We start from the raw sequence: 144,179 nt of genomic DNA, 5'->3' as shown, positions 1-144,179 counted from the left end.
CGAGGTGGTGTGCAAAGTGCGAGGGTTAGGGAAAATGATTTGGTAAACAGAGAAGAGGTAGTAAAAGCTTTGCGGAAGATGAAAGCTGGCAAGGCAGCAGGTTTGGATGGTATTGCAGTGGAATTTATTAAAAAAGGGGGTGACTGTATTGTTGACTGGTTGGTAAGGTTATTTAATGTATGTATGACTCATGGTGAGGTGCTTGAGGATTGGCGGAATGCGTGCATAGTGCCATTGTACAAAGGCAAAGGGGATAAGAGTGAGTGCTCAAATTACAGAGGTATAAGTTTGTTGAGTATTCCTGGCAAATTGTATGGGAGGGTATTGATTGAGAGGGTGAAGGCAAGTACAGAGCATCAGATTGGGGAAGAGCAGTGTGGTTTCAGAAGTGGTAGAGGATGTGTGGATCAGGTGTTTGCTTTGAAGAATGTATGTGAGAAATACTTAGAAAAGCAAATGGATTTGTATGTAGCATTTATGGATCTGGAGAAGGCATATGATAGAGTTGATAGAGATGCTTTGTGGGAGGTATTAAGAATATATGGTGTGGGAGGCAAGTTGTTAGGAGCAGTGAAAAGTTTTTATCGAGGATGTAAGGCATGTGTACGTGTAGGAAGAGAGGAAAGTGATTGGTTCTCAGTGAATGTAGGTTTGCGGCAGGGGTGTGTGATGTCTCCATGGTTGTTTAATTTGTTTATGGATGGGGTTGTTAGGGAGGTAAATGCAAGAGTCTTGGAAAGAGGGGCAAGGATGAAGTCTGTTGGGGATGAGAGAGCTTGGGAAGTGAGTCAGTTGTTGTTCGCTGATGGTACAGCGCTGGTGGCTGATTCATGTGAGAAACTGCAGAAGCTGGTGACTGAGTTTGGTAAAGTGTATGAAAGAAGAAAGTTAAGAGTAAATGTGAATAAGAGCAAGGTTAATAGGTACAGTAGGGTTGAGGGTCAAGCCAATTGGGAGGTGAGTTTGAATGGAGAAAAACTGGAGGAAGTGAAGTGTTTTAGATATCTGGGAGTGGATCTGGCAGCGGATGGAAACATGGAAGCGGAAGTGGATCATAGGGTGGGGGAGGGGGCGAAAATTTTGGGAGCCTTGAAAAATGTGTGGAAGTCGAGAACATTATCTCGGAAAGCAAAAATGGGTATGTTTGAAGGAATAGTGGTTCCAACAATGTTGTATGGTTGCGAGGCGTGGGCTATGGATAGAGTTGTGCGCAGGAGGATGGATGTGCTGGAAATGAGATGTTTGAGGACAATGTGTGGTGTGAGGTGGTTTGATCGAGTAAGTAACGTAAGGGTAAGAGAGATGTGTGGAAATAAAAAGAGCGTGGTTGAGAGAGCAGAAGAGGGTGTTTTGAAATGGTTTGGGCACATGGAGAGAATGAGTGAGGAAAGATTGACCAAGAGGATATATGTGTCGGAGGTGGAGGGAACGAGGAGAAGAGGGAGACCAAATTGGAGGTGGAAAGATGGAGTGAAAAAGATTTTGTGTGATCGGGGCCTGAACATGCAGGAGGGTGAAAGGAGGGCAAGGAATAGAGTGAATTGGAGCGATGTGGTATACAGGGGTTGACGTGCTGTCAGTGGATTGAATCAAGGCATGTGAAGCGTCTGGGGTAAACCATGGAAAGCTGTGTAGGTATGTATATTTGCGTGTGTGGACGTGTGTATGTACATGTGTATGGGGGTGGGTTGGGCCATTTCTTTCGTCTGTTTCCTTGCGCTACCTCGCAAACGCGGGAGACAGCGACAAAGTATAAAAAAAAAAAAAAAAAAAAAAAAAAAAAAAAAAATATATATATATATATATATATATATATATATATATATATACACACATAAATGCCCATACATGCACATGTACATACATATACATATATAAACATGTATGTATTCATACTTACTTGCCTTCATCTTATTCCTGGCGCTAACCTACCCAACAGGAAACAGCATTGCTACCCCCTACTTCAGTAGGGAAGCGCCAGGGAAACAGAAAAAAAAGGGCCACATTTGTTCACGCTCAGTCTTTAGCTGTCATGTGTAATGCACCAAAACCACAGCTCCCTATCTATATCCAGGCCCCACCGACTTTTCCATTGTTTACATGCCCTGGGTCAGTCCATTGACAGCACATCAACCCTGGTATTCCACATCATTCCAGTTCACTCTATATATATATATATATATATATATATATATATATATATATATATATATATATATATATATATGTATGTATATATGTGACATTCATTTTTTCATTTAATTTCAAGCTAGAAGTTTCAGTTTTCTAAATTGTTTCTTACATTTTTCATATGTATATATATGTATGTGTGTTTGTGTGTGTGTGTGTGTGTGTGTGTATATATATATATATATATGTATTATCCCTGGGGATAGGGGTGAAAGAATACTTCCCACGCATTCCTCGCATGTCGTAGAAAGCGACTAGAGGGGACGGGAGCGGGGGGCCAGAAATCCTCCCCTCCTTGTATTTTTTTAACTTTCTAAAATGGGAAACAGAAGAAGGAGTCACGCGGGGAGTGCTCATCCTCCTCGAAGGCTCAGATTGGGGTGCCTAAATGTGTGTGGATGTAACCAAGATGTCAAAAAAGGAGAGATAGGTAGTATGTTTGAGGAAAGGAACCTGGATGTTTTGGCTCTGAGTGAAACGAAGCTCAAGGGTAAAGGGGAAGAGTGGTTTGGGAATGTCTTGGGAGTAAAGTCAGGGGTTAGTGAGAAGACAAGAGCAAGGGAAGGAGTAGCAGTACTCCTGAACCAGGAGTTGTGGGAGTATGTGATAGAATGTAAGAAAGTAAATTCTCAATTAATATGGGTAAAACTGAAAGTTGATGGAGAGAGATGGGTGATTATTGGTGCATATGCACCTGGGCATGAGAAGAAAGATCATGAGAGGCAAGTGTTTTGGGGGCAGCTGAATGAGTGTGTTAGTGGTTTTGATGCACGAGACCGGGTTATAGTGATGGGTGATTTGAATGCAAAGGTGAGTAATGTGGCAGTTGAGGGAATAATTGGTATACATGGGGTGTTCAGTGTTGTAAATGGAAATGGTGAAGAGCTTGTAGATTTATGTGCTGAAAAAGGACTGATGATTGGGAATACCTGGTTTAAAAAGCGAGATATACATAAGTATACTTATGTAAGTAGGAGAGATGGCCAGAGAGCGTTATTGGATTACGTGTTAATTGACAGGCGCGCGAAAGAGAGACTTTTGGATGTTAATGTGCTGAGAGGTGCAACTGGAGGGATGTCTGATCATTATCTTGTGGAGGCTAAGGTAAAGATTTGTATGGGTTTTCAGAAAAGAAGAGTGAATGTTGGGGTGAAGAGGGTGGTGAGAGTAAGTGAGCTTGGGAAGGAGACTTGTGTGAGGAAGTACCAGGAGAGACTGAGTACAGAATGGAAAAAGGTGAGAACAATGGAAGTAAGGGGAGTGGGGGAGGAATGGGATGTATTTAGGGAATCAGTGATGGATTGCGCAAAAGATACTTGTGGCATGAGAGGAGTGGGAGGTGGGTTGATTAGAAAGGGTAGTGAGTGGTGGGATGAAGAAGTAAGAGTATTAGTGAAAGAGAAGAGAGAGGCATTTGGACGATTTTTGCAGGGAAAAAATGCAATTGAGTGGGAGATGTATAAAAGAAAGAGACAGGAGGTCAAGAGAAAGGTGCAAGAGGTGAAAAAAAGGGCAAATGAGAGTTGGGGTGAGAGAGTATCATTAAATTTTAGGGAGAATAAAAAGATGTTCTGGAAGGAGGTAAATAAAGTGCGTAAGACAAGGGAGCAAATGGGAACTTCAGTGAAGGGTGCAAATGGGGAGGTGATAACAAGTAGTGGTGATGTGAGCAGGAGATGGAGTGAGTATTTTGAAGGTTTGTTTAATGTGTTTGATGATAGAGTGGCAGATATAGGGTGTTTTGGTCGAGGTGGTGTGGAAAGTGAGAGGGTTAGGGAAAATGATTTGGTAAACAGAGAAGAGGTAGTAAAAGCTTTGCGGAAGATGAAAGCCGGCAAGGCAGCAGGTTTGGATGGTATTGCAGTGGAATTTATTAAAAAAGGGGATGACTGTATTGTTGACTGGTTGTTAAAGTTATTTAATGTATGTATGACTCATGGTGAGGTGCCTGAGGATTGGCGGAATGCGTGCATAGTGCCATTGTACAAAGGCAAAGGGGATAAGAGTGAGTGCTCAAATTACAGAGGTATAAGTTTGTTGAGTATTCCTGGTAAATTATATGGGAGGGTATTGATTGAGAGGGTGAAGGCATGTACAGAGCATCAGATTGGGGAAGAGCAGTGTGATTTCAGAAGTGGTAGAGGATGTGTGGATCAGGTGTTTCCTTTGAAGAATGTATGTGAGAAATACTTAGAAAAGCAAATGGATTTGTATGTAGCATTTATGGATCTGGAGAAGGCATATGATAGAGTTGAAAGAGATGCTCTGTGGAAGGTATTAAGAATATATGGTGTGGGAGGCAAGTTGTTAGAAGCAGTGAAAAGTTTTTATCGAGGATGTAAGGCATGTGTACGTGTAGGAAGAGAGGAAAGTGATTGGTTCTCAGTGAATGTAGGTTTGCGGCAGGGGTGTGTGATGTCTCCATGGTTGTTTAATTTGTTTATGGATGGGGTTGTTAGGGAGGTGAATGCAAGAGTTTTGGAAAGAGGGGCAAGTATGAAGTCTGTTGGGGATGAGAGAGCTTGGGAAGTGAGTCAGTTGTTGTTCGCTGATGATACAGTGCTGGTGGCTGATTCATGTGAGAATCTGCAGAAGCTGGTGACTGAGTTTGGTAAAGTGTGTGAAAGAAGAAAGTTAAGAGCAAATGTGAATAAGAGCAAGGTTATTAGGTACAGTAGGGTTGAGGGTCAAGTCAATTGGGAGGTGAGTTTGAATGGAGAAAAACTGGAGGAAGTGAAGTGTTTTAGATATCTGGGAGTGGATCTGGCAGCGGATGGAACCATGGAAGCGGAAGTGGATCATAGGGTGGGGGAGGGGGCGAAAATTCTGGGAGCCTTGAAGAATGTGTGGAAGTCGAGAACATTATCTCGGAAAGCAAAAATGGGTATGTTTGAAGGAATAGTGGTTCCAACAATGTTGTATGGTTGCGAGGCGTGGGCTATGGATAGAGTTGTGCGCAGGAGGATGGATGTGCTGGAAATGAGATGTTTGAGGACAGTGTGTGGTGTGAGGTGGTTTGATCGAGTAAGTAACGTAAGGGTAAGAGAGATGTGTGGAAATAAAAAGAGCGTGGTTGAGAGAGCAGAAGAGGGTGTTTTGAAATGGTTTGGGCACATGGAGAGAATGAGTGAGGAAAGATTGACCAAGAGGATATATGTGTCGGAGGTGGAGGGAACGAGGAGAAGAGGGAGACCAAATGGGAGGTGGAAAGATGGAGTGAAAAAGATTTTGTGTGATCGGGGCCTGAACATGCAGGAGGGTGAAAGGAGTGCAAGGAATAGAGTGAATTGGAGCGATGTGGTATACCGGGGTTGACGTGCTGTCAGTGGATTGAATCAAGGCATGTGAAGCGTCTGGGGTAAACCATGGAAAGCTGTGTGGGTATGTATATTTGCGTGTGTGGACGTATGTATATACATGTGTATGGGGGTGGGCTGGGCCATTTCTTTCGTCCGTTTCCTTGCGCTACCTCGCAAACGCAGGAGACAGCGACAAAGCAAAAAAAAAATATATATATATATATTTATTTATTTTTATTCATTTTGCTTTGTCGCTGTCTCCCACGTTTGCGAGGTAGCGCAAGGAAACAGATGAAAGAAATGGCCCAACCCACCCCCATACACATGTATATACATACACGTCCACACATGCAAATATACATACCCATACATCTCAATGTACACATATATATACACACACAGACACATACATATATACCCATGCACACAATTCACACTGTCTGCCTTTATTCATTCCCATCGCCACCTCGCCACACATGGAATACCATCCCCCTCCCCCCTCATGTGTGCAAGGTAGCGCTAGGAAAAGACAACAAAGGCCCCATTCGTTCACACTCAGTCTCTAGCTGTCATCCAATAATGCCCGAAACCACAGCTCCCTTTCCACATCCAGGCCCCACACAACTTTCCATGGTTTACCCCAGATGCTTCACATGCCCTGATTCAATCCACTGACAGCACGTCAACTCCGGTATACCACATCGATCCAATTCACTCTATTCCTTGCCCGCCTTTCACCCTCCTGCACGTTCAGGCCCCGATCACTCAAAATCTTTTTCACTCAATCTTTCCACCTCCAATTTGGTCTCCCACTTCTCCTCGTTCCCTCCACCTCTGACACATATATCCTCTTGGTCAATCTTTCCTCACTCATTCTCTCCATGTGCCCAAACCATTTCAAAACACCCTCTTCTCCTCTCTCAACCAAGCTCTTTTTATTTCCACACATCTCTCTTACCCTTACATTACTTACTCGATCAAACCACCTCACACCACACATTGTCCTCAAACATCTCATTTCCATCACATCCACCCTCCTCCGCACAACTCTATCCATAGCCCATGCCTCGCAACCATACAACATTGTTGGAACCACTATTCCTTCCAACATACCAATTTTTTCTTTCCGAGATAATGTTTTCGACTTCCACACATTCTTCAAGGCTCCCAGGATTTTCGCCCCCTCCCCCACCCTATGATTCACTTCCGCTTCCATGGTTCCATCCGCTGCCAGATCCACTCCCAGATATCTAAAACACTTTACTTCCTCCAGTTTTTCTCCATTCAAACATACCTCCCAATTGACTTGACCCTCAACCCTACTGTACCTAATAACCTTGCTCTTATTCACATTTACTCTTAACTTTCTTCTTTCACACACTTTACCAAACTCAGTCACCAGCTTCTGCAGTTTCTCACATGAATCAGCCACCAGCGCTGTATCATCAGCAAACAACAACTGACTCACTTCCCAAGCTCTCTCATCCACAACAGACTTCATACTTGCCCCTTTTTCCAAAACTCTTGCATTCACCTCCCTAACAACCCCATCCATAAACAAATTAAACAACCATGGAGATATCACACACCCCTGCCGCAAACCTACATTCACTGAGAACAATCACTTTCCTCTCTTCCTACACGTACACATGCCTTACATATTATATATTATTATATATTATATTTTGGAAAGAGGGGCAAGTATGAAGTCTGTTGGGGATGAGAGAGCTTGGGAAGTGAGTCAGTTGTTGTTCGCTGATGATACAGTGCTGGTGGCTGATTCATGTGAGAAACTGCAGAACCTGTTGACTGAGTTTGGTAAAGTGTGTGAAAGAAGAAAGTTAAGAGTAAATGTGAATAAGAGCAAGGTTATTAGGTACAGTAGGGTTGAGGGTCAAGTCTATTGGGAGGTGAGTTTGAATGGAGAAAAACTGGAGGAAGTGAAGTGTTTTAGATATCTGGGAGTGGATGTGGCAGCGGATGGAACCATGGAAGCGGAAGTGGATCATAGGGTGGGGGAGGGGGCAAAAATTCTGGGAGCCTTGAAGAATGTGTGGAAGTCGAGAACATTATCTCGGAAAGCAAAAATGGGTATGTTTGAAGGAATAGTGGTTCCAACAATGTTGTATGGTTGCGAGGCATGTGCTATGGATAGAGTTGTGCGCAGGAGGATGGATGTGCTGGAAATGAGATGTTTGAGGATAATGTGTGGTGTGAGGTGGTTTGATCGAGTAAGTAACGTAAGGGTAAGAGAGATGTGTGGAAATAAAAAGAGCGTGGTTGAGAGAGCAGAAGAGGGTGTTTTGAAATGGTTTGGGCACATGGAGAGAATGAGTGAGGAAAGATTGACCAAGAGGATATATGTGTCGGAGGTGGAGGGAACGAGGAGAAGAGGGAGACCAAATTGGAGGTGGAAAGATGGAGTGAAAAAGATTTTGTGTGATCGGGGCCTGAACATGCAGGAGGGTGAAAGGAGGGCAAGGAATAGAGTGAATTGGATCGATGTGGTATACCGCGGTTGACGTGCTGTCAGTGAATTGAATCAAGGCATGTGAAGTGTCTGGGGTAAACCATGGAAAGCTGTGTAGGTATACAATGTATACATTGAGATGTATAGGTATGTATATTTGTGTGTGTGGACGTATGTATATACATGTGTATGGGGGTGGGTTGGGCCATTTCTTTCGTCTGTTTCCGTGCGCTACCTCGCAAACGCGGGAGACAGCGACAAAGCAAAAAAAAAAGATATTTTGTCACTGTCTCCCGCGTTAGCGAGGTAGCGCAAGGAAACAGACGAAAGAATGGTCCTAGCCACCCACATACACATGTATATACATACACGTCCACACAAGCACATATACATATCTATACATCTCAATGTATACATATATATATATACACACACAGACATATACATATATACACATGTACATAATTCATACTGTCTGCCCTCATTCATTCCTGTTGCCACCCCACTACACATGAAATACCAACCCCCTCCCCCCCGCATGTGCGTGAGGTAGCGCTAGGAATAGACAACAAAGGCCACATTCGTTCACACTCACTCTCTAGCTGTCATGTAATAATGCACCGAAACCACAGCTCCCTTTCCACATCCAGGCCCCACACAACTTTCCATGGTTTACCCCAGACGTTTCACATGCCTTGGTTCAATCCATTGACAGCATGTCAACCCCAGTATACCACATCGTTCCAATTCACTCTATTCCTTGCACACCTTTCACCCTCCTACATGTTTAGGCCCCGATCACTCAAAATCTTTTTCACTCAATCTTTCCACCTCCAATTTGGTCTCCCACTTCTCCTTGTTCCCTCCAACTCTGACACATATATCCTCTTTGTCAGTCTTTCCTCACTCATTCTCTCCATGTGACCAAACCATTTCAAAACACCCTCTTCTGCTCTCTCAACCACACTCTTTTTATTACCACACATCTCTCTTACCCTTTCATTACTTACTTGATCAAACCACCTCACACCACATATTGTCCTCAAACATCTCATTTCCAGCACGTCCACCCTCCTCTGCACAACTCTATCTATAGCCCACGCCTTGCAACCATATATCATTGTTGGAACCACTATTCCTTCAAAACCCATTTTTGCTTTCCAAGATAATGTTCTCGACTTCCACACATTCTTCAATGCTCTTAGAACTTTCGCCCCCTCCCCCACCCTATGATTCACTTCCCCCAGTTTTTCGCCATTCAAACTTACCTCCCAATTGACTTGTCCCTCAACCCTACTGTACCTAATAACCTTGCTCTTATTCACATTTACTCTCAGCTTTCTTCTTTCACACAATTTACCAAACTCAGTCACCAGCTTCTGCAGTTTCTCACCCAAATCAGCCACCAGTGCTGTATCATCAGCGAACAACTGACTCACTTCCCAAGCTCTCTCATCCACAACAGGCTGCATAGTTGCCCCTCTTTCTAAAACTCTTACATTCACCTCCCTAATAACCCCATCCATAAACAAATTAAACAACCATGGAGACATCACGCACCCCTGCCGCAAACCAACATTCACTGAGAACCAATCACTTTCCTCTCTTCCTACATGTACACATGCCTTACATTCTCGATAAATACTTTTCACTGCTTCTAACAACTTGCCTCCCACACCATATATTCTTAATACCTTCCACAGAGCATCTTTATCAACTCTGTCATATGCCTTCTCCAGATTCCTAAATACTCAACAAACTTATACCTCTGTAAATTGAGCACTCACTTTTATCCCCTTTGCCTTTGTACAATGGCACTATGCAAGCATTCCGTCAATCCTCAGGCAACTCACCATGAGTCATACATACATTAAATAATCTTACTAAACAGTAACCAATACAGTCACCCTCTTTTTAATTTATTCCACTGCAATACCATCCAAACCCGCTACCTTGCCGGCTTTCATCCTCTGCAAAGCTTTTGCTACCTCTTCTCTGTTTACCAAATCATTCTCCCTAACCCTCTCACTTTGCACACCACCTCGACCAAAACACCCTATATCTGCCACTCTATCATCAAACACATTTAACAAACCTTCAAAATACTCACTCCACCTTCTCACATCACCACTTCTTGTTATCACCTCCCCATTAGCCCCCTTCACTGATGTTCCCATTTGTTCCCTTGTCTTATGCACTGTATTTACCTCCTTCCAAAACATCTTTTTATTCTCCCTAAAATTTAATGATACTCTCTCACCCCAACTCTCATTTGCCCTCTTTTTCACCTCTAGCACCATTCTCTTGACCTCCTGCCTCTTTCTCATATATATCTCCCAGTCATTTGCATTATTTCCCTGCAAAAATTGTCCAGATGCCTCTCTCTTCTCTTTCACAAATAATCTTACTTCTTCATCCCACCACTCACTACCCATTCTTGTCTGCCCACCTCCCATGCTTCTCATGCCACAAGCATCTTTTGCACAAGCCATCACTGCTTCCCTAAATACATCCCATTCCTCCCCACTCCCCTTACATCCTTTGTTCTCACCTTTTTCCATTCTGTACTCAGTCTCTCCTGGTACTTCCTCATGCAAGTCTCCTTCCCAAGCTCACTTACTCTCACCACTCTTTTCACCTCAACATTCTTGTTTTCTGAAAACCTCTACAAATCTTCACTTTCGCCTCCCCAAGATAATGATCAGACATCCCTCTGGGTGCACCTCTCAGCACATTAACATCTAAAAGTCACTCTTTTGCACGCCTATCAATTAACATGTAATTCAATAACGCTCTCTGGCCATCTCTCCTACTTACATACGTACACTTATGTAGATCTCTCTTTTCAAACCAGGTATTCCCAATCACCAGTCCTTTAACAGCACGTAAATCTACAAGCTCTTCACCATTAACATTTACAATACTGAACACCCCATGTACACCAATTATTCCCTCAACTGCAACATTACTTATCTTTGCATTCAAATCACCCATCACTATAACCCATTCTCAAGGGTAAAGGGGAAGAATGGTTTGGGAATGTCTTGGGAGTAAAGTCAGGGGTTAGTGAGAGGACGAGAGGAAGGGAAGGAGTAACACTACTCCTGAAACAGGAGTGGTGAGAGTATGTGATAGAAAGGGAAGGAGTAGCACTACTCCTGAAACAGGAGTGGTGGGAGTATGTGATAGAGTGTAAGAAAGTACACTCTAGATTGATATGGGTAAAACTGAAAGTCGATGGAGAGAGATGGGTGATTATTGGTGCATATGCACCTGGGCATGAGAAGAAAGATCGTGAGAGGCAAGTGTTTTGGGAGCAGCTGAGTGAGTGTGTTAGTAGTTTTGATGCACGAGACCGTGTTATAGTGATGGGTGATTTGAATGCAAAGGTGAGTAATGTGGCAGTTGAGGGAATAATTGGTGTACATGGGGTGTTCAGTGTTGTAAATGGTAATGTTGAAGAGCTTGTAGATTTATGTGCTGTAAAAGGACTGGTGATTGGGAATACCTAGTTTAAAAAGAGAGATATACACAAGTATAGTGTATGTAAGTAGGAGAAATGGCCAGAGAGCGTTATTGGATTACGTGTTAATTGATAGGTGCATGAAAGAGAGACTTTTGGATGTAAATGTGCTGAGAGGTGCAATTGGAGGAATGTCTGATTATTATCTTGTGGAGGCGAAGGTGAAGATTTGTAGAGGTTTTCAGAAAAGAAGAGAGAATGTTGGGGTGAAGAGAGTGGTGAGAGTAGGTGAGCTTGGGAAGGAGACTTGTGTGAGGAAGTACCAGGAGAGACTGAGTACAGAATGGAAAAGGTGAGAACAAAGGATGTAAGGGGAGTGGGGGAGGAATAGGATGTATTTAGGGAAGCAGTGATGACTTGTGGCATGAGAAGCGTGGGAGGTGGGCAGATTAGAAAGGGTAGTGAGTGGTGGGATGAAGAAGTAAGATTATTCTTGAAAGAGAAGAGAGAGGCATTTGGACAATTTTTGCAGGGAAATAATGCAAATGACTGGGAGATGTATAAAAGAAAGAGGTAAGAGGTAAAAAAGAGGGCAAATGAGAGTTGGGGTGAGAGAGTATCATTAAATTTTAGGGAGAATAAAGAGATGTTTTGGAAGGAAGTAAATAAAATGCATAAGACAAGAGAACAAATGGGAACATCCGTGAAAGGGGCTAATGGGAAGGTAAGAACAAGTAGTGGTGATGTAAGAAGGAGATGGAGTGAGTATTTTGAAGGTTTGTTGAATGTGTTAGATGATAGAGTGGCAGATATAGGGTGTTTTGGTTGAGGTGGTGTGTGAAGTGAGAAAGTCAGGGAGAATGATTTGGTAAGCAGAGAAGAGGTAGTGAAAGCTTTGCGTAAGATGAAAACCGGCAAGGCAGTGGGTTTGGATGGCATTGCAGTGGAATGAATTAGAAAAGGGGGTGACTGGTTGGTGAGGATATTCAATGTATGTATGGCTCATGGTGAAGTGCCTGAGGTTTGGTGGAATGCATGCATAGTACAAAGGCAAAGGGGATAAAGGTGAGTGTTCAAATTAAAGAGATATAAGTTTTTTGAGCATTCCTGGGAAATTATATGGGAGGGTATTGATTGAGAGGGTGAAGGCATGTACAGAACATCAGATTGGGGAAGAGCAGTGTGGTTTCAGAAGTGATAGAGGATGTGTGGATCAGGTGTTTGCTTTGAAGAATGTATGTGAGAAATACTTAGAAAAGCAAATGGATTTGTATGTAGCATTTATGGATCTGGAGAAGAGTTGATAGAGATGCTCTGTGGAAGGTATTAAGAATATATGGTGTCGGAGACATGTTGTTAAAAGCAGTGAAAAGCTTTTTATCGAGGATGTAAGGCATGTGTATGAGTAGGAAGAGAGGAAAGTGATTGGTTCTCAGTGAATGTTGGTTTGCGGCAGGGGTGCGTGATGTCTCCATGGTTGTTTAATTTGTTTATGGATGGGGTTGTTAGGGAGGTGAATGCAAGTTTTGGAGAGAGGGGCAAGTATGCAGTCTGTTGTGGATGAGAGAGCTTAGGAAGTGAGTCAGTTGTTGTTCACTGATGATACAGCGCTGGTGGCTGATTCAGGTGAGAAACTGCAGAAGCTGGTGACTGAGTTTGGTGAAGTGTGTGAAAGAAAAAAGCTAAGAGTAAATGTGAATAAGATCAAGGTTATTAAGTACTGTAGGGTTGAGGAACAAGTCAATTGGGAGGTAAGTTTGAATGGAGAAAAACTGGAGGAAGTGAGGTGTTTTAGATACCTGGGAGTGGATTTGGCAGTGGATGGAACCATGGAAGTGGAATTGAGGCACAGGGTAGGGGAGGGGGCGAAAGTTCTGGGATGGGAGCGTTGAAAAATGTGTGGAAGGTGAGAACATTACCTTGGAAAGCAAAAATGGGTATATTTGAAGGAATAGTGGTTCCAACAATGTTATATGGTTGCAAGGCGTGGGCTATAGATAGAGTTGTGCGGAGGAGGGTGGATGTGCTGGAAACGAGATGTTTGAGGACAATATATGGTGTGAGGTGGTTTGATCGAGTAAGTAATGAAAGAGTAAGAGAGATGTGTGGTAATATAATGAGTGTGGTTGAGAGAGCAGAAGAGGGTGTGTTGAAATGGTCACATGGAGAGAATGAGTGAGGAAAGATTGACAAAGAGGATATATGTGTCAGAGGTGGGGGTGTGAGGTGAAGTAGGATACCAAATTGGAGGTGGAAAGATGGAGTGAAAAAAATTTTGAGCGATCGGGGCCTGAACATGCAGGAGGGTGAAAAGTGTGCAAGGAATAGAGTGAATTGGAACAATGTGGTATACTGGGGTCGACGTGCTGTCAATGGATTAAACCAGGGCATGTGAAGTATCTGGGGCAAACCATGGAAAGTTTTGTGGGGCCTGGATGTGGTAAGGGAGCTTTGGTTTCGGTGCATTATACATGACAGCTAGAGACTGAGTGTGAACGAATGTGGCTTTTGTTGTCTTTTCCTAGCACTACCTCGTGTGCATGCGGGGGGAGGGGGTTGTCATTTCATGTGTGGCGGGGTGGCGACAGGAACGAATAAAGTCAGCAAGTATTAATTATGTATATGTTTATATGTTTACATGCGTGTGTGGATGTGTATACATGTGTATATGGGTGGGTTAGGCCATTCTTTCCTCTGTTTCCTTGCGCTACATCGCAAATGCAGGAGACAGTGACAAAGTATAATAAAAAAGAAATAAAGAAAATATATAGCTGTAAGACTATTTACAGTGCCAGATGTGTCTTCTCATAGAATGTTGATTAAGTGGAGTGCATCCATACACACAGAGAAAAGCCTTAAGAATATTCACAAGGCCACAAGACCTCTCAAATTTGGGCATTATTACAACACCTGACTTTTCCCAGAGGTAAGAAGCTATGATTTTTCACAGTGCCAAAAGACTTTCATCCACAGAAAATATCATGTAAAACATTATTATTCATATAAGGGCAATGCCTTATAAATGTTCATATTGTTAAAACTCCATATCTCTGAGGAGTAATTTAATGTAGCATGTCAATGCTCACAATGACACAAGGCCTTCTATCATAGGTAAACATTTTTAAAGGACAACTATTCACAGAGATGAGAAGCTACATGAATGATCCCAGTACTAAAAAAAAACTCCATCCGTAAGATATGTGAAGTACATGGTTATTCATGTGGGAATGAAGACTTATGAATGTTCGTGTTCCTAAAAGTCCTTCTCTTTGAGGAGTTCTCTTTAGTGCATGACTTCCTAAAGAGGAGAGAAGTTATATGAATATTCTCATGGCCAAAAGACCTTCTCCTTCAGGAATGATGTAGAGCAACACATATTTGCTCATACAGGAGAGAAGCCCTTTGAATATTTACATTGCCAGTGGACCTTCTCCCAAAGGAGTGCATTAGTACAGCATACAAGAGAGAAGCCATGCAGATATATATACAGGTGAGTATCCCTTATTGGAAATGCCGGGGACCAGAAGTGTTTCGGATTTTGGAGTATTTGCATATACATAATATCTTGGGGATGGGACCCAAGTCTAAACACAAAATCCATTTATGTTATATATACATCTTATACACATAGCCTGAAGGTAATTATACTATATATTTGATAATTTTGTGCATGAAACAAAGTTTAAGTAACACTGAACCATCAAAAAGCTAAAGTGTCACAACCTCAACCACCCCTGAGGACAACATGTGGTTGTTTGGCATCACCTTCATATCTGACACTGATTTTATATGCTACTGATAAGCTATCATTTTCCTACACTTATTCACACATAAATAACAGTAAAAAAAAAATATGAAATACCATTGATACAATGAAAAATAATGTGTTTAGGGTAACTTGTAACGTCATGTCACCACTCAAAAAGTTTCAGATTTTGGAGCATTTAGGATTTTCAGATCAGGGATGCTCAACCTGTATTATCAAAACACCTTTCAAAGAATTTATCTTGTGCTGCACAAGACTACTGATACCAAAGAAAAGTGTTATGGGGGCCCACACTGCCAAAAGAGTAACTTCCTGGGAAATTATTTCATGTACACCTGATCATTCATGCAAGAGTGAGGCCCTTTCAATGCTTACATTGACAAATGTCCTCCTCATAAAGCAGTAATTTAGCGTGTCACATGATTGCTCACCAAAAGTGAAACTATATTGATGTTCATAGTGCCAAAAGGCCTTCTCTTAGGTAAGTCATTATGTCCAATGCACACATTTCCAAAAAACTTCTCTTGGAGTGATTATTTGGCATAGGAAATAAATGCTCATGGCTCCAAAAGACCTTCTCTCATATAATTTAGGTTGAGTAAACAGCTGATTTTCAAGAAAATCCATTTGAGTGTTCACTAACACAAGGCCCTCTTCCACACAATTCATTAAGTGCAGCACATAAATACTTATAAATAAACAGAAACCATATGAGTGCACACAGTGCTAAAATACCCTCTTGCTGAGGAAATTTCGAGCAAAGTACACCACTCCTCATATAGGAGAGAAGCCATATGAAGGTTCAGCATACAATTATTCATACAAGAAAGAAGCCATATAACTGCACATATTGCCAAGAGATATTTTAAACAATTCATGTAGCACAACACATGACTTTTTATTGGTGAAAAGCCATATTAGTGTTCAGAATGCGAAAAAGTTCCTCCTAGGATATTCATTCAGTTCAGCATTTGTTAACTCTTACAGGAGAGAAGCCATATGAGAGAACACAATGTGAAAGACCTCTCTGAAAGCATATCTAGTGAAGCACATAACTTTTTATCAATGAAAAAAGCAACATGAATGTTACTGGATGACTGTCCCAAGTTTGTACTTTGCATACAACAGTAAATTTTATTAAAAGACCTTTTTGCAAATAATTCATTTGATGTGTCACATGATGATTCATACTCCCAAAGACTTTTTCCCTGAGGACATATTTCGAGAAATGCATTACCATTCATACAAAAGGGAAGCTATGTGTATAGTCACATTGTGAAAAGTCTGACTCACTGTGGAGTAAGTTGAAGTAGATTAATCTCCCTATAGGAAAGTAACCATATCAATGTTCACAGCACCAAGAGGCCTTTTCTCAGCTATTTGCTGCAGTAAATACAGGAGAGAAGCCTTATGAGGTAAACATATCCAAAAGATATCACAGGCTGATTATCTGATACAGCACATGAATTGTCTCTTGAGCTGGAAGACCTCTTTAGGTTACTTTAGTGGGGTTCATAGTTGATCATCCAGAAAAAGTCATGTGAATAGTCAGTGAAGCACAGTTCACTGTAGCATATGGATCTTTATAGACAAGAGAAATGTTATGAAAGACCATATTGTCCAAAAGTGAACATTCCAATAAGTGTTTCATTGTAACATGGATTTTCATACTGTACAAAGGCCATTTAAATGTTCACATTTCTAAAAGTCCTTGTTCTCCTGGAGTACTTCAGTACAGCAGAGGACTATTCATTCTATACAGAAGGCACATGAATGTTCAGTGCCAGAATTCCTTTCCCAAAGAAAGGTAAGAAAGCTGTTTGATTTTACATGCCATCACAAGACCTCTCAAAGGAGTACTTTGCACAGTACATAACTATTCTCACAGGAAAAAAAATAATGAATATATAGAGTGCTAAAAGACCCTCCAGATGATTAACTAGATTAGCACATGGTTAATCACATAGAAATAAAGTCTCATGGGTGTCCATATTGCCTAAAATCCACTTCTTAAGTAATTTAGTTCAGCATATGATTTCTCGTAGATGAAAGGAGCCTTATATGAATTCAGAGTGCCAAAGAACCTACTCTGTGAAGAGTAATTTTGTACAACACATGACCAAGTATCCAAGTGAGAAACCATGTGAATGTTTACTTTGCCAGAAGACTGTCTCCTAAAGGACTACTTTAGTGCCACATATACCTGTTCATATGAGAGAAACCACATAACTTTTAGTGTTGCCATGGCCATTGATATTAAAGTAAGGCAATATGAATACTTACACATCAAAACACCTCCCTGAGGACATGTTACTTTTTTTTGGGGGGGGGGAGAATTTTGGCATTGTGACCACTCAAAGGTTTCACGTAACATATCTTTTTTTTTATAACTAAAAACATGTTACGTGAAGCACAAGACCATTCACAGCACTAGATCTTTCAGAGGATATATTTAGTGAAGCACATGATTATTCATACAAGAGTGAAACCTCTTGACATCATACAAAAAAGTCCTTCACTCAGAGGAATAATTTAGTTCAGCACATGACCTTTAATACAGGACAGAAGGTAGTGTTCACAGTACCAAAATACCTTGCTGAGGAATATGGAAAAAAACAAGATCCCTTATAGAGAACAGAAGCCATATGAATGTTCACATTGCCAGAATATGAATTTTCATAAATAAGAAAAGCCATGTATTAATACAAATTGCCACAAAGAATTAATTTACTTTTATTCATGACTCCTGATTCTCAGATAAAAGTCATATGAGTGCCCACACTACCCTACGACCCCTCCCAGAGGAATCATTTTGAAAACACATGACCATGCATACAAGAGAAAGGCCCTATGCAGAAGTCTCCTTCACAAAGGAAATATTCAATGCACCCCATGGCTATTCATATAGGAAAAAAGAATATGAATGTTCATTGTGCCAGAAGGGCTTCTCTTAGGGAAGTTGTTTAGTGCAATGCGTACACGACAGAAGCTTTATGAATGTTTACTTGTCAAAAACTCCTCTTGTGCTAATAATCTGGTGTAAGACATGAAAACTCACAAACCCAAAAAAACAGAATTACTGTAGGTGAGCACATGACTAACATCCTAGGAGAGAAGCCACTTGAAAGTTCACAAAGTCATAATTTGTTGCAGTACATGACTATTCATAAATGAAAGAAGCTTAAAAGTGTTCACATTTACTAAAGACTTACTTTCTGATGAGTGCTTCAGTGGAACATGTGGATGAGATACATGCATAAAGTAAAAAACTAATCATGAATGTTCAACAAGCCAGAGGAATTCATAGAAAGGTAATGTGCAACACATGCCTCCACTTAAAGGAAAAAAACGTCAAGTATATCTACAAAGCTGCAACACCTCTCACAGAAGTACTTTAGTACAAAACATGATTATTCACAAAAAGAAAAAGCCACATGAATGTTCACATTGTCAAAAGAACATTGTCAAAAGAACTTTTAGAGGACAAATACAGTAAAGCACATGGTTATTCATGCAGCAATGAAGTTTTATGAATGTTCTCATGATGAAATGCCCTTCTCTTGGGTAATTCAGTTCATATTGATTTTCAGTTGGGATGAAAACCATGAATGTCCGCAGTAATTAAATGCAACAAATCATTCATACAACAGAAAAACTACATAAATAGTCAGTGTCAAACATCATCCTCACTAGTCATTTGGTGTAGCACACAACTCTTCACAGAAGAGAGAAACCATTCAGGTGTTTAGTGCCAAAAGAACTCCTCATGGAGGGTTTATTTGAGGAACTGTATAGCTATTCATGTAGGAGGAAAGCTATTTGCTTGTCCCCAGTGCCAAAAGACTTTCTCTTCTGGGAGTAGATTAGTGCACCACATTATTATTCATACAACAATGAAGCCATGCAAATGCACACATTGCCAAAAGTAATTCCTATTTATACAAAAGAGAAGCAAAATACATGTTCACAATGCCTAAACAACTTTGTTCAATCAAGTTATTTATCAAAGCACATGACTCCTCATACAGAAGAGAAGGTATATGAATGTTCACATTGCTAGACCTCACAGAGGATTAATTCAGAGCTGCATATGACTGTACATACACAAGAAAAGCTAAATGAATTTTCAAACTGCCTAAATATCTTCTCCCCCAAAATTTATTTTGTGCAACACATGAGTATTCATAATGAAGAGAAGCTAAAATACTTTCTTCTTGAGGACATATTTAGTGAAGCATATGACTACTCACATAGCACAGACGTCTTGTAAGTGTTCAACCGATGACCTCTAAAAGAATTCATTTAATGCAACACATGACTGTCTCTATCGGAGAAAACCAATTTGATTGCTCACAGTGCCAAGAGATCTCCCACACAAGTCATTTAGTGTAGTATTTGACTATTCATACTGAAGAGCAGCTGTATTATGGTACACAATGCCAAAAGACTTACTGAAGCACATGACTGTTCATTAAGGAGAAATGTTATTTTAAAGTTCTTTACACTACAGGTCTCTTCCAAATAAGAACTTTAGTGCAGCATATGGCTTTTCATAGATGAGAGAAGCCTTATAGCTGTACATGTTGCCAAAAAACATCCTCTCAAAAAATTTATTCATTGCAACACTTAATGATTCATACTGGAGAAATACTACGAGTCCTCACAGTTCCAAAAAACTTCCTTAAGACATTTTTCATGAAGCACAGAACCAATCATACAGGAATGAAGCAATATGAATGATTACACTGCCAAAAGTCCTTTTCACAAAAGTTCTTTAGACAACTACATACAATTAGACAAGCTTTGTGAATGTTCAGACTTCTGTAAGATTCACCCATAACATATCTCTGTCAGGTGCCAACTAGCAAATGTTACTCTTGTATATAAAAAATGGAGACAAAAAGTGTGCCTTGAACTACTGCCCAATTTGCCTTACATCAGTATTAGGTAAAACGATAAAAAAATAATACAAGATAAAATTGTAACATTTCTAGAACATAGAATTATATTGGACAACCAGCATGGTTTCTGCCATAGAAGATCCTACCTGATGAATTTGCTGGAATTCTTTAATGTTGTTAATCAGAACTGGGATGAAAAATTACTGTCTAATGCAGTATATTTAGATTTCCAAACGGCAATCGAATCAGTACCTCACAAGAGACTTTTACATAAACTCAAAGCACACGGAATCGGTGAAGAACTCTGTACATGGATCAGAGAATGGCTTATTGGAAGAAAGCAACGTGTAGTATTAAATGGTTAAGCCTCAGATTGGCTAGATGTAATGAGTGGTGTGCCACTGGGGTTGGTCGTAGGCCCAATTCTTTTCATAGTATACATTCATGACCTAGTACTTGGTCTCATATCTAAGATCTCCAAATTTACTGACGGTACTAAACTAGAAGGTAGAGCTGTAATTGGGTGGGACTGCGGAATGATTCAAGGAGATCTCAACTCACTAGTAGAGTGGTCAGACAAATGACAGATGAAGTTTAATGTAGACAAATGTAAAGTTATGCACTTGGGAGACAAGAAAATACAACAACAAACTATTTGGAAACTCCCTAACTAAAGTAAATGAAGAAAAGGACCTTGGAGTTCTCATTAGTAACTATCTAAAGTACAATAAACGGTGTCAAGCAGCAAGTAAAAAAAGGCAACAATGTTAGGTTTCATAGCCAGGAACATAGGTTACAAGACACCAGAAACAATTCTCATACTTTATAATTTTCTAGTAAGACCACACCTGAATATACAGTCCAGTTTTGGTCCCCAACAATAAAAAAGATGAGGAAAGATTAGAGCAAGTACGAAGACGCAGCACAAAATTGATCATGGTGACTTAATCCAAGAGTTCAAAATTCTGACCAAGTTATATAGAGTAAATCATGAACTTCTTTTTGAAATACAAGAAAAACTGAATAAAACTCAAAGATAAAAGATGTAGTATAGGCATGGGAAAAAGCTTCTTTTCCTATAGGTATGTTGGGCACTGGAATAAGTAACTGTCAGATGAAGTGAATGCTAAGACTATAAATTTGTTAAGACAAATATCTTATGAATTCAGGTATACTATGAGAAAGATGCCAGAAATAAACTGTAAAAACAACAGCAGTAATGGGAATACTGGAAAGCTCATGTGCAGCAGAAGGGAGTTGGTGATAGCTTAAAAAACTGCTGAAGGGAATTATATTTTCTTGCAAACTAAAATCTCTTTCATTTTTTTTTTTTACCAAACAACCCAATCATGGGCCAATCAGGCCTCCTATTGTCTGTCTTTCTCATGTAAAAAAGAAAAAGTCAAAATGATTATGTGGTATAACACATGAATTATTTGTATGTCAAAAGACATCTTTAGATTACTTTAATGCAGCTCAAAGAGGATTATCCAAGTGACTAACTACATAAATGTTCACAAGTCATAATTCATTGTGCCCAATGACTTTATAAATGAGAGCAGCTTTATGAATGATAATGTTGCCTAAAGACAAACTTTCCAATGAGTGTTTTAGCACTACATGTAGATATTCATACAAGACAAAGGCTACATAAATGTTCACATTTCCTAAAATCCTTGTTCTGTTGGAGTAATCTAGCAGAGCAGAATAGAAGCCATATGAATGTTCACAATGCTCAAAGATCCTACTTATCGAATAGTAATTTGGTACAGCATGTGTGTGTTCATACAGGAGGAAAGCCATATGAATGTTCACAATGCCATAAGACCTTGTCTCATAGGAGTGCTTTAGTGCAACATGGGAGCAAACCTATATGAATGTTCACAGTGTTGAAAAAAATTTTCACAAAGAATATATGAGGTGAAGCACGTACTCTTTCATTCAGGAGTGAATCCCTGTGAACTGTTAGAAGTCATTCTCCTGGAGAAGTAACTTATGCAGCACATGACTTCATACTAGAAAAAAAGCTATATGAATATTCACATTGCATAGAGACCATCTCCCTAAGGAGTAATTCAGTGGAACACATGATCACTCTCAAAGGAGAAAAGGCAATCTCCTTGGGGAGTAATTCAGTGGAACACACGATCACTTACAAAGGAGAAAAGCTACATGAATGTTCACTTGACCAGATGACTCTAATTACTTTAGTATTTGTAAGAACAGTGCCTACCCATACAAGAGAGAGAAGCCATACAATTATGCTAATGTCAAAGGCCCTCATCCCAAGTAAACATTTAGTAAAAGACCTCCCTGAAGATGTGTTTCATGAAGCACATCACTATCATACAGAAGTGAAGCTTTATGACTGCCAAAATTCCTCTTCCCAGAGTAGCACATAACCATTTACACAAGAAATCATTTTGATGTTCCCAGTGCCTGAATGCCTTATCTAAGATATCCGACACCTGTTCCCTTCAGGAACTCCCTCAAGGGGTTGGTCACAGCAAAAGTCTCCATAACTAGTGAACCTCAGTGCTGCTTCTTAGCCTTTACTGCTTCACCCTTAAAAGGCCATTGGCAGAGGGCCAGTCTAGCACAGTGTTTGCAGAGGCTCTTACCTAATGTCCCTACTGAATACTTCTACCTACTTTTCTTATCTATTGCTTCTACCTAATGTTTCTACCTAACACAGGAAATCTAGAGTTATGAAGAATAAGCTGTGTGAGATAAGTGTTGTCAAGTGTTGTGCATGACAGGGAGAGAGATTTTGTATGTTTCTGGACAGAACCCAAGCAGTCCATGTGTAGGTGAGGCAGAAAGAAAAAACAGCTACCTGTGTTAGAGGAGTGCAACTTGACAACCAATGAAGTGCTGGCTCACTATGCAGCTATCACTACCCTTCTGATACCTATGCGGACAGGACTGGTAACATACCTCCCTGGTCATTGGCTGCCCATCAACTACTACCTACAAGAGAGAAGCCTTATAAATGTCCATATTTCCAAAAGGCCTTCTCACAGACTGATATTTTGGCAAAGCATATGAATTATTTCTATGCTGAAAGACTGTTTTAGATTAATGTAGTGTAGCACACAACTTATCATGCAGGAGAAAGGCATCATGATTGTTTATAAAAGCATAATTTGTTAAGCACATAACTATTCATAACAGATAGAAGCCCTATGAATCATCATGCTGGCTAAAGATAAATTTTCCAATGAGTGTTTTATTGCAGCAAAAGGATACAGAGGCCAGATTAATGTTCATATTTATAATTCTTCTGTAGTTCATCAGTAGAACAGGAAACTACATATAAGTATTTGATGTTAGAAACAACTCACTAAACAATGCTTTGGTGCAGCTCATGTTTATTCCTACAAGAGAGAAGTCATTTCAATGTACGCAAAGCTACAAGATCTCTCATAGGGCATTGTTATAGTACTCGACCATTCACTGAGGCAAGAAGGTAAATGAATAATCAATGTGCCAAAAGACCTTCATCCAGAGGATTTATCAAGTGAAGCTCATGGTTATTCGTACAGGAGTAAAGTCTTATATAAATATCAATTCTACTATGGGTTTCTCTTTCAGAGGAGTTATTTAGTTTAGTGTACTGGTTCTCACACAAGAGAAGAGACGCACAAATGTTGACAATGCCAGAGACTTTCTCCCAGAGGATTACTTTACATACAATAGAGAAGCCATGTAAACAGATACTTTTAAAACATATCACAAAAGATTCATTTAGTGCTGCATGTGACAGCTCATACCAATGAAAAATCATGAGTGTCAAAAGATCTTCCTCTCAGAAGACTTATTTCATAAACACAACCACTCATGCAAGAGTAAGGTCATATAAATGCTAACACTGCGAAATGATTATTCACACAGAAAAGAAAACATTAATGTTCACAGTGCAAGAAGGGCTTCTATCAAGGGAGTCACTTAGTAAAATGTACTGGTTCTCACACAAGAGAAGAGACGCACAAATGTTGACAATGCCAGAGACTTTCTCCCAGAGGATTACTTTACATACAATAGAGAAGCCATGTAAACAGATACTTTTAAAACATATCACAAAAGATTCATTTAGTGCTGCATGTGACAGCTCATACCAATGAAAAATCATGAGTGTCAAAAGATCTTCCTCTCAGAAGACTTATTTCATAAACACAACCACTCATGCAAGAGTAAGGTCATATAAATGCTAACACTGCGAAATGATTATTCACACAGAAAAGAAAACATTAATGTTCACAGTGCAAGAAGGGCTTCTATCAAGGGAGTCACTTAGTAAAATGCATATAAGAAAGAAGCCTTATTATGTCCATCTTTTGGGTGATAATTTGGTGTAGGACATGAACATTTAAGGCCATGAAAGACCTCATCTTGTAAAATCTTTTTAGTGGAGCATATGATTGTTCATCCAGGCGAAAATCCACATTAATGTTCAAGAATAATTCGATGAAGCACTAGGCTATTTATAGATGTAAGAAAGCATGTAGTTTTTCATACTGGATACAGGCCAAATAAATATCTGCATCGATGAAAGTCTTTCTTTTGGAATACTTTAGTAGAGTAGAAGACTAATAATCCAGCAGAGAAGCTATATGAATGTTCAAAATGAACCCACATGGATGATCACACTGCCAGATGACTTTCTTTCAAAATATAAAGCTTGTTCAGTGAAGCACACTGTAATTCATGCTGGAATGAAGTTTTATGTATGTTCAAACTGTGAAAAGTCCTTCTCACAGAGGAGTAACTCAGTTCAGCACACAACTTTTCAATAAGGAGAAAAGCTACAAGAATGTCCACAGTGCCAAAAGATCTTCTCTGAGTAGTAATTTGGTGCAATAAATGATCATTCATACAGCAAAAAAACTATAAACTATATATTATTTATTTTGCTTTGTTGTTGTCTCCTGCATTAGCGAGGTAGCGCAAGGAAACAGATGAAAGAATGGCCTAACCCACTCACATACACAGGTATATACATACATGTCCACACACGCAAATACACATACCTATACATCTCAACGTATACATATATATGTATACACACACAGACATATACATTTATAAACATGTTCATAATGCATGCTGTCTGCCTTTATTCATTCCCATCGCCAGCCCGCCACACATGGAATAACAACCCCCTCCCCCTCATGTGTGCGAGGTAGTGCTAGGAAAAGACAACAAAGGCCCCATTCGTTCACACTCAGTCTCTAGCTGTCATGTAATAATGCACCGAAACCACAGCTGCCTTTCCACATCCAGGCCCCACAGAACTTTCCATGGTTTACCCCAGACACTTCACATGCCCTGGTTCAATCCATTGACAGCACGTCGACCATGGTATACCACATCACTCCAATTCACTCTATTCCTTGCATGCCTTTCACCCTCCTGCATGTTCAGGCCCCGATCACTCAAAATCTTTTTCACTCCATCTTTCCACCTCCAATTTGGTCTCCCACTTCTCATTCCCTCCACCTCTGACACATATATCCTCTTGGTCAATCTTTCCTCACTCATTCTCTCCATGTGACCAAACCATTTCAAAACACCCTCTTCTGCTCTCTCAACCACACTCCTTTTATTACCACACATCTCTCTTACCCTTACATTACTTACTCAATCAAACCACCTCACACCACATACTGTCCTCAAACATCTCATTTCCAGCACATCCACCCTCCTGTGCACAATTCTATCCATAGCCCATGCCTTGCAACCATACAACATTGTTGAAACCACTATTCCTTCAAACATAGCCATTTTTGCTTTCCGAGATAATGTTCTCGACTTCCAAACATTCTTCAAGGCTCCCGGAATTTTCGCCCCCTCCCCCACCCTATGATTCACTTCCGCTTCCATGGTTCCTTCTGCTGCCAAATCCACTCCCAGATATCTAAAACAATTCACTTCCTCCAGTTTTTCTCCATTCAAACTTACCTTCCAATTGACTTGACCCTCAACCCTACTGTACCTAATAACCTTGCTCTTATTCACATTTACCCTCAACTTTCTTCTTTCACACACCTTACCGAACTCAGTCACCAGCTTCTGCAGTTTCTCACATGAATCAGCCACCAGCGCTGTATCATCAGCGAACAACAACTGACTCACTTCCCAAGCTCTCTCATCCACAACAGACTGCATACTTGCCCCTCTTTCCAAAACTCTTGCATTCACCTCCCTAACAACCCCATCCATAAACAAATTAAACAACCATGGAGACCACGCACTCCTGCCGCAAACCTACATTCACTGAGAACCAATCACTTTCCTCTCTTCCTACACGTAAACATGCCTTACATCATCGATAAAAAGTTTTCACTGCTTCTAACAACTTGCCTCCCACACCATATATTCTTAATACCTTCCACAGAGCATCTCTATCAACTCTATCATATGCCTTCTCCAGATCCATAAATGCTACATACAAATCCATTTGCTTTTCTAAGTATTTCTCACATACATTCTTCAAAGCAAACACCTGATCCACACATCCTCTACCACTTCTGAAACCACACTGCTCTTCCCCAATCTGATGCTCTGTACATGCCTTCACCCTCTCAATCAATACCCTCCCATATGATTTACCAGGAATATTCAACAAACTTATACCTCTGTAATTTGAGCACTCACTCTTATCCCCTTTGCCTTTGTACAATGGCACTATGCAAGCATTCCGCCAATCCTCAGGCACATCACCATGAATCATACATACATTAAATAACCTTACCAACCAGTCACAATACAGTCACCCCCTTTTTTAATAAATTCCACTGCAATACCATCCAAACCTGCTGCCTTGCCGGCTTTCATCTTCCGCAAAGCTTTTACTACCTCTTCTCTGTTTACCAAATCATTTTCCCTAACCCTCTCACTTTGTATACCACCTCGACCAAAGTACCCTATATCTGCCACTCTATCATGAAACACATTCAACAAACCTTCAAAATACTCACTCCATCTCCTTCTCACATCACCACTACTTGTTATCACCTCCACATTAGCCCCCTTCACTGATGTTCCCATTTGTTCCCCATGTCTTATGCACTTTATTTACCTCCTTCCAAAACATCTTTTTATTCTCTCTCACTCTCTCACCCCAACTCTCATTTGCCCCCTTTTTTACCTCTTGCACCTTTCTCTTGACCTCCTGCCTCTTTCTTTTATACATCTTCCACTCATTTGCATTATTTCCCGGCAAAAATCATCCAAATGCCTCTCTCTTCTCTTTCTCTAATAATCTTACTTCTTCATCCCACCACTCACTACCCTTTCTAATCTGCCCACCTCCCACTCTTCTCATGCCACAAGCATCTTTTGCACAAGCCATCACTGCTTCCCTAAATACATCCCATTCCTCCCCTACTCCCCTTACCTCCTTTGTTCTCACCTTTTTCCATTCTGTACTCAGTCTCTCCTGGTACTTCCTCACACAAGTCTCCTTCCCAAGTTCACTTACTCTCACCACTCTCTTCACCCCATTATTCCCTCTTCTTTTCTGAAAACCTCTACAAATCTTCACCTTCGCCTCCACAAGATAATGATCAGACATCCCTCCAGTTGTACCTCTCAGCACATTAACATCCAAAAGTCTCTCTTTCGCACGCCTATCAATTAACACGTAATCCAATAACGCTCTCTGGCCATCTCTCCTACTTACATACGTATACTTTTGTATATCTCTCTTTTTAAACTAGGTATTCCCAATCACCAGTCCTTTTTCAGCACATAAATCTACAAGTGGTTCCAACAATGTTGTATGGTTGCGAGGCGTGGGCTGTGGATAGAGTTGTGTGCAGGAGGATGGATGTGCTGGAAATGAGATGATTGAGGACAATGTGTGGTGTGAGGTGGTTTGATCAAATAAGTAACGTAAGGGTAAGAGAGATGTGTGGAAATAAAAAGAGCGTGGTTGAGAGAGCAGAAGAGGGTGTTTTGAAATGGTTTGGGCACATGGAGAGAATGAGTGAGGAAAGATTGACCAAGAGGATATATGTGTTGGAGGTGGAGGGAACGAGGAGAAGTGGGAGACCAAATTGGAGGTGGAAAGATGGAGTGAAAAAGATTTTGAGTGATCGGGGCCTGAACATGCAGGAGGGTGAAAGGAGGGCAAGGAATAGAGTGAATTGGATCGATGTGGTATACCGGGGTTGACGTGCTGTCAGTGGATTGAATCAGGGCATGTGAAGCGTCTGGGGTAAACCATGGAAAGCTGTGTAGGTATGTATATTTGCGTGTGTGGACGTATGTATATACATGTGTATGGGGGTGGGTTGGGCCACTTCTTTCGTCTGTTTCCTTGCGCTACCTCGCAAACGCGAGAGACAGCGCAAAAAAAAAAAAGAAAAAATCTACAAGCTCTTCACCATTTCCATTTACAACACTGAACACCCCAATTATTCCCTCAACTGCCACATTACTCACCTTTGCATTCAAATCACCCTTCACTATAACCCGGGCTTGTGCATCAAAACCACTAGCACACTCATTCAGCTGCTCCCAAACCATTTGCCTCTCATTATCTTTTTTCTCATGCCCAGGTGCATATGCACCAATAATCACCCATCTCTCTCTATCGACTTTCAGTTTTACCCATATCAATCTAGAATTTACTTTCTTACACTCTGTCACATACTCCCACCACTCCTGTTACATCCACACACATTTAGACACCCCAGTCTGAGCTTTTGAGGAGGATGAGCACTCCCGTGTGACTCCTTTTTCTGTTTCCCCTTTTAGAAAGTTAAAATACAAACTATATAGAAACTATACATATTTATTTATTTTATTTTGCTTTGTTGCTGTCTCCTGTGTTAGCGAGGTAGCGCAAGGAAACAGACGAAAGAATGGCCCAACACACCCACATACACATGTATATACATACACACCCACACATGCAATAAATACATACCTATACATCTCAAAATATACATATATATACACACACAGACATATATACACATACACATAATTCATACTGTCTGCCTTTATTCATTCCCATAGCCACCCCGCCACACATGAAAATAACCACCCCCTCCCTCCAAATATGCGCGAGGTAGCGCTAGGAAAAGACAACAAAGGCCACTTTCGTTCACATTCAGTCTCTAACTGTCATGTAATAATGCACCGAAACCACAGCTCCCTTTCCACATCCAGGCCCCACAGAACTTTCCATGGTTTACCCCAGACACTTCACATGCCCTGGTTCAATCCATTGACAGCACGTCAACCCCGGTATACCACATCGTTCCAATTCACTCTATTCGTTGCACACCTTTCACCCTCCTGCATGTTCAGGCCTCGATCACTTAAAATCTTTTTCACTCCATCTTTCCACCTCCAATTTGGTCTCCCACTTCTCGTTCCCTCCACCTCTGACACATATCCTCTTGTTCAATCTTTCCTCACTCATTCTCTCCATGGGACCAAACCATTTCAACACACTCTCTCCTGCTCTCTCAACCACACTCTTTTTATTACCACACATCTCTCTTACCCTATTATTACTTACTTATTGTCCTCAAACATCTCATTTCCAGCACATCCACCCTCCTGTGCACAACTCATACATAAGAGAAGCCTTATGAATGTCCACAATGCCAAAGGATCTCTCTGTGGACATGTATCATGAAGCATATGACCAATCATGCAGGAGTGAAGCCATATGAATGGTCATATTGGCAAAAGTCCTTCTTACAAAGGAATAAATCAACATCAAATGTTTTGCTATTCATGCAAGAAAGAAACCATGTTAATTTCTAGAAAGCCAGATGGCTTTCTCTCAAGTATGTCATTTAGCACATCCACCCTCCTGCGCACAACTCATACATAAGAGAAGCCTTATGAATGTCCACAATGCCAAAGGATCTCTCTGTGGACATGTATCATGAAGCATATGACCAATCATGCAGGAGTGAAGCCATATGAATGGTCATATTGGCAAAAGTCCTTCTTACAAAGGAATAAATCAACATCAAATGTTTTGCTATTCATGCAAGAAAGAAACCATGTTAATTTCTAGAAAGCCAGATGGCCTTCTCTCAAGTATGTCATTTAGTGAAGTACATGCAGCACATACAAGAGAAAAACATTTTAGTGTTCACATGTCCAAAAGACCTTCATGTAATGTGATAATTTGGTGCAGAACATATATATTAACTGCCCAAAAAAACATCATCTGGTAGAATTACTTTAATGGAGCACAAAGCTGGGCTATTCACATGGTACGTAGGCCACATACATGTTTACATTCCCAAAAACCTATGTACTGTTTGAGTATTTACTAGAGAAGACATTGCATCTTGGAGAGAAGCAACAAGAATCTTTACATTGCTGAAGTATATTATCTTAATGATCACTTAAATACAGCACTCGAATTATTGTATAAGATAGATGCCTTATGAATGTTTACAGTGCCATAAACTATTGTCCAACAGGATTACTATAATGCAACACATGCTTTGTTATGTAGGAGAAAGGCTATATGCATGTTTAGAGTGACAAAAGATATTCTCCCTGAGTAATTATTTTGTGCAGCTGACAAAAATTCACTTAGAAGAGTTATTACTTGTGTCCACTTTAGTTTAGGCATTACCATTTCCTGTTACAGTAAGTCATAGTGACAAGATAATCTCCTGCCTGCTTACACTTGACCGCCATTAGATGTCACACTGGATAGTAAAAAGATCTGGTGGTCCTGAGGTATTGAAAGAGTAAGTTGTTAATGGCCCATAACTAGAGTGAACTGTCCTTGTTATCCTTAATGGCTCAGAGGACACATATTGATATCATTAAGAAAAACTTTTAATCACTTTGAAGCAAAGCTCTTTGCTGAAGATGAAAAAAGACACTTCCTTCCACCAATAATATGAATGTGCTGGCAACAGCAAAACTTGCAACTCTTCAGTAATTCATGAGACAATGAATCAACCATCCATCCAACAGAAAATGAGCTTGATTATGGATCCCAAGAGGAAATATTCTACCAGGGGCATAACTATAAAGTTTTCATGCTAAATTAGCTTGACTATATATTTCATACAATGACTCATTTATGTAGAAGGCATTTGCTACATCAAGAATGACTGTAATAGTAATTTCTCATCTATGAAGTGCACCCTAGAAACATTTAAAAGAGCCCGTGATTGATGGATAGTTGAAATACTGTTTTATCCTAAAACTATCCCTTCCCATGCATGAGATTAGCTGTGACATTCTGGCACAGGTGAGCTACGCTGTTCTTTTTTTCATTTTTTGTCAACTGATTTATTTGTTGTTGTGAAGCAGACCACATTCTATGTAAAAATAGTTGCTCTTTCACAGAAAAAAAGAAATGTATTTGATAACGTGAAGTTGTGTGTAGTTTTGAATACAGTCAACTTGTTTTCACGATGAAAAAAATGAATAAACACGATAAATCTATAAAACAAAAACAGACATTTTTAAGCTTTATACTATTGAAGCTGGAAATTGGATAGGAGTAATACTATGGCTCATAGTTCGTAAAAATCTAAAATTTGGAATATTGGGAAATTTTTCCAAAATTGTTCCCTCTCTAGTTTCTACCACTATTTTCCTTTGTTTTTCATGCTATTATTATTCCACTGGTTAGTATAAGTGGCTAAGTATGTTTTGATGGTCTTAGAATTTCACTTACATGAATGGTTTGGTTGTAAACGATTTTAGAAAAAAACTTCATCCCCATGAAGCCATGTACTGTACTGATTTTTACTATATACTGGAAGTATATATGATATAATCTTTGTCTTATACCAACACAATAAAACTATATTTTATAGCAATCTTACCTTAAGGTGTGATGTTATATGTTTGAGGGAGTTGCACGAGGTGCTTTAGGTTGGGCAGTACTGATGGTGTGGTAAGGAGTGGTTGGCTGTACATGTGCCTTCAGACAGAGTGACCAGAAGTCCACAAGACAAATGGGCATATAATCACTGATATCAGTTTCAGGGTTGTCAATACTTCCTCAGTTCAATTCACACTGTGATAAGGTACTGTTGAGTTCACCATCAACTGAAGCAATGACTAGATGCTGGCCATATGCATGCATGTAGGAGGGCATTGAAATGAGATTGAACAAACATGGTGTGTTACGTTTCCTGAAATATAACAACATCTACTTTTATAGAAACACTTCACAAGACTTCGTGCCACTCTTACAGATGGATCAGACACTTGTTATATGCACAAAGGGGCAAAGTACAGCAAGACACAATAGCAGTTCACACACAAATGATAGCTACAAACTTAAACAAATGAAACATAAAATATATTGATAGACACTTCATAAGCAGTTTACATGCAAATATTATGGCACAATGGAAGGCAAGGGTGTGTGAGAGGGAGTAAAGAAAATTTCTTAGGGTTAGTACACAGCATCTTCTGGCATGGCTGTTGGGAGGTAACTGATGCACTTATAGTGTACACTTCATAAGGTTGCCATATATCACAAGAATAGGATTACCATGAGAGAGCAGACTTCAAGGAATGATTCATCAGAATTTCTCACAATTGGATTTTTTTTAATTTTAAGTGAATCTTTTCATTTGAGTGATTTGACTGTCAAGTCAAATGTCAATTGTACAAGACTAGACATTGACATGACATTCGCATTATGGTGCATGAGGATGTTAATTTACACTTGCCTGCTGGCACTTTTTGAACCTGCTGACCATTTCTTGATGTCAATATACAGTGTCTTGAATCCTATTTCTGGCCTTCAGGAAGGTTTGATGGATATCATGGTCTTCCATTTCTGGCTCCCCCTTAACAAAAATTGAAAGTACTTTGCTTTACCTTAAAAACTCATGGACTTGGGAACACTAACATCAGTTGCTACAATGTAGGGGTGACCAAACTCTGTCGTAAAATGCTTTGATATTTAACAAGAATATTTATAATACTTTGTCGCTGTCTCCCGCTTTAGCGAGGTAGTGCAAGGAAACAGACAAAAGAATGGCCCAACCCACCCACATACACATGTATATACATACATGTCCACACATGCACATATACATACCTATACATCTCAATGTATACATATATATACACACAGACACACACACACACATATATGGTTGTTAATTTGTTTATGGATGGGGTTGTCAGGGAGGTAAATGCAAGAGTTTTGGAAAGAGGGGCAAGTATGAAGTCTGTTGTGGATGAGAGAGCTTGGGAAGTGAGTCAGTTGTTGTTCGCTGATGATACAGCGCTGGTGGCTGATTCATGTGAGAAACTGCAGAAGCTGGTGACTGAGTTTGGTAGAGTGTGCGAAAGAAGAAAGTTGAGAGTAAATGTGAATAAGAGCAAGGTTATTAGGTACAGTAGGGTTGAGGGTCAAGTCAATTGGGAGGTAATTTTGAATGGAGAAAAACTGGAGGAAGTAAAGTGTTTTAGATATCTGGGAGTGGATCTGGCAGCGGATGGAACCATGGAAGCGAAGTGAATCATAGGGTGGGGGAAGGGGCGAAAATCCTGGGAGCCCTGAAGAATGTGTGGAAGTCGAGAACATTATCTCTGAAAGCAAAAATGGGTATGTTTGAAGGAATAGTGGTTCCAACAATGTTGTATGGTTGCGAGGCGTGGGCTATGGATAGAGTTGTGCCCAGGAGGGTGGATGTGCTGGAAATGAGATGTTTGAGGACAATGTGTGGTGTGAGGTGGTTTGATCGAGTAAGTAATGTAAGGGTAAGAGAGATGTGTGGAAATAAAAAGAGCGTGGTTGAGAGAGGAGAAGAGGGTGTTTTGAAATGGTTTGGGCACATGGAGAGAATGAGTGAGGAAAGATTGACCAAGAGGATATATGTGTTGGAGGTTGAGGGAACGAGGAGAAGTGGGAGACCAAATTGGAGGTGGAAAGATGGAGTGAAAAAGATTTTGAGTGATTGGGGCCTGAACATGCAGGAGGGTGAAAGGCGGGCAAGGAATAGAGTGAATTGGATCGATGTGGTATACCGGGGTTGACGTGCTGTCAGTGGATTGAATCAGGGCATGTGAAGCGTCTGGGGTGAGCCGTGGAAGGTTGAGTGGGGCCTGGATGTGGAGGGGGAGCTGTGGTTTCAGGCATTATTGCATGACAGCTGGAGACTGAGTGTGAACGAATGGGGCCTTTGTTGTCTTTTCCTAGCGCTACCTCGCACACATGAGGGGGGAGGGGGATGGTATTCCATGTGTGGCGAGGTGGCGATAGGAATGAATAAAGGCAGTCAGTGTGAATTGTGTGCATGGGTATATATGTATGTGTCTGTGTGTGTATATATATGTGTACACTGAGATGTATAGGTATGTATATTTGCGTGTGTGGACGTGTATGTATATACATGTGTATGGGGGTGGGTTGGGCCATTTCTTTTGTCTGTATCCTTGCGCTACCTCGCAAACGCGGGAGACAGCGACAAAGCAAAATAAAACAAATAAATAAAATAATACATATATATATATATATATATATTATATATATATATATATATATATATATATATATATATATATATATTTTCTTTTTTTTTTTGCTTTGTTGCTGTCTCCCGCATTTGCGAGGTAGCGCAAGGAAACAGACGAAAGAAATGGCCCAACCCACCCCCATACACATGTATATACATACGTCCACATACACAAATATACATACCTACACAGCTTTCCATGGTTTACCCCAGACGCTTCACATGCCCTGATTCAATCCACTGACAGCATGTCAACCCCGGTATACCACATCGATCCAATTCACTCTATTCCTTGCCCTCCTTTCACCCTCCTGCATGTTCAGGCCCCGATCACACAAAATCTTTTTCATTCCATCTTTCCACCTCCAATTTGGTCTCCCACTTCTGATCGTTCCCTCCACCTCTGACACACATATCCTCTTGGTCAATCTTTCCTCACTCATTCTCTCCATGTGCTCTCTCAACCACGCTCTTTATATTTCCACACATCTCTCTTACCCTTACGTTACTTACTCGATCAAACCACCTCACACCACACATTGTCCTCAAACATCTCATTTCCAGCACATCCATCCTCCTGCGCACAACTCTATCCATAGCCCACGCCTCGCAACCATACAACATTGTTGGAACCACTATTCCTTCAATCATACCCATTTTTGCTTTCCGAGATAATGTTCTCGACTTCCACACATTCTTCAAGGCTCCCAGGATTTTTGCCCCCTCCCCCACCCTATGATCCACTTCCGCTTCCATGGTTCCATTCGCTGCCAGATCCACTCCCAGATATCTAAAACACTTTACTTCCTCCAGTTTTTCTCCATTCAAACTTACCTCCCAATTGACTTGACCCTCAACCCTACTGTACCTAATAACCTTGCTCTTATTCACATTTACTCTTAACTTTCTTCTTTCACACACTTTACCAAACTCAGTCACCAGCTTCTGCAGTTTCTCACATGAATCAGCCACCAGTGCTGTATCATCAGCGAACTACAACTGACTCACTTCCCAAGCTCTCTCATCCCCAACAGACTTCATACTTGCCCCTCTTTCCAAAACTCTTGCATTTACCTCCCTAACAACCCCATCCATAAACAAATTAAACAACCATGGAGACATCACACACCCCTGCCGCACACCTACATTCACTGAGAACCAATCACTTTCCTCTCTTCCTACACGTACACATGCCTTACATCCTCGATAAAATCTTTACACTGCTTCTAACAACTTGCCTCCCACACAATATATTCTTAATACCTTCCACAGAGCATCTCTATCAACTCTATCATATGCCTTCTCCAGATCCATAAATGCTACATACAAATCCATTTGCTTTTCTAAGTATTTCTCACATACATTCTTCACAGCAAACACCTGATCCACACATCCTCTACCACTTCTGAAACCATACTGCTCTTCCCCAATCTGATGCTCTGTACATGCCTTCACCCTCTCAATCAATACCCTCCCATATAATTTACCAGGAACACTCAACAAACTTATACCTCTGTAATTTGAGCACTCACTCATATCCCCTTTGCCTTTGTACAATGGCACTATGCACGCATTCCGCCAATCCTCAGGCACCTCACCATGAGTCATACATACATTAAATAACCTTACCAACGAGTCAATAATACAGTCACCCCCTTTTTTAATAAATTCCACTGCAATACCATCCAAACCTGCTGCCTTGCCGGCTTTCATCTTCCGCAAAGCTTTTACTACCTCTTCTCTGTTTACCAAATCATTTTCCCTCACCCTCTCACTTTGCATACCAAATCGACCAAAACACCCTATATCTGCCACTCTATCATCAAACACATTCAACAAACCTTCAAAATACTCACTCCATATCCTTCTCACATCACCACTACTTGTTATCACCTCCCCATTTGCGCCCTTCACTGAAGTTCCCATTTGCTCCCTTGTCTTACGCACTTTATTTACCTCCTTCCAGAACATCTTTTTATTCTCCGAAAATTTAATGATACTCTCTCACCCCAACTCTCATTTGCCCTCTTTTTCACCTCTTGCACCTTTCTCTTGACCTCCTGTCTCTTTCTTTTATACATCTCCCACTCAATTGCATTTTTTCCCTGCAAAAATCGTCCAAATGCCTCTCTCTTCTCTTTCACTAATAATCTTACTTCTTCATCCCACCACTCACTACCCTTTCTAATCAACCCACCTCCCACTCTTCTCATGCCACAAGCATCTTTTGTGCAATCCATCACTGATTCCCTAAATACATCCCATTCCTTCCCCACTCCCCTTACTTCCATTGTTCTCACCTTATTCCATTCTGTACTCAGTCTCTCCTGGTATTTCCTCACACAAGTCTCCTTCCCAAGCTCACTTACTCTCACCACCCTCTTCACCCCAACATTCACTCTTCTTTTCTGAAAACCCAGACAAATCTTCACCTTAGCCTGCACAAGATAATGATCAGACATCCCTCCAGTTGCACCTCTCAGCACATTAACATCCAAAAGTCTCTCTTTCGCGCAACTGTCAATTAACACATAATCCAATAACGCTCTCTGGCCATCTCTCCTACTTACATACGTATACTTATGTATATCTCGCTTTTTAAACCAGGTATTCCCAATCACCAGTCCTTTTTCAGCACATAAATCTACAAGCTCTTCACCATTTCCATTTACAACACTGAACACCCCATGTATACCAATTATTCCCTCAACTGCCACATTACTCACATTTGCATTCAAATCACCCATCACTATAACCTGGTCTCATGCATCAAAACCACTATATATATATATATACATATATATATATATATATATATATATATATATATATATATATATATATATATATATATATATATTTTTTTTTTTTTGCTTTGTCGCTGTCTCCCGCGTTTGCGAGGTAGCGCAAGGAAACAGACGAAAGAAATGGCCCAACCCACCCCCATACACATGTATATACATACGTCCACACACGCAAATATACATACCTACACAGCTTTCCATGGTTTACCCCAGACGCTTCACATGCCCTGATTCAATCCACTGACAGCACGTCAACCCCGGTATACCACATCAATCCAATTCACTCTATTCCTTGCCCTCCTTTCACCCTCCTGCATGTTCAGGCCCCGATCACACAAAATCTTTTTCACTCCATCTTTCCACCTCCAATTTGGTCTCCCACTTCTCGTTCCCTCCACCTCCGACACATATATCCTCTTGGTCAATCTTTCCTCACTCATTCTCTCCATGTGCCCAAACCATTTCAAAACACCCTCTTCTGCTCTCTCAACCACGCTCTTTTTATTTCCACACATCTCTCTTACCCTTATGTTACTTACTAGATCAAACCACCTCACACCACACATTGTCCTCAAACATCTCATTTCCAGCACATCCATCCTCCTGCGCACAACTCTATCCATAGCCCACGCCTCGCAACCATACAACATTGTTGGAACCACTATTCCTTCAAACATACCCATTTTTGCTTTTCGAGATAATGTTCTCGACTTCCACACATTCTTCAAGGCTCCCAGAATTTTCGCCTCCTCCCCCATCCTATGATCCACTTCCGCTTCTATGGTTCCATCCGCTGCTAGATCCACTCCCAGATATCTAAAACACTTTACTTCCTCCAGTTTTTCTCCATTCAAACTTACCTCCCAATTGACTTGACCCTCAACCCTACTGTACCTAATAACCTTGCTCTTATTCACATTTACTCTTAACTTTCTTCTTTCACACACTTTACCAAACTCAGTCACCAGCTTCTGCAGTTTCTCACATGAATCAGCCACCAGTGCTGTATCATCAGCGAACTACAACTGACTCACTTCCCAAGCTCTCTCATCCCCAACAGACTTCATACTTGCCCCTCTTTCCAAAACTCTTGCATTTACCTCCCTAACAACCCCATCCATAAACAAATTAAACAACCATGGAGACATCACACACCCCTGTCGCACACCTACATTCACTGAGAACCAATCACTTTCCTCTCTTCCTACACGTACACATGCCTTACATCCTCGATAAAATCTTTTCACTGCTTCTAACAACTTGCCTCCCACACAATATATTCTTAATACCTTCCACAGAGCATCTCTATCAACTCTATCATATGCCTTCTCCAGATCCATAAATGCTACATACAAATCCATTTGCTTTTCTAAGTATTTCTCACATACATTCTTCAAAGCAAACACCTGATCCACACATCCTCTACCACTTCTGAAACCATACTGCTCTTCCCCAATCTGATGCTCTGTACATGCCTTCACCCTCTCAATCAATACCCTCCCATATAATTTACCAGGAACACTCAACAAACTTATACCTCTGTAATTTGAGCACTCACTCTTATCCCCTTTGCCTTTGTACAATGGCACTATGCACGCATTCCGCCAATCCTCAGGCACCTCACCATGAGTCATACATACATTAAATAACCTTACCAACGAGTCAATAATACAGTCACCCCCTTTTTTAATAAATTCCACTGCAATACCATCCAAACCTGCTGCCTTGCGGCTTTCATCTTCCGCAAAGCTTTTACTACCTCTTCTCTGTTTACCAAATCATTTTCCCTAACCCTCTCACTTTGCATACCAAATCGACCAAAACACCCTACATCTGCCACTCTATCATCAAACACATTCAACAAACCTTCAAAATACTCACTCCATATCCTTCTCACATCACCACTACTTGTTATCACCTCCCCATTTGCGCCCTTCACTGAAGTTCCCATTTGCTCCCTTGTCTTACGCACTTTATTTACCTCCTTCCAGAACATCTTTTTATTCTCCGAAAATTTACTGATACTCTCTCACCCCAACTCTCATTTGCCCTCTTTTTCACCTCTTGCACCTTTCTCTTGACCTCCTGTCTCTTTCTTTTATACATCTCCCACTCAATTGCATTTTTTCCCTGCAAAAATCGTCCAAATGCCTCTCTCTTCTCTTTCACTAATAATCTTACTTCTTCATCCCACCACTCACTACCCTTTCTAATCAACCCACCTCCCACTCTTCTCATGCCACAAGCATCTTTTGTGCAATCCATCACTGATTCCCTAAATACATCCCATTCCTTCCCCACTCCCCTTACTTCCATTGTTCTCACCTTTTTCCATTCTGTACTCAGTCTCTCCTGGTACTTCCTCACACAAGTCTCCTTCCCAAGCTCACTTACTCTCACCACCCTCTTCACCCCAACATTCACTCTTCTTTTCTGAAAACCCAGACAAATCTTCACCTTAGCCTCCACAAGATAATGATCAGACATCCCTCCAGTTGCACCTCTCAGCACATTAACATCCAAAAGCCTCTCTTTCGCGCAACTGTCAATTAACACATAATCCAATAATGCTCTCTGGCCATCTCTCCTACTTACATACGTATACTTATGTATATCTCGCTTTTTAAACCAGGTATTCCCAATCACCAGTCCTTTTTCAGCACATAAATCTACAAGCTCTTCACCATTTCCATTTACAACACTGAACACCCCATGTATACCAATTATTCCCTCAACTGCCACATTACTCACATTTGCATTCAAATCACCCATCACTATAACCTGGTCTCATGCATCAAAACCACTATATATATATATACATATATATATATATATATATATATATATATATATATATATATATATATATATATATATATATATATATATATATATATATTTTTTTTTTTGCTTTGTCGCTGTCTCCCGCGTTTGCAAGGTAGCGCAAGGAAACAGACGAAAGAAATGGCCCAACCCACCCCCATACACATGTATATACATACATCCACACACGCAAATATACATACCTACACAGCTTTCCATGGTTTACCCCAGACGCTTCACATGCCCTGATTCAATCCACTGACAGCACGTCAACCCCGGTATACCACATCAATCCAATTCACTCTATTCCTTGCCCTCCTTTCACCCTCCTGCATGTTCAGGCCCCGATCACACAAAATCTTTTTCACTCCATCTTTCCACCTCCAATTTGGTCTCCCACTTCTCGTTCCCTCCACCTCCGACACATATATCCTCTTGGTCAATCTTTCCTCACTCATTCTCTCCATGTGCCCAAACCATTTCAAAACACCCTCTTCTGCTCTCTCAACCACGCTCTTTTTATTTCCACACATCTCTCTTACCCTTACGTTACTTACTAGATCAAACCACCTCACACCACACATTGTCCTCAAACATCTCATTTCCAGCACATCCATCCTCCTGCGCACAACTCTATCCATAGCCCACGCCTCGCAACCATACAACATTGTTGGAACCACTATTCCTTCAAACATACCCATTTTTGCTTTTCGAGATAATGTTCTCGACTTCCACACATTCTTCAAGGCTCCCAGAATTTTCGCCTCCTCCCCCATCCTATGATCCACTTCCGCTTCCATGGTTCCATCCGCTGCTAGATCCACTCCCAGATATCTAAAACACTTTACTTCCTCCAGTTTTTCTCCATTCAAACTTACCTCCCAATTGACTTGACCCTCAACCCTACTGTACCTAATAACCTTGCTCTTATTCACATTTACTCTTAACTTTCTTCTTTCACACACTTTACCAAACTCAGTCACCAGCTTCTGCAGTTTCTCACATGAATCAGCCACCAGCGCTGTATCATCAGCGAACAACAACTGACTCACTTCCCAAGCTCTCTCATCCCCAACAGACTTCAAACTTGCCCCTCTTTCCAAAACTCTTGCATTCACCTCCCTAACAACCCCATCCATAAACAAATTAAACAACCATGGAGACATCACACACCCCTGCCTCAAACCTACATTCACTGAGAACCAATCACTTTCCTCTCTTCCTACACGTACACATGCCTTACATCCTCGATAAAAACGTTTCACTGCTTCTAAGAACTTGCCTCCCACACCATATATTCTTAATACCTTCCACAGAGCATCTCTATGAACTCTATCATATGCCTTCTCCAGATCCATAAATGCTACATACAAATCCATTTGCTTTTCTAAGTATTTCTCACATTCATTCTTCAAAGCAAACACCTGATCCACACATCCTCTACCACTTCTGAAACCACACTGCTCTTCCCCAATCTGATGCTCTGTACATGCCTTCACCCTCTCAATCAATACCCTCCCATATAATTTACCAGGAATACTCAACAAACTTATACCTCTATAATTTGCGCATTCACTCTTATCCCCTTTGCCTTTGTACAATGGCACTATGCACGCATTCCGCAAATCCTCAGGCACCTCACCATGAGTCATACATACATTAAATAACCTTACCAACCAGTCAATAATACAGTCACCCCCTTTTTTAATAAATTCCACTGCAATACCATCCAAACCTGCTGCCTTGCCGGCTTTCATCTTCCGCAAAGCTTTTACTACCTCTTCTCTGTTTACCAAATCATTTTCCCTAACCCTCTCACTTTGCACACCACCTCGACCAAAACACCCTATATCTGCCACTCTATCATCAAACACATTCAACAAACCTTCAAAATACTCACTCCATCTCCTTCTCACATCACCACTACTCGTTATCACCTCCCCATTTGCGCCCTTCACTGAAGTTCCCATTTGCTCCCTTGTCTTACGCACTTTATTTACCTCCTTCCAGAACATCTTTTTATTCTCCCTAAAATTTAATGATACTCTCTCACCCCAACTCTCATTTGCCCTCTTTTTCACCTCTTGCACCTTTCTCTTGACCTCCTGTCTCTTTCTTTTATACATCTCCCACTCAATTGCATTTTTTCCCTGCAAAAATCGTCCAAATGCCTCTCTCTTCTCTTTCACTAATAATCTTACTTCTTCATCCCACCACTCACTACCCTTTCTAATCAACCCACCTCCCACTCTTCTCATGCCACAAGCATCTTTTGTGCAATCCATCACCGATTCCCTAAATACATCCCATTCCTCCCCCACCCCCCTGACTTCCATTGTTCTCACCTTTTTCCATTCTGGACTCAATCTCTCCTGGTACTTCCTCACACAAGTCTCCTTCCCAAGCTCACTTACTCTCACCACCCTCTTCACCCCAACATTCACTCTTCTTTTCTGAAAACCCATACAAATCTTCACCTTAGCCTCTACAAGATAATGATCAGACATCCCTCCAGTTGCACCTCTCAGCACATTAACATCCAAAAGTCTCTCTTTCGCGCAACTGTCAATTAACACGTAATCCAATAACGCTCTCTGGCTATCTCTCCTACTTACATACGTATACTTATGTATATCTCGCTTTTTAAACCAGGTATTCCCAATCACCAGTCCTTTTTCAGCACATAAATCTACAAGCTCTTCACCATTTCCATTTACAACACTGAACACCCCATGTATACCAATTATTCCCTCAACTGCCACATTACTCACCTTTGCATTCAAATCACCCATCACTATAACCCGGTCTCGTGCATCAAAACCACTAACACACTCATATATATATATATATATATATATTCTTTTCTTTGTTTTAAACTATTAGCCATTTCCCGCGTTAGTGAGGTAGCGTTAAGAACAGAGGACTGGGCCTTTTTTGGAATATCCTCACCTGGCCCCCTCTGTTCCTTCTTTTGGAAAATTAAAAAAAAACGAGAGGGGAGGATTTCCAGCCCCCCGCTCCCTCCCCTTTTAGTTGCCTTCTACTTCCCACGTATTCCCTGCGTGAATACGTGGGAAGTATTCTTAATCCCCTATCCCCAGGGATATATATATATAATTTTTTTTTTTTTTTTCATACTATTCGCCGTTTCCCGCGATAGCGAGGTAGCGTTAAGAACAGAGGATTGGGCCTTTTTTGGAATATCCTCACCTGGCCCCCTCTGTTCCTTCTTTTGGAAAATTAAAAAAAAAAAAAAAGGAGAGGGGAGGATTTCCAGCCCCCCGCTCCCTCCCCTTTTAGTCGCCTTCTACGACACGCAGGGAATACGTGGGAAGTATTCTTAATCCCCTATCCCCAGGGATATATATATATATATATATATATATATATATATATATATATATATATATATATATATATATATATATATATATATATATATTGACAGCACGTCGACCCCGATATACCACATCGTTCCAATTCACTCTATTCCTTGCACACTTTTCACCCTCCTGCATGTTCAGGCTGTGATCACTCAAAATCTTTTTCACTCCATCTTTCCACCTCCAATTTGGTCTCCCACTTCTCCATTTTCCCTCCACCTCTGACACATACATCCTCTTTGTCAATCTTTCCTTGCTCATTCTCTCCATGTGACCAAACCATTTCAAAACACCCTCTTCTGCTCTCTCAACCACTCTCTTTTTATTACCACACAAGAATATATGTATGTATGTATGTATGTATGTATGTATGTATGTATAATTCATGGTGATGTGCCTGAGGATTGGCGGAATGCATGCATAGTGCCATTGTAGAAAGGCAAGGGGGATAAGAGTGAGTGCTCAAATTACAGAGGTATAAGTTTCTTGAGTATTCCTGGTAAAATATATGGGAGGGTATTGATTGAGAGGGTGAAGGCATGTGCAGAGCATCAGATTGGGGAAGAGCAGTGTGGTTTCAGAAGTGGTAGAGGATGTGTGGATCAGGTGTTTCCTTTGAACAATGTATGTGAGAAATACTTAGAAAAGCAAACGGATTTGTATGTAGCATTTATGGATCTGGAGAAGGCATATGATAGAGTTTATAGAGATGCTCTGTGGAAGGTAGTAAGAATATATGGTGTGGGAGGCAAGTTGTTAGAAGCAGTGAAAAGTTTTTATTGAGGATGTAAGGCACGTGTACGTGTAGGAAGAGAGGAAAGTGATTGGTTCTCAGTGAATGTAGGTTTGAGGCAGGGGTGTGTGATGTCTCCATGGTTGTTTAATTTGTTTATGGATGGGGTTGTTAGGGAGGTGAATGCAAGAGTTTTGGAAAGAGGGGCAAGTATGAAGTCTGTTGGGGATGAGAGAGCTTGGGAAGTGAGTCAGTTGTTGTTTGCTGATAATACAGCACTGGTGGCTGATTCATGTGAGAGACTACAGAAGCTGGTGACTGAGTTTGGTAAAGTGTGTGAAAGAAGAAAGTTAAGAGTAAATGTGAATAAGAGCAAGGTTATTAGGTACAGTAGGGTAGAGGGTCAAGTCAATTGGGAGGTAAGTTTGAATGGTGAAAAACTGGAGGAAGTAAAGTGTTTTAGATATCTGGGAGTGGATCTGGCAGCGGATGGAACCATGGAAGCGGAAGTGAATCATAGGGTGGGGGAGGGGCGAAAATCCTGGGAGCCTTGAAGAATGTGTGGAAGTCGAGAACATTATCTCGGAAAGCAAAAATGGCTATGTTTGAAGGAATAGTGGTTCCAACAATGTTGTATGGTTGCGAGGCGTGGGCTATGGATAGAGTTGTGTGCAGGAGGGTGGATGTGCTGGAAATGAGATGTTTGAGGACAATATGTGGTGTGAGGTGGTTTGATCGAGTAAGTAATGTGAGGGTAAGAGAGATGTGTGGAAATAAAAAGAGTGTGGTTGAGAGAGCAGAAGAGGGTGTTTTGAAATGGTTTGGGCACATGGAGAGAATGAGTGAGGAAAGATTGACCAAGAGGATATATGTGTCGGAGGTGGAGGGAACGAGGAGAAGTGGGAGACCAAATTGGCGATGGAAAGATGGAGTGAAAAAGATTTTGAGTGATCAGGGCCTGAACATGCAGGAGGGTGAAAGGCGGGCAAGGAATAGAGTGAATTGGATCGATGTGGTATACCAGGGTCAACGTGCTGTCAATGGATTGAATCAGGGCATGTGAAGCGTCTGGGGTAAACCATTTAAAGTTCTGTGGGGCCTGGATGTGGAAAGGGAGCTGTGGTTTTGGGCATTATTGCATGACAGCTAAGAGACTGAGTGTGAACGAATGGGGCCTTTGTTGTTTTTTCCTAGCGCTACCTCGCACACATGAGGGGGGAGGGGGATGTTATTCCATGTGTGGCAAGGTGGCGATGGGAATGAATAAAGGCAGACAGTGTGAACTGTGTGCATGTGTATATATATGTATGTGTCTGTGTGTGTATATATATATATGTGTGTATTGAGATGTATGGGTATGTATATTTGCGTGTGTGGACGTGTATGTATATACATGTGTATGGGGGTGGGTTGGGCCATTTTTTTTCGTATGTTTCCTTGTGCTACCTCGCAAACGCGGGAGACAGCAACAAAGCAAATAAAAAAAATAAAGAATATATAACATTAAAAATCAAATGACGACAATACTCTGCAAGGGAACGTGTGGATCTGAAGGACCTACTGACTCATGCTAATACATTCTAAGATAGGGAAATTCTTGAAATTAGTGAAGGCAGGCAAAGAAACATGACATTCCAGAATGATGCCTTTTGGATTATGCATAGCACCACAGTTATTATTTTTCTCCATGGTCATTTGCAGTCCTCTTAACCTGCTACTGTTACTGAAACAGTAGGTTTATCAGGGAAAAGTTTCTCATCACAGATGATTGCAGGTCTCATTTTCTCTTTCAGAAAAAGTAAGCTGTTGGGCTATTCTCAAAGTCTCTCAACTTACTTCATGCACTTATCCTTCTCTTTTTTGTGTCTATCTCTCTTCTTTCAAAACAGGCATATTTCGAAGTAAATGCATTCTTTTCCAGTGGAGATGTCACCTTGTCAGAGGCAAGTAGGCCTTCATCCAAATGACTGATATTATATCATAGTCCTCGAGTAATGAGACTATGTAGGTAAAGGTACTATACTACATACAGAAAATTGGTACACCAGTCTAGTGATGTGCAACTGTCTGTTCTATCTTTCTATCTATGTGGAATAATTCCAAAACCACACTACTTGAGATTGAAAATAAACATATTCCACAAATTATGAAGAGAGCTTATAATACTTCAAAGCCATCATGGAGAACAGGACAAGTTGCCAAAAGAAGAAAACATATGAGAAATTCAAATAAATGGGAACTGATGAAAATTGCCAAAAATTAATCAGAATCCAAAGAGGGTGTAAGAAGGTCATAAGACAGAGTAAACATGAAGAAGAAAAAAGAATTTCCTTGAAAGTTAAGAATAATACTAAAGAATTCTTCAAATATGTAAGGCAAAGGAAGACAGTAAAAGAATTAGACCATTATGAATGAACATGACACACTAACAACTGATGACAAGGAAATGGCTACCAAACTAAATTATTCCTTTAATTTCTTATTCACAATTGAAGGAACATCCTGAATACCACAACCAATGATAATGTTTCAAGGATCTGACGAAGAAGAGCTGTAGGTTAGAGAAAAAAGATGTCTGAAGTACTTAAATACCTGGGCCAATTAAAAAAAGATCTCTGAAGTAATGAAATACCTGGGTCAGTTAAATCCTAACAAATCCAACAGTCCAGATAACTTAGCTCCAAGATTTTTAAGGAGGTCAGGAGACAGCTGATATACCCTATGATAAAAATATTCAACAAATCTCTGTCAGATGGTCAGGTGCCAACTGACTGGAAACTAACAAATGTTACTCTTGTATACAAAAAAGAAGACAAAAAGTGTGCCTTGAACTACTGTCCAATCAGCCTTATGTCAGTGTTTGGTAAAATGATGGAAAAAATATATGAAAAAAATTTGTCACATTTCTACAAGATCACAAAAAATATTGGACAACCAACATGGTTTCTGCACTGAAACAGAAGATCCTGCCTGACAAATTTGCAGGAATTGTTTAGTGCTATTTATCAGAATTGGGACAAAAAAGTACTGTCCGATGTATATTCAGATTTCCAAAAGGTTTTGATAAAGTACCTCACAAGAGACTTTTACATAAACTCAAAGCACACAGAACTGGTGAAGAACTCTGTACATGGATACGAGGCTGGCTTAAACATAACGAGTGCTGTGCCACAGGGGTCAGTCCTAGGCCCAATTCTTTTCATAGTATACATTAATGACCTAGAACTTGGTCTCATATCTAAGATTGCGAAATCTGCTGATGAGACTAAACTAGGAGGTAGAGCTGTAAACAGGCAGGACTGCGAAACAGTTTGAAGAGATCTTAACTTACCAGCAAAGTGGTCAGACAGATGACAAATGAAGTTTAATGTAGACAAGTGTAAAGTTATGCACTTTGGAGACAAGAATATGTTATGACTACAAACTGTTTGGAAACTCTCTAAATAAGTAAATGAAGAAAAGGAAGTTGCATTTGTTGTTTGCAACAATCTGAAATACTCTAAACAGTGTCAAGCAGCAAGTAAAAAAAGGAACCAAATGTTAGGTTTCATATCCAGGAACTCTCACACTTTATAATTCTCTAGAAAGAACACACCTTGAATATACAGTCCAGTTTTGGTCCTAAACTATAAAAAAAGATGAGGAAAAATTAGTCCGACAATATTGATCCCATCCCTTAAAAAACTGGCATACAAAGAGAGGCTAAAATGATTGGATCTCTTCTCCCTTAAAAAATGTAGATTTCATGGTGACTTAATCCAAGTGGTCAAAATTCTGAACAAGTTGGATACAGTAAATCATGAACATCTTTTCAAAATACAAGAAAATATGGTTACCATGACAAATGGAATAAAACTCAAAGCTAAAAGAAGTAGTATCAATGTGGGAAACCAAAGAGATTATACATAAATGCTGACTGTTATATATACTAGGAAACTTCTTCAGAGAACTAAGCATGAACCAAGTTCAGAGGAAATTAAAAATAAACCCAATGCCCTGATTGACTGTACATAGGTACATGAATCTGATACATAATGCAGATACTGTATAACGGTTGGTAATGGTAAAAGAAATTTTTTCATGAGCTTAACATTACCCGTCTTAATTCTTTTTACATTCTCACTAATGCTGGGGCACAAACAAGACTTTTGTGAATTCATGTCAACTGATGAATCTTTTTCTGCGACATTGCTCTAAGCTACATCAGACACCATCTGATACTGTGATGAGAGGTGTCCCCACAACAGCAACACAAATTATTCCAAACAGAAGATAATGAAATAAAAAAAAGCCATCAGACCTTATATACTTTACAAAAAATGGTACAGAGACTGAGGCCAGTATGTTATATAGTATGATGAATGCATGAACAATATTTTTTTTTTTTTCTTGCTTTGTCGCTGTCTCCCGCGCTTGCGAGGTAGCGCAAGGAAACAGACGAAAGAAATGGCCCAACCCACCCCCATACACATGTATATACACACGTCCACACACGCAAATATACATACCTACACAGCTTTCCATGGTTTACCCCAGACGCTTCACATGCCCCGATTCAATCCACTGACAGCATGTCAACCCCGGTATACCACATCGCTCCAATTCACTCTATTCCTTGCCCTCCTTTCACCCTCCTGCATGTTCAGGCCCCGATCACACAAAATCTTTTTCACTCCATCTTTCCACCTCCAATTTGGTCTCCCTCTTCTCCTCGTTCCCTCCACCTCCGACACATATATCCTCTTGGTCAATCTTTCCTCACTCATTCTCTCCATGTGCCCAAACCATTTCAAAACACCCTCTTCTGCTCTCTCAACCACGCTCTTTTTATTTCCACACATCTCTCTTACCCTTACGTTACTTACTCGATCAAACCACCTCACACCACACATTGTCCTCAAACATCTCATTTCCAGCACATCCATCCTCCTGCGCACAACTCTATCCATAGCCCACGCCTCGCAACCATACAACATTGTTGGAACCACTATTCCTTCAAACATACCCATTTTTGCTTTCCGAGATAATGTTCTCGACTTCCACACATTCTTCAAGGCTCCCAGAATTTTCGCCCCCCTCCCCCACCCTATGATCCACTTCCGCTTCCATGGTCCCATCCGCTGCCAGATCCACTCCCAGATATCTAAAACACTTCACTTCCTCCAGTTTTTCTCCATTCAAACTCACCTCCCAATTGACTTGACCCTCAACCCTACTGTACCTAATAACCTTGCTCTTATTCACATTTACTCTTAACTTTCTTCTTTCACACACTTTACCAAACTCAGTCACCAGCTTCTGCAGTTTCTCACATGAATCAGCCACCAGCGCTGTATCATCAGCGAACACCAACTGACTCACTTCCCAAGCTCTCTCATCCCCAACAGACTTCATACTTGCCCCTCTTTCCAAAACTCTTGCATTCACCTCCCTAACAACCCCATCCATAAACAAATTAAACAACCATGGAGACATCACACACCCCTGCCGCAAACCTACATTCACTGAGAACCAATCACTTTCCTCTCTTCCTACACGTACACATGCCTTACATCCTCGATATATTTATCATATATTTACTCACTCTTAATTACCCCAGCACTCCATTATTTTATTTTCATTATACTTTATCACCGTTTCCCGAGTCAGCGAAGTAGCGCCAGGAAACATACAAAAATAGTCCATCCTCTCATGTACGTATATTATTTTGCTTTGTCGCTGTCTCCCGTGTTAGCGAGGTAGCGCAAGGAAACAGACGAAAGAATGGCCCAACCCGCCCACATACACATGTATATACATACATGTCCACACACGCACAATATACATACGTATACATCTCAATGTACACATATATATACACACACAGACATATACATATATACACATGTACATAATTCATACTGTCTGCCTTTATTTGTTCCCATCGCCACCTCGCCACACATGGAATAACAACCCCCTCCCCCCTCATGTGTGCGAGGTAGCGCTAGGAAAAACACCAAAGGCCCCATTCGTTCACACTCAGTCTCTAGCTGTCATGTAATAATGCACCGAAACCACAGCCCCCTTTCCACATCCAGGCCCCACACACTTTGCATGGTTTACCCCAGACGCTTCACATGCCCTGGTTCAATCCATTGACAGCACGTCGACCCCGGTATACCACATCGTTCCAATTCACTCTATTCCTTGCATGCCTTTCACCCTCCTGCATGTTCAGGCCCCGATCACTCAAAATCTTTTTCACTCCATCTTTCCACCTCCAATTTGGTCTCCCACTTCTCCTCGTTCCCTCCACCTCTGACACATATATCCTCTTGGTCAATCTTTCCTCACTCATTCTCTCCATGTGACCAAACCATTTCAAAACACCCTCTTCTGCTCTCTCAACCACACTCTTTTTATTTCCACACATCTCTCTTAAACTTACATTACTTACTCGATCAAACCACCTCACACCACATATTGTCCTCAAACATCTCATTTCCAGCACATCCACCCTCCTGCGCACAACTCTATCCATAGCCCACACCTCACAACCATACAACATTGTTGGAACCACTATTCCTTCAAACATACCCAATTTTGCTTTCCGAGATAATGTTCTCGACTTCCAAACATTCTTCAAGGCTCCCAGAATTTTCGCCCCCTCCCCTACCCTATGATTCACTTCCGCTCCCATGGTTCCATCTTCCGCTGCCAGATCCACTCCCAGATATCTAAAACACTTCACTTCCTCCAGCTTTTCTCCATTCAAACTTACCTCCCAATTGACTTGACCCTCAACCCTACTGTACCTAATAACCTTGCTCTTATTCACATTTACTCTTGACTTTCTTCTTTCACACACTTTACCAAACTCAATCACCAGCTTCTGCAGTTTCTTACATGAATCAGCCACCAGCGCTGTATCATCAGCGAACAACAACTGACTCACTTCCCAAGCTCTCTCATCCACAACAGACTTCATACTTGCCCCTCTTTCCAAAACTCTTGCATTCACCTCCCTAACAGTCCCATCCATAAACAAATTAAACAACCATGGAGACATCACACACCCCTGCCGCAAACCTACATTCACTGAGAACCAATCACTTTCCTCTCTTCCTACACGTATGCATGCCTTACATCCTCGATAAAATCTTTTCACTGCTTCTAACAACTTGCCTCCCACACCATATATTCTTAATACCTTCCACAGAGCATCTCTATCAACTCTATCATATGCCTTCTCCAGATCCATAAATGCTACATACAAATCCATTTGTTTTTCTAAGTATTTCTCGCATTCATTCTTCAAATCAAACACCTGATCCACACATCCTCTACCACTTCTGAAACCACACTGCTCTTCCCCAATCTGATGCTCTGTACATGCCTTCACCCTCTCAATCAATACCCTGCCATATAATTTACCAGGAATACTCAACAAACTTATACCTTGGTAATTTGAGCACTCACTCTTATCCCCTTTGCCTTTGTACAATGGCACTATGCAAGCATTCCGCCAATCCTCAGGCACCTCACCATGAATCATACATACATTAAATAACCTTACCAACCAGTCAACAATACAGTCACCCCCTTTTTTAATAAATTCCACTGCAATGCCATCCAAACCTGCTGCTTTGCCGGCTTTCATCTTCCGCAAAGCTTTTACTACCTCTTCTCTGTTTACCAAATCATTTTCCCTAACCCTCTCACTTTCCACACCACCTCGACCAAAACACCCTATATCTGCCACTCTATCATCAAACACATTCAACAAACCTTCAAAATACTCACTCCATCTCCTTCTCACATCACCACTACTTGTTATCACCTCCCCATTTGCGCCCTTCACTGAAGTTCCCATTTGCTCCCTTGTCTTACGCACTTTATTTACCTCCTTCCAGAACATCATTTTATTCTCCATAAAATTTGATGATACTCTCTCACCCCAACTCTCATTTGCCCTTTTTTTCAACTGTTGCACCTTTCTCTTGACCTCCTGTCTCTTTCTTTTATACGTCTCCCACTCAATTGCATTTTTTCCCTGCAAAAATCGTCCAAATGCCTCTCTCTTCTCTTTCACTAATACTCTTACTTCTTCATCTCACCACTCACTACCCTTTCTAATCAACCCACCTCCCACTCTTCTCATGCCACAAGCATCTTTTGCGCAATCCATCACTGATTCCCTAAATACATCCCATTCCTCCCCCACTCCCCTTACTTCCATTGTTCTCACCTTTTTCCATTCTGTACTCAGTCTCTCCTGGTACTTCCTCACACAAGTCTCCTTCCCAAGCTCACTTACTCTCACCACCCTCTTCACCCCAACATTCACTCTTTTTTTCTGAAAACTCATACAAATCTTCACCTTAGCCTCCACAAGATAATGATCAGACATCCCTCCAGTTGCTCCTCTCAGCACATTAACATCCAAAAGTCTCTCTTTCACGCGCCTGTCAATTAACACGTAATCCAATAACGCTCTCTGGCCATCTCTCCTACTTACATAAGTATACTTATGTATATCTCGCTTTTTAAACCAGGTATTCCCAATCATCAGTCCTTTTTCAGCACATAATTCTACAAGCTCTTCACCATTTCCATTTACAACACTGAACACCCCATGTATACCAATTATTCCCTCAACTGCCACATTACTCACCTTTGCATTCAAATCACCCATCACTATAACCCGGTCTCGTGCATCAAAACCACTAACACACTCATTCAGCTGCTCCCAAAACACTTGCCTCTCGTGATCTTTCTTCTCATGCCCAGGTGCATATGCACCAATAATCACCCATCTCTCTCCATCAACTTTCAGTTTTACCCATATTAATCGAGAATTTACTTTCTTACATTCTATCACATACTCCCACAACTCCTGTTTCAGGAGTACTGCTACTCCTTCCTTTGCTCTTGTCCTCTCACTAACCCCTGACTTTACTCCCAAGACATTCCCAAACCACTCTTCCCCTTCACCCTTGAGCTTCGTTTCACTCAGAGCCAAAACATCCAGGTTCCTTTCCTCAAACATACTACCTATCTCTCATTTTTTCACATCTTGGTTACATCCACACACATTTAGGCACCCCAATCTGAGCCTTCGAGGAGGATGAGCACTCCCCGCGTGACTCCTTCTTCTGTTTCCCATTTTAGAAAGTTAAAAAAATACAAGGAGGGGAGGATTTCTGGCCCCCCGCTCCTGTCCCCTCTAGTCGCTTTCTACGACACGCGAGGAATGCGTGGGAAGTATTCTTTCACCCCCTATCCCCAGGGATAATATACATATATATATATATATATATATATACACATACACACACATACACACACACACGCACATATACACACACACACACACATACATATATATACATATGAGAAATGTAAGAAACAATTTAGAAAACTGAAACTTCTAGCTTGAAATGAAAAGAAAAAAATGAACGTCACATAATGGTTCAACCTCTGGCTATGGAAAAAGGAAATGTTTAATTTATTTACACAAAAGTCAATAGTAGTTCTCATCAATTTAACCACTGTATCAATAAGCTTCAGTGTCTAAGCTACATTTTTTCCAATTTCTCTATTTTCTTGTCAAAGCGCCATGTATGAAAACTATCACTCCAGTAACACAACTATAAACATTTACTTCCCCTTTAAAAAAGTTGTGGGGAAGTCTGTCTCGATACACTGCGGGACACTACCACCTGGCGAGGTTTGTGTTGCAATGGTTTTTGATTCACAAACGTAGTAGCATCACTGGTGGCCAAGGTAGTTCCGTTGGCGAAGAGGAGCTCATGAAACATGTCGGAAAGCATGCTACTGCAGGCAGGCATGCTACTGCAGGCAGGAGTGAAGGCTGATGCAAACTTCAGATGGCAAAGAAACTGGAGGCACCACATCAGGCAAGAGGACGAGGCAGCTCCCGCCAGTCCTTCCGCTTTCCATTTTGATAGGAAGGTCCAGGAGGCGAACGTAACTGAACACAACACGATCTACATCCGCTTGTGGGTCCTTCTATCAGTGCTCGAGTGTATGGACATAAGATAGGGCGAGTGAGCGGTCATAAGGCTGGCAATATATCCACCTACTCAGCGACTGCTTGACATGACTCAACTCTATCAAGGGAGCAACATGATCTTAGTGGATCGACTCACGCAACCTCAACACACAATCGGACTCGTGGTGATGAGTGTTTTCTCTCCCCTGGGGCGAACTGGCGTGTGCGACGCCTCTGCGCCATAACTTATATATATATATATATATATATATATATATATATATATATATATATATATATATATATATATATATATATATATGGCTTTCAAGGCCTGAGATTAGATACTTCTGAAAATATATATGTATTTATTATACTTAACCACTGTCTCTTCGCATTAGCGAGGTAGTACAAGCAAACAGACGAGGAATGGCCCAACCCACCCACACATATATACAAATACATTTCAACATATACATGTATGTATATGTATGTACATGTATGTATATGTATATGTATAAGCGAGGTAGCGTATTCCCTCAAAGGTGAGGATGGGCTGCAACTCCAGCAAGGACATGGTAACACCCATCGACAACGGTAACCTCCAGAAGACCGATTTCGACGATGAAGGCCTGCACTGTGGCTGAGAGATTGACTTGAGGAGGCAGAAGTGATATTGTGACAGTGATTGTGTCAGCGTCGCGTCGCCTCGCCGCAGTGTATCGAGACAGACTTCCCCAGAACTTTTAAAGGGGAAATAAATGTTATAGTTGTGTTAATGGAGTGATAGTTTTCATGCATGGTGTTTGGACAAGAAAATAGTGAAGTTGGAGAAAAATGTAGCTTAGACATTGAAGCTTATTGATACAGTGGTGAAATTGATGAGAACTGCTATTGACGTTTGTGTGAATAAATTGTACATTTCCTTTTCCATAGCCAGAGGTTGAACCATTATGTGACATTCATTTTTTTTCATTCATTTCAAGCTAAAGTTTGTTTTCTAAATTGTTTCTTACATTTTTCATATGTATATATATGTATGTGTGTGTGTGTGTGTGTGTGTGTGTGTGTGTGTGTGTATGTGTGTGTGTGTGTGTATATGTATATATATATGTATATTATCCCTGGGGATAGGGGGTGAAAGAATACTTCCCACGTATTCCTCGCGTGTCGTAGAAAGCGACTAGAGGGGACGGGAGCGGGGGGCCGGAAATCCTCCCCTCCTTGTATTAACTTTCTAAAATGGGAAACAGAAGAAGGAGTCACGCGGGGAGTGATCATCCTCCTCGAAGGCTCAGAGTGGGGTGCCTAAATGTGTGTGGATGTAACCAAGATGTGAAAAAAGGAGAGATAGGTAGTATGTTTGAGGAAAGGAACCTGGATGTTTTGGCTCTGAGTGAAACGAAGCTCAAGGGTAAAGGGGAAGAGTGGTTTGGAAATGTCTGGGGAGTGAAGTCAGGGGTTAGTGAGAGGACAAGAGCAAGGGAAGGAGTAGCAATACTCCTGAAACAGGAGTTGTGGGAGTATGTGATAGAATGTAAGAAAGTAAATTCTCGATTAATATGGGTAAAATTGAAAGTTGATGGAGAGAGGTGGGTGATTATTGGTGCATATGCACCTGGGCATGAGAAGAAAGATCATGAGAGGCAAGTGTTTTGGGAGCAGCTGAATGAGTGTGTTAGCGGTTTTGATGCACGAGACCGGGTTATAGTGATGGGTGATTTGAATGCAAAGGTGAGTAATGTGGCAGTTGAGGGAATAATTGGTATGCATGGGGTGTTCAGTGTTGTAAATGGAAATGGTGAAGAGCTTGTAGATTTATGTGCTGAAAAAGGACTGATGATTGGGAATACCTGGTTTAAAAAGCGAGATATACATAAGTATACTTATGTAAGTAGGAGAGATGGCCAGAGAGCGTTATTGGATTACGTGTTAATTGACAGGCGTGCGAAAGAGAGACTTTTGGATGTCAATGTGCTGAGAGGTGCAACTGGAGGGATGTCTGATCATTATCTTGTGGAGGCTAAGGTGAAGATTAGTATGGGTTTTCAGAAAAGAGGAGTGAATGTTGGGGTGAAGATGGTGGTGAGAGTAAGTGAGCTTGGGAAGGAGACCTGTGTGGGGAAGTACCAGGAGAGACTGTGTACAGAATGGAAAAAGGTGAGAACAATGGAAGTAAGGGGAGTCGGGGAGGAATGGGATGTATTTAGGGAATCAGTGATGGATTGCGCAAAAGATGCTTGTGGCATGAGAAGAGTGGGAGGTGGGCTGTTTAGAAAGGGTAGTGAGTGGTGGGATGAAGAAGTAAGAGTATTAGTGAAAGAGAAGAGAGAGGCATTTGGACGATTTTTGCAGGGAAAAAATGCAATTGAGTGGGAGAAGTATAAAAGAAAGAGACAGGAGGTCAAGAGAAAGGTGCAAGAGGTGAAAAAAAGGGCAAATGAGAGTTGGGGTGAGAGACTATCAGTAAATTTTAGGGAGAATAAAAAGATGTTCTGAAGGAGGTAAATAGGGTGCGTAAGACAAGGGAGCAAATGGGAACTTCAGTGAAGGGCGTAAATGGGGAGGTGATAACAAGTAGTGGTGATGTGAGAAGGAGATGGAATGAGTATTTTGAAGGTTTGTTGAATGTGTCTGATGACAGAGTGGCAGATATAGGGTGTTTTGGTCGAGGTGGTGTGCAAAGTGAGAGGGTTAGGGAAAATGATTTGGTAAACAGAGAAGAGGTAGTAAAAGCTTTGCGGAAGATGAAAGCCGGCAAGGCAGCAGGTTTGGATGGTATTGCAGTGGAATTTATTAAAAAAGGGGGTGACTGTATTGTTGACTGGTTGGTAAGGTTATTTAATGTATGTATGACTCATGGTGAGGTGCCTGAGGATTGGCGGAATGCGTGCATAGTGCCATTGTACAAAGGCAAAGGGGATAAGAGTGAGTGCTCAAATTACAGAGGTATAAGTTTGTTGAGTATTCCTGGTAAATTATATGGGAGGGTATTGATTGAGAGGGTGAAGGCATGTACAGAGCATCAGATTGGGGAAGAGCAGTGCGGTTTCAGAAGTGGTAGAGGATGTGTGGATCGGTGTTTGCTTTGAAGAATGTATGTGAGAAATACTTAGAAAAGCAAATGGATTTGTATGTAGCATTTATGGATCTGGAGAAGGCATATGATAGAGTTGATAGAGATGCTCTGTGGAAGGTATTAAGAATATATGGTGTGGGAGGCAAGTTGTTAGAAGCAGTGAAAAGTTTCTTTCGAGGATGTAAGGCATGTGTACGTGTAGGAAGAGAGGAAAGTGATTGGTTCTCAGTGAATGTAGGTTTGCGGCAGGGGTGTGTGATGTCTCCATGGTTGTTTAATTTGTTTATGGATGGGGTTGTTAGGGAGGTAAATGCAAGAGTTTTGGAAAGAGGGGCAAGTATGAAGTCTGTTGGGGATGAGAGAGCTTGGGAAGTGAGTCAGTTGTTGTTCGCTGATGATACAGCGCTGGTGGCTGATTCATGTGAGAAACTGCAGAAGCTGGTGACTGAGTTTGGTAAAGTGTGTGGAAGAAGAAAGTTAAGAGTAAATGTGAATAAGAGCAAGGTTATTAGGTACAGTAGGGTTGAGGGTCAAGTCACTTGGGAGGTGAGTTTGAATGGAGAAAAACTGGAGGAAATGAAGTGTTTTAGATATCTGGGAGTGGATCTGTCAGCGGATGGAACCATGGAAGCAGAAGTGGATTATAGGGTGGGGGAGGGGGCGAAAATTTTGGGAGCCTTGAAAAATGTATGGAAGTCGAGAACATTATCTCGGAAAGCAAAAATGGGTATGTTTGAAGGAATAGTGGTTCCAACAATGTTGTATGGTTGCGAGGCGTGGGCTATGGATAGAGTTGTGCGCAGGAGGATGGACGTGCTGGAAATGAGATGTTTGAGGAAAATGTGTGGTGTGAGGTGGTTTGATCGAGTAAGTAACGTAAGGGTAAGAGAGATGTGTGGAAATAAAAAGAGCGTGGTTGAGAGAGCAGAAGAGGGTGTTTTGAAATGGTTTGGGCACATGGAGAGAATGAGTGAGGAAAGATTGACCAAGAGGATATATGTGTCGGAGGTGGAGGGAACGAGGAGAAGAGGGAGACCAAATTGGAGGTGGAAAGATGGAGTGAAAAAGATTTTGTGTGATCGGGGCCTGAACATGCAGGAGGGTGAAAGGAGGGCAAGGAATAGAGTGAATTGGAGCGATGTGGTATACAGGGGATGACGTGCTGTCAGTGGATTGAGTCGGGGCATGTGAAGCGTCTGGGGTAAACCATGGAAAGCTGTGTAGGTATGTATATTTGCGTGTGTGGACGTGTGTATGTACATGTGTATGGGGGGGGGGGGTTGGGCCATTTCTTTCGTCTGTTTCCTTGCGCTACCTCGCAGACGCGGGAGACAGCGACAAAGTATAAAAAAAAAAAAAAAAAAAAAATATATATATATTTCATACTATTCGCCATTTCCTGCATTAGCGAGGTAGCATTAAGAACAGAGGACTGGACCTTTGAGGGAATATCCTCTCCTGGCCCCCTTCTCTTTCCCTTCTTTTGGAAAATTAAAAAAAAAAATCGAGAGGGGAGGATTCCCAGCCCCCCGCTCCCTTCCCTTTTAGTCGCCTTCTACGACGCGCAGGGAATACGTGGGAAGTTTCTTTCTCCCCTATCCCCAGGGATATAAATATATAGGTATGAATATGTGCATGATTATATATGTATATGTCCGTGTATGTATTTGGTAAACCAAATGGCATCCCAGCCTCATCTTTCCAATGCACATCAACTGACTCATTTCCCTCGTGTCTCCCCTGATGATGCGATCACCACACAAAAGTGCACCCAGGAACCCATCGTGCTTCACTCTCCCTGCGGACTCACAGGAATATTTTATTTTTTTTTACTTTACCCTGCCCCGCCATCGAGGCAGCGCAAAGAAACAGACGAAAGAAATGGCCCAACCCACCCACATACAATGTACACACATACACGCCCACACACGCACATACACACGCCCACACATCTCAATGCACACATATACATACACACACAGACACACACACATATACACATGTACACAATTCACACCTGCCGCCCATTCACTCCCGTCGCCACCCCGCCACACATGAAAAGACAACAAAGGCCACACCCGCCCACACTCAGTCTCCACCTGTCATGTACAATGCACTGAACAGATACCTATACATCTCAAAGTATACATATATATGCACACACAGACATATACATATATACACATATACATAATTCATACTGTCTGCCTTTATTCATTCCCATCGCCACCCCGCCACACATGAAATCACAACACCCTCCCCCCGCATGTGCATGAGGTAGCTCTAGGAAAAGAAAACAAAGGCCATATTCGTTCACACTCAGTCTCTAGCTGTCATGTATAATGCACTGAAACCACAGCTCCCTTTCCACATCCAGGCCCCACAGAACTTTCCATGGTTTACCCCAGATGCTTCACACGCCCTGGTTCAATCCACTGACAGCATGTCGACCACGGTATACCACATCGTTCAAATTTACTCTATTCCTTGCATGCCTTTCACCCTCCTGCATGTTCAGGGCCCGATCACTTAAAATCTTTTTCACTCCATCTTTCCACCTCCAATTTGGTCTCCCACTTCTCCTCATTCCCTCCACCTCTGACACATATATCCTATTGGTCAATCATTCCTCACTCATTCTCTCCATGTGACCAAACCATTTCAAAACACCCTCTTCTGCTCTCTCAACCACACTCTTTTTATTACCACACATCTCTCTTACCCTATTATTACTTACTTGATCAAACCACCTCACACCACATATTGTCCTCAAACATCTTATTTCCAGCACATCCACCCTCCTCCACACAACTCTATCCATAGCCCACGCCTCGCAACCATATAACATTGTTGGACCCACTATTCCTTCAAACATACCCATTTTTGCTTTCCGAGATAATGTTCTTGACTTCCACACAATCTTCAACACTCCAAGAACTTTCGCCCCCTCCCCCACCCTATGATTCACTTCCGCTTCCATGGTTCCATCTGCTGCCAAATCCACTCCCAGATATCTAAAACACTTCACTTCCTCCAGTTTTTCTCCATTCAAACTTACCTCTCAATTGATTTGTCCCTCAACCCTACTGTACCTAATAACCTTGCTCTTATTCACATTTACTCTCAGCTTTCTTCTTTCACACACTTTACCAAACTCAGTCTCCAGCTTCTGCAGTTTCTCACACGAATCAGCCACCAGCACTGTATCATCAGCGAACAACAATTGACTCACTTCCCAAGCTTTCTCATCCACAACAGACTGCATACTTGCCCCTCTTTCCAAAACTCTTCATTCACCTCCCTAACAACCCCATCCATAAACAAATTAAAAACCATGGAGACTTCGCACACCCCTGCTGCAAACCAGCATTCACTGAGAACCAATCGCTTTCCTCTCTTCCTACACGCACACATGCTTTATACATATACATATATACACATATTCATACTTGCTTGCTTCATCCATTCCTGGTGCCACCTCTCCCCACAGGAAACAGCATTGCTACCCTCTGCTTCAGGGAGGTAGTGCCAGGAAAACAGACAAAAAGGGCCACACTCATTTACACTTAGTCTCTAGCTGTCATGAGTAATGCACTGAAACCACAGCTCCACAGAACTTTCCATGGTTTACCACAGACGATTCACATGCCCTAATTCAGTCCATTGACAGCACATTGACCCCGATATACCACACTGTTCCAATTCACTTTATTCCTTGCACACCTCTCATCCTCCTGTATGTTCAGGCCCTGATCGCCCCAAAATCTTTTTCAATCCATCCTTCCACCTCCAGTTTGGTCTCCCTGTTTCCTCCACCTCTGACACATATATCCTCTTTGTCAATCTTTCCTCACTCATTCTCTCCATATGTCCAAACCATTTCAGCATATCCTCTTCTTTTATTTCAACCACACTCTTCATATCTCCACACATCTCTCTTACCCTTTCATTACTTACTTGATCAAACCACCTCACACCACATATTGTCCTCAAACGTTTCATTTCCAACAAAACCACCCTCCTACATACAACCCTATTTATAGCCCCCATGCCTCACAACCATATATTATTTTTGGAACTCCTATTCCTTCAAACATGCCCATTTTTGCTCTCCTAGATAACGTTCTCTCCTTCCATGCATTCTTCATCGCTCCCAGAACCTTTGCCCCCTCCCCACCCTGTGACTCACTTCTATTTCCATGATTCCATTTGCTACTAGGTCCACTCCCAGATATCTAAAACACTTCACTTCCTCCAATTTTTCTCCATTCAAACTCACATCCCAATATCTTGTCCCTCAACTCTACTGAACCTAAGCCAGTGATGGGGCCTGCCAGCCAAAGTATCACACATCCCTGGTTGATTACAACAAATGGTGAGCCACAAGGATCAGTTGTGGTAACACTTCTTTTTCTCATACACATCAATAACACTCATAATGGCCTGCACTGTTATGGCAAAACTTGCAGTCAATGCACATACATGGGCAAACTGACATACACAAAGCTGAAAATAGTTACAATGGAAAATGAACATCATCTGCAAATTGACATCCACAAACTGTTGGACATGTGGCCAATAAATTTCATGATCAGCATGTGCAAAATTTTACACATTGCAAATAAAAAGAAAAAAGACAAGCAATTAATTCTATTCAGCTACAGAAAGTAAATAAGGAAGAAGACTTTAGAGTGATTGTGTTGGATGTTCATAAAGTAAGTTAACAATGCACAGGTTACACCTTTAGGGTACTGAATTCATGTCAAAGAAACTAGTCCTCACTGTACAATTCACCTTGAGTAATGTATTCAATTTTGGTTACCCTATGTGAAAAAAGATAGACTGAACAAATAAAAACCATAGTGAGCAAACAAGATGTTCCTGAACTACAATCTGAATTCCAGTAGAGAAGGGGTGAACCTTAGCTTAAAAAACAAAGGCTAAAAAATATTATATAAGAAACCAAAATTATCAAAGCCTTCGATAAACTCACTCTCTCTCTGATGCTCATTCTCTCTAGGAACTCCCTCAAGGGGGTGGCCACACCAAAATTCTCCATAACTGGTGAACTCCACTGTCACATCTTAGGCCTGAGTGCCTCTTCCTTAACATGCCACTGGCAGAAGGCAACTCTAGTGCAGTGTCTCCAGAGTCACCCACCTAATGTTACTACCAACTACATCCACCTACCTACTTTCACTTGTAGTAATGAGGGCAAACACTTTACTTCAAATGAGACACTCTTCCTTCAAAGGGAGTACTGTAGTTGAAAGAAAAATCAGATATATTTAAGAAGAGATTTGACCATTCTTCACTTCCAAGTTCACAATTGAAACCATTCGTCCCTCCTTAGCTACATAAAATATTTACCGGCCTTTTTTATTCTTAAGGCACTAATCTCTTCCATTATCATAAACAGCCTGGTCTACTGCTGTTTACAATCCTTTCATTCTCTGCAAAATTTGGAAATAATGAGACCAAATCCTTAATATCAAAAACTTTATTCTGAAAGTATAAATTTGTATATTTTCATGTTGATAGTAAAGTGATGGATAAAACATGAAAACATTTATTGAAAAGCTTTTATTTGTAACCTTCTCCAAATCATAGTTGTCTTATCTATATTGTTTAATTCTTTCATGTAGGTGATTTATTCTTCACTTGTTTTTCTGTGCTTCATTCTTAGATCAAATTTTGGTCTGAAGCAGCATTTTATGTTGATTCTTGACACATTTTCTAATAACAAGATTTTTCCTAACAAACTTTCCACTTAAGACTTTACGTATAATTTTCCTTTATGTGACCCATGAAACAATTCAGTGCTGCTGTGCACAAGTAAATATTCCTGAGAAAGACTCCTGAGCAAAAGCAACTGGCTAGCAACAGGCTCTTGGTATATCACTAATAAATGTTTCCAGAAATAAACCTCTTGCTGAGAAAGCAACATTAATCATAACTTGTATCCAGCACTTCTTCACTCAAAATGATGTTTGCAAAGTTGATCTTTCCACAAACAGTTCCACCACATTTTTCATATAGTGTCAAATACCCTTAGAGTAGCCTGTGCTGTATATTCTCTGAAGCTGCAGTACAGACTGCAACAGAGACCTCATTTAGATAGAAAGACATGCGATATACAAAAACTGACAAATGAGTAATACCAATATGATACACATCACATCCCAAACTTTTCACATCAGTGTGCACAAGCAAATACTTCACAAGTTCACCCTTTTGTGAAAACAGTTTCCTATACTGATTACATCCAAACTTTTACACAACAAAAAAGCAGACTTTAAGCTTACTTTTCCACATACACCACATCCAAAGCTTTTCTAACCTCTGTGAACAGGCAAATGTCTCTGGAGATGACTTTTCTGCAAAAACAGTTTTCCACATTCACTACATCCAAACTTTTTTACACCACTGTGAACAAGCAAATGTTTCTTTAGGTCACTTTTCCGCAAAAACAACTTCCCACATTCATCACAGCCAAACTTTTTTACGCCATTGTGAACAAGCAAATGTTCCTTAAGCTGACTTTTCTGTAAAAACAGTTTCCCACATTCATCACATCCAAAATTTTTCACACCACTATGCACAGGCAAATGTCTCTGAAGATGACTTTTCTGCAAAAACAGTTTTCCACATTCATTACAAATTTTTTTACACCACTATGCACAAGTAAATGTTTCTGAAGATCACTTTTCCGCAAAAACAATTTCCCACATTCATCACATCCAAACTTTTTCACACCATTGTGCACAAGCATATGTTTCTGAAGATCATTTTTTCGCAAAAACAGTTTCCCACATTCATCACATCCAAACTTTTTCACACCAATGTGCACAAGCAAATGTTGTTGAAGTTCACTCTTTTGCAAAAACAGTTTCCCACATTCATCACACCCATTATTTTTTACACCACTGTGCACAGGCAAATGTCTCTGAAGATGACTTTTTTGCAAAAACAGTTTTCCGCATTCATCACATTCAAACTTTTTCACACCACTGTGCACAAGCAAATGTCTTTGAAGGTTACTTTTAAACAAAAATTGTTTTCCACATTCGTTGCATCTAAACTTTTTTATGCCACTGTGCACAAGCAAGTGTTTCTGAAGATCACATTTCCGCAAAAACAGTTTCCCACATTCTTTACATCTAAATTTTTTCATAAGTCCTAAATTTTCCACACCACTCTGCACAAGGTGATACTTCCGAAGATATTTCCTATATGAAAATTTTTTCCTGCTTTCAGTAGAGCTAGTTTTTTTCTGACCACTGTGGAAAAGCATATGCTTCTGGAGATGATCTTCCTGTGAATATAATTTCTTGCATTTCTCATTATGAAACTTTTTCTCTTCTCTAGACATTGTCAGTTTCTGTTCTGTTCTTAGTCTTGAGATGCAATATCACTCAGTATCTGAAACGAGAGTTAATTGTCTTTAGAGAGTGTTCTTAAAATGTGTCACAGTTCAAACTCTGGACTACTGAGGAATAAGTTAGTCTTATCAATCTGAATGAAGATACTAGAATATTGCACCTCAACTAACCTGTCCCTCTGTCCTACTAAATCTAATTACATTGCTTTTATTAAAATTTATGCTCAGTTTTCTCCCTTTACACATTCTTCCCAAATCAGATACCAAATTCTACAGTTTCTCACACAAATCTGCCACAATAACTGACACTTCCTTTGTAACCTCAGCCCAGACAATTCTCTAAGATCCTAACATTTACCTTCCCCACCACCCTTTCCATAAACAAATCAACAGCCAAGGTGACATCACACACCCTTCTGCACACCAACCTTCACTTGGAACCACTCACTCTTCTCTCTACCCACTTGCACCCACATCTTGCATTCTTGATAAAAACTTACTGCATCTAGTAGCTTTCTTCCCACACCAAACATTTGTAAGACCTCCCATGAGGTATCTCTATCAACTCTATCATATGCTCTCTAGACCATTAATGATATACAAATCCTTCTGCTTCTCAAAGTATTTATCACACACACCTTCTTTAAAGCAAACAACTGATCTACACATCCTCTACCACTTCTAAAACCACTTTGTTCCTCACCAGTTGAATGTTCTGTACATGACCTCGCCCTCTCAGTCACCATTCTCCAGTACAACTTACTAGGTACACTCAACAGTCTCATAAAGTGGCACCATACATGCATTCTGCCAATCCTTAGGCACCTCACCATGATCCATCCATACAATAAAAATCCTAACTAACCAATCAAAAACCCAGTCATTCCCTTTCTTATGAAATTCAAATTTCACCTGCTAGGGTTTCACCACCTCTTCTCTCTTCACTAAACTAATTTCCATACCTAGCATACCTCCCCGACCTAAGCACCCTACATCTGCCACCTCATCAAACATGTTCAAGTCCTTCACAATACTCAGTCTATCTCCTCACCTCATCACTACCTCTTCCACAACTTCATTTTACACCTTCACTGATGTTTCCATTTGTTCTCTTGCTTTTCTCACTATCAATCTCCCTTCAGATCATCATATTCTCCCTGAAGTTTACTGATACTTGCTCACCCCAATTCTCACCTACACTTTCCTTCTGACCTGCTGCTCTCTGTGTATTTCCCAGTCATTTGCACTCCCTCCCTATAAGTACCATGCAAAAACCTCTCTCATCTCTTTCACTAGCAACTTTGTCATCTCACCACTCGCTGGCCTTTCTTACCTGCCCACCTTCCACATGCCACAAACTTCTTTCCCTAAATATCTCACATTCCTCACCCACTCCCCTTGCTTCATTTACTCTTATCTATTGCCATTCTCCACTCAGTCTCTCTTGAAATTTCTTTTCATACATCTCTTTTCCAGGCTCATTCACTTAGACCATCCTCTTCTCTCTCACATAACATTTTCTTTTCCAAAATCCTCTACAAATCTATACCCTTTCCTCCACCAAGTAATGATCAGATATCCTACCTCTCAACACATTCACATCCAAGAGGCACTCTTTTGCATACCTATCAATTGGCATGTAATCCAATAATGCCATCTTATCATCTCATTTGCATACAATTATGTATGTCCCTCTTTTTAAACTTGATATTCTCATTCACCAGTCCTTTTCTGACACACAACTCCACCAGTTGTTCAGTATTCATATTCACAGTGCATCCCCCCCCAGTTATACCCTCAACTGCCACATTACTCACTTTCGCACTTAAATCACTCATTACTAATACCCGATTTCTTGTATCAAAACTGCTAACGCACTCACTCATCTCCCCTTAGAACAATCACCTCTTATCATCATTCCTCTTATGGCCAAGTGCATGAGCACTAACATTCACCCACCTCTCACAATCCACTTTAATTCTAATGCACATCAGTTTGGAGTTTTCTTCCTAACACTCTTTCACACATTCCCAAAACTGTAGCTTCATTATCAGTGCTACCTTCCTCAAATTCAGCCCTCACACTAACCTGACTTAAGCCCTTTAGTTTTAAACACACACACACACACAATCATTTATTATTTTCTTTCATTATTCTTTGTCATTGTCTCCCACATTAGCGAGGTAGCGAAGGAAACAGACGAAAGAATGGCCGAACTCACCCACATACACATGTATATACATAAACGCTCACGCACACATATACATACCTATACATTTCAATGTATACATACATATGCATACACAGACATATACATATATACACATGTACATATTTAAACATACTGCCTTCATCCATTCCTGCTGCCAACCCGCCACACATGAAATGGCTCCCCCTTCCCCCTGTGTCTTTTCCTAACGCTACCTCGCCTGCATGCAGGGGGAGGGGGTTGTCATTTCAAGTGTGGCGGTGTGGCGATAGGAATGAATAAAGGCAGCAAGTATGAATTATGTACATGTGTATATATGTATATATCTGTGTATGTATATATATATACACGTTGAAATGTATAGGTATGTATATGTGATTTGTGGAAATGTATGTATATTTGCATGTGTGGATGTGTATCTATATACATGTGTATGTGGGTGGGTTGGGCCATTCTTTCGTCTGTTTCCTTGTGCCACCTTGCTGACACGGGAGACAGCGAGGTAGCACAAGAAGGCAACTAAAGGAGACAGGAGCGGGGGCTAGAAACCCTCCCCTCCTTGTATCTTAACTTTCTAAAAGGGGAAACAGAAGAAGGAGTCACGCGGGGAGTGCTCATCCTCCGCGAAGGCTCAGATTGGGGTGTCTAAATGTGTGTGGATGTAACCAAGATGAGAAAAAAGGAGAGATAGGTAGTATGTTTGAGGAAAGGAACCTGGATGTTTTGGCTCTGAGTGAAACGAAGCTCAAGGGTAAAGGGGAAGAGTGGTTTCGGAATGTCTTGGGAGTAAAGTCAGGGGTTAGTGAGAAGACAAATGCAAGGGAAGGAGTAGCACTACTTCTGAAACAGGAGTGGTGGGAGTATGTGATAGAGTGTAAGAATGTAAACTCTAAATTGATATGGGTAAAACTGAAAGTGGATGGAGAGAGATGGGTGATTATTGGTGCATATGCACCTGGGCATGAGAAAAAAGATCATGAGAGGCAAGTGTTTTGGGAGCAGCTGAGTGAGTGTATTAGTAGTTTTGATGCACAAGACCGGGTTATAGTGATGGGTGATTTGAATGCAAAGGTGAGTAATGAGGCAGTTGAGGGAATAATTGGTGTACATTGGGTGTTCAGTGTTGTAAATGGAAATGGTGAAGAGCTTGTAGATTTATGTGCTGAAAAAGGAATGGTGATTACGAATACCTGGTTAAAAAGAGAGATATACATAAGCATACGTATGTAAGTAGGAGAGGCGGCCAGAGAGCATTATTGGATTATGTGTTAATTGATAAGCGTGCGAAAGAGAGTCTTTTAGATGTTAATGTGCTGAGAGGTGCAACTGGAGGGATGTCTGATCATTATCTTTTGAAGGCGAAGGTGAAGATTTGTAGAGGTTTTCAGAAAAGAAGAGAGAATGTTGGGGTGAAGAGTGGTGAGAGTAAGTGAGCTTGGGAAGGAGACTTGTGTGAAGAAGTACCAGGAGAGACTGAGTACAGAATGGAAAAAGGTGAGAACAAAAGACGTAAGGGGAGTGGGGGAGGAATGGAATATATTTAGAAAAGCAGTGATGGCTTGCGCAAAAGATGCTTGTGGTATGAGAAGCGTGGGAGGTGGGCAGATTAGAAAGGGTGTTGAGTGGTGGGATGAAGCAGTAAGATTATTAGTGAAAGAGAAGAGAGATGCATTTGGACGATTTTTGCATGGATATAATGCAAATGACTGGGAGATGTATAAAAGAAACAGGCAGGAGGTCAAGAGAGAGGTGCAAGAGGTGAAAAAGAGGGCGAATGAGGGTTGGGGTGAGAGAGTATCATTAAATTTTAGGGAGAATAAAAGGATGTTTTGGAAGGAGGTAAATAAAGTGCATAAGACAAGGGAACAAATGGGAACATCAGTGAAGGGGGCTAATGGGGAGGTGATAACAACTAGTGGTGATGTGAGGAGATGGAGTGAGTATTTTGAAGGTTTGTTGAATGTGTTTCATGATAAAGTGGCAGATATAGGGTGTTTTGGTCGAGGTGGTGTGCAAAGTGAGAGGGTTAGGGAGAATGATTTGGTAAACAGAGAAGAGGTAGTAAAAGCTTTGCGGAAGATGAAAGCCAGCAAGGCAGCGAGTTTGGATGGTATTGCAGTGGAATTTATTAAAAAAGGGGGTGACTGTATTGTTGACTGGTTGGTAAGGTTATTTGATGTATGTTTGACTCATGGTGAGGTGCCTGAGGATTGGCGGAATGCTTGCATAGTGCCATTGTACAAAGGCAAAGGGGATAAAAGTGAGTGCTCAAATTACAGAGGTATAAGTTTGTTGAGTATTCCTGGGAAATTATATGGGAGGGTATTGATTGAGAGGGTGAAGGCAAGCACAAAGCACCAAATTGGGGAAGAGCAGTGTGGTTTCAGAAGTGGTAGAGGATGTGTGGATCAGGTGTTTGCTTTGAAGAATGTATGTGAGAAATACTTAGAAAAGCAAATGGATTTGTATGTAGCATTTATGAATCTGGAGAAGGCATATGATAGAGTTGATAGAGATGCTCTGTGGAAGGTATTAAGAATATATGGTGTGGGAGACAAGTTGTTAGAAGCAGTGAAAAGTTTTTATCGAGGATGTAAGGCATGTGTACATGTAGGAAGAGAGGAGTGTGATTGGTTCTCAAGGAATGTTGGTTTGCGGCAGGGGTGTGTGATGTCTCCATGGTTGTTTAATTTGTTTATGGATGGGGTTGTTAGGGAGGTGAATGTAAGAGTTTTGGAAAGAGGGGCAAGTATGCAGTCTGTTGTGGATGAGAGCTTGGGAAGTGAGTCAGCTGATGATACAGCGCTGGTGGCTGATTCGGGTGAGAAACTGCAGAAGCTGGTGACTGAGTTTGGTAAAGCGTGTGAAAGAAGAAAGCTGAGAGTAAATGTGAATAAGAGCAAGGTTATTAGGTACAGTAGGGTTGAGGGACTTGTAAATTGGGAGGTAAGTTTGAATGGAGAAAAACTGGAGGAAGTGAAGTGTTTTAGGTATCTGGGAGTGGATCTGGCAGCGGATGGAACCATGGAAGCGGAAGTGAATCATAGGGTGGCGGAGGGGGCGAAAGTTCTGGGAGGGGCAAAAATGCGCCCAGAGGTGCTCTGTCACTTTGCGCTCCTTACCTCTCAGCCTAGCGCGCACAGAGTGTCGGAGGGCAAAAAAGTAGTAAGATTATTGGTGAAAGAGAAGAGAGAGGCATTTTGACGATTTTTGCCGGGAAATAATGCAAATGACTGAGGGATGTATAAAAGAAAGAGGCAGGAGGTCAAGAGAAAGGTGCAAGAGGTGAAAAAGAGGGCGAATGAGGGTTGGGGTGAGAGAGTATCATTAAATTTTAGGAGAATAAACGGATGTTTTGGAAGGAGGTAAATAAAATGCGTAAGACAAGGGAACAAATGGGAACATCAGTGAAAAGGGATAATGGGGAGAAGAATGTGTGGAAGTCGAGAACGTTATCTTGGAAAGCAAAAATATGTATGTTTGAAGGAATAGTGGTTCCAACAATGTTATATGGTTGCTAGGCTTGGGCTATAGATAGAGTCGTGCAGAGGAGGGTGGAAGTGCTGGAAATGAGATGTTTGAGGATGATATGTGGTGTTGTGGTGTGAGGTGGTTTGATCGAGTAAGTATTGAAAGGGTAAGAGAGATGTGTGGAAATAAAAAGAGTGTGGTTGAGAGAGCAGAAAAGGGTGTTTTGAAGTGGTTTGGTCACATGGAGAGAATGAGTGAGGAAAGATTGACAAAGAGGATATGTGTCAAAGGTGGAGGGACGAGAAGTGAGAGACCAAATTGGAGGTGGAAAGATGGAGTGAAAAAGATTTTGAGTGATTGGGGCCTGAACATGCAGGAGGGTAAAAGGCGTGCAAAAAATAGAGTGAATTGGAATGATGTGGTATACCGGGGTCGACGTACTGTCAATGGATTAAACTAGGGCATGTGAAGCATCTGGGGTAAACCATGGAAAGTTTTGTGAGGCCTGGATGTGGAAAGGGAGCTGTGGTTTCGGTGCATTATACACGACAGCTAGAGACGGAGTGTGAATAAATGTGGCCTTTGTTGTCTTTTCCTAGTGTTACCTTGCGCACATGTGCGGGGAGGGGGTTGTTATTTCATGTGTGGCGGAGTGGCGACGGGAATGAATAAGGGCAGACAGTATGAATTATGTACATGTGTATATATGTATATATGTGGATTGTGCCATTCCTTTGTCTGTTTCCTTGCGCTACCTCGCTAATGCGGGAGACAGCGACAAAGTATAATAAATTAATATATAAATAAATAAATCCCCTATCCCTGGGGATAGGGGATTAAGAATACTTCCTACGCATTCCTCAAGTGTCGTAGAAGGCAACTAAAGGGGACAGGAGCGGGGGCCAGAAACCCTCCCCTCCTTGTATCTTAACTTTCTAAAAGGGGAAACAGAAGAAGGAGTCACGCGAGGAGTGCTCATCCTCCTCGAAGGCTCAGATTGGGGTGTCTAAATGTGTGTGGATGTAACCAAGATGAGAAAAAAGGAGAGATAGGTAGTATGTTTGAGGAAAGGAACCTGGATGTTTTGGCTCTGAGTGAAACGAAGCTCAAGGGTAAAGGGGAAGAGTGGTTTGGGAATGTCTTGGGAGTAAAGTCAGGGGTTAGTGAGAGACAAATGCAAGGGAAGGAGTAGCACTACTCCTGAAACAGGAGTGGTGGGAGTATGTGATAGAGTGTAAGAATGTAAACTCTAAATTGATATGGGTAAAACTGAAAGTGGATGGAGAGAGATGGGTGATTATTGGTGCATATGCACCTGGGCATGAGAAAAAAGATCATGAGAGGCAAGTGTTTTGGGAGCAGCTGAGTGAGTGTATTAGTAGTTTTGATGCACAAGACCGGGTTATAGTGATGGGTGATTTGAATGCAAAGGTGAGTAATGAGGCAGTTGAGGGAATAATTGGTGTACATTGGGTGTTCAGTGTTGTAAATGGAAATGGTGAAGAGCTTGTAGATTTATGTGCTGAAAAAGGAATGGTGATTACGAATACCTGGTTAAAAAGAGAGATATACATAAGCATACGTATGTAAGTAGGAGAGGCGGCCAGAGAGCATTATTGGATTATGTGTTAATTGATAAGCGTGCGAAAGAGAGTCTTTTAGATGTTAATGTGCTGAGAGGTGCAACTGGAGGGATGTCTGATCATTATCTTTTGAAGGCGAAGGTGAAGATTTGTAGAGGTTTTCAGAAAAGAAGAGAGAATGTTGGGGTGAAGAGTGGTGAGAGTAAGTGAGCTTGGGAAGGAGACTTGTGTGAAGAAGTACCAGGAGAGACTGAGTACAGAATGGAAAAAGGTGAGAACAAAAGACGTAAGGGGAGTGGGGGAGGAATGGAATATATTTAGAAAAGCAGTGATGGCTTGCGCAAAAGATGCTTGTGGTATGAGAAGCGTGGGAGGTGGGCAGATTAGAAAGGGTGTTGAGTGGTGGGATGAAGCAGTAAGATTATTAGTGAAAGAGAAGAGAGATGCATTTGGACGATTTTTGCATGGATATAATGCAAATGACTGGGAGATGTATAAAAGAAACAGGCAGGAGGTCAAGAGAGAGGTGCAAGAGGTGAAAAAGAGGGCGAATGAGGGTTGGGGTGAGAGAGTATCATTAAATTTTAGGGAGAATAAAAGGATGTTTTGGAAGGAGGTAAATAAAGTGCATAAGACAAGGGAACAAATGGGAACATCAGTGAAGGGGGCTAATGGGGAGGTGATAACAACTAGTGGTGATGTGAGGAGATGGAGTGAGTATTTTGAAGGTTTGTTGAATGTGTTTCATGATAAAGTGGCAGATATAGGGTGTTTTGGTCGAGGTGGTGTGCAAAGTGAGAGGGTTAGGGAGAATGATTTGGTAAACAGAGAAGAGGTAGTAAAAGCTTTGCGGAAGATGAAAGCCAGCAAGGCAGCGAGTTTGGATGGTATTGCAGTGGAATTTATTAAAAAAGGGGGTGACTGTATTGTTGACTGGTTGGTAAGGTTATTTGATGTATGTTTGACTCATGGTGAGGTGCCTGAGGATTGGCGGAATGCTTGCATAGTGCCATTGTACAAAGGCAAAGGGGATAAAAGTGAGTGCTCAAATTACAGAGGTATAAGTTTGTTGAGTATTCCTGGGAAATTATATGGGAGGGTATTGATTGAGAGGGTGAAGGCAAGCACAAAGCACCAAATTGGGGAAGAGCAGTGTGGTTTCAGAAGTGGTAGAGGATGTGTGGATCAGGTGTTTGCTTTGAAGAATGTATGTGAGAAATACTTAGAAAAGCAAATGGATTTGTATGTAGCATTTATGAATCTGGAGAAGGCATATGATAGAGTTGATAGAGATGCTCTGTGGAAGGTATTAAGAATATATGGTGTGGGAGACAAGTTGTTAGAAGCAGTGAAAAGTTTTTATCGAGGATGTAAGGCATGTGTACATGTAGGAAGAGAGGAGTGTGATTGGTTCTCAAGGAATGTTGGTTTGCGGCAGGGGTGTGTGATGTCTCCATGGTTGTTTAATTTGTTTATGGATGGGGTTGTTAGGGAGGTGAATGCAAGAGTTTTGGAAAGAGGGGCAAGTATGCAGTCTGTTGTGGATGAGAGCTTGGGAAGTGAGTCAGCTGATGATACAGCGCTGGTGGCTGATTCGGGTGAGAAACTGCAGAAGCTGGTGACTGAGTTTGGTAAAGCGTGTGAAAGAAGAAAGCAAGGTTATTAGGTACAGTAGGGTTGAGGGACTTGTAAATTGGGAGGTAAGTTTGAATGGAGAAAAACTGGAGGAAGTGAAGTGTTTTAGGTATCTGGGAGTGGATCTGGCAGCGGATGGAACCATGGAAGCGGAAGTGAATCATAGGGTGGCGGAGGGGGCGAAAGTTCTGGGAGGGGCAAAAATGCGCCCAGAGGTGCTCTGTCACTTTGCGCTCCTTACCTCTCAGCCTAGCGCGCACAGAGTGTCGGAGGGCAAAAAAGTAGTAAGATTATTGGTGAAAGAGAAGAGAGAGGCATTTTGACGATTTTTGCCGGGAAATAATGCAAATGACTGAGGGATGTATAAAAGAAAGAGGCAGGAGGTCAAGAGAAAGGTGCAAGAGGTGAAAAAGAGGGCGAATGAGGGTTGGGGTGAGAGAGTATCATTAAATTTTAGGGAGAATAAACGGATGTTTTGGAAGGAGGTAAATAAAATGCGTAAGACAAGGGAACAAATGGGAACATCAGTGAAAAGGGATAATGGGGAGAAGAATGTGTGGAAGTCGAGAACGTTATCTTGGAAAGCAAAAATATGTATGTTTGAAGGAATAGTGGTTCCAACAATGTTATATGGTTGCTAGGCTTGGGCTATAGATAGAGTCGTGCAGAGGAGGGTGGAAGTGCTGGAAATGAGATGTTTGAGGATGATATGTGGTGTTGTGGTGTGAGGTGGTTTGATCGAGTAAGTATTGAAAGGGTAAGAGAGATGTGTGGAAATAAAAAGAGTGTGGTTGAGAGAGCAGAAAAGGGTGTTTTGAAGTGGTTTGGTCACATGGAGAGAATGAGTGAGGAAAGATTGACAAAGAGGATATGTGTCAAAGGTGGAGGGACGAGAAGTGAGAGACCAAATTGGAGGTGGAAAGATGGAGTGAAAAAGATTTTGAGTGATTGGGGCCTGAACATGCAGGAGGGTAAAAGGCGTGCAAAAAATAGAGTGAATTGGAATGATGTGGTATACCGGGGTCGACGTACTGTCAATGGATTAAACTAGGGCATGTGAAGCATCTGGGGTAAACCATGGAAAGTTTTGTGAGGCCTGGATGTGGAAAGGGAGCTGTGGTTTCGGTGCATTATACACGACAGCTAGAGACGGAGTGTGAATAAATGTGGCCTTTGTTGTCTTTTCCTAGTGTTACCTTGCGCACATGTGCGGGGAGGGGGTTGTTATTTCATGTGTGGCGGAGTGGCGACGGGAATGAATAAGGGCAGACAGTATGAATTATGTACATGTGTATATATGTATATATGTGGATTGTGCCATTCCTTTGTCTGTTTCCTTGCGCTACCTCGCTAATGCGGGAGACAGCGACAAAGTATAATAAATTAATATATAAATAAATAAATCCCCTATCCCTGGGGATAGGGGATTAAGAATACTTCCTACGCATTCCTCAAGTGTCGTAGAAGGCGACTAAAGGGGACGGGAGCGGGGGGCCAGAAACCCTCCCCTCTTTGTATTTTAACTTTCTAAAAGGGGAAACAGTAGAAGGAGTCACGCGAGGAGTGCTCATCCTCCTCGAAGGCTTAGATTGGGGTGTCTAAATGTGTGTGGATGTAACCAAGATGAGAAAAAAGGAGAGATAGGTAGTATGTTTGAGGAAAGGAACCTGGATGTTTTGGCTCTGAGTGAAACGAAGCTAAAGGGTAAAGGGGAAGAGTGGTTTGGGAATGTCTTGGGAGTAAAGTCAGGGGTTAGTGAGAGGACAAGAGCAAGGGAAGGAGTAGCACTACTCCTGAATCAGTTGTGGGAGTATGTGATAGAGTGTAAGAAAGTAAATTCTAGATTGATATGGGTAAAGCTGAAAGTTGATGGAGAGAGATGGGTGATTATTGGTGCATATGCACCTGGGCATGAGAAGAAAGATCATGAGAGGCAAGTGATTTGGGAGCAGCTGAATGAGTGTGTTAGTGGTTTTGATGCAAAAGACCGGGTTATAGTGATGGGTGATTTGAATGCAAAGGTGAGTGATGTGGCAGTTGAGGGAATACTTGGTATACATGGAGTGTTCAGTGTTGTAAATAGAAATGGTGAAGAGCTTGTAGATTTATGTGCTGAAAAAGGACTGGTGATTGGGAATACCTAGTTTAAAAAGCGAGATATACATAAGTATACGTATGTAAGTAGGAGAGATGGCCAGAGAGCGTTTTGGATTACGTGTTAATTGATAGACGCACGAAAGAGAGACTTTTGGATGATGTTAATGTGCTCAGAGGTGCAACTGGAGGGACGTCTGATCATTACCTTGTGGAAGCAAAGGTGAAGATTTGTGGGGGTTTTCAGAAAAGAAGAGAGAATGTTGGGGTGAAGAGAGTGGTGAGAGTAAGTGAGCTTGGGAAGGAGACTTGTATGAGGAAGTACCAGGAGAGACTGAGTACAGAATGGAAAAAGGTGAGAACAAAGGAGGTAAGGGGAGTGGGGGAGGAATGGGATGTATTTAGGGAAGCAGTGATGGCTTGCGCAAAAGATGCTTGTGGTATGAGAAGCGTGGGAGGTTGGTTGCTTAGAAAAGGTAGTGAGTGGTGGAATGAAGAAGTAAGATTATTAGTGAAAGAGAAGAGAGAGGCATTTGAACGATTTTTGTAGGGAAAAAATGCAAATGAGTGGGAGAGGTATAAAAGAAAGAGGCAGGAGGTCAAGAGAAAGGTGCAAGAGGTGAAAAAGAGGGCAAATGAGAGTTGGGGCAAAAGAGTATCATTAAATTTCAGGGAGAATAAAAAGATGTTTTGGAAGGAGGTAAATAAAGTGTGTAAGACAAGGGAGCAAATGGAACTTCAGTGAAGGGGGCAAATGGGGAGGTGATAAGTAGTGGTGAAGTGAGAAGGAAATGGATTGAGTATTTTGAAGGTTTGTTGAATGTGTTTGATGATAGAGTGGCAGATGTGGGGTGTCTTGGTCGAGGTGGTGTGCAAAGTGAGAGGGTTAGGGAAAATGATTTGGTAAATAGAGAAGAGGTAGTAAAAGCTTTACGGAGGAGGAAAGCCGGCAAAGCAGCAGGTTTGGATGGCATTGCAGTGGAATTTATTAAAAAAGGGGGTGACTGTATTGTTGACTGGTTGGTAAAGTTATTTAATGTATGTATGATTCATGGTGAGGTGCCTGAGGATTGGCGGAATGCTTGCATAGTGCCATTGTACAAAGGCAAAGGGGATAAGAGTGAGTGCTCAAATTACAGAGGTATAAGTTTGTTGAGTATTCCTGGTAAATTATATGGCAGGGTATTGATTGAGAGGGTGAAGGCATGTACATAGCATCAGATTGGGGAAGAGCAGTGTGGTTTCAGAAGTGGTAGAGGATGTGTGGATCAGGTGTTAGCTTTGAAGAATATATGCGAGAAATACTTAGAAAAACAAATGGATTTGTATGTAGCATTTATGGATCTGGAGAAGGCATACGATAGAGTTGATAGAGATGCTCTGTGGAAGGTATTAAGAATATATGGTGTGGGAGGCAAGTTGTTAGAAGCAGTGAAAAGTTTTTATCGAGGATGTAAGGCATGTGTACGTGTAGGAAGAGAGGAAAGTGATTGGTTCTCAGTGAACGTAGGTTTGTGGCAGGGGTGTGTGATGTCTCCATGGTTGTTTAATTTGTTTATGGATGGGGTTGTTAGGGAGGTGAATGCAAGAGTTTTGGAAAGAGGGGCAAGTATGCAGTCTGTTGTGGATGAGAGAGCTTGGGAAGTGAGTCAGTTGTTGTTCGCTGATGATACAGCGCTGGTGGCTGATTCATGTGAGAAACTGCAGAAGCTGGTGACTGAGTTTGGTAAAGTGTGAGAAAGAAGAAAGTTAAGATTAAATGTGAATAAGAGCAAGGTTATTAGGTACAGTAGGGTTGAAGGTCAAGTCAATTGGGAGGTAAGTTTGAATGGAGAAAAGCTGGAGGAAGTGAAGTGTTTTAGATATCTGGGAGTGGATCTGGCAGCAGATGGAACCATGGAAGCGGAAGTGAATCATAGTGTGGGGGAGGGGGCGAAAATTCTGGGAGCCTTGAAGAATGTGTGGAAGTCGAGAACATTATCTCGGAAAGCAATAATGGGTATGTTTGAAGGAATAGTGGTTCCAACAATGTTGTATGGTTGCGAGGCGTGGGCTATGGATAGAGTTGTGCGCAGGAGGGTGGATGTGCTGGAAATGAGATGTTTGAGGACAATATGTGGTGCGAGGTGGTTTGATCGAGTAAGTAATGTAAGGGTGAGAGAGATGTGTGGAAATAAAAAGAGTGTGGTTGAGAGAGTAGAAAAGGGTGTTTTGAAATGGTTTGGTCACATGGAGAGAATGAGTGGGGAAAGATTGACCAAGAGGATATATGTGTCAGAGGTGGAGGGAACGAGAAGTGGGAGACCAAATTGGAGGTGGAAAGACGGAGTGAAAAAGATTTTGAGTGATCGGGGCCTGAACATGCAGGAGGGTGAAAGGCGTGCAAGGAATAGAGTGAATTGGAACGATGTGGTATACCGGGGTCGATGTGCTGTCAATGGATTGAACCAGGGCATGTGAAGCATCTAGGGTAAACCATGCAAAGTGTGTGGGGCCTGGATTTGGAAATGGAGCTGTGGTTTCAGTGCATTATTACATGACAGCTAGAGACTGAGTGTGAACGAATGGGGCCTTTGGTGTTTTTCCTAGCGCTACCTCGCACACATGAGGGGGGAGGGGGTTGTTGTTCCATGTGTGGCGAGGTGGCGATGGGAACAAAGGCAGACAGTATGAATTATGTACATGTGTATATATGTATATGTCTGTGTGTGTATATATATGAGTACACTGAGATGTATAGGTATGTATATTGTGCATGGGTGGACATGTATGTATATACATGTGTATGTGGGCGGGTTGGGCCATTCTTTCGTCTGTTTCCTTGCGCTACCTCGCTAACGCGGGAGACAGTGACAAAGCAAAATAATATAAAAAATAAATAATAATAAACAAATATCCCTGGGGATAGGGGAGAAAGAACTTCTCACGCATTCTTCGCATGTCGTACAAGGCGACTACAGGGGACGGGAGCGGGGGGATAGAAACCCTCCTCTCCTTGTATTTCATCTTTCTAAAAGGGGAAACAGAAGAAGGAGTCATGCGGGAGAGCTCATCCTCCTCGAAGGTTCAAATTGGGGTGTCTAAATGGGTGTGGATGTAACCAAGATGAGAAAAAAGGAGAGATAGGTAGTATGTTTGAGGAAAGGAACCTGGATATTTTGGCTCTGAGTGGCATGAAGCTCAAGGGTAAAGGGGAAGAGTGGTTTAGGAATGTTTTGGGAGAAAAGTCAGGAGTGGGTGAGAGGACGAGAGCAAGGGAAGGAGTAGCACTACTGAAACAGGAGTGGTGGGAGTATGTGATAGAGTGTAAGAAAGTACACTCTAGGTTGATATGGGTGAAACTGAAAGTGGATGGAGAGAGATGGGTGATTATTGGTGCATATGCACCTGGGCATGAGAAGAAAGATCATGAGAGGCAAGTGTTTTGGGAGCATCTGAGTGAGTGTGTTAGTAGTTTTGATGCACGAGACCGGGTTATAGTGATGGGTGATTTGAATGCAAAGGTGAGTAATGTGGCAGTTGAGAGAATAATTGGTGTACATTGGGTGTTCAGTGTCGTAAATGGAAATGGAGAAGAGCTTGTAATTTGTGTGCTAAAAAGGACTGGTGATTGGAAATACCTGGTTTAAAAAGAGAGATATACATAAGTATACGTATGTAAGTAAGAGAGATGGCCAGAGAGCATTATTGGATTACGTGTTAATTGATAGGCGTGCGAAAGAGAGACTTTTGGTTGTTAATGTGTTGAGAGGTGCAACTGGAGGGATGTCTGATCATTATTTTGTGGAGGCGAAGGTGAAGACCTGTAAAGGTTTTCAGAAAAGAGAGAATGATGGGGTGAAGAGAGTGGTGAGAGTAAGTGAGCTTGGGAAGGAGACTTGTGTGAGGAAGTAACATAGAGACTAAGTACAGAATGGAAAAAGGTGAGAACAAAGGAGATAAGGGGAGTGGGGGAGGAATGGGATGTATTCAGGCAAGCAGTGATAGCTTGCGCAAAAGATGTCTGTGGCATGAAAAGCGTGGTAGGTGGGCAGATTAGAAAGGGTAGAGAGTGGTGGGATGAAGAAGTAAGATTATTAGTGAAAGAGAAGAGAGAGGCATTTGGACGATTTTTGCAGGGAAATAATGCAAATGAGTGGGAGATGTATAAGAGAAAGAGGCAGGAGGTCAAGAGAAAGGTGCAAGAGGTGAAAAAGAGGGCAAATGAGAGTTGGGGTGAGAGAGTATTGTTAAATTTTAAGGAGAATAAAAAGATGTTTTGGAAGGAGGTAAATAAAGTGCGTAAGACAAGGGAGCAAATGGGAACTTCAGTGAAAGGGGCTAATGGGGACGTGATAACAAGTAGTGGTGATGTGAGGAGATGGAGTGAGTATTTTGAAGGTTTGTTGAATGTGTTTGATGATAGAGTAGGAGATATAGGGTATTTTGGTTGAGGTGGTGTGCAAAGTGAGAGGGTTAGGGAGAATGATTTGGTAAACAGAGAAGAGGTAGTAAAAGCTTTGCAGAAGATGAAAGCCGGCAAGGCAGCGGGTTTGGACGGTATTGTAGTGGAATTCATTAAAAAAGGGGTGGCTGTATTGTTGACTGGTTGGTAAGGTTATTTAATGTATGTATGACTCATGGTGAGGTGCCTGAGGATTGGCGGAATGCTTGCATAGTGCCATCGCACAAAGGCAAAGGGGATAAAGGTGAGAGCTCAAATTATGGAGGTATAAGTTTGTTGAGTATACCTGGACAATTATACGGGAGGATACTGATTGAGAGGGTGAAGGCATGTACAGAGCATCAGATTGGGGAAGAGCAGAACGGTTTCAGAAGTGGTAGAGGATGTGTGGATCAGGTGTTTGCTTTGAAGAATGTTTGTGAGAAATACTTAGAAAAGCAAATGGATTTGTATGTAGCATTCATGGATCTGGAGAAGGCACATGAGAGAGTTGATAGAGATGCTCTGTGAAAGGTATTAAGAATATATGGTGTGGGAGGCAAGTTGTCAGAAGCAGTGAAAAGTTTTTATCCACGATGTAAGGAATGTGTACGAGTAGGAAGAGAGAAAAGTGATTGGTTCTCAGTGAATGTTGGTCTGCGGCAGGGGTGCGTCATGTCTCCATGGTTTATCAATTTGTTTATGGATGGGGTTGTTAGGGAGGTAAATGCAAGAGCTTTGGAGAGAGGGGCAAGTATGCAGTCTGTTGTGGATGAGAAGGCTTGGGAAGTGAGTCAGTTTTTGTTCGCTGATGATACAGCGCTGGTGGCTGATTCAAGTGAGAAACTGCAGAAGCTGGTGAATGAGTTTTATAAAGTGTATGAAAGAAGAAAGCAGAGCATAAATGTGAATAAGAGCAAGGTTATTGGGTACAGTAGGGTTGAAGGACAAGTCAATTAGGAGGTAAGTTTGAATGGAGAAAAACTGGAGGAAGTGAAGTGTTTTAGATATCTGGGAGTGTATTTGGCAGCAGATGGAACCATGGAAGCGGAAGTGAGTCACAGGGTGGGGGAGTGGGTGAAGGTTCTGGGAGCGTTGAAAAATGTACGGAATGCGAGAACACATGATCTTGGAAAGCAAAAATGGGTATGTTTGAAGGAACAGTGGTTCCAACAGTGTTATATGGTTGTGAGGCATGGGCTATAGATAGGGTTGTGCAGAGGAGGGTGGATGTGTTGGAAATGAGATGTTTGAGGACAATATGTGGTGTGAGGTGGTTTGATCGAGTAAGCAATGAAAAGGTAAGAGAGATAGGAGGTAATAAAAAAAGTGTGATTGAGAGAGTAGAAGAAGGTGTTTTGAAATGGTTTGGCCACATGGAGAATGAGTGAGGAAAGACTGACAAAGAGGATATATGTTCCAGAGGAGGAGGGAATGAGAAGTGGAGGACCAAATTGGAGGTGGAAGGATGGAGTGAAAAAGATTTTGAGCGATCAGGGCCTGAACATGCAGGAGAGTGAAAGGCATGCAAGGAATAGAGTGAATTGGAATGATGTGGTATACCAGGGTTGGCGTGCTGTCAATGGATTGAACCAGGGTATGTGAAGCATCTGGCGTAAACCATGGAAAGTTTTGTGGGACCTAGATGTGGAAATGGAGCTGTGGTTTTGGTGCATTACAAATGACAGCTAGAGACTGAGTGTGGAAAAATGTTGCATTTGTTGTCTTTTCCTAGCGATACCTCGCACTCGCACAGGGGGAGGGAGTGCCATTTCATGTGTAGCGGGATGGCAATGGGAATGGATGAAGGCAGCAAGTATGAACATGTACATGTGTATACATGTATATGTCTGTGTATGAATATGTATGTATATGTTGAAATGTATATGTATGTATATGTGCGTGTGTGGGCATTTATGTATATACCTGTGTATGTGGGCGGGTTGGGCCATTCTTTCATCTGTTTCTTTGCGCTACCTCACTAATGTGGGAGACAGTGAGAAAGTATAATACATAAATAAATATATAAATACAAACCAATTCATACATACAAATGTACATATTCATACTTGCTTGCCTTTAATCCATTCCTGACGCCATCCCGCCCCAAAGGAAACAGCACTGCTACCCTCTGTTTCAGCGTGGGAGTACCAGGAAAACAGACAAACAAAGCCATATACATTCACACTCAGTCTCTAGCTGTCATGTGTAACGTACCACAGCTCCGTATTCACAACCAGGCCCCACAAACCTTTCCATGGTTCACCCTAAATGCTTCACAAGCATAGTTTTTGAAAAATGGGGTCCATGAAGTAAGTTAGGCATGAACATGGAAATGTTTAAAAGAAGGTAGAGAACCACACTTCAAAGCACTACACTTGCAATGAACAACAAAATCTTTCCAATTTTAATGGTGATGCTGAGGTAAACTGAAAATTTAACATTATAGGAATTAACACTTTTTTTAATCCAAGATAACTGTACAGCTAATCCGGTGTCCTTATGGTTACCTTTCCCAAGCTTTTCACCAACATCAGAGTAACTAATCAGAAGTTTGTCTAAAGATGTGTAAAGTCAAGCATGTTATTACCATTCAATTCAAAATGCAATCATCAACTATGATTATTTTCATTCTCTCACAGTCACTAGATAAAAATCCCAATTAATACTACAATTATCACTTTGGTAAAGTACCAATTAAGGGGTACCATAAAAATGAATTATAGATTTTGATGAAAAGCATATCAAGGGACTCTATACTTAATAAATGTAATTTACAACAAGGGAGCATGATTTAGTTCATACTTTTTTCAATGAAAAGTGATAAAGAGGCTATGATGATAAAAAAAAATGAGGTAAAAGAAACTTGAACATAAATCAAGAATCAATGAAAACTTCATCTAACCACATATAGGATGAGAGATTTACCTTAATATTCTTGAAATATACTGAAGACACTGTCTTCATCTTCCTTTCACCTTGCTGGTTGCATGCAATTCCAGGAAGCAAACACCCTCATCGAGCACTAAACAAATTTCTTCGCAAGTGAATCAAAATGACATGATAACATTCAGATTTTTTCATCCAAGAAACTTAAAAAAATATTGTAAATTTAGGTTGTTAGGAGAAGCTTGGTGAGGTTTCCACTGGATTCAGTTGATTTCTATTATTATTCCCTCTACTCTTACATTTTTCCTGATCATAATACACCTCACTCAATATCACTATCTATTATCGAAGCATATAGTGTAATGCTCTAAATCATGTTAATCCTTTCTAAATTGCTCTTTCTAGGTATAAGAAATTCATTGCTATGTATTTATTCCAAATCAATGTTAATTCAATGAAACCTCTAAACTGGTACTTTACAAATGCATGTGTGCTTTTGCATAAAGACTAATTGCATCATATAAAGTAAAATAATGTTCCTTACACTGCCTTCTACTGCATTAATAATTCTTTATGTCTTAATTTTCATTTCAATATAAAACGAGGCAAAATTTCAGAATATGAACATCTTTTAGATGACAGAATTCAAGGAAATTGGTGCCTCAAAATATGCAAAGATGATAAAGAGTAAGGGTTTTAATGTGTTGCAACCCTGATTTTATCAATTGTAAGTTTTAATGTGGTGGGTAAGGCTTTGAAGGAGAGGGGAAACTGTGGGGTAAAAACGCTCAGTATCAATAGTTGAGGGTGTAACTGATTCATTTTCAACACATCCAAATCAAGCAAATAGTAAATAAGCAGGAGGGATACCCTAATGTTATTTTCTCTAATGTTCTGGTAAACTGGAAAAGTGAACATCCTGTGGATAGCTAACAAAAGAAAAAAAAAACCACCTGGCACTCATTTGAATTCTGAAGAACTTTCTCCATTTGTTAGTCAATATACAAACTGAATGAAAGTGTAATTCAAGAAACTTGCCTACAGGGCTGAGAAATGCCTACTTTCCTTTATATTAATGAAGAAGTCCACTGGATGCCACCATGTATTGTAACAAATGAATCAGACTGGATCTGAGCTTTGCAAAATGATGGGAGAGTTCAGATGTCTTTAAGGTATAGGAATCAAATTAATGCTAATAAAATCTGTCCCACACAGGGTCAGATTCCTTTATTTCCATAAACCCCCAACCTCACTCTTCACCTTCTGAATGAAATTAATCATGGTGCAGTTAAGTGGAGTACATGTTTTGATAACAAATGTTTCATTAATAACAGATCCCAAAAGACATCTGTGGCATTAAAACAGGCAGGTTATCTTTATGTTTGTATGTATAATGGTATCTGTTTATCATCTAACCCCAATTTTCCCTCTCCTTCAAAACCCCACCTATAAGTTCTCTAAATTAAGTGAAGTTTTAAAAGAAAAAAAAAAAAGCCACACACTTATAACATTCTTTGCAGTAGCAATAATAATTCCATAAAACACATACAATTAGCCTAGAAAACATGCCTTTTCCTTCTGAAACTTCGCCTAAAGTGTAGTGTAAGTGTCAAATTCAGTTCTAAACAGCTTGGTCACATACAGAATGTAAAAATTAACATCACCTGCCTTTTGCATTCATCTTTGAAAAAATGTATCCTATTATTGATGATGCTGTGAATACAAGAAAATTTACAGTAACAGAACAAATTTTAGAATATGGATGGACAATTTCTGATATCATCATGTGTTCTACTCTAAAGGAATCATTGATGCTTCTGTAAAATGATTTAAGAGTGCAAGATTTTCCTTTTTATTCTTATAACTGATCTTTCAATACTAAATGGATTGTCAATAGTAAGGTTATGAGAAGAAAAACATGAGTTTCAGTACCAAATAAGTAATGAAAAAACCAATATATGTAAAAACTTCAAGAGAACCTGCCTATTCTAATGCTTCAGAAGTCTTGTGGGATCTTTTATTACTTAATTTCCCCATTATCCAAACTATATTCCATTTAACTGTGCCATGATTTGTCTATAGAGGTATTAGAATCTGACCCTGTAAGAAAATCTCATAAGCATCATTTCAGTCTATTAATCTATAAAAACACCTGAATTCAACAAACATATTTGCAAAACTTGGATTCACTCATATTCAAATGTTGCGAAACAGCAGTAGTCAGCAGAGTGCATAAATAATATGGGAAATTAGGCATTTCTAGACCCTACGAGCAAACTTTTTAGGTGTATTACGACTTAGTTTATATATTGACATACGAACAAATAAAGCTCTACTACTATCCAAATATTTCGTCAGCCATCTGCAGGTCAGTCATATTTCTAATACCCTTGTGTATTCCACAAGTGTATTACAATAAGACAACAGGATACCCTTAGTGTACCTCTTATTTCTTTACTATTTGTTGAAATTGGATAAAAGTGTGAAGACTCCATTACTTACACTCTCAAGTGTTCATTTCTAGTGTTTTTTTTCCCACAATTTACCGAGACTTCAAAGCCCTATACACTTTAAACGAACTTCAATTTGATGCGAGATTCAGGTGTTACACCTAAAATCTCACGTTCTACGTGAATTCTATATATTATAAGATAACCACTGGTATCAATTTCGTTACATCCTGTCGACTACAAAACGCACGTCCGTATTCTAAAATCTTACCCGGCGGCAGTACTCCAGGTTTATGGTCGTATAATTATCTTAAATAATGTTTTTAAAATATTTCATTTATGATTATAACCTGAACTTGACGACCCTTGACTCTGGTCTCAAGCCCACCTAACGACCCTGTCAGATTTCTCAAACAATTTTAATTTTACAGCAAGTGTAAACTACTGTACATCATATCTGGTTTGTATTCAATAGGCGAGAAGACATACACGTCACCATAACAAATTCAGGAAGTTGTTGTTAAGCCAGCGTACAACTGAAGCAGAGAACAAACATACCTAGCGCATCCAAACATAAATATCACCAGCACATGCATTACGCAGCAAACAATCTTTCCCAGCGCCTCTAGCACAAACATAACCTGAGCATGCAGCAGGCAGCAAACAAACATGTCCAGCGCATCCAACATATAACCAACTTCAGGAAGCAAACAAACATGTCCAGCGCATACATCAGGCAGCAAACAGAAGTAACCAGAGCAGAAAACTGTTGCAAACATATTCAGCAAGCAGTTGTCAAAGCTGCAAACTCCGGTATCGCAATAATTACCAGATCCGTCAAAATTTATCACCAAATCAAGCCTTTCATAACCAAATTCCTAGATATATTCGCTATAGCAATAATGAAAAAAACGTGATCTCTATGTATATCTGTATTCTTGGGCTCTTTGCCCAGTGCCTTTCTGCTAACTTTTTTTTTTTTTTGAACACAAACCTTCGTCGAGTTTACTTTATATATACGCTGTTATCAATCTGATCACTCGTATCAGGATGACTTTTCAGTAAAGACTTAAATGTTTAAAGGTGTTTCACAAACTACAAAATGTCTGCTGGGATCCACCTTACCCATGAACACTTCTCAAATACATATTTGCTGTGGTTGTACACTCCTTTCCACTTTGACATCTGTACTTCAAATAAAGTATACTTGATTCTATTGAACACTGATAACTGCTCAGTGTTAAAACTGCCTCATCCTACCAGGTATGATTTAGGGATGACAACTAGGCTATAGTCTATATAATTGTCATATAAAATTGACAAGGTTATTAGGTACAGTAGGGTTGAGGGTCAAGTCAATTGGGAGGTAAGTTTGAATGGAGAAAAACTGGAGGAAGTAAAGTGTTTTAGATATCTGGGAGTGGATCTGGCAGCGGATGGAACCATGGAAGCGGAAGTGAATCATAGGGTGGGGGAGGGGGCGAAAATCCTGGGAGCCTTGAAGAATGTGTGGAAGTGGAGAACATTATCTCGGAAAGCAAAAATGGGTATGTTTGAGGGAATAGTGGTTCCAACAATGTTGTATGGTTGCGAGGCGTGGGCTATGGATAGAGTTGTGCGCAGGAGGATGGATGTGCTGGAAATGAGATGTTTGAGGACAACGTGTGGTGTGAGGTGGTTTGATCGAGTAAGTAATGTAAGTGTAAGAGAGATGTGTGGAAATAAAAAGAGCGTGGTTGAGAGAGCAGAAGAGGGTGTTTTGAAATGGTTTGGTCACATGGAGAGAATGAGTGAGGAAAGATTGACCAAGAGGATATATGTGTCAGAGGTGGAGGGAACGAGAAGAAGTGGGAGACCAAATTGGAGGTGGAAAGATGGAGTGAAAAAGATTTTGTGTGATCGGGGCCTGAACATGCAGGAGGGCGAAAGGAGGGCAAGGAATAGAGTGAATTGGATCGATGTGGTATACCGGGGTTGACGTGCTGTCAGTGGATTGAATCAGGGCATGTGAAGCGTCTGGGGTAAACCATGGAAAGCTGTGTAGGTATGTATATTTGCGTGTGTGGACGTATGTATATACATGTGTATAGGGGTGGGTTGGGCCATTTCTTTCGTCTGTTTCCTTGTGCAACCTCGCAAACGCGGGAGACAGCGACAAAGCAAAAAAAAAAAAAAAAAAATTGAAATTAAATAAGCTTTCAAGAGATACCGAGTCCCATGTTTAAATCTAAAATTACGAGTTCTGGAATATAAGTGGGAGTATATTACATGCCATGTAACTACCTGGTTCGTATTTATTTTATCTATTTATTTTACTTGGTCGCTGTCTCCAGCGTTAGCGAGGTAGCGCAAGGAAACACACGAAAGAATGGCCCAACCTACCCACATAGACGACATGTATATACATACACGGACACACACGCACATATACATACCTATACATCTCAACGTATACATATATATATATATATATATATATATATATATATATATATATATATATATATATATATATACACACACAGACATATACATATATACATATGCACATAATTCATAGTCTGCCTTTATTCATTCCCATCGCCACCTTGCCACACATGAAAATAAGAACCCCCTCCCCCAAATGTGCGCGAGGTAGCGCTAGGAAAAGACAACAAAGGCCACTTTCATTCACATTCAGTCTCTAGCTGTCATGTAATAATGCACCAAAACCACAGCTCCCTTTCCACATCCAGGCCCCACAGAACTTTCCATGGTTTACCCCAGACGCTTCACATGCCCTGCTTCAATCCATTATTTTCTTTAGCTGTCATGTGTAATGCAACGAAACCACAGCTCTCTTTCCACATCCAGGCCCCACAGACCTTTCCATAGTTTACCCCAAGACGTTTTACATGCTCTGGTTCAGTCAATTGACAGCACATTCACCCCGGTATACAATTCATTGTATTCCTTGCATGCCTTTCACATCCTGTATGTTCGGGTCCCGATTGCTTAAAATTTTTTTCACTCTATCTGTCCACCTTCAATTTGGTTTCATGCTTCTCCTTGTTCTCTCCACTCTGACATATATCTCCTCTTTGTCAACCTTTCCTCACTCATTCTCTCCATATGTCCAAACCATATACATCTCAACTGAAGAAAATGTCAATATCTAGGGAAAAATATGTATTGGTTTGTAGGTAATACACTGCCATGGCATCAATATATCACCCTGGTGGTTCATAAGTTCATCATAGTGGGATCAGCCCTAGAGGAGGAATCACTCCATCCAGGATCAGCAGTATGGCAAGTGGATGTTCACCCATCACCCAAAAGCAAAATCAGCTACATCACATTTCGTTTGGGCCACCACACTGAAGAACTAAAGCACCACCTTATATCATCTTCATCATTTTGAGATCCTTGGGAAAGATAATCAGTTCATTTCACATATTGTTATCTTACAGTACACGTTTTACTTCAAAATCTATTTTTCTTTCATTACAATATTCTTTTATTTTTTCAGTGTTGGTTATATTTATGCAGTTTATCAGCAAGTGTTCTACTGAGTGATGTTTCTAGTGCAACATCTGGATGGAATTTTCATTCTATTTAGGGTTGTAGGTGTGTTGAGTACATAGTTTAGTCTGTGAGTTAGCATGACTTCTCTTCTGTTTTGTTTATAGGAAGTTGGCCAGTCTACTATTTTTTGTTTGATTTTATTATTTAGGGGGCTAATGGGGAGGTGATGACACGTGTGGTGATGTGAGAAGGAGATGGAGTGAGTATTTTGAAGGTTTGTTGAATGTCTTTGATGATAGAGTGGCAGATATAGGGTGTTTTGGTCGAGGTGGTGTGCAAAGTGAGAAGGTTAGGGAAAATGATTTGGTAAATAGAGAAGAGGTAGTAAAAGCTTTGCGGAAGATGAAAGCTGGCAAGGCAGCAGGTTTGGATGGTATTGCAGTGGAATTTATTAAAAAAGGGGGTGACTGTATTGTTGACTGGTTGGTAAGGTTATTTAATGTATGTATGATTCATGGTGAGGTGCCTGAGGATTGGTGGAATGCGTGCATAGTGCCATTGTACAAAGGCAAAGGGGATAAGAGTGAGTGCTTAAATTACAAAGGTATAAGTTTGTTGAGTATTCCTGGTAAATTATATGGGAGGGTATTGATTGAGAGGGTGAAGGCATGTACAGAGCATCAGATTGGGGAAGAGCAGTGTGGTTTCAGAAGTGGTAGAGGATGTGTGGATCAGGTGTTTGCTTTGAAGAATGTATGTGAGTAATACTTAGAAAAGCAAATGGATTTGTATGTAGCATTTATGGATCTGGAGAAGGCATATGATAGAGTTGATAGAGATGCTCTGTGGAAGTTACTAAGAATATATGGTGTAGGAGGCAAGTTGTTAGAAGCAGTGAAAAGTTTTTATCGAGGATGTAAGGCACGTGTACGTGTAGGAAGAGAGGAAAGTGATTGCTTCTCAGTGAATGTAGGTTTGCGGCAGGGGTGTGTGATGTCTCCATGGTTGTTTAATTTGTTTATGGATGGGGTTGTTAGGGAGGTGAATGCAAGAGTTTTGGAAAGAGGGGCAAGTATGAAGTCTGTTGTGGATGAGAGAGCTTGGGAAGTGAGTCAGTTGTTGTTCGCTGATGATACAGCGCTGGTGGCTTATTCATGTAAGAAACTGCAGAAGCTGGTGACTGAGTTTGGTAAAGTGTGTGAAAGAAGAAAGTTAAGAGTAAATGTGAATAAGAGCAAGGTTATTAGGTACAGTAGGGTTGAGGGTCAAGTCAATTGGGAGGTAAGTTTGAATAGAGGAAAACTGGAGGAAGTAAAGTGTTTTAGATATCTGGGAGTGGATCTGGCAGCGGATGGAACCATGGAAGCGGAAGTGAATCATAGGGTGGGGGAGGGGCGAAAATCCTGGGAGCCTTGAAAAATGTGTGAAGTCGAGAACATTATCTCCGAAAGCAAAAATGACTATGTTTGAAGGAATAGTGGTTCCAACAATGTTGTATAGTTGCAAGGTGTGGGCTATGGATAGAGTTGTGCGCAGGAGGGTGGATGTAATGGAAATGAGGTGTTTGAGGACAATATGTGGTGTGAGGTGGTTTGATCGAGTAAGTAATGTAAGGGTAAGAGAGATGTTTGGAAATAAAAAGAGAATGGTTGAGAGAGCAGAAGAGGGCGTTTTGAAATGGTTTGGGCACATGGAGAGAATGAGTGAGGAAAGATTGACCAAGAGGATATGAGGAGATATATGTCGGAGGTGGAGGGAACGAGGAGAAGTGGGAGACCAAATTGGAGGTGGAAAGATTGAGTGAAAAAGATTTTGAGTGATCGGGGCTTGAACATGCAGGAGGGTGAAAGGCGGGCAAGGAATAGAGTGAATTGGAACGATGTGGTATACCGGGGTCGACGTGCTGTCAATGGATTGAATCAGGGCATGTGAAGCGTCTGGGGTAAACCATGGAAAGTTCTGTGGGGCCTGGATGTGGAAAGGGAGCTGTGGTTTCGGGCATTATTGCATGACAGCTAGAGACTGAGTGTGAACGAATGGGGCCTTTGTTGTCTTTTCCTAGCGCTACCTTGCACACATGAGGGGGGGAGGGGGATGTTATTCCATGTGTGGCAAGGTGGCGATGGGAATGAATAAAGGCAGACAGTGTGAATTGTGTGCATGTGTATATATGTATGTGTCTGTGAGTGTATATATATATATGTGTACATTGAGATGTATGGGTATGTATATTTGTGTGTGTGGACGTGTATGTATATACATGTGTATGGGGGTGGGTTGGGCCATTTCTTTCGTCTGTTTCCTTGCGCTACCTCGCAAACGCGGGAGACAGCGACAAAGCAAAATAATAATGATAATTTATTATTTAGGGTCAAGCCAGTTCCCTGACTTTACTGCAGAAGAAATACAGATTTCTTCCCCAAGGAAAGACAGGAATTGAGGTCAGAATGATTTTCTGGAGGTCTGAGGTCAATTTAGCCATGATGTTTGTCTACTCATTGCTGTAAATATTGCAATGACCAGCACATAAATCAAGATGACATCTTTGATGCATGAATTAAGGTTTTTACTGACATTGCACTGTATTTTATTTGATTTTGTATAACCAGTGTTTATAGCTTTAAGAACTGATGAGGAATCTGAAATAGTATCTGATTTATTGTGATTAAAGTTAATTGTGTATAGATGGCTTTACCAATAGTAAAAATTCTGCACCAAAATACAAATGTATGGTTTGGTAAATGGTATCTGAGGGAACATTCAAGAGACCATACACTTGCAACCACACTTTCATCCGTTTTAAAGTCATCAGCGTTGAAGTGGACATATGATGAATTTTGTCATTACTGCTCAAAAGTGCTGGTGTTCCTTGCTCTCTGGAGCATTTAACTTTTTTCCCCAGAAGCCATTTTCTCCTTACCCTAGACTGCTCCCAGTGTGCCAAAATGTCCTTTACCAGCACATCCTTATCAATGACTCTTAAACCAGAGTTCTTACTGAGGAAGAGTAATCTGAGGACCAGGGTATTGACACTGTTCATTCTGTTGAATGAGGTGACAGGCAGAAGTGTTTTCCATCCTGGGTATGAGAATAACTCACTTTAAAGACGGTTCCTCTAGATGTTGCTGAGGAAGTGGTACATGTGCTTCTTAATCATGTAATTATTCTGTAGCTTCCCCAAACTTTAAGAATATCTAATCTTTTAATACAATTCACAATCAAACAATCAGAATTATTTTTCTGGTTCAATCTTTTATCAAAATTCAGACCAAGGAATTTACCAATATTTCAAAAAGGGATCAAGATGTTATCTAACTTTAACACTAGATTTGGGATAAGATTTTAACAAAAAATTAAATGCAGTGCTTTTTGTTGGAGAGAATGTAAAATCCCATTGTAATATCCAACTTGAGACCATTCACCTGAATACATTATGAGGGAAGTACCACATTACTTAATTGTCAGCATAAAGTGACTATTCAAGATTCAGGGGAATGGAAACTGGAGACATAATATCATTGATCATCCCACTGTTGCCTGTTTTACTTGTGTCAGATGCCTATTCTTACCACATGGTAGCCAGTGTTCTAAGTGCCAGTGCCCACTTTCTACCACATTGTAGCCAGTGTTCCTCATGCTATGTGGCCACTCTCCACCATACAGTAACCAGTGTTCCTCATGTCAGGTGACCACTCCCCAATTCAGGGCAACCGATGTTTTATGAGCTACAAGCCCACTCACCACAACATGGCAGCCAGAGTTCCATGTGTCAGGTGCCAACTCTCCAACACACGGTAGCCAGTGTTCCCTGTGCCAGATGCCCACTTTCTGCCACACAGTAGCCAGCGTTCCTCATGCCAGGAGCCTACTGTCCATCACATAGTTGCTAATGTTTCTCATGTCAGGTGCCCACTCTCCACCACACAGTAGCCAGTGTTTATTGTGCTGGGTGCCCATTCTCCACCACACTGTGACATGTTTTTCTTGTGCCAGGTGCCCACACTCCATCACACAAAGGCCCACTCTCCATATACAATATACTGTAACATGGTGAAACAAGCTCTATTCTATGTACCCCAAAACTAAGTGTTTTGATTGCCATCCTCTTGGTATTTGAGGCTGAGAAAGAGGGAGGTTTGCTGAGCAAGGAATGTGTTGCTACACTTTATTACATCAAAACGTTTTCCTTTGGCACCAAATGACCAGAATGTTTCACCTGAATAGTCTGTGAAAATATGTCACTACAATTCTTGTTTCTTGTCATTCATTATCATTACACAACTAATCTTTGCCACAATTCATGTTGGCCTTTAAAACACTTGCCATATATTTTTTGCTCTAGTTTCACTCCCTCGTGGGTAGGTAGGACTACAGTCTCATCAAATTATGCCTTATCTATAACTGCGATTTTGCTATATTAGTTAGCTTTCCAATCTCTCCTACATTTCCAGCTCCAGTTCTGTTGGCACTGCTTGCTATGGCTATTAACTGTTGTTTTATGGTAAATCCAAATATTGAATGGTATTACTGAGTTAGCAGTCACCATACATGACTAAGTCACTAGGCACTACTGATGCCCTTCTTAAAACAAAGACAACTTTATTTTTGTACAAATTTATACTTTACACTTTCATTTCTTTACACAACATTTTCCCCAAACTTATCTACATCCTCCAATTTTTGAGGCATCAATATCTTATAGGCAAGATAAAAAAGGGAGACAAAATAAAATCTCCCCTCAAGTCTAAGTTATACCCCTTGCTTGCTAAATATATGGTTATTATTCAGATTTTACTCCACAAATGGTTTCCCACATTCTAACATATAGTAATTAAGAGTGAGAGAAAATATTCCAGTTGTAGCCAAAACACAAATTATTCTGGAAAGCTTTAGTACAGACTGCAAAAGGAACCCACTATAGAAAGAAAGGAGCTTCATTTGTGCAGCAAAATAAACAAAGAGACTATTTCAATATAGATGTTACCAAACTCTGCCTGCGTGTGGCTACAGTGTGTGTGAAAAGTTCCCTTTGGTGAGGCTGTATTATCATCTCTTGGTGAAAAGAGTACAGTCCTATTGAGGGACATCTCACCCCAAGGAGTCCATCATTTCCCTGCTATATGAAGTAGCTGCAGGAGCCCCTTCAGTGAAAGGGGTCCAGGAGTTGCATGATTAATAACAATAGTAATCATAATTATAATAAATTACCAATATACTACATATCACATCCTGACATTTTCATACCTGTGTGTACATACATATGTCTCACGAGATCACCTTTTCGTGTAAACAGTTTCCCGCATTCATCACATCCAAACTTTTTCACACCACTGTGCATAAGTAAATGTTGATGAAGATTACTTTTTTGCAGAAACAGTTTTCCACATTCATCACATTCAAACTTTTTTACACCACTATGCAGAAGTAAATGTCGCTGAAGATGACTTTTCCGCACAAACAGTTTCCCACATTCATCACATTCAAACCTTTTTACACCACCGTGCTCCAGCAAATGTCGTTGAAGATTACTTTTCTGCACAAACAGTTTTCCACATTCATCACATCCAAATCTTTTCACACCACTGTGTACAAGCAAATGTCGTTGAAGATGATTGTTCTGAAAGAAGAGTTTTCCACATTCATTGCATCCAAACTTTCTCGCACCACTATGCACCAACAAATGTCGTTGAAGATGACTTTTTTGTAAAAACATTTTCCCACATTCATCACATCCAAACCTTTTCACACCACTGTGTACAGGCAAATGTTGATGAAGATTACCTTTCTGAAAAAACTGTTTCCCACAAACATCACACCCAAACCTTTTCACACCACTATGTATGACTAAATGTGTTTGGAGAACATTTTTGTGTAGAAACAGTTTTTCACATATATCACATCTAAATTTTTTCACATGTCCTAAATCTTCCAAACTATTCTGTACAAGGAAATGATTCTGGAGATTTCTGTTATCTGAATCTAATTTCCCACTTTCAGTGCAACCACTTTTTTTTTCACAATTGTTCAAAAGCATATGCTTCTGGAGATCCTCTTGTGAACATAATTTCCTGCCTTTCTCATAAGGAAACCTTTTCTCTCCATAAGACATAATCAGTTTCTGCTCTCTTTGTAGTCTTGAGGTGCCATTTTACTTACTATCTGAAACAAGAGGGTTGTCTTTAGAAAGTTTTCTCACAGTATGTCACATTTTACACTCTGAACTACTGAAAATACATCAGTAATATCGGGTGATGATACTGCACTGATATAATGCGTGATATGATTAGCTTTGGAATTCTAAGAAACATGCTAATCTCAGAAAGAGTAAAACTGCTCATAATTCCCTTGAAATGAATAATGCATACATTATATATCATTTTTTGGGAGCAGCTGAATGAGTGTGTTAGTGGTTTTGATGCACGAGACCGGGTTATAGTGATGGGTGATTTGAATGCAAAGGTGAGTAATGTGACAGTTGAGGGAATAATTGGTATACATGGAGTGTTCAGTGTTGTAAATGGAAATGGTGAAGAGCTTGTAGATTTATGTGCTGAAAGAGGACTGGTGATTGGGAAATACCTGGTTTAAAAAGCGAGATATACGTAAGTATACGTATGTAAGAAGGAGAGATGGCCAGAGAGCGTTATTGGATTACGTGTTAATTGATAGACGCACGAAAGAGAGACTTTTGGATGTTAATGTGCTGAGAGGTGCAACTGGAGGGACGTCTGATCATTATCTTGTGGAGGCGAAGGTGAAGATTTGTAGGGGTTTTCAGAAAAGAAGAGAGAATGTTGGGGTGAAGAGAGTGGTGAGAGTAAGTGAGCTTGGGAAGGAGACTTGTGTGAGGAAGTACCAGGAGAGACTGAGTACAGAATGGAAAAAGGTGAGAACAAAGGAGGTAAGGGGAGTGGGGGAGGAATGGGATGTATTTAGGGAAGCAGTGATGGCTTGCGCAAAAGATGCTTGTGGCATAAGAAGCGTGGGAGGTGGGTTGATTAGAAAAGGTAGTGAGTGGTGGGATGAAGAAGTAGGATTATTAGTGAAAGAGAAGAGAGAGGCATTTGGACGATTTTTGCAGGGAAAAAATGCAAATGAGTGGGAGAGGTATAAAAGAAAGAGGCAGGAGGTCAAGAGAAAGGTGCAAGAGGTGAAAAAGAGGGCAAATGAGAGTTGGGGTGAGAGAGCATCATTAAATATCAGGGAGAATAAAAAGATGTTTTGGAAGGAGGTAAATAAAGTGCGTAAGACAAGGGAGCAAATGGGAACTTCAGTGAAGGGGGCAAATGGGGAGGTGATAACAAGTAGTGGTGAAGTGAGAAGGAGATGGAGTGAGTATTTTGAAGGTTTGTTGAATGTGTTTGATGATAGAGTGGCAGATTTAGGGTGTTTTGGTCGAGGTGGTGTGCAAAGTGAGAGGGTTAGGGAAAATGATTTGGTAAATAGAGAAGAGGTAGTAAAAGCTTTACAGAAGATGAAAGCCGGCAAGGCAGCAGGTTTGGATGGTATTGCAGTGGAATTTATTAAAAAAGGGGGTGACTGTATTGTTGACTGGTTGGTAAGGTTATTTAATGTATGTATGATTCATGGTGAGGTGCCTGAGGATTGGCGGAATGCTTGCATAGTGCCATTGTACAAAGGCAAAGGGGATAAAAGTGAGTGCTCAAATTACAGAGGTATAAGTTTGTTGAGTATTCCTGGGAAATTATATGGGAGGGTACTGATTGAGAGGGTGAAGGCATGGACAGAGCATCAGATTGGGGAAGAGCAGTGTGGTTTCAGAAGTTGTAGGGGATGTGTGGATCAGGTGTTTGCTTTGAAGAATGTATGTGAGAAATACTTAGAAAAACAAATGGATTTGTGTGTAGCATTTATTGATCTGGAGAAGGCATATGATAGAGTTGATAGAGATGCTCTGTGGAAGGTTTCAAGAATACATGGTGTGGGAGGCAAGTTGTTAGAAGCAGTGAAAAGTTTTTATCGAGGATGTAAGGCATGTGTAAGTGTAGGAAGAGAGGAAAGTGATTGGTTCTCAGTGAATGTAGGTTTGAGGCAGGGGTGTGTGATGTCTCCATGGTTGTTTAATTTGTTTATGGATGGGGTTGTTAGGGAGGTGAATGCAAGAGTTTTGGAAAGAGGGGCAAGTATGCAGTCAGTTGTGGATGAGAGAGCTTGGGAAGTGAGTCAGTTGTTGTTCGCTGATGATACAGCGCTGGTGGCTGATTCATGTAAGAAACTGCAGAAGCTGGTGACTGAGTTTGGTAAAGTATGTGAAAGAAGAATGTTAAGAGTAAATGTGAATAAGAGCAAGGTTATTAGGTACAGTAGGGTTGAGGGTCAAGTCAATTGGGAGGTAAGTTTGAATGGAGAAAAACTGGAGGAAGTGAAGTGTTTTAGATATCTGGGAGTGGATCTGGCAGCGGATGGAACCATGGAAACGGAAGTGAATCATAGGGTGGGGGGGGGGCGAAAATTCTGGGAGCCTTGAAGAATGTTTGGAAGTCGAGAACATTATCTCGGAAAGCAAAAATGGGTATGTTTGAAGGAATAGTGGTTCCAACAATGTTGTGTGGTTGCGAGGCGTGGGCTATGGATAGAGTTGTGTGCAGGAGGGTGGATGTGCTGAAAATGAGATGTTTGAGGACAATATGTGGTGTGAGGTGGTTTGATCGAGTAAGTAATGTAAGGGTAAGAGAGATGTGTGGAAATAAAAAGAGTGTGGTTGAGAGAGCAGAAGAGTGTGTTTTGAAATGGTTTGGTCACATGGAGAGAATGAGTGAGGAAAGATTGACAAAGAGGATATATGTGTCAGGTGGAGGGAATGAGGAGAAGTGGGAGACCAAATTGGAGGTGGAAAGATGGAGTGAAAAAGATTTTGAGTGATCGGGGCCTGAACATGCAGGAGGGTGAAAGGCGTGCAAGGAATAGAGTGAATTGGAACGATGTGGTATACCGGGGTCGACGTGCTGTCAATGGATTGAACCAGGGCATGTGAAGCGTCTGGGGTAAACCATGGAAAGTTCTGTAGGGCCTGGATGTGGAAAGGGAGCTATGGTTTCGGTGCATTATTACATGACAGCTAGAGACTGAGTGTGAACGAATGGGGCCTTTGGTGTCTTTTCCTAGCGCTACCTCACGCACATCAGGGGGGGAGGGGGTTGTTATTCCATGTGTGGCGAGGTGGCGATGGGAACAAATAAAGGCAGACAGTATGAATTATATACATGTGTATGTATGTATATGTCTGTGTGTGTATATATATGTGTACATTGAGATGTATAGGTATGTATATTTGTGTGTGAGGACGTGTATGTATATACATGTGTATGTGGGTGGGTTGGGCCATTCTTTCGTCTGTTTCCTTGCGCTACCTCGCTAATGCGAGAGACAGCAACAAAGCAAAATAAATAAATAAATAATAAATAAATTATATATCATCACATGAGAACGAAGTATTAACCCATTTACATGCACTTAAAAGACATTTTGATTAGTGATATGTCCTTTAGGCACTGTGAAAAGTAACTCCATTAAGAGCAATGGCATAAAGCTGGGTGCAAGCCCATGACCTTAAAAAAAGTTTGGACATCTAATACATTTTACAGCATATTTTTTGTTTGGTACTTTACACATGGTTTCAAAACTGATAATCTATGACAAATAGTTTATATCCTAGTACATACTTCCAGGACTCAAAGAAACAACTTGTATGGGTATAGGATGATTTCTTTTTATCAACAAGGTTTTAAGTGTTTCGTGCACTTTGTCCACCAAGTAAATGACCATGTCAGCATCTGGCATGTATTTCCTCAGCCATGTCATCACAATCACAGTGCTAAGTTAGATTTACAATGTTTTCTTAGAATGATAACACCCTTGAAACATTACTAAACAGATTCTGTTCACTGTGAATGAATTATCAATCAATACTTATTATGTATGTCACATTTGCTTGTCTTTGACAAATGAAGTAAAATAAAGAGTGAGGCCATCATCTAGATTGCAGAAATGCTGCATGTACTATCTGCAAAAAAAAGTCTGTTCACCCCAGCAGTGTTAAACAGTATGAGATGACAGATGAAAATTTCTCATCAATGTTCCTCTTAATGGCCCATGTTGGTAGCCTTGCTCTCTTCATTACTGTGATCATTTGCTGATTATAATACCTTCAAATGAAAAGGAAGATATATCAAAAGTAGTATTTGTTATGGGATGATCAAACACATTTGAGCCAAATATTTTGTTATCATGTGAATAAAATCTTGAAGTAATTCTTACTATTTTAGAGTTGCTATTTCCAAGAGTTATGTCATAATTCATAAAAAAAAATGAGGCAAGAGTTAATTAATTTATTTACTTTAATAAAACGTATAAGCATCCACAGTACCAATGATGTCACTTAGCCTCTGAGGCATGGATACTGCCAGCTCCTTTATCAGGTCACATCCAGCTTGGCTTCTCTGGCTTTCCCATGTCAACTTTGCTCTAGCGGTGAGTTCCTCCTTACTCTGGCAGTAGTTGTAGGAGCAATAATTCCAATTTTATGGACCACAGCTGCCTAAACATTTTATATTGGGATCAGGTCTGGGGAATTAGGTGGATGTAACAACAGCATAATTTCTGGATGTTGCTGGAACCAATTTTTGACAACCCACACTTCTACTCATCAGCACAACACACGAGAACCAACTGGAGAATACAGCATGAACTATCCTCTTACCAGCTGCCCATCTAGATACAGTAAGACTATCTAACCTATCCAATCAACAAAATTACCAAAAAAACTTGCACAAATTAAAAGAAAGAAGCTTGGCTAGCCCTCACACACTACATGCAAACAATACTTCAAAACTTCATTACAGATGCTTTTTCGTCCCTAGATCGTGCAGTCTCACACTTCATCAACATCTTCAGCCAAGCCAGCAAAAAATTCATAACACAAGGGTGCAGAGAATAATACTTCACAAATTTCTCCCTACAAGTTACATCATAAAACAAAGAAAACACCCACCATCAAGAGAAATCTAAGAACAAATTCAAACTATACATTACACTTTCACTAAATCGCTCAAAGATAAACTAAAAACCGGCACTCCTTTTTCATCATAATGAATCAAGATCAAGACCTGCAGCAACCAACTCTGGTGCATATTAAAGAAAATTCACTCTTATTGCACCATTCTACCAGCCAACTCAAGAAGCACACCTGACACATTCCAATGAAATCTCTTCTCTAAAAATCACACAAACATACTTATAAGACACTACTAATAAATCAGCCACAAACCAACCTCACCCCTCAACAAAAAAGTAGTGAAAAACCAACACAAAATCTTTCCAGAAACAACTGCCTACCCACCTGTCACTCCCACTGATACAAACAATGCAATTAAAACCTTAATAAGCTTTCTTGCTACAAGCCTTGACAACATATAAAACTTTCACATCATCTTCTGCTCCTCTTGGTCTCTTGGATGATATCCTGAAGGGCTAAAATACAGCTTAATATAAGAAATCAACAGGACTCTTAATTACCTCGCCTCCAGTTAACACAGATTTTGGCACCTTAGTACTGCTAACAGCACTGCCCTGGTGGGAGATCCACAAATTAAAAACTAATGGTGGCGATTCAAAAGGTGCTGGACCATGGGAGTTACCAGACCACAGAGTGCCAGATTAGAAAGGTACAACTTGTGCCTAATATCTGGAAACTTACTAATGTAATACCAATCCTAAAATTCACTTAATCACCCAATTCCTCCTTCTGCCCTATATCACGTCCATCCTTAGTATGGGAACTCTAAGAAAAACTGGTCCGCTACAAAATTAAACAAAACATTCCACTCTCACCCACTCAGCATGGTTACAGACCCAAATACTATATCACCACATGACACAATGACCTCATGCAACATATCCTTGATGGATTTAACCAATCACAATCCCCCACTCTGCCCGTACTAATGGCTATACACATTTACAAAGTATTTGACACAGTCTCCTGACAAAGCTCTGCAAAAAATACTTGGCACCACCCTCACAACAACGAAAAAAAGTAGTTGGCCGATCTCAAAGATGGCTACCATACCAGTCACTCACAATGGCTTTACCTATAAAAACATGTAAACTTGACACTGGAGTTCCCAAAGAAAAGTTTTTCTCCAACTCTCTTTAATCTCTTTTTACATGACCTCCCACTGCCTCAGGCAAATGTCAACACAAAAGTCCTTTCATATACAAATGACCTCACAATGACATCACAACACCCTGACACCACAGTAGTAACATCAAACATGCAGCACTACATTACACAATGGGAACGATGATTCCCCCATAAAAAAATGACTGCACCTCCACAAAAATCTTCAATCACTCTTTTAATACCAAGGAGACACAAATCCAGTTCATACTCACTAGTCACCTTAAACGTACAGCCTCTCCTACTTGGTAAAACATCAAACTTTCTAGATATCACATACTACAATGCACACAAGGCAGACAGTATGAATTATGTACACGTGTATATATGTATATGTCTGTGTGTATATATGTATATGTCTGTGTGTGTATATATATGTATACGTTGAGATGTATAGGTATGTATATTTGTGTGTGTGGATGTGTATGTATATATCTGTGTATGTGAGTGGGTTGGGCCATTTCTTTCGTCTGTTTCCTTGCGCTACCTTGCTAACACGGGAGACAGCGACAAAGCAAAATATATATAATACAGATATAATATATATATACATATATCCCCGGGGGATAGTGGAGAAAGAAAACTTCCCACGCATTCCCTGAGTGTCATAGAAGGCGAGTAAAGGGGACAGGAGTGAGGGGCTAGAAACCCCTCCTTATATCTTAACTTTCTAAAAGAGGAAATAGAAGAAGGAGTCATGCAGGGAGTGCTCATCCTCCTCGAAGGCTCAAATTGGGGTGTCCAAATGTGTGTGGATGTACCCAAGATGAGGAAAAAGAAGAGACAGGTAGTATGTGTGAGGAAAAGAACCTGGATGTTTTGGCTCTGTGTGAAACAAAGTTCAAGGGTAAAGGGGAAGAGTGGTTTGGGAATGACTTGAGAGTAAAGTTGGGCTTTAGTGAGAGGACAAGAACAAAGGAAGGAGTAGCACTACTCATGAAACAGGAGTTGTGGGAGTATGTGATAGAGCATAAGAAATTAAACTCTAGAATGATATGGGTAAAACTGAACAAGGATAGAGAGAGATGGGTGATTACTGGTGCCTATGCACATGATCATGAGGAGAAAGATCATGAGAGGCAAGTGTTTTGGGAGCAGTTGAGTGAGTGTGTTAGCAGCTTTGATGCATGAGGCCGGGTTATAGTGATGGGTGATTTGAATGCAAAGGTGAGTAATGTCCCAGTTGAGGGTATTATTGTTGTACATAAGGTGTTCAGTGTTGGAAATGGTGAAGAGCTTGTAGATTTGTGTGCTGAAAAATGACTGGTGGTTGGAAATACTTGGTATAAAAATAGAGATATACATAAGTACACTTCTTCCTGTGATCCCTTCCAACATAAGTATACATCTGTAAGCAGAAGAGATGGCCAAAGAGCATTATTGGATTACTTGTTAAGTGATAGGCGCATGAAAGAGAAACTTTTGGATGTTAATGTGCAGAGAGAGGCAACTGGAGGGATGTCTGATCATTATCTTGTGGAGGCGAAGGTGAAGATTTGTAGAGGTTTTCAGAAAAGAAAGAAGAATGTTAGGGTGAAGAGAGTGGTGAGAGTAAGTGAACTTGGAAAGGAGACTTGTGTGAGGAAGTACCGGGAGAGATTGAGTGCAGAATGGAAAAAGGTGAGAGCAAATGACGAAACGGAGTGGGGGAGGGATGGAATGTATTTAAGGAAACAGTGATGGCTTGCACAAAAGAGGCTTGTGGCAAGAGAAAGGTGGGAGGTGGGTAGTTTAAAGGGTAGTGAGTGGTGGGATGAAGAAGTAAGAATGTTAGTGAAAGAGAAGAGAGAGGTGTTTGAACGATTTTTGCAGGGAAGTAGTGTGAATGACTGGGAGATGCATAAAAGAAAGAGGCAGGAGGTCAAGAGAAAGGTGTAAGAAGTGAAAAAGAGGGCAAATGAGAGTTGGGGTGAGAGAGTATCATTAAATTTTAGGGAGAATAAAAAGATGTATGTAAATAAAGTGCATAAGACAAGAGAACAAATGGGAACATCGGTGAAGGGGGCTAAAGGGGATGGAGTTAGTATTTTGAAGGTTTGTTGAATGTGTATGATGACAGAGTGGCAGATATAGGGTGTTTTGGTTGAGGTGGTGTGCGAAAAGAAAGGGTCAAGGAGAATGGTTTGGTGAACAAAGAAGAGGCATTGATAGCATTGCGGAAGATGAAAGCTGGCAAGGCGTTGGGTTTGGATGGTATTTCAGTGGAATTTATTAAAAAAAGGGGATGAGTGTGTTGTTGACTGGTTGGTAAGGATATTCAATGTATGTATGGTTCATGGTGAATTGCCTGAGGATTGGCGAAATGCATGCATAGTGCCATTGTACAAAGGCAAATGGGATAAAGGTGAGTGTTCAAATCACAGAGGTATAAGTTTGTTGAGTTTGTTGGGAAATCATATGGGAGGGTATTGATTGAGAGGGTAAAGGCATGTACAAAGCATCAGATTGGGGAGGAGCAGTGCATTTTCAGAAGTGGTAGAGGATGTGTGGATCAGGTGTTTGCTTTGAAGAATGTATGTGAGAAATACTTAGAAAAACAGATGGATTTGTATGTAGTATTTATGGATCTGGAGAAGGCATATGATAAGAGTTGATAGAGATGCTTTGTGGAAGGTATTAAAAGTATATGGTGTGGGAGGTAAATTGCTAGAAGCAGTGAAAAGTTTTTATCAAGGATGTAAGGCATGTGTATGAGTAGGAAGGGAGGAAAATGAATGGTTCCCAGTGAGTCAGTTTGCAGTAGGGGTGCATGATGTCTCCATGGTTGTTTAATTTGTTTATGGATGGGGTTGTTAGGGAGAAGAATGCAATAATTTTGGAGAGTGGGGCAAGTATGCAGTCTGTTGTGGATGAGAGGGCTTGGGAAGTGAGTCAGTTGTTGTTCCCTGATGATACAGTGATAGTGGCTGGTTCGGGCGAGAAACTGCAGAAGTTGGTGACTGAGTTTGGTAAAGTGCGTGAAAGAAGAAAGCTGGGAGAAAAAGTGAATAAGAGCAAGGTTATTAAGTTCAGTAGGGTTGAGAGACAAGTTAATTGGGAAGTAAGTTTGAATGGAGAAAAACTGGAGGAAGTGAAGTGTTTTAGATATCTGAAAGTGGATTTAGCAGTGGATGGAACCATGAAAGCGGAAGTTAGTCACAGGGTGGGGAGGTGGTGAAGGTTCTGGGAGCGTTGAAGAATGTGTGGAAGGTGAGAACATTATCTCAGAGAGCAGAAATGGATATGTTTGAAGGAATAGTGGTTCCAAGGATGTTATATGGTTGCAAGGCATGGGCTATAGATAAGGTTGTGCAAAGGAGGGTGGGTGTTGGAAATGAAATGTTTGAGGACAATATGTGGTGTGAGGTGGTTTGATCGAGTGAGTAATGAAAGGGTAAGAGAGATGTGTGAAAATTTAAAGGGTGTGGTTGAGAGAGCAGAAGAGGGTGAATTGAAATGGTTTGGTCACGTGGAGAGAATCAGTGAGGAAAGATTAACAAAAAGGATATATGTGTCAGAGGTGGAGGGAACGAGAAAAGGGAGACCAAATTGGAGGTGGAAGGATGGAGTGAAAAAGATTTTGAGTGATTGGGGCCTGAACATATAGGAGGGTGAAAGGTGTGCAAGGAATAGAGTGAATTGGAACGATGTGGCATATCGAAGTCGACATGCTGTCAATGGATTGAACCAGGGAATGTGAAGCGTTTGAGGTAAACCATGGAAAGTTTTGTGGGGCCTGGATGTGGAAAGGGAGCTGTGGTTTCAGTGCATTACACATGACAGCTAGAGAATGAGTGTGAACAAATGTGGCCTTTGTTGTCTTTTCCTAGCACTACCCTTTCTAATCTGCCCACTTCCCACCTTTCTCATGCCACAGGCATTTTTGTGCAAGCCATCATTGCTTCCCTAAATGTGTCCTATTTCTCCCCCACTCCCCTTAGGTCACTTGCTCTCATCTTTTTCTATTCTGCACTCAACATCTCCTGGTACTTCCTCAAACAAGTCTCCTTTCCAAGCTCACATACTCTCACCACTCTCTTCACCCCAACATTCTCTCTTCTTTTCTGAAAACCTCCACATGTCTTCACCTTTGCCTCCACCAGATAATGATCAGACATCCCTCTAATTGCCTCTCTCAGCACATTAACATACAAAAGTCTCTCTTTCATGCTACAAGCTCTTCACTTTTTCCATTTACAACATGGAACACCCCATGTACATCAATTATACCCTCAACTGCCACATTACTCACCTTTGCATTCAAATCACCCATCACTATAATCTGGTCTTGAGCATCAAAACTACTAACACACTCACTCAGCTGCTCTCAAAACACTTGCCTCTCATGATCTTTCTTCTCATAACCAGGTGCATAGGCACCAATGATCACCCATCTCTCTCCATCCACTTTGTTTTACCCATATCAATCTAGAGTTTACTTTCGTACACTCTAATACAAACTCCCACAACTCCTGCTTCAGAAGATAGTGCTACTCCTTACTTTGCTCTTGTCCTCTCACCAAACCTTGACTTTGATCCCAAGACATTCCCAAACCACTCTTCCCCTTTACCCTTGAGCTTTGTTTCACTTAGAGCCAAAGCATCCAGGTTCCTTTCCCCAAACATCCTACCTCTCTCTCCTGTTTTCTCATCTTGGTTACATCCACACATGTTTAAGACACCCCAATCTGAGCTTTTGAGGAGGATAAGCACTCCCCACATGACTTCTTTTTCTGTTTCCCCTTTTAGAAAGTTAAAATACAAGGAGGGGAGGCTTTCTACCCCCTGCTACCGTCCCCTTTAGTCGCTTTTTATGACACACAGGAAATGCGTGGGAAGTATTCCTTCTCCCCTATCCCCAGGGATGAGTTATAAGTTTGTATAAGTTTGTTGAGTATTCCTGGGAAATTATATGAGAAGGTATTGATTGAGAGGGTCAAGGCATGTACAGAGCATGAGATTGGGGAAAAGCAGTGTGGTTTCAAAAGTGGTAGAGGATGTGTGGGTCAGGTGTTTGCTTTGAAGAATGTATGTGAGAAATACTTAGAAAAAAAGATGGATTAAGGCATATGATAAGAGTTGATAGAGATGCTCTGTGGAAGGTATTAAGAGTATATGGTCCAGGAGGTAAGTTGCCAGAAGCAGGCATGTGTAAGTTGCCAGAAGCAGGCATGTGTACAAGTACTAAGAGAGGAAAGTGATTGGTTCCCAGTGAATGTCGGTTTGTGGCAGGGGTGCGCAATGTCTCCATGGTTGTTTAATTTGTTTATGGATGGGGTTGTTAGGGAAGTAGATGCAAGAGTTTTGCAGAGAGGGGCAAGTATGCAGTCTGTTGTGGATGTGAGAACTTGGGAAGTGGGTCAGTTGTTGTTCGCTGATGATACAGTGCTGGTGGCTGATTCTGGTGAGAAACTGCAGGAGTTGGTGACTGAGTTTGGTAAAGTGTGTGAAAAAAGAAAGCTGAAAGTTAAGGTGAATAAGAGCAAGGTTATTAGGTTCAGTAGGGTTGAGGGACAAGTAAATTGGGAGGTAAGTTTGAATGGAGAAAAACTGAAGAAAGTAAAGTGTTTTAGATATCTGAAAGTGGATTCAGTGGCAGATGGAACCATGGGAGTGGAAGTGAGTCACAGGTTGGGGAAGGGGGCGAAGGTTCTGGGAGCATTGAAGAATGTGTGGATGGCGAGAACGTTATCTCGGAGAGCAAAAATGGGTATGTTTGAAGGAATAGTGGTTCCACCAATGTTATAGGGTTGTGAGGCATGGGCTATAGATAGGAGGCGGATATGTTGGAAATGAGATATTTAGGGACAATATGTGGTGTGAGGTGGTTTGATCGAGTGAGTAATGAAAGGGTAAGAGGGATGTGTGGTAATAAAAAGAGTGTGGTTGAAAGAGCAGAATAGGATGTACTGAAATGGTTTGGTCACATGGAGAGGATGAATGAGGAAAGAATGACAAAGAGGATATATGTGTCAGAGGTGGAGGGAACGAGAAGTGGGAGACCAAACTGGAGGTGGAAGGATGGAGTGAAAAAGATTTTGAGGGATTGGGGCCTGAAAATACAGGAGGGTGAAAGGCATGCAAAGAATAGAGTGAATTGGAATGATGTGGTGCTAAACTGGGGGCGATGTTCTGTCAATGGATTGAATCAGGGCATGTGAAATGTCTGGGGTAAACCATGGAAAGTTTTGTGGGGCCTGGATGTGGAAAGGGAGCTGTGGTTTCGGTGCATTAGACATGACAACTAGAGACTGAGTGTGAACGAATGTGGCCTTTGTTGTTTTTTCCTAGTGCCACCTCACACGCACACAAGGGGAGGGGGGTGCCATTTCATGTATGGCGGGGTGGTGGTGGGAATGGATGAAGGCAACATGTATGAATATGTACATGTGTATGTATGTATATGTCTGTGTAAGTATATGTATGTATACATTGAAATGTATAGTTATGTATATATGTGTGTGTGGGCATTTATGTATATACATGTGGATGGGTTGGGCCATTCTTTTGTCTGTTTCCTTGCGCTACCTTGCTAGCGCAGGAGACAGCGACAAATTATAGTATTTTTTTTTTTCATACTATTTGCCATTTCCCGCGTTAGCGAGGTAGCGTTAAGAACAGAGAACTGGGTCTTAGAGGGAATATCCTCACCTGACCCCCTTCTCTGTTCCTTCTTTTGGAAAATTAAAAAAAACAAGAGAGGGGAGGATTTCCAGCCACCCGCTCCCTTCCCTTTTAGTCGCCTTCTACGACACGCAGGGAATACGTGGGAAGTATTCTTTCTCCCCTATCCCCAGGGATTAAATTTAATAATATATGATAATATTTAAATTAAATAATATATGATAATATATATATGTATACTTTGCATTATCTTCTCAAAAGCAAACACAACAAAGCTGCAAACCACAAAATATAGTGGACTCAGAACCTTCATTAGCTACCTTGTAACCATAAACACTTAAACCTCACAATTAAATAACAATCCTCTGAATACATACCCAACTCAACATACTCCGCATCCAATTCTACATAATGCCACTAGATCCCCTCTTATCCAAATCACTTTAAAAGCAATCAATAACCCCCAAGATTGAAATAATAAAGTAACCTCACTTCAGTAACCTTTACTCACAGATCAAACCATCCCAAACAAATTTAACACAGATGAAACACATACACACTGAAATAACCTGACAATCACTAAATAACTGACCCACCAACTCAGTTTTAAACTCTAACCCATTAGACATATACCCATTAGAAACCACACTCTGCACAGAAACTCAAGCACACTCTTCCACTTACCCTCTGGAAATCACCTATTACTATAACATTACAAACACCACTTCAATGTATCCCAAGACCCTTCATGCACACAATGCAACTGCTAAAAAAAAAGACACCAAGCACATATTACTCAACTGCCTTGCACACTCTACACATAGATGTATACAAGGCATAATAACACATTATGAACCATAGTCCTGACCAGTGGACATGGCTGACTTTCTGAGTGCTGCTAGAACCTAATAAAGAAAGAAGGGATTCCTGGGACAGGAAGTAAATATGTTAGGAAACATTCAGCTCTTAAACAGTTATCGAAAGTGTATCTCTAATGAAGGTCTGTTTTCCCATCTAACCTTTACGTTTCTCCAATAACCACATGCTGTATTCAAATTCAAGCTATAAGTGACCACTTTTTCCAAGTACATATAAAATATAACATCTATTCTTTCTATGGTACTAAACAAACTTTCCTGAGAACATTTGTAAGTCATATATCCCAAAAGTTCTCTTAGTCCCATGAATAAGTCTTACCATCAATTCATTCTAAATTGAAAATGCCTATCATTAGAACTTTACCATCCCAAAGAAGAGCATGTATGTCTGCCTTCACCAGTGATTGTGCTATCATTATTTTCATATTTGATCTGTTTTAATCTTCTAAACTTTATACAAAGGATTGATTCGTCCCTGTACGAAGTACTGCTCTCACATCTCGTTTGGTTCTAGCTCTTCATCCTTATTTGACAGATGAGCTGAAAGCCGTCCGACCTATAAACTCTACCAGGCAAACTTCAACACTTGACTCTCTTGCCCTCTGCTGCAATGTTGATTCACTTTTCTGCTTCTATAGGTATTACTTTAGTTTTTCCACCTGAGAGCTGGCTACTTGTGTGCCCCCACCACTAGCTAGACCACATGAAAAAATTATTTTCCTCATTATGTACTGTTTTCTAATAGCATTGTATTTGTTTATTTTGCTTTGTCACTGTCTCCCGCATTAGTGAGGTAGCACAAGGAAACAGATGAAAGAATGGCCCAACCCACCCACACATACGTCCAACACACAAATATACATACCTATACATCTCAACGTATACATATATATACACACACAGACATATACATATATACACATGCACATAGTTCATACTGTCTACCTTTATTCATTCCCATTGCCACCCCGCCACACATGAAATAACAACCCCCTCCCCCTCATGTGCGTGAGGTAGCGCTAGGAAAGGACAACAATGGCCACATTCGTTCACACTCAGTCTCTAGCTGTCATGTAATAATGCACTGAAACCACAGCTGCCTTTCCACATCCAGGCACCACAGAACTTTCCATGGTTTACCCCAGACGCTTCACATGCCCTGGTTCAATCCATTAACAGCACGTTGACCCAGGTATACCACATCATTCCAATTCACTTTATTCCTTGCACGCCTTTCACCCTCCTGCATGTTCAGGCCCCGATCACTCAAAATCTTTTTCACTCCATCTTTCCACCTCTAATTTGGTCTCCCACTCCTCCACCTCTGACACATAAATCCTCTTGGTCAATCTTTCTTCACTCATTCTCTCCATGAGACCAAACCATTTCATTACCACACATCTCTCTTACCCTATTACTACTTACTCGATCAAACCACCTCACACCACATATTGTCCTCAAACATCTCATTTCCACCACATCCACCCTCCTGTGCACAACTCTATCCATAGCCCATGCCTCGCAACCATATAACATTGTTGGAACCATTATTCCTTCAAACATACCCATTTTTGCTTTCCGAGATAGTGTTCTCGACTTCCACACATTCTTCAATGCTCCCAGAACTTTTGCCCCCTCCCCCACCCTATAATTCACTTCCACTTCCATGGTTTCATCCGCTGCCAAATCCACTCCCAGATATCTAAAACACTTCACTTCCTCCAGTTTTTCTCCATTCAAACTTACCTCCCAGTTGACTTGTCCCTCAACCCTACTGTACCTAATAACCTTGCTCTTATTCACATTTACTCTCAGCTTTCTTCTTTCACACACTTTACCAAACTCAGTCACCAGCTTCTGCAGTTTCTCACATGAATCAGCCACCAGCACTGTATAATCAGCGAACAACAACTGACTCACTTCCCAAGGTCTTTCATCCACAGCAGACTGCATACTTGCCCCTCTTTCCAAAACTCTTGCATTCATCTCCCTAACAACCCCATCCATAAACAAATTAAACAATCATGGAGACATCACACACCTCTGCTGCAAACCTGCATTCACTGAGAACCAATCACTTTCCTCTCTTCCTACACGTACACATGCCTTACACCCTCGATTAAAACTTTTCACTGCTTCTAACAACTTGCCTCCCACACCATATATTCTTAATACCTTCCATAGAGCATCTCTATCAACTCTATCATATGCCTTCTCCAGATCCATAAAAGCTACATACAAATTCATTTGCTTTTCTAAGTATTTCTCACATACATTCTTCAAAGCAATTGCTTTTTAAGTATTTCTCACATACACTCTTCAAAGCAAGCACCTGATCCACACATCCTCTACCACTTCTGAAACCACACTGCTCTTCCCCAATCTGATGCTCTGTACATGCCTTCACCCTCTCAATCAATACCCTCCCATATAATTTCCCAGGAATACTCAACAAACTTATACCTCCATAATTTGAGCACTCACTTTTATCCCCTTTGCCTTTGTACAATGGCACTATGCAAGCATTTCGCCAATCCTCAGGCACCTCATCATGAGTCATACATACATTAAATAACCTTACTAACCAGTCAACAATACAGTCACCCCCTTTTTTAATAGATTCCACTGCAATACTATCCAAACCTGCTGCCTTGCCAGCTTTCATCTTCTGCAAAGCTTTTACTACCTCTTCTCTGTTTACCAAATCATTTTCCCTAACCCTGTCACATTGCACACCACGTTGACCAAAACACCCTATATCTACCGCTCTATCATCAAACACATCCAACAAACCTTCAAAATACTCACTCCATCTCCTTCTCACATCACCACTACTTGTTATCACCTCCCCACTAGCCCCCTTCACTGATGTTCCCATTTGTTCCCTTGTCTTACGCACTTTATTTACCTCCTTCCAAAACATCTTTTTATTCTCCCTAAAATTTAATGATACTCTCTCACCCCAACTCTCATTTGCCCTCTTTTTTGCCTCTTGCACCTTTCTCTTGATCTGCCTCTTTCTTTTATACATCTCCCAGTCATTTGCATTATTTCCCTGCAAAAACTGTCCAAATGCCTCTCTCCTCTCTTTCACTAATAATCTTACTTTTTCATCCCACCACTTACTACCCTTTGTAATCTGCCCATCTCCCACGCTTCTCATGCCACAAGCATCTTTTGCGCAAGCCATCACTGCTTCCCTAAATACATCCCATTCCTCCCCCACTCCCCTTACCTCCTTTGTTCTCACCTTTCTCCATTCTGTACTCAGTCTCTCCTGGTATTTCTTCACACAAGTCTCCTTCCCAAACTCACTTACTCTCACCACTCTCTTCACCCCAACATTCTCTCTTCTTTTCTGAAAACCTCTACAAATCTTCACCTTCGCCTCCACAAGATAATGATCAGACATCCCTCCAGTTGCACCTCTCAGCACATTAACATCCAAAAGTCTCTCTTTCGTGCGCCTATCAATTAACATGTAATCCAAAAATGCTCTCTGGCCATCTCTCCTACTTACATATGTATACTTATGTATATCTCTCTTTTAAACCAGGTATTCCCAATCACCAGTCCTTTATCAGCACATAAATCTACAAGCTCTTCACCATTTCCATTTACAACACTGAACACCCCATGTGCACCAAGTATTCCCTCAACTGCCACATTACTCACCTTTGCATTCAAATCACCCATCACTATAACCAGGTCTCGTGCACCAAAACTACTAACACATTCACTCAGCAGCTCCCAAAACACTTGCCTCTCATGATCTTTCTTCTCATGCCCAGGTGCATATGCACCAATAATCACCCATCTCTCTCCATCAACTTTCAATTTTACCCATATCAATCTAGAGTTTACTTTCTTACACTCTATCACATACTCCCACCACTCCTGTTTCAGGAGTAGTGCTACTCTTTCCCTTGCTCTTGTCCTCTCACTAACCCTTGACTTTACTCCCAAGACATTCCCAAACCACTCTGCCCCTTTACCCTTGAGCTTTGTTTCACTCAGAGCCAAAACATCCAGGTTCTTTTCCTCAAACAAACTACCTATCTCTCCTTTTTTCTCATCTTGGTTACATCCAGACACATTTAGACACCCCAATCTGAGCCTTCGAGGAGGATGAGCACTCCCCGCGTGACTCCTTCTTCTGTTTCCCTTTTCAGAAAGTTAAAATACAAGGAAGGGAGGGTTTCCAGCCCCCCCACTCCTGTCCCCTTTAGTCGCCTTCTACGACACATGAGGAATGCGTGGGAAGTATTCTTTGTCCCCTATACCATTGTATACAATTTATATCTTTTAGGGATATTCTTCCATGCAAATTCATTTTCTCCACCAGCCATTTTCATTGAGTAGCTGATGAATCTGAAGATGTTACTCTGTCTGAAATAAGAAAATTTCTACATAAAGTCTTATCATAATCTCATGTTTACCATCAAATCAATAATGAAAATATTCATGTTTGCATACATAAGAGCACTACTGATATTTCCTGTTTCCCCAGTTACTGCAACTGTGTGAGTAATATTAGCTTTCCTGTGCCTTTTGAGATGAAAAAGTAATAATCCATACACACATACTATGGTGATATTCACCATATCTAACCTACCTGTACTCAGGTTGGTAAAAGTGTATCTATTTTGTGAAAGCAGAGCTGTCAGTTGATATGTAATGCCTCTCAATGTCTGAAAAAAATTAGAAAGTATTTCATAACCAACATCTATTTATACTAAAAATGAAAATAATAATCTTCATACAGCATGAAAAAATAAAAAACTCAATTTATAAACCACCTTCAAGAAATCATTAAGGGGCACCTGCCTGGTGAGATGGATTAGCTTGTTTTGATCTTGTGAAATGAGAAAATAATCAACAACGTGTGTCTAAAGATCTGCAACCATCTCATGGTATAGGATGTACAACATTACCACTAAACTAAAGGGATTCTATAAAATGAATATTCTTCTTTTAAAACATGATAATGTTATTACAAAAATATTTTCATTATCCCAGTGATTCACAAATCATGGCTACAGAGCAGCCTGCTTCTGCCAAAATAACTAAAGAGCAATTTTGTTATTCATTTTACACTGATGATTTTATTTGGTTAAATTCACTTGGTGATCTGTAACACATTTCAGATCCAATAACTATATAGGGGTGTAGAAGAATTTTGAAAACTATAGACAAAAAAAATTTGTCAATGGCATCAATAAATAAAATAATTGATTCAACTTACAGCACCAATGACAGTCACGTATCACATACAAATAATAGCAACAAAACCACCAGCACTCCATCATAGCTATCACTGCTAACAGCCTCCCTACCAACAAGAATCCCTATCTTAAAATTATGAACAGTAACAACTTCCCTGTTCTTCACTAAAACTAACACCAAATGTCAATGGGAAACTGGGTAAGTCTGCACAAATATGCACATACCTTCAAAGCTACTTGGAAATTTCCTTACCTTAGGCTTTTTTGATACTGCAGTATATACAGGACATTAACCCTAGTCAATCATGAAGTCAGTCATTGCCTCAGCTGGCCCTCATGTTTACAGTCTATGGTAGTGCTGCCAGATCAGAGATGAACTGGTGTGCTGAAACCACAAAACTATTGTATTTCTAAACATGTACAGTCAAAGCTAAACATACTGGATTATTCTCTTTGCATTTTGTCACATGTGAAGATTTTTTCCTGTGTTGTGACTGTCCTTAAAGGTGCTGGTAGCATTTCAGCTCATCATCAATCAATTGAATGAAAGGTAGAAAATGGATGTGACGTAGACCTTTCTTCCTCTGTTCCTGGTGCTACCTTCCTAACATGGGAAGTAGTTAATGAGTACATCTAATCATTATGGCTACAGTATTCAACTCAATATACTTAACTCATTACCATCACCTATTGTGTGTTTATTTATCTATCTATTAATACTTACCTCAAGACCTCTATGAAAGTCCTAGTAGTACCCAGCATCTCTTTCCAAAGGCTTCTGGATTCTAAGGCTGTGCTACTTCTAGTAGCAGGAATATGTGAACTCCTTGGAGGTGAGAAATCCTTTAATAAGACTGTACTCCCAAGTGTACAGAAGTGGTAGAGGATGTGTGGATCAGGTGTTTGCTTTGAAGAATGTATGTGAGAAATACTTAGAAAAGCAAATGGATTTGTATGTAGCATTTATGGATCTGGAGTAGGCATATGATAGAGTTGATAGAGATGCTCTGTGGAAGGTATTAAGAATATATGGTGTGGGAGGAAAGTTGTTAGAAGCAGTGAAAAGTTTTTATCGAGGATGTAAGGCATGTGTACGTGTAGGAAGAGAGGAAAGTGATTGGTTCTCAGTGAATGTGGGTTTGCGGCAGGGGTGTGTGATGTCTCCATGGTTGTTTAATTTGTTTATGGATTGGGTTGTTAGGGAGGTAAATGCAAGAGTTTTGGAAAGAGGGGCAAGTATGAAGTCTGTTGGGGATGAGAGAGCTTGGGAAGTGAGTCAGTTGTTGTTCGCTGATGATACAGCGCTGGTGACTGATTCATGTGAGAAACTGCAGAAGCTGGTGACTGAGTTTGGTAAAGTGTGTGGAAGAAGAAAGTTAAGAGTAAATGTGAATAAGAGCAAGGTTATTAGGTACGGTAGGGTTGAGGGTCAAGTCGATTGGGAGGTGAGTTTGAATGGAGAAAAACTGGAGGAAGTGAAGTGTTTTAGATATCTGGGAGTGGATCTGGCAGCGGATGGAACCATGGAAGCGGAAGTGGATCATAGGGTGGGGGAGGGGGCGAAAATTCTGGGGGCCTTGAAGAATGTGTGGAAGTCGAGAACATTATCTCGGAAAGCAAAAATGGGTATGTTTGAAGGAATAGTGGTTCCAACAATGTTGTATGGTTGCGAGGCGTGGGCTATGGATAGAGTTGTGCGCAGGAGGATGGATGTGCTGGAAATGAGATGTTTGAGGACAATGTGTGGTGTGAGGTGGTTTGATCGAGTGAGTAACGTAAGGGTAAGAGAGATGTGTGGAAATAAAAAGAGCGTGGTTGAGAGAGCAGAAGAGGGTGTTTTGAAGTGGTTTGGGCACATGGAGAGAATGAGTGAGGAAAGATTGACCAAGAGGATATATGTGTCAGAGGTGGAGGGAACGAGGAGAAGAGGGAGACCAAATTGGAGGTGGAAAGATGGAGTGAAAAAGATTTTGTGTGATCGGGGCCTGAACATGCAGGAGGGTGAAAGGAGGGCAAGGAATAGAGTGCATTGGAGCGATGTGGTATACCGGGGTTGACGTGCTGTCAGTGGATTGAATCAAGGCATGTGAAGCGTCTGGGGAAAACCATGGAAAGCTGTGTAGGTATGTATATTTGCGTGTGTGGACGTATGTATATACATGTGTATGGGGGGGGTTGGGCCATTTCTTTCGTCTGTTTCCTTGCGCTACCTCGCAAACGCGGGAGACAGCGACAAAGTATAAAAAAAAAAAAAAAAAAAAAAAAAAAGACTGTACTCCCAAAGATACAGTCATGTCAAAGATGACATTTTAATAACTGTGCAATGTCATGCAGGTAGCTCATTCAGTAAGATATATAGCCCATGCTTTGGAAACTGTCATTTAGTTTCCAAAGTTAAAACAATGTGGAGATGACCTAGACTTTTTACCTATCAATCATCATCGAAGTTGATTAATCTGATTCTCTCATGGTTATCAGCAATAATATGAAGTCACAGCAAAAGTCTAGCTTTGCTATGCATCATTATTAGCTTTGCATGTGAAGTGATTCTTTCAGCTGTACTAGTGTTGTGTTTATAAAATAAAATAACAATCACAGAGCACAATTCTGAGCATTCTTTTTTTATCTTTTTTTTTTTTTTGCTTGTCACTGTCTCCCGCGTTAGCGAGGTAGCGCAAGGAAACAGACGAAAGAATGGCCCAACCTGCCCACATACACATGTATATACATACATGTCCACACACGCACAATATACATACCTATACATCTCAATGTACACATATATATACACACACAGACATAAACATATATACACATGTACATAATTCATACTGTCTACCTTTATTTGTTCCCATCGCCACCTCACCACACATGGAATAACAACCCCCTCCCCCCTCATGTGTGCGAGGTAATGCTAGGAAAAACACCAAAGGCCCCATTCGTTCACACTCAGTCTCTAGCTGTCATGTAATAATGCACCGAAACCACAGCTCCCTTTCCACATCCAGGCCCCACACGCTTTGCATGGTTTACCCCAGACGCTTCACATGCCCTGGTTCAATCCATTGACAGCACGTTGACCCCGGTATACCACATCGTTCCAATTCACTCTATTCCTTGCACGCCTTTCACCCTCCTGCATGTTCAGGCCCCGATCACTCAAAATCTTTTTCACTCCATCTTTCCACCTCCAATTTGGTCTCCCACTTCTCGTTCCCTCCACCTCTGATACATATATCCTCTTGGTCAATCTTTCCCCACTCATTCTCTCCATGTGACCAAACCATTTCAAAACACCCTCTTCTGCTCTCTCAACCACACTCTTTTTATTTCCACACATCTCTTTCACCCTTACATTACTTACTCGAACCACCTCACACCACATATTGTCCTCAAACATCTCATTTCCAGCACATCCACCCTCCTGCGCACAACTCTATCCATAGCCCACGCCTCGCAACCATACAACATTGTTGGAACCACTATTCCTTCAATTATACCCATTTTTGCTTTTCGAGATAATGTTCTCGACTTCCAAACATTCTTCAAGGCTCCCAGAATTTTCGCCCCCTCCCCCACCCTATGATTCACTTCCACTTCCATGGTTCCATCCACTGCCAGATCCACTCCCAGATATCTAAAACACTTCACTTCCTCCAGCTTTTCTCCATTCAAACTTACCTCCCAATTGACTAGACCCTCAACCCTACTGTACCTAATAACCTTGCTCTTATTCACATTTACTCTTAACTTTCTTCTTTCACACACTTTACCAAACTCAGTCACCAGCTTCTGCAGTTTCTTACATGAATCAGCCACCAGCACTGTATCATCAGCGAACAACAACTGACTCACTTCCCAAGCTCTCTCATCCACAACAGACTGCATACTTGCCCCTCTTTCCAAAACTCTTGCATTCAACTCCCTAACAACCCCATCCATAAACAAATTAAACAACCATGGAGACATCACACATTCTATTCTGAGCATTCTATTTGTTAAAATATCAAATAAGGAGACAGTAGGAAGAATACTTTTCATGGAGGAAAATGTGGGTTTATTAACATAAAAGCAAGTAATACATTTGTAAAATATCATCCTAACAGTATAAGAACCTCACCTAGCAGATGCAATGGTAGAAGAAAAACACTATGACTAAATATATTTGCTGCTAGGGATTGCACTGTCACTTGCTGTGTCAATTTAGTTAGCTGCTAGGGATTGCAGTGTCACTCCTTGTGTCATCTGCCAACATTTGGCACCACTACTTTGGGTTCAGTCATGGATGTGACTGGAATATTATGACTAAAAAATGTAGCATCTACATAAATCTTGATTGCTAGGGAATTTATGTGAGGTTTTCAAATGTTCAGCTGCTATCTATTAATGCATTACTTAATATGCCACATATTTTCCCTGTAAACTATTACTGCTGTATCTAATTTCATTCAACAAAGTATATTAACCCTGAAATACTATTACTGCCATATCTAATACTAGTCAGTAAGATATAATGGTCAAAATCATGCTCCACAACTCTTATTGTATTATCTATATACTAAATTAGCATTGCAAAACAAAATTAATCAGCATCCAAAGCTATGACTGATAAGGAGCTAAATCTATAGAAAATGTTTGCTTAAAATTTTCAATTTGTGATCTTATATCATCTAAATAGGCACTTTCTTCATGTCAATAATGTTTTTCTTACATTGTTTTGAGGGTCAATGTAACACAATAACTATTTTGCACATCTTATTTATCAATTTCATGCAAAGGGATTTGTAAGTGCCAATATCAATTTTATTGAGCTTGGTTACACACAGTACATATTCTCTGAAACACAGAGCATACCACTGCCATCTGCATTAAGCATCTATCTTTACATAAGATTGTTGTATCCTGGTACAGTACACTAATCCTGCTAATTATTGAATATTTGTAGTAATGATCAAGGTTTCTGTTACAGCTTAGTACTTCTAAATGTACAGATAGTTACAACACTGGTACAGTACATGTCTAGCTTGCATGTAATGCTGAAATGCAAGAGTTGGAAAAATGTCCACTTTTCCTTGTTTTCGTATAGACAAAATGTTTGTAGCTCATCGGTCCTACCTTGACATTCCTGAATTAAGCCTTCTGTAGAACCACAAGTTGTGTTACAGTGGTATCAGCAGGATGTCAAAAACGTTTAAAGAAGTTATAGCTACATGTTAATGTAGTTCTTCAGTCTTCCCTGTACTAAGCAATAAGGACATTATTGCTTCTAATGCCTTAATCATAGTTGTCATGTCAGAGTAGTATTAATATATTGAAGTTAATAATGTCTGTTCTAACTTGGGAGCTTCTGAACACACATCTTGACTCATATCTACAGGAGGTTAGTATGAAATGTTTCACTGTTTTTGGTACTGCAATAAATGAAGTTAAGGTTATGTGACATATCTATAAGGTTCATGCGTGTTGTAAGTCTATTACCAATATATCCCAATATTAACTGTGTTAAGAGTTTCTAGCTTTTTAAATCTAACATCCATCTATAGCCAACCACTGCCATTTATATTCATGATTAAAAAGAAATCTGCTCTTTCTACTTAAATACCACTGTTCATTCATATGAATTTCACAAATATTGTCATGATTTATAACATAATCAAGAGGGATTGGTTTTAAAATATGACCAATACCCCATAATTATTTTGCTGCGGCAACTATGCTTCCATTTCAGGTAATGCTGAATGTAAGTCCACTGAAAAGCAATATAAAAAAAATCCTCCATCAAATAAATATAATTAGTTTTGTATAAACAGTTAAATCTTAACAAATATTTCGGTTTAAATAGCTATAATACATTATAATGATGGTGGAATCAAAACGAAATGTATTGATGTCTGTTTTATAATGTTCGATACCCACTCTACAGCTCTCTAAAGAGCTGACGATTCCGTTCCCAATAAGGAGTAGATTTCATTAAAAGTCATACCCATCTGTTCAACTGAAGACTGACAGCAAAAAGCTGAAGCAACAAACGAAACCCGTTCACTTTGGATTTATATACAATCCTATTACTTATTACATTGCTTGCATATATATTTTGGCTCTAACAATTAGAGGTATTCAAATAAGGCGCAAATCCTATCCAAGAGGCCAATGACAATAGTAAAACAAAGCGTTAATCAAATATTACCGAAAAGTTCAGAAAAAGTGACCAAGGAAACAGAGGAAATTCAATAGCTTGTTGTCCATCTGGCCATAACAGCTGCAGAACCAAAACATATCCAGCGCATTTAGCAGGTAGCACACGAACATATCCAGCGCATGTTCTAAGTAGCACACGAACATATCCAGCGTATCTAGCAGGTAGCAAACAAATAAATCCAGCGTGTCTATTAGGTAGCACACAGACAAATCCAGCGCAACCATCATGTATCACACAGACAAATCCAGCGCATACTTGCAGGTAGCACATAAACAAATCTAGCGCATTTCAAGACAGCTCACAAACATATTCAGTTCATTTAGCAAGCAGCACACAAACTTTATCCAGTACATCCAACAGGAAGCACACAGGGGTCAAACATCCTGTTCAAGAAGCAGCTCATTTCTAACAGGCAGCGCACAAAGATTTAGGATAAGCTGGGAGCAGACAACAAAAAGCCTCATTCAACTCGAATCCATTCACTATCTGTCATGTGTAGTGCACCAAAACCACTGCTACCTAGCCACTAATAGGTCCCACAGACCTTGCTGTGGTTTACCTCGGCTGCTTCATATGCCCTGGTTCAGCTCTTTGACTTCACCAGTTCACTCTACTATCCTGTGCCCGCCGCTCACCCTCTTGCATGTTCAGGCCCAGACCACTCATTTTTTTTTCACTCCATCCTTCCATTTCCAATGTGTCTCCCCGTTCTCCTTGTCCCCTCCACCCCCGACAGATAAATCCTCTTTGTCAATCTTATTCTCTCCATACGTTTTAACCATTTCAGCACACCCTCTTTTGATCAAACCACATATTACCTAAACACTTCCAACAATATATATATATATATATATATATATATATATATATATATATATATATACATATATATATATATATATATATATATATATATATCATACAAACCTCCAACAACCAAGATCGAACCTGGTACCCCTGTGCAACAGGCGGGAGCGCTACCGCTAGGCTATGATCGCCCTTAGAGAAATGACCATTCGAATACTATGTTGCCTGTTGCACAGGGATCCCGGGTTCGGGCCTGGCTGATGGAGGTTTGTATGTTCTATTAAGGTGCGCGTTCATTTGCACTTTGTTCGTATATATATATATATATATATATATATATATATATATATATATATATATATATATATATATATATATATATATATTTTTTTTTTTTTATACTTTGTCGCTGTCTCCCGCGTTTGCGAGGTAGCGCAAGGAAACAGACGAAAGAAATGGCCCAACCCCCCCCCATACACATGTATATACATACGTCCACACACGCAAATATACATACCTACACAGCTTTCCATGGTTTACCCCAGACGCTTCACATGCCTTGATTCAATCCACTGACAGCACGTCAACCCCGGTATACCACATCGCTCCAATTCACTCTATTCCTTGCCCTCCTTTCACCCTCCTGCATGTTCAGGCCCCGATCACACAAAATCTTTTTCACTCCATCTTTCCACCTCCAATTTGGTCTCCCTCTTCTCCTCGTTCCCTCCACCTCCGACACATATATCCTCTTGGTCAATCTTTCCTCACTCATTCTCTCCATGTGCCCAAACCACTTCAAAACACCCTCTTCTGCTCTCTCAACCACGCTCTTTTTATTTCCACACATCTCTCTTACCCTTACGTTACTCACTCGATCAAACCACCTCACACCACACATTGTCCTCAAACATCTCATTTCCAGCACATCCATCCTCCTGCGCACAACTCTATCCATTAGCCCACGCCTCGCAACCATACAACATTGTTGGAACCACTATTCCTTCAAACATACCCATTTTTGCTTTCCGAGATAATGTTCTCGACTTCCACACATTCTTCAAGGCCCCCAGAATTTTCGCCCCCTCCCCCACCCTATGATCCACTTCCGCTGCCATGGTTCCATCCGCTGCCAGATCCACTCCCAGATATCTAAAACACTTCACTTCCTCCAGTTTTTCTCCATTCAAACTCACCTCCCAATTGACTTGACCCTCAACCCTACTGTACCTAATAACCTTGCTCTTATTCACATTTACTCTTAACTTTCTTCTTCCACACACTTTACCAAACTCAGTCACCAGCTTCTGCAGTTTCTCACATGAATCAGCCACCAGCGCTGTATCATCAGCGAACAACAACTGACTCACTTCCCAAGCTCTCTCATCCCCAACAGACTTCATACTTGCCCCTCTTTCCAAAACTCTTGCATTTACCTCCCTAACAACCCCATCCATAAACAAATTAAACAACCATGGAGACATCACACACCCCTGCCGCAAACCTACATTCACTGAGAACCAATCACTTTCCTCTCTTCCTACACGTACACATGCCTTACATCCTCGATAAAAACTTTTCACTGCTTCTAACAACTTTCCTCCCACACCATATATTCTTAATACCTTCCACAGAGCATCTCTATCAACTCTATCATATGCCTTCTCCAGATCCATAAATGCTACATACAAATCCATTTGCTTTTCTAAGTATTTCTCACATACATTCTTCAAAGCAAACACCTGATCCACACATCCTCTACCACTTCTGAAACCACACTGCTCTTCCCCAATCTGATGCTCTGTACATGCCTTCACCCTCTCAATCAATACCCTCCCATATAATTTACCAGGAATACTCAACAAACTTATACCTCTGTAATTTGAGCACTCACTCTTATCCCCTTTGCCTTTGTACAATGGCACTATGCACGCATTCCGCCAATCCTCAGGCACCTCACCATGAGTCATACATACATTAAATAACCTTACCAACCAGTCAACAATACAGTCACCCCCTTTTTTAATAAATTCCACTGCAATACCATCCAAACCTGCTGCCTTGCCGGCTTTCATCTTCCGCAAAGCTTTCACTACCTCTCCTCTGTTTACCAAATCATTTTCCCTAACCCTCTCACTTTGCACACCACCTCGACCAAAACACCCTATATCTGCCACTCTATCATCAAACACATTCAACAAACCTTCAAAATACTCACTCCATCTCCTTCTCACATCACCACTACTTGTTATCACCTCCCCATTTGCGCCTTTCACTGAAGTTCCCATTTGCTCTCTTGTCTTACGCACTTTATTTACCTCCTTCCAGAACATCTTTTTATTCTCCCTAAAATTTAATGATACTCTCTCACCCCAACTCTCATTTGCCCTTTTTTTCACCTCTTGCACCTTTCTCTTGACCTCCTGTCTCTTTCTTTTATACATCTCCCACTCAATTGCATTTTTTCCCTGCAAAAATCGTCCAAATGCCTCTCTCTTCTCTTTCACTAATACTCTTACTTCTTCATCCCACCACTCACTACCCTTTCTAATCAACCCACCTCCCACTCATCTCATGCCACAAGCATCTTTTGCGCAATCCATCACTGATTCCCTAAATACATCCCATTCCAGAAATCCTCCCCTCCTTGTATTAACTTTCTAAAATGGGAAACAGAAGAAGGAGTCACGCGGGGAGTGCTCATCCTCCTCGAAGGCTCAGAGTGGGGTGCCTAAATGTGTGTGGATGTAACCAAGATGTGAAAAAAGGAGAGATAGGTAGTATGTTTGAGGAAAGGAACCTGGATGTTTTGGCTCTGAGTGAAACGAAGCTCAAGGGTAAAGGGGAAGAGTGGTTTGGGAATGTCTGGGGAGTAAAGTCAGGGGTTAGTGAGAGGACAAGAGCAAGGGAAGGAGTAGCAATACTCCTGAAACAGGAGTTGTGGGAGTATGTGATAGAGTGTAAGAAAGTAAATTCTCGATTAATATGGGTAAAACTGAAAGTTGATGGAGAGAGGTGGGTGATTATTGGTGCATATGCACCTGGGCATGAGAAGAAAGATCAAGAGAGGCAAGTGTTTTGGGAGCAGCTGAATGAGTGTGTTAGTGGTTTTGATGCACGAGACCGGGTTATAGTGATGGGTGATTTGAATGCAAAGGTGAGTAATGTGGCAGTTGAGGGAATAATTGGTATACATGGGGTGTTCAGTGTTGTAAATGGAAATGGTGAAGAGCTTGTAGATTTATGTGCTGAAAAAGGACTGATGATTGGGAATACCTGGTTTAAAAAGCGAGATATACATAAGTATACTTATGTAAGTAGGAGAGATGGCCAGAGAGCGTTATTGGATTACGTATTAATTGACAGGCGTGCGAAAGAGAGACTTTTGGATGTTAATGTGCTGAGAGGTGCAACTGGAGGGATGTCTGATCATTATCTTGTGGAGGCTAAGGTGAAGATCTGTATGGGTTTTCAGAAAAGAAGAGTGAATGTTGGGTTGAAGAGGGTGGTGAGAGTAAGTGAGCTTGAGAAGGAGACCTGTGTGAGGAAGTTCCAGGAGAGACTGAGTACAGAATGGAAAAAGGTGAGAACAATGGATATATATATATATATATATATATATATATATATATATATATATATATATATATATATATATATATATATATATATATATATATATATATATATATATATATATATATATATATATATATATATATATATATATATATATATATATATACATATATATATATATAGCGGGGGGCCTGGAAATCCTCCCCTCTCGTTTTTTTTTAATTTTCCAAAAGAAGGAACAGAGAAGGGGGCCAGGTGAGGATATTCCCTCAAAGGCCCAGTCCTCTGTTCTTAACGCTACCTCGCTATCGCGGGAAATGGCGAATAGTATGAAAAAAAATATATATATATATATATATATATATATATATTTTTTCTTTCATACTATTCGCCATCTCCCGCATTAGCGAGGTAGCGCTGAGAACAGAGGACTGGGCCCTTGAGGGAATATCCTCACCTGGGCCCCTTCTCTGTTCCCTCTTTTGGAAAATTAAAAAAAAAGTGAGAGGGGATAAAAGTGAGTGCTCAAATTACAGATGTATAAGTTTGTTGAGTATTCCTGGGAAATTATATGGGAGAGTATTGATTGAGAGGGTGAAGGCATGTACAGTGCATCAGATTGGGGAAGAGCAGTGTGGTTTGAGAAGTGGTAGAGGATGTGTGGATCAGGTGTTTGCTTTGAAGAATGTATGTGAGAAATACTTAGAAAAGCAAATGGAGTTGTATGTAGCATTTATGGATCTGGAGATGGCATATGATAGAGTTGATAGAGATGCTCTGTGGAAGGTATTACGAATATATAATGTGGGAGGTAAGTTGTTAGAAGCAGTGAAAAGTTTTTATCGAGGATGTAAGGCACGTGTACGTATAGGGAGAGAGGAAAGTGATTGGTTCTGAGTGAATGCAGGTTTGCGGCAGGGGTGTGTGATGTCTCCATGGTTGTTTAATTTGTTTATGGATGGGGTTGTTAGGGAGGTGAATGCAAGAGTTTTGGAAAGAGGGGCAAGTATGCAGTCTGTTGTGGATGAGAGAGCTTGGGAAGTGCGTCAGTTGTTGTTCGCTGATGATACAGCGCTGGTGGCTGATTCGTGTGAGAAACTGCAGAAGCTGGTAACTGAGTTTAGTAGAGTGTGTGAAAGAAGAAAGCTGAGAGTAAATATGAATAAGAGCAAGGTTATTAGGTACAGTAGGGTTAAGGGACAAGTCAATTGGGAGGTAAGTTTGAATGGAGAAAAACTGGAGGAAGTGAAATGTTTTAGATATCTGGGAGTGGATTTGACAACGGATGGAACCATGGAAGCGGAAGTGAATCATAGGGTGGGAGAGGGGGCGGAAGTTCTGGGAGCGTTGAAGAATGTGTGGAAGTCGAGAACATTATCTCGGAAAGCAAAAAAGGGTATGTTTGAAGGAATAATGGTTCCAACAATGTTATATGGTTGCGAGGCGTGGGCTATAGAGTTGTGCGGAGAAGGGTGGATGTGCTGGAAATGAGATGTTTGAGGACAATGTGTGGTGTGAGGTGTTTGATCGAGTAAGTAATAATAGGGTAAGAGAGATGTGTGGTAATAAAAAGAGTGTGGTTGAGAGAGCGGAAGAGGGTGTTTTGAAATGGTTTGGTCACATGGAGATAATGAGTGAGGAAAGATTGACCAAGAGGATATATGTGTCAGAGGTGGAGGGAACGAGGAGAAGTGGGAGACCAAATTGGAGGTGGAAAGATGGAGTGAAAAAGATTTTGAGTGATCGGGGCCTGAACATGCAGGAGGGTGAAAGGCGTGTAAGGGATAGAGTGAATTGGAACGATGTGGTACACAGGGGTCGACGTGCTGTCAATGGATTGAACCAGGGCATGTGAAGCGTCTGGGGTAAACCATGGAAAGTTATGTGGGGCCTGGATGTGGAAAGGGAGCTGTGGTTTCAGTGCATTATACATGACAGCTAGAGACTGAGTGTGAACGGGGGGAAGGGGTTGTTATCTCATGTGTGGCGGGGTGGCGATGGGAACAAATAAAGGCAGACAGTATGAATTATGTACATGTGTATATATGTATATGTCTGTGTGTGGTGTGTATATATATACATGTAAATGTTCAGATGTATAGGTATGTATATTTGCGTGTGTGGACGTGTATGTATATACATGTACATGTGTATGTGGGTGGGTTGGGCCAGTCTTTCGTCTGTTTCCTTGCGCTACCTCGCTAACGCGGGAGATAGCGACAAAGTAAATAAATAAATGAATAAATAGATAGATATTTCTATGAGTCCACGAGGAAAATGAAACACGATAAGTTCCCGAGTGCGCTTTCGTGTAATGATGACATTACCAAGGGAGATAAAAGAGAGAAATATGTCAGTTGAAATACAACGAAGAGACGTAGCTAGGACGCCATTTGTTTACCGGGGTCGACGTGCTGTCAACGGATTAAACTAGTGAATGTGAAGCGTCTGGGGTAAACCATGCTAACGCGGGAGACAGCGACAAAGTATGATGAAATATGAATAGTATATAAATAGATGGATGTATATATATATATATATATATATATATATATATATATACATATATATATATATATATATATATATATATATATATATATATATATATATATATATATATATATATATATATATATATATATATATATCATTAAACATACAAAACTGCAACAGCCAGCATCGAACCAGGGACTCCTGTGCAACAGGCGAGAACACTACCGCTAGGCTATGATCGCGATCATAGCCAAGCGGTAGCGCTCCCGCCTGTTGCACAGGGGTCCCGGGTTCGATGCTGGCTGTTGGAGGTTGTCTGTTCTATGAAGGTGCGCGTTCCTATGCACTTTGTTCGTATACATATATATATATATTTCAACATATACTTACATACATGCAGACATGACAAACATACACATGTATATATTCATACTTGCTTGCCTTCATCCATTTCTGTCGCTACTCCACCCCACAGGAAAACAGCATCGCTATCCCCTGCTTCAGCGAGGTAGCGCCAGGAAAACAGACAAAAAGGCCACATTCGTTCAAACTCAGTATCTAGCTGTCATGTGTAATGCACTTAAACCCCATTCAGGCCCCACAGACATTTCCTGGTTTACCCCAGATGCTTCACATGCCCTGGTTCAGTTCATTGACAGCACGTCAACCCCGGTATACCACAGTTCCAGTTTACTCTACTCCTTGCACGCCTTGCACCCTCCTGTATGTTCAGACCCCGATCTCTCAAAATCTTTTTCACTTCATCCATCCACCTCCAATTTGGCATTCCACTTCTCGCTCCCTCCACTTCTGACATATAAATCCTCTTTGTCAATCTTTCCTCACTCATTCTCTCCATATGTCCAAACCATTTCAACACACCCTCTTCTACTCTCTCAACCATACTTTTTTTTTTTTTTTTATTTCCACACATCTCTTTTACCCTTACACTACCTTCTCGATCAAACCACCTTACACCACATATTGTCCTCAAACATTTCATTTCCAACACATCCCCCTCCTCCGTACAACCCTATTTATACCCCTTATCTCGCAACCATATAACATTGTTGGAACCACTATTCCTTCAAACAAACCCATTTTTGCTTTCCGAGATAACGATCTCTCCTTCCACACAGTCTTCATCGCTCCCAAAACCTTCACCCCCTCCCCCATCCTGTGACTCAAACCGTTTCCATGGTTCCATCACTGCGAAGTCCACTCCCGTACATCTAAAACACTTCACTTCCTCAAATTTTCCTCCATTCAAACTTACATCCCAATTAACTTGTCACTCAACCCTACTGAACTTAATAACCTTGCTCTTATTCACATTTACTCTCAACTTTCCCCTTTTACACACTTTTCCAAATTCAGTCGCCAACCTCTGCAGTTTCTCACACGATTCAACCACCAGTGCTGTATCATCATCGAACAACTGACTTTCTTCCCAGGCTCTCTCATCCACAACAGATTGCATATTCGTCCCTCTCTCCAGAACTTTTGCATTTGCCTCCCTAACCACCCAAACCAAAAACAAATCATACAACAATGGGGTCATTACACACCTCAGCCGCAGACCGACATTCACTGGTAACAAATCACTCTCCTCTCTTCCTACTCGTACACATACCTTACATCCCTGGTAAAAACTTTTCACTGCTTCTAGCGACTTACCTCCAACACCATATACTCTTAATACCTTCCACAAATCATTTCTATCAACCCTATCATATGCTTCTCCAGATCCATAAATGGTACATACAAATCCATCTGTTTTTCTAAGTATTTCCCACATATATTCTTCAAAGCAAATACCTGATCCACACATCCTATACCACTTCTGAAACCACACTGCTCTTCCCCAATCTGATGCTCTGTACATGCCTTCACCCTCTCAGTCAACACCGTCCCATTCAATTTCCCAGGAATACTCAACAAACTTACACCTCTGTAATTTGAGCACTCACCTTTATCCCCTTTGCCTTTGTACAATGGCACTATGCGTGCATTTCGCCAATCTTCAGGCACTTCACTATCGTCCGTACATACACTGAATATCCTTAATAACCAATCAACAATACAATCACCCCCATTTTTAATAGATTCCATTGCAACACTATCCAAACCCCCACCTTGCCAGATTTCATTTTCCGTAAAGCTATCACTTCCTCTTCTCTCTTTACCAAACCATTCTCCTCGACCCTCTCACTTAGCACACCAATCCGACCAAAATATCCTATATCTGCCACTCTATCATCAAGCACATGTGTATCATAACTTTATTTGTGGACATGTAGGGCAACTGTTTACATATTTCATCAACAATAAAAGTATCCAATATGTATAGACCTTCACTAGTGTTGATGTTACGATTCTTTGTGTATCTAATGCTGGAAGATTCAATGATATTTCTCGTGGTCATGGAATTAGAGTTAATAACTGAGATGGCATTACTGCAGTCAATACAATCATCATAATTCTTAACATGATTAAACATGGTATTTGATTCTTGTCCTGTTCTTATACTAAATCTATGTTACTTAAGTCTGACAGAAAAACCCTTACCAGGCTGCCCAACATAAAACTTATCACAAATTCTACATGCCACTTTACAGATGCATCCAGGAGAACTTTCTGGTGAGTTCCTTATTAAGATTTTCTTTACAGTATTGTCGTTGCTGAAGGCAACATTTACACTAAAGGATTTAAGCAAATGCTATGAAAAGTAAAGTAAAATTATTATCAAAAGGGAGAACTAAAAGGTTCTTGGTGTCAAGAGGAGGTTTGGGTTCAACTCTATAAAATGATTTCTTAGCTATTTTAAGGGATTTTTCAATGAAAGATGCTATATGATGACTTGTGTAAACTGCATTAAGACAGGAAAGCTATAGTGAACGCCCTTAGAAAGGATTACTCACACCATGTCCACGGGAAGAGGCGAAACGATTGCATGATAACATGGTGATCGTTGTCAGACGTGCAGGCATTTATGTCATATGTTGAAACTACAGTACTGTGACCTAAGAGCATGACACATCTGATTTACTGCTGATATACAGACGTCAATTGTATCTGCCTCGATAAATTAAACTCGCTGTAAAACCTCTGTAAATGACTCCGAGAAACTTCAGGCTTAAGATTTACAGCAGAGTTGAATAATAATGGTAAGATTCTTGCCTACGATGAAATGATGAGTACGACAACAGGATCTTTCGTTACTCACGTTTACAGTCAACCCACCAACCAAGGCAAATGTATGAATGGAACAAGTGAATGTGCTCAAAACTACAGGAGGAGTGTCATTCATGCATACGTGAGGAGAGCGATCAAGTTGTGCTCAACCTGGCAACTTCTACACCAAGAACTTCGACGTGTCCGACAAATGTTGATTAACAATGAATATTCAGAAATGAATTTGATACCATTGTGAACAACATGCTGGAGCAACATCTGGTGGCAAGCAGACAACCTCAACGTGGCAACATTAAAGTTTACTACAGGAACACAAATACGACAACATATCGAAAGGACGAGAAGGTCGTGTGAGATCTTGTGGCCAGGAATTACAGATCCATTGATGAAGACAAGGATATCAGTGGGATAATATAATACAACAATCCCAAAACATGTTCGCTCGCCATGAACAACAATACGGCAGGTTGCTCTGGAAGTTTGAAACGTAACAATGTGGTATATGAGGAGCGATGTAGTACTGGGGACTGTCAGCCTCACCACATAAACTACATTGGACATACAAGCTGCACCGTGAGCCGCCGCCTCTCCCTCCACTTACAAGATGGAATCAAACAACATCACAAACAACAGCATGGAACAAGGCTAACGAGGGAGATTATAATGAATAACCAGAATTATTACTATGAAGGAACATGTGGAGGGTGTGGGAAGTACTGGTGAGTGGAGGATGGAGGGAGCATGTGGAGGGTATGGGAAGTACTGGTGAGTGGAGGATGGAGGGAACATGTGGAGGGTGTGGGAAGTACTGGTGAGTGGAGGATGGAGGGAACATGTGGAGGGTGTGGGAAGTACTGGTGAGTGGAGGATGGAGGGAACATGTGGAGGGTATGGGAAGTATTGGTGAGTGGAGGATGACTCGTACATTCCCACACTTCAAACTTCAGATAACTCCTACCCTCACCCACTCCTCACTTCAGATAACTCCTACCCTCACCCACTCCTCACTTCAGATAACTCGTACATTCCCACACTTCTCACTTCAGATAACTCGTACCCTCACCCACTTCTCACTTCAGATAACTCGTACCCTCACCCACTCCTCACTTCAGATAACTCGTACCCTCACCCACTCCTCACTTCAGATAACTAACTCTTCCCTTCAGCCTCTGTTTCATACAGCTCCTGAAGAAACAAGTCAGATTCCCCATTATCTTGCAATGTTGCCACTCCTGCCTCTACGGTGGCCACACGTCACTTGTGTACCAGTCACAGTCGTGACGCTCTCCGGGGAGACATTATTCCAATATATCTTGTTGACGTAATGTATATCCTGAGAGAGAGTCGACCTCAACATATACATCAAACAACCGCGAGGGACAATGTTTCCAGTTCACCTGAACTGGAAATTACATGGAAGCAAATATCACGGAGACAATCTCCTCTTGAGAATCATGCATGAAGTTTCTGCATATATTTCTCTATATATTTTCATGTTAGAAGAGACAATACGGGAAACTGAGGTCATCAAATTAACGTTTTATATATATATATATATATATATATATATATATATATATATATATATATATATATATATATATATATATATATATATATATATATATATATATATATATATATATATACATATATTGTACAAAGGCAAAGGGGATAAGAGTGAGTGCTCAAATTACAGAGGTATAAGTTTGTTGAGTATTCCTGGTAAATTATATGGGAGGGTATTGATTGAGAGGGTGAAGTCATGTACAGAGCATCAGATTGGGGAAGAGCAGTGTGGTTTCAGAAGTGGGAGAGGATGTGTGGATCAGGTGTTTGCTTTGAAAAATGTATGTGAGAAATACTTAGAAAAGCAAATGGATTTGTATGTAGCATTTATGGATCTGGAGAAGGCATATGATAGAGTTGATAGAGATGCTCTGTGGAAGGTATTAAGAGTGTATGGTGTGGGAGGCAAGTTGTTAGAAGCAGTGAAAAGTTTTTATCGAGGATGTAAGGCATGTGTACGTGTAGGAAGAGAGGAAAGTGATTGGTTCTCAGTGAATGTAGGTTTGCGGCAGGGGTGTGTGATGTCTCCATGGTTGTTTAATTTGTTTATGGATGGGGTTGTTAGGGAGGTAAATGCAAGAGTCTTGGAAAGAGGGGCAAGTATGAAGTCTGTTGGGGATGAGAGAGCTTGGGAAGTGAGTCAGTTGTTGTTCGCTGATGATACAGCGCTGGTGGCGGATTCATGTGAGAAACTGCAGAAGCTGGTGACGGAGTTTGGTAAAGTGTGTGGAAGAAGAAAGTTAGGAGTAAATGTGAATAAGAGCAAGGTTATTAGGTACAGTAGGGTTGAGGGTCAAGTCAATTGGGAGGTGAGTTTGAATGGAGAAAAACTGGAGGAAGTGAAGTGTTTTAGATATCTGGGAGTGGATCTGTCAGCGGATGGAACCATGGAAGCGGAAGTGGATCATAGGGTGGGGGAGGGGGCGAAAATTTTGGGAGCCTTGAAAAATGTGTGGAAGTCGAGAACATTATCCCGGAAAGCAAAAATGGGTATGTTTGAAGGAATAGTGGTTCCAACAATGTTGTATGGTTGCGAGGCGTGGGCTATGGATAGAGTTGTGCGCAGGAGGATGGATGTGCTGGAAATGAGATGTTTGAGGACAATGTGTGGTGTGAGGTGGTTTGATCGAGTAAGTAACGTAAGGGTGAGAGAGATGTGTGGAAATAAAAAGAGCGTGGTTGAGAGAGCAGAAGAGGGTGTTTTGAAATGGTTTGGGCACATGGAGAGAATGAGTGAGGAAAGATTGACCAAGAGGATATATGTGTCGGAGGTGGAGGGAACGAGGAGAAGAGGGAGACCAAATTGGAGGTGGAAAGATGGAGTGAAGAGGATTTTGTGTGATCGGGGCCTGAATATGCAGGAGGGTGAAAGGAGGGCAAGGAATAGAGTGAATTGGAGCGATGTGGTATACAGGGGTTGACGTGCTATCAGTGGATTGAATCAAGGCATGTGAAGCGTCCGGGGTAAACCATGGAAAGCTGTGTAGGTATGTATATTTGCGTGTGTGGACGTGTGTATGTACATGTGTATGGGGAGGGTTGGGCCATTTCTTTCGTCTGTTTCCTTGCGCTACCTCGCAAACGCGGGAGACAGCGACAAAGTATAAAAAAAAAAAAAAAATATATATATATATATATATATATATATATATATATATATATAAAGAGATACTTTTGGATGTTAATGTGTTGAGAGGTGCAAGTGGAGTTATGTCTGATCATTATCTTGTGGAGGCGAAGGTGAAGATTTGTGGGGGTTTTCAGAAAAGAAGAGAAAATGTTGGGGTGAAGAGAGTGGTGAGAGTAAGTGAGCTTGGGAAGGAGACTTGTGTGAGGAAGTACCAAGAGAGACTGAGTACAGAATGGAAAAAGGTGAGAACAAAGGAGATAAGGGGAGTGGGGGAGGAATGGGATGTATTTAGGGAAGCAGTGATGGCTTGCGCAAAAGATGTTTGTGGCATGAGAAACGTGGGAGGTGGGTTGATTAGAAAAGGTAGTGAGTGGTGGGATGAAGAAGTAAGATTATTAGTGGTAGAAAAGAGAGAGGCATTTGGACGATTTTTGCAGGGAAAAAATGCAAATGAGTGGGAGAGGTATAAAAGAAAGAGGCAGGAGGTCAAGAGAAAGGTGCAAGGGTTGAAAAAGAGGGCAAATGAGAGTTGGGGTGAGAGAGTATCATTAAATTTCAGGGAGAATAAAAAGATGTATTGGAAGGAGGTAAATAAAGTGCGTAAGACAAGGGAGCAAATGGGAACTTCAGTGAAGGGGGCTAATGGGGAGGTGATAACAAGTAGTGGTGATGTGAGAAGGAGATGGAGTGAGTATTTTGAAGATTTGTTGAATGTGTTTGATGATAGAGTGGCAGATATAGAGTGTTTTGGTCGAGGTGGTGTGCAAAGAGAGAGGGTTAGGGAAAATGATTTGGTAAATAGAGAAGAGGTAGTAAAAGCTTTATGGAAGATGAAAGCCGGCAAGGCAGCAGGTTTGGATGGTATTGCAGTGGAATTTATTAAAAAAGGGGGTGACTGTATTGTTGACTGGTTGGTAAGGTTATTTAATGTATGTATGACTCATGCTGAGGTGCCTGAGGATTGGCGGAATGCTTGCATAGTGGCTTTGTACAAAGGCAAAGGGGATAAGAGTGAGTGCTCAAATTACAGAGGTATAAATTTGTTGAGAATTCCAGGTAAATTATATGGGAGGGTATTGATTGAGAGGGTGAAGGCATGTACAGAGCATCAGATTGGGGAAGAGCAGTGTGGTTTCAGAAGTGGTAGAGGATGTGTGGATCAGGTGTTTGCTTTGAAGAATGTATGTGAGAAATACTTAGAAAAACAAATGGATTTGTATGTAGCATTTATGGATCTGGAGAAGGCATATGATAGAGTTGATAGAGATGCTCTGTGGAAGGTTTTAAGAATATATGGTGTGGGAGGCAAGTTGTTAGAAGCAGTGAAAAGTTTTTATCGAGGATGTAAGGCATGTGTACGTGTAGGAAGAGAGGAAAGTGATTGGTTCTCAGTGAATGTAGGTATGCGGCAGGGGAGTTTGATGTCCCCATGGTTGTTTAATTTGTTTATGGATGGGGTTGTTAGGGAGGTAAATGCAAGAGTTTTGGAAAGAGGGGCAAGTATGCAGTCTGTTGTGGATGAGAGAGCTTGGGAAGTGAGTCAGTTGTTGTTTGCTGATGATACAGCGCTGGTGGCTGATTCATGTGAGAAACTGCAGAAGCTGCTGACTGAGTTTGGTAAAGTGTGTGTAAGAAGAAAGTTAAGAGTAAATGTGAATAAGAGCAAGGTTATTAGGTACAGTAGGGTTGAGGGTCAAGTCAATTGGGAGGTAAGTTTGAATGGAGAAAAACTGGAGGAAGTAAAGTGTTTTAGATATCTGGGAGTGGATCTGGCAGCGGATGGAACCATGGAAGCGGAAGTGAATCATAGGGTGGGGGAGGGGGCGAAAATTCTGGGAGCCTTGAAAAATGTGTGGAAGTCGAGAACATTATCTCGGAAAGCAAAAATGGGTATGTTTGAAGGAATAGTGGTTCCAACAATGTTGTATGGTTGCGAGGCGTGGTCTATGGGTAGAGTTGTGCGTAGGAGGGTGGATGTGCTGGAAATGAGATGTTTGAGGACAATATGTGGTGCGAGGTGGTTTGATCGAGCAAGTAATGTGAGGGTAAGAGAGATGTGTGGAAATAAAAAGAGCGTGGTTGAGAGAGCAGAAGAGGGTGTTTTGAAATGGTTTGGTCACATGGAGAGAATGAGTGAGGAAAGATTGACAAAGAGGACGTATGTGTCAGAGATGGAGGGAACGAGGAGAAGTGGGAGACCAAATTTTAGGTGGAAAGATGGAGTGAAAAAGATTTTGATGATCGGGGCCTGAACATGCAGGAGGGTGAAAGGCGTGCAAGGAATAGAGTGAATTGGAACGATGTGGTATACCGGGGTCGACGTGCTGTCAATGGATTGAACCAGGGCATGTGAAGCGTCTGGGGTAAACCATGGAAAGTTGTGTGGGGCTTGGATGTGGAAAGGCAGCTGTGGTTTCGGTGCATTATTACATGATAGCTAGAGACTGAGTGTGAACGAATGGGGCCTTTGGTGTCTTTTCCTAGCGCTACCTCGCACACATAAGGGGGCAGGGGGTTGTTATTCCATGTTTGGCGGGGTGGCGATGGGAACAAATAAAGGCAGACAGTATGAATTATGTACATGTGTATATATGTATATGTCTGTGTGTGTATATATATGTGTACATTGAGATGTATAGGTATGTATATTTGCGTGTGTGGACGTGTATGTATATACATGTGTATGTGGGCGGGTTGGGCCATTCTTTCGTCTGTTTCCTTGCGCTACCTCGCTAACGCGGGAGACAGCGACAAAGCAAAATAAATAGATATATATATACATATATATGTATATATATATATATATATATATATATATATATATATATATATATATATATATATATATATATATATACATATATATATATATATATATATATATATATATATATATATATATATATATATATATATATATATATATATATATATATATATATATATATCATCTGTTGGGGATGAGAGAGCTTGGGAAGTGAGTCAGTTGTTGTTCGCTGATGATACAGCGCTGGTGGCTGATTCATGTGAGAAACTGCAGAAGCTGGTGACTGAGTTTGGTAAAGTGTGTGGAAGAAGAAAGTTAAGAGTAAATGTGAATAAGAGCAAGGTTATTAGGTACAGTAGGGTTGAGGGTCATGTCAATTGGGAGGTGAGTTTGAATGGAGAAAAACTGGAGGAAGTGAAGTGTTTTAGATATCTGGGAGTGGATCTGTCAGCGGATGGAACCATGGAAGCGGAAGTGGATCATAGGGTGGGGGAGGGGGCGAAAATTTTGGGAGCCTTGAAAAATGTGTGGAAGTCGAGAACATTATCTCGGAAAGCAAAAATGGGTATGTTTGAAGGAATAGTGGTTCCAACAATGTTGTATGGTTGCGAGGCGTGAGCTATGGATAGAGTTGTGCGCAGGAGGATGGATGTGCTGGAAATGAGATGTTTGAGGACAATGTGTGGTGTGAGGTGGTTTGATCGAGTAAGTAACGTAAGGGTGAGAGAGATGTGTGGAAATAAAAAGAGCGTGGTTGAGAGAGCAGAAGAGGGTGTTTTGAAATGGTTTGGGCACATGGAGAGAATGAGTGAGGAAAGATTGACCAAGAGGATATATGTGTCGGAGGTGGAGGGAACGAGGAGAAGAGGGAGACCAAATTGGAGGTGGAAAGATGGAGTGAAAAAGATTTTGTGTGATCGGGGCCTGAACATGCAGGAGGGTGTAAGGAGGGCAAGGAATAGAGTGAATTGGAGCGATGTGGTATACAGGGGTTGACGTGCTGTCAGTGGAGTGAATCAAGGCATGTGAAGCGTCTGGGGTAAACCATGGAAAGCTGTGTAGGTATGTATATTTGCGTGTGTGGACGTGTGTATGTACATGTGTATGGGGGGGGGGGTCATTTCTTTCGTCTGTTTCCTTGCGCTACCTCGCAAACGCGGGAGACAGCGACAAAGTATAAAAAAAAAAAAAAAAAAATATATATATATATATATATATATATATATATATATATATACTATCCCTGGGGATAGGGGATTAAGAATACTTCCCACGTATTCCCTGCGTGTTGTAGAAGGCGACTAAAAGGGGAGGGAGCGGGGGGCTGGAAATCCTCCCCTCTTGTTTTTTTTTAATTTTCCAAAAGAAAGAACAGAGTGGGGCCAGGTGAGGATATTCCACAAAGTCCCAGTCCTCTGTTCTTAACGCTACCTCGCTAACGCGGGAAATGGCGAATAGTTTAAAAGAAAAGAAAAGATATATATATATATATATATATATATATATATATATATATATATATATATATATCTTCCTTCCATCTTCCATACTATTCGCCATTTCCCGCATTAGCGAGGTAGCGTTAAGAACAGAGAACTGGGCCTTTGAGGGAATATCCTCACCTGGCCCCCTTCTCTGTTCCTTCTTTTGGAAAATAAAAAAAAAAATGAGAGGGGAGGATTTCCAGCCCCCCGCTCCCTTCCCTTTTAGTCGCCTTGTACGACACGCAGGGAATACGTGGGAAGTATTCTTTCTCGCCTATCCCCATGTTTACCAAATGGTGTCCTAGCTTCGTCTCTTCGATGTATATCAACTGACTTATATTTCTCTCTTGTGTCTCCCCTGATGATGTGATTATTACACGAAAGTGCACTTGGGAACTTTTCGTGTTTCATTTTCCCCGTGGACTCATAGTTTTTTTTTTTTTTTTTTTTTTTCCCAAAAGAAGGAACAGAGAATTGGGCCAGGTGAGGGTATTCCCTCAAAGGCCCAGTCCTCTGTTCTTAACGCTACCTCGCTAATGCGGGAAATGGCGAATAGTTTGAAAGAAAGAAAAGATATATACATATATATATATATATATATATATATATATATATATATATATATATATATATATATATATATATATATATAGTTGATAGAGATGCTCTGTGGAAGGTATTAAGAATATATGGTGTGGGAGGCAAGTTGTTAGAAGCAGTGAAAAGTTTTTATCGAGGATGTAAGGCATGTGTACGTGTAGGAAGAGAGGAAAGTGATTGGTTCTCAGTGAATGTAGGTCTGCGGCAGGGGTGTGGGATGTCTCCATGGTTGTTTAATTTGTTTATGGACGGGGTTGTTAGGGAGGTGAATGCAAGAGTTTTGGAAAGAGGGGCAAGTATGAAGCCTGTTGGGGATGAGAGAGCTTGGGAAGTGAGTCAGTTGTTGTTCGCTGATGATACATCGCTGGCGGCTGATTCATGTGAGAAACTGCAGAAGCTGGTGAATGAGTTTGGTAAAGTGTGTGAAAGAAGAAAGTTAAGAGTAAATGTGAATAAGAGCAAGGTTATTAGGTACAGTAGGGTTGAGGGTCAAGTCAATTGGGAGGTAAATTTGAATGGAGAAAAACTGGAGGAAGTAAAGTGTTTTAGATATCTGGGAGTGTATCTGGCAGCGGATGGAACCATGGAAGCGGAAGTGGATCATAGGGTGGGGGAGGGGGCGAAAATCCTGGGAGCCTTGAAGAATGTTTGGAAGTCGAGAACATTAACTCGGTAAGCAAAAATGGGTATGTTTGAAGGAATAGTGGTTCCAACAATGTTGTATGGTTGCGAGGCGTGGGCTATGGATAGAGTTGTGCGCAGGAGGATGGATGTGCTGGAAATGAGATGTTTGAGGACAATGTGTGGTGTGAGGTGGTTTGATCGAGTAAGTAACGTAAGGGTAAGAGAGATGTGTGGAAATAAAAAGAGCGTGGTTGAGAGAGCAGAAGAGGGTGTTTTGAAGTGGTTTGGGCACATGGAGAGAATGAGTGAGGAAAGATTGACCAAGAGGATATATGTGTCGGAGGTGGAGAGAACGAGGAAAAGTGGGAGACCAAATTGGAGGTGGAAAGATGGAGTGAAAAAGATTTTGTGTGATCGGGGCCTGAACATGCAGGAGGGTGAAAGGAGGGCAAGGAATAGAGTGAATTGGATCGATGTGGTATACCGGGGTTGACGTGCTGTCAATAGATTGAATCAGGGCATGTGAAGCGTCTGGGGTAAACCATGGAAAGCTGTGTAGGTATGTATATTTGCGTGTGTGGACGTGTGTATATACATGTGTATGGGGGTGGGTTGGGCCATTTTCTTTCGTCTGTTTACTTGCGCTACCTCGTAAACGCGGGAGACAGCGACAAAGCAAAAAAAAAAAAAAAATGTATATATATATTATATATATATATATATATATATATATATATATATATATATATATATATATATATATATATATATATATATATATATATATATATATATATATATACATATATATCCCTGGGGATAGGGGATTAAGAATACTTCCCACGTATTCCCTGCATGTCGTAGAAGGCAACTAAAAGGGGAGGGAGCGGGGGGCTGGAAATCCTCCCCTCTCGTTTTTTTTTTTTTTTTAATTTTCCAAAAGAAGGAACAGAGTGGGGCCAGGTGAGGATATTCCAAAAAAGGCCCAGTCCTCTGTTCTTAACGCTACCTCGCTAACGCGGGAAATGGCGAATAGTTTAAAAGAAAGTTTAAAAGGAATAGAGTGAATTGGAGCGATGTGGTATACAGGGGTTGACGTGCTGTCAGTGGATTGAATCAAGGCATGTGAAGCGTCTGGGGTAAACCATGGAAAGCTGTGTAGGTATGTATATTTGCGTGTGTGGACGTGTGTATGTACATGTGTATGGGGGGGGTGTTGGGCCATTTCTTTCGTCTGTTTCCTTGCGCTACCTCGCAAATGCGGGAGACAGCGACAAAGTATATAAAAAAAAAAATATATATATATATATATATATATATATATATATATATATATATATATATATATATATATATATATATATGTATATGAAGTAAAGTGTTTTAGATATCTGGGAATGGATCTGGCAGCGGATGGAACCATGGAAGCGGAAGTGAATCATAGTGTGGGGGAGGGGGCGAAAATTCTGGGAGCCTTGAAGAATGTGTGGAAGTCGAGAACATTATCTCGGAAAGAAATATACATATATATATATATATATATATATATATATATATATATATATATATATATATATATATATATATATATATATACATATATATATATATATATATATATATATATATATATATATATATATATATATATATATATATATATATATATATATATATATATATATATATATATATATTTGGATGGTATTGCAGTGGTATTTATTAAAAAAGGGGGTGACTGTATTGTTGACTGGTTGGTAAGGTTATTTAATGTATGTATGACTCATGGTGAGGTGCCTTAGGATTGGCGGAATGCGTGCATAGTGCCATTGTACAAAGGCAAAGGGGATAAGAGTGAGTGCTCAAATTACAGAGGTATAAATTTGTTGAGAATTCCAGGTAAATTATATGGGAGGGTATTGACTGAGAGGGTGAAGGCATGTACAGAGCATCAGATTGGGGAAGAGCAGTCTGGTTTCAGAAGTGGTAGAGGATGTGTGGATCAGGTGTTTGCTTTGAAGAATGTATGTGAGAAATACTTAGAAAAGCAAATGGATTTGTATGTAGCATTTATGGATCTGGAGAAGGCATATGATAGAGTTGATAGAGATGCTGTGTGGAAGGTATTAAGAATATATGGTGTGGGAGGAAAGTTGTTAGAAGCAGTGAAAAGTTTTTATCGAGGATGTAAGGCATGTGTACGTGTAGGAAGAGAGGAAAATGACTGGTTCTCAGTGAATGTAGGTTTGCGGCAGGGGTGTGTGATGTCTCCATGGTTGTTTAATTTGTTTATGGATGGGGTTGTTAGGGAGGTAAATGCAAGAGTTTTGGAAAGAGGGGCAAGTGTGAAGTCTGTTGGGGATGAGAGAGCTTAGGAAGTGAGTCAGTTGTTGTTCGCTGATGATACAGCGCTGGTGGCTGATTCATGTGAGAAACTGCAGAAGCTGGTGACTGAGTTTGGTAAAGTGTGTGGAAGAAGAAAGTTAAGAGTAAATGTGAATAAGAGCAAGGTTATTAGGTACAGTAGGGTTGAGGGTCAAGTCAATTGGGAGGTGAGTTTGAATGGAGAAAAACTGGAGGAAGTGAAGTGTTTTAGATATCTGGGAGTGGATCTGGCAGCGGATGGAACCATGGAAGCGGAAGTGGATCATAGGGTGGGGGAGGGGGCGAAAATTCTGGGGGCCTTGAAGAATGTGTGGAAGTCGAGAACATTATCTCGGAAAGCAAAAATGGGTATGTTTGAAGGAATAGTGGTTCCAACAATGTTGTATGGTTGCGAGGCGTGGGCTATGGATAGAGTTGTGCGCAGGAGGATGGATGTGCTGGAAATGAGATGTTTGAGGACAATGTGTGGTGTGAGGTGGTTTGATCGAGTGAGTAATGTAAGGGTAAGAGAGATGTGTGGAAATAAAAAGAGCGTGGTTGAGAGAGCAGAAGAGGGTGTTTTGAAGTGGTTTGGGCACATGGAGAGAATGAGTGAGGAAAGATTGACCAAGAGGATATATGTGTCGGAGGTGGAGGGAACGAGGAGAAAAGGGAGACCAAATTGGAGGTGGAAAGATGGAGTGAAAAAGATTTTGTGTGATCGGGGCCTGAACATGCAGGAGGGTGAAAGGCGTGCAAGGAATAGAGTGAATTGGATCGATGTGGTATACCGGGGTTGACGTGCTGTCAGTGGATTGAATCAAGGCATGTGAAGCGTCTGGGGTAAACCATGGAAAGCTGTGTGGGTATGTATATTTGCGTGTGTGGACGTATGTATATACATGTGTATGGGGGGGGGGGGTTGGGCCATTTCTTTCGTCTGTTTCCTTGCGCTACCTCGCAAACGCGGGAGACAGCGACAAAGAAAAAAAAAAAATATATATATATATATATATATATATATATATATATATATATATATATATATATATATATATATATATATATATATATATATATATATATATATATATATATATATATATATATATGGGGATAGGGGATTAAGAATACTTCCCACGTATTCCCTGCGTGTCGTAGAAGGCGACTAAATGGGGAGGGAGCGGGGGGCTGGAAATCCTCCCCTCTCTTTTTTTTTTTTTTTAATTTTCCAAAAGAAGGAACAGAGGGGGCCAGGTGAGGATGTTACAAAAAAGGCCCAGTCCTCTGTTCTTACACTACCTCGCTATCGCGGGAAATGACGAATAGTATGAAAAAAAAAATATATATATATATTTATATATCCCTGGGGATAGGGGATTAAGAATACTTCGCACGTATTCCCTGCGTGTCGTAGAAGGCGACTAAAAGTTGAGAGAGCGGGGGGCTGGAAATCCTCCCCTCTCGCTTTTTTTTTTTTTTTTTTTTTTTTAATTTTCCAAAAGAAGGAACAGAGGGGGCCAGGTGAGGATATTCCAAAAAAGGCCCAGTCCTCTGTTCTTTTTTTTTTTTTTTCTTTTTTTTCCAAAAGAAGGAACAGAGGGGGCCAGGTGAGGATATTCCAAAAAAGGCCCAGTCCTCTGTTCTTAACGCTACCTCGCTAACGCGGGAAATGGCGAATAGTTTGAAAGAAGAAAAAAAAAGAAAAAAAAAAATATATATATATATATATATATATATATATATAAATATATATATATATATATATATATATATATATATATATATATATATATATATATATATATATATATATATATATATATATATATATATATATATATATATATATATATATGTATGTATGTATATTTCTTTCCGAGATAATGTTCTCGACTTCCACACATTCTTCAAGGCTCCCAGAATTTTCGCCCCCTCCCCCACCCTATGATTCACTTCCGCTTCCATGGTTCCATCCGCTGCCAGATCCACTCCCAGATATCTAAAACACTTTACTTCCTCCAGTTTTTCTCCATTCAAACTTACCTCCCAGCTGACTTGACCCTCAACGCTATTGTACCTAATAACGTTGCTCTTATTCACATTAACTCTCAACTTTCTTCTTTCACACACTTTACCAAACTCAGTCACCAGCTTCTGCAGTTTCTCACATGAATCAGCCACCAGCGCTGTATCATCAGCGAACAACAACTGACTCACTTCCAAAGCTCTCTCATCCACAACAGACTGCATACTTGCCCCTCTTTCCAAAACTCTTGCATTCACCTCCCTAACAACCCCATCCATAAACAAATTTAACAACCATGGAGACATCACACACCCCTGCCGCAAACCTACATTCACTGAGAACCAATCACTTTCCTCTCTTCCTACACGTACAATTGCCTTACATCCTCGATAAAAACTTTTCACTGCTTCTAACAACTTGCCTCCCACACCATATACTCTTAATACCTTCCTCAGAGCATCTCTATCAACTCTATCATATGCCTTCCCCAGATCCATAAATGCTACTTACAAACCCATGTGCTTTTCTGAGTATTTCCCACATACATTCTTCAAAGCAAACACCTGATCCACACATCCTCTACCACTTCTGAAACCACACTGCTGTTCCCCAATCTGATGCTCTGTACATGGCTTCACCCTCTCAATCAATACCCTCCCATAGAATTTCCCAGGAATACTCAACAAATTTGTACCTCTGTAATTTGAGCACTCACCTTCGTCCCCTTTGCCTTTGTACAATTGCACTATGCAGGCATTCAGCCAATCCTCAGGCACCTCACCATCAGTCATACATACATTAAATAACCTTACCAACCAGTCAACAATACAGTCACCCCCTTTTTTAATAAATTCCACTGCAATGCCATCCAAACCTGCTGCCTTGCCGGCTTTCATCTTCC

The 144,179-nt window shown here is 40.9% G+C and overlaps 1 protein-coding gene and 1 pseudogene across 8 annotated transcripts; both read right to left on the bottom strand.

The window, feature by feature from the left end:
* Positions 1-62,882: 62,882 nt before the first annotated feature.
* Positions 62,883-85,970, bottom strand: LOC139763608 (uncharacterized; annotated as a pseudogene).
* A 7,195-nt stretch (positions 85,971-93,165) lies between these two features.
* Positions 93,166-120,209, bottom strand: LOC139763609 (uncharacterized). 8 transcript variants are annotated; one of them, XM_071689821.1, is made up of 4 exons: positions 120,123-120,209; positions 114,189-114,320; positions 113,326-113,401; positions 93,166-95,189 (listed from the first exon to the last, which is right to left on the bottom strand). In XM_071689821.1, the coding sequence occupies exon 4, from the start codon at positions 95,137-95,139 to the stop codon at positions 94,246-94,248; it is 894 nt and encodes a 297-aa protein (XP_071545922.1). In that variant the 5' UTR covers positions 95,140-95,189; positions 113,326-113,401; positions 114,189-114,320; positions 120,123-120,209; the 3' UTR covers positions 93,166-94,245. The 8 variants fall into 8 exon arrangements, with proteins under 8 accessions (XP_071545922.1, XP_071545925.1, XP_071545923.1 ...); XM_071689824.1 differs by having other exon boundaries at positions 93,166-95,185; XM_071689822.1 differs by lacking the exon at positions 120,123-120,209 and adding an exon at positions 114,660-114,755.
* Positions 120,210-144,179: the final 23,970 nt, after the last annotated feature.

Source organism: Panulirus ornatus, chromosome 47, assembly GCF_036320965.1.
Source record: "Panulirus ornatus isolate Po-2019 chromosome 47, ASM3632096v1, whole genome shotgun sequence".
Classification (NCBI taxonomy): Eukaryota; Metazoa; Arthropoda; class Malacostraca; order Decapoda; family Palinuridae; genus Panulirus; species Panulirus ornatus.
Note: the sequence above shows the minus strand (reverse complement) of the source record. Positions and strands in the feature narration are given on the sequence as shown.

Bases quoted from the DNA above. Each gene is read 5' to 3' on its own strand.
- LOC139763609 (XM_071689821.1), bottom strand. From the start codon at position 95,139: ATGTCTTATGGAGAGAAAAGGTTTCCTTATGAGAAAGGCAGGAAATTA.